Raw genomic sequence first — 144,179 nt, 5'->3', positions numbered from 1 at the left:
ATATAGTACATTTATCATAATTTGGTTGTAATCCAGAGAGGTTAGAAAATGTATCTAGATCCTCTATGAGTCTGTGGAGGGATTCAAGTTGTGGATTTAAAAGAAAACATGAATCATCAGCGTACAATGACACCTTTGTTTTTAAGCCCTGGATTTCTAATCCCTTGATATTATTGTTGGATCTGATTTTAATAGCTAACATCTCGATGGCCATAATAAATAGATATGTCGATAGTGGACAACCTTGTTTCACTCCTCTTGACAGTTTAAAACTTTCGGAGAAATAGCCATTATTTCCTATTTTACACCTAGGGTTACTATACATGATTTTAAACCATTTTATAAGAGATTTTCCAAAATTGAAACGCTCCAGGCATGTATATATAAACCCCAGTCATACTTTATCAAATGCCTTTTCAAAGTCTGCTATGAATAGCAGGCCTGGTTTCCCAGATTTTTCATAGTGTTCTACTGTTTCCAGTACTTGCCTTATATTATCTCCAATGTATCGTCCATGTAAAAAAAACTGTCTGATTAGAATGAATAATGTACAACAATACCTTTTTAATTCTATGCGCTATACATTTTGCTAGAATTTTTGCATCACAACACTGAAGTGTAAGGGGCCTCCAATTTTTTAAATGGACTGGATCTTTATATTTTCCACTCGTATCCTGTTTCAGTAATAATGAAATCAGACCTTCTTCTTGAGTGTCTGATAATCTACCATGCTAATAACGGTCCTCTGAGTATATCAAAAAAGGTTTGGTATACCTCGACTGGTATGCCATCCAACCCTGGAGGTTTCCCGGACTTAAAGTCTTTAATTGCATCCAGAAGTTCCTCCTCTGTAATTTCACTTTCACATTAGTCTTTCTGTATGGCTGTTAATTTTACATTATCAATAGAAAAAAAATCTCTACAATTAGCTTCAGTTAGAGGAGATGGAGGCGACTGAAACAAGTACTTTGCTTCCTCCTTCAAACTATAATTTGGTGAATCATGGGTGACTCATTTGTAACCAGTTTCAGTAAATTCTACTTGGTAGCATTTCTATGTTGAAGATTTAAAAATAATTTGGTGCATTTAATTCCACATATTCCATTCAGTTTGCTATATATTTGTAATATATTACACTTGATCTTTCTTGAATACATTTCTCAATTTCTTTTTGTTTTTCCTATAATTTATTCTGAGCCTCTATGTTACAGTTTTTATTGCTATCTATCTGTTCTATAATATAATAATATGCCATTTAGCAGACGCTTTTATCCAAAGCGACTTACAGTCATGCGTGCATACATTTTTGTGTATGGGTGGTCCCGGGGATCGAACCCACTACCTTGGTGTTACAAGCGCCATGCTCTACCAGCTGAGCTACAGAGGACCACTGTTCTGTTAGACCTTCTATTTCCTTTGTTAGTATGGACTCTTTTGACCTAAATTGCTTTTGTTTTCGAGATGAGTACTGAATTGCATGGCCTCTAAAGGCACATTTAAAAGTGTCCCATACAATAAGGGGATTTGCTGTACCTATGTTATGTCGGGAAAAAATCAGTAATAAATTCCTCTGTCCTAGTTAAAAACAAGTTATCATCCAATAAGCTTTGATACATTTCCAATATCCTCGCCCACATGGAAATTGCCAATTATATGACGGTCTGACCGCATTCTGTCCCCTATCAACACTTTTTAAACTTTTGGTGCCAACGAGAATGACATAAGAAAAGAAGTCAAGACGACTAGCTTGATTGAGTCTCCGCCATGTACAGTGGGGCAAAAAAGTATTTAGTCAGCCACCAATTGTGCAAGTTCTCCCACTTAAAAAGATGAGAGAGGCCTGTAATTTTCATCATAGGTACACGTCAACTATGACAGACAAATTGAGAAAAAAAAATCCAGAAAATCCCATTGTAGGATTTTTAATGAATTTATTTGCAAATTATGGTGGAAAATAAGTATTTGGTCACCTACAAACAAGCAAGATTTCTGGCTCTCACAGACCTGTAACTTCTTCTTTAAGAGGCTCCTCTGTCCTCCACTCGTTACCTGTATTAATGGCACCTGTTTGAACTTGTTATCAGTATAAAAGACACCTGTCCACAACCTCAAACAGTCACACTCCAAACTTCACAATGGCCAAGACCAAAGAGCTGTCAAAGGACACCAGAAACAAAATTGTAGACCTGCACCAGGCTGGGAAGACTGAATCTGCAACAGGTAAGCAGCTTGGTTTGAAGAAATCAACTGTGGGAGCAATTATTAGGAAATGGAAGACATACAAGACCACTGATAATCTCCCTCGATCTGGGGCTCCATGCAAGATCTCACCCCGTGGGGTCAAAATGATCACAAGAACGGTGAGCAAAAATCCCAGAACCACAGGGGACCTAGTGAATGACCTGCTGAGAGCTGGGACCAAAGTAACAAAGCCAACCATCAGTAACACACTACGCCGCCAGGGACTCAAATCCTGCAGTGCGGAGACGTGTCCCCCTGCTTAAGCCAGTACATGTCCAGGCCCGTCTGAAGTGCATTTGGATGATCCAGAAGAGGATTGGGAGAATGTCATATGGTCAGATGAAACCAAAATATAACTTTTTTGGTAAAAACTCAACTCGTCATGTTTGGAGGACAAAGAATGCTGAGTTGCATCCAAAGAACACCATACCTACTGTGAAGCATGGGGTTGGAAACATCATGCTTTGGGGCTGTTTTTCTGCAAAGGGACCAGGACGACTGATCCGTGTAAAGGAAAGAATGAATGGGGCCATGTATCGTGAGATTTTTGAGTGAAACCCTCCTTCCATCAGCAAGGGCATTGAAGATGAAAGCGTGGCTGGGTCTTTCAGCATGACAATGATCCCAAACACACCGCCGGGCAACGAAGGAGTGGCTTCGTAGAAGCATTTCAAGGTCCTGGAGTGGCCTAGCCAGTCTCCAGATCTCAACCCCATAGAAAATCTTTGGAGGGAGTTGAAAGTCTGTGTTGCCCAGCGACAGCCCCAAAACATCACTGCTCTAGAGGAGATCTGCATGGAGGAATGGGCCAAAATACCAGCAACAGTGTGTGAAAACCTTGTGAAGACTTACAGAAAACGTTTGACCTGTGTCATTGCCAACAAAGGGTATATAACAAAGTATTGAGAAACTTTTGTTATTGACCAAATACTTATTTTCCACCATCATATGCCAATAAATTCATTAAAATCCTACAACGTGATTTTCTGGAATTTTTTCTAATTTTGTCTGTCATAGTTGACGTGTACCTATGATGAAAATTACAGGCCTCTCTCATCTTTTTAAGTGGGAGAACTTGCACAATGTGGTGGCTGACTAAATGCTTTTTTCCCCACTGTATATCTCACTAGATCAGGATATTTAAGCCTCCATATATCTACTAGTTCTAATGTATCCATGACATTTACGATTTCCTTAAGAGCATGAGGGTGATAGTTTGTAGTGTGATTTCCTTTACGCAAGTGTTGTTTTTAGCAGATATCCACTACAGGGGAAAAAGTGCACAAATGTATTCTATCAATATTTCCCTGTTGTGATAGTTAATCTCTGTGGGGTACACAGAAAATATGTTACACATTAAGGTAATACTCTCCATCAGCATTTCCTGCTAGGCCACGTCAAAAGGCTTCTCTAATATAAACTATTAAGATAGCAATGCTTTTGTTGCAATGAGACTTTTATCCATGCTGTTCGTGGCTCTCACTGTTCTACCTAATCAGTTCCAACCCTGGAAGGAAGCATTTGGCGCTAATGGCTTTATGTGATAACAGCTTCATATAAAGAGCAATGGGACTTCATGTCCATTCTGTTCATGAGTTTTAATATGAGCCTTCCTTCCTTCCTGCATGGGAAAACAGTGACTGCTCACAGTTGGGATGTGTCAGGGATAAATGACAGCTGTAGTGAGTGTTATTAGCCCATTCTGAAAATATATAGAATAATTTAACCCCTTACACTCATGGAAATTGGCCTATACAAGCATTTCGCTACACCCGCAAAAACATCTGCTAAATATGTGTTTGTGACCAATAAAACGTCATTTGATTTTATATCGATAGGGACACATTGACATGTTTCTGTGTCAGGCATAAATGACAGCTGTAGTGAGTGTTATTAGCCCATTCTGAAAAGACATAGAAGGATTTAACCCCTAACACTCGTGGAAATTGGCCTATATGGATAGGGCCAAATGTACATGTTTCTAACAGAAGAAATATAAAAAGCATATGCATGACAATGGTAGCAATTGAAAGAACACTTTGGAGATTGTGGGAAAATGATTAGACCAAAGGTGAGGACACAACAGTTCACCTGACACAAGACTGAATCCAAACATTACACTGTTGATTTGATGTGCATTTTACATTTACTGTACTTTTCACAGCATTTTGTCAATTACAAAATCTGAAAATACTCTGGATACATTCAGTAACATGATAAGAATATTCACAACAATTTTGGAGTAGGCGCAAGATGAGAAAAAACTATTACTAGGGTTTGAGTGAATGTGTCTCCAATTGGCCTCACACCTCTCCAAACTGCACAGTTCCTACGTTATTTCAATGCACTTTTATGACTCAAGGAAAGAGCCTTCAACTATAAAATGCTTTTTGAGCTCTCCTAGCTTTGCCATTAAGGAACTAAAGCATGCAAACTTGTCGTTTTTTTGTTTGGAACACAGCCCTGTGTCCCAACAATCACGCAATTACTGCTGTTGTTTACGCAATAAAAAAACGTTCTATTATAAAATCGCAATCTGGGTCAGGTGGGCATCATTTGAAATATTATTATATTGCCAACATGGCTAGCTAAGTTATAAAATATGATCTTACAGTGTTAGGCTTCCAAAAGGTACTTCAGACATACAGCATAGAATGGAGGGATAAGTGCATTCAAGTGAGTGTTCTGCGGCAAATTTTCTTCAGAATATGACAAACATAGGCTCATTCTGTTCAGGACAACCCAGGGTATAACGCATGTCATCCTTGTAACTGTGGATCATACACAGTGATCATAAACGTTGACATTGTAAATGACATGAGTTTTCAAATATGGAAATATGAAGCGCACATTTGGACTCACGGTGTGTGGTTTTACTTGTATGACATCAAAGCGGTATTTATTATAATATTCAACGCCTCATCTTTCAGAACACATCGACTCATCTCGATTTACAGCATTTACCTCACTAAGACAACAACCAATTTGCAAAAGTAACCCGATTAGCAGGAGGGATGGGGGATACTTCTTGTTGTGCAAGGTGCTCAAGTATATAACGGCTGTCAGTCAAAACCCATAAGGCGCTGTGAAGTGGAGAACCTGAGCTCTGACGTCATGTATACCATGTTACTGTACAGCCCCTTCATTCCAATTTAAGTGTTAATCAGTCTCCCTATCTGTCATGTTCAACCCGTATACAGGTACGAGTGTAAAGGGCTACAGTACAATTACATTACATTTCTAAGGTCACCAATAAATATTCCAAGCTGTAGTCTGTGGTATAGATGTAGTGAGAGCTGTAGTCAGTGGTATATATGTAGTGAGAGCTGTAGTCAGTGGTATAGATGTAGTGAGAGATGTAGTTAGTGGTATAGATGTAGTGAGAGCTGTAGTTAGTGGTATAGATGTAGTGAGAGCTGTAGTCAGTGGTATAGATGTAGTGAGGGCTGTAGTCAGTGGTATAGATGTAGTGAGAGCTGTAGTCAGTGATATAGATGTAGTGAGAGCTGTAGTCAGTGGTATAGATGTAGTGAGAGCTGTAGTCTGTGGTATAGATGTAGTGAGGGCTGTAGTCAGTGATATAGATGTAGTGAGAGCTGTAGTCAGTGGTATAGATGTAGTGAGAGCTGTAGTCAGTGGTATAGATGTAGTGAGAGCTGTAGTTAGTGGTATAGATGTAGTGAGAGCTGTAGTCAGTGGTATAGATGTAGTCAGTGGTATAGATGTAGTGAGAGCTGTAGTCAGTGGTATAGATGTAGTGAGAGCTGTAGTTAGTGGTATAGATGTAGTGAGAGCTGTAGTCAGTGATATAGATGTAGTGAGAGCTGTAGTCAGTAGTATAGATGTAGTGAGAGCTGTAGTCAGTGGTATAGATGTAGTGAGGGCTGTAGTCAGTGATATAGATGTAGTGAGGGCTGTAGTTAGTGGTACAGATGTAGTGAGAGCTGTAGTTAGTGGTATAGATGTAGTGAGAGCTGTAGTCAGTGGTATAGATGTAGTGAGAGCTGTAGTCAGTGGTATAGATGTAGTGAGGGCCGTAGTCTGTGGTATAGATGTAGTGAGAGCTGTAGTCAGTGGTATAGATGTAGTGAGAGCTGTAGTCAGTGATATAGATGTAGTGAGAGCTGTAGTCAGTGGTATAGATGTAGTGAGAGCTGTAGTCAGTGGTATAGATGTAGTCAGTGATATATATGTAGTGAGAGCTGTAGTCAGTGATATAGATGTAGTGAGAGCTGTAGTTAGTGGTACAGATGAAGTGAGAGCTGTAGTCAGTGATATAGATGTAGTGAGAGCTGTAGTCAGTGGTATAGATGTAGTGAGGGCTGTAGTCAGTGGTATAGATGTAGTGAGAGCTGTAGTCAGTGGTATAGATGTAGTGAGAGCTGTAGTCAGTGGTATAGATGTAGTGAGAGCTGTAGTCAGTGGTATAGATGTAGTCAGTGGTATAGATGTAGTGAGGGCTGTAGTCAGTGATATAGATGTAGTGAGAGCTGTAGTCAGTGGTATAGATGTAGTGAGAGCTGTAGTCAGTGGTATAGATGTAGTGAGAGCTGTAGTCAGTGGTATAGATGTAGTCAGTGGTATAGATGTAGTGAGGGCTGTAGTCAGTGATATAGATGTAGTGAGAGCTGTAGTTAGTGGTATAGATGTAGTGAGAGCTGTAGTCAGTGGTAGAGATGTAGTGAGGGCTGTAGTCAGTGATATAGAGGTAGTGAGAGCTGTAGTCAGTGGTATAGATGTAGTGAGGGCTGTAGTCAGTGGTATAGATGTAGTGAGAGCTGTAGTCAGTGGTATAGATGTAGTGAGAGCTGTAGTCAGTGGTATAGATGTAGTCAGTGGTATAGATGTAGTGAGGGCTGTAGTCAGTGATATAGATGTAGTGAGAGCTGTAGTTAGTGGTATAGATGTAGTGAGAGCTGTAGTTAGTGGTATAGATGTAGTGAGAGCTGTAGTTATTGGTATAGATGTAGTGAGAGCTGTAGTTATTGGTATAGATGTAGTGAGGGCTGTAGTCAGTGGTATAGATGTAGTGAGGGCTGTAGTTAGTGGTATAGATGTAGTGAGAGCTGTAGTCAGTGGTATAGATGTAGTGAGAGCTGTAGTCAGTGGTATAGATGTAGTGAGAGCTGTAGTTAGTGGTACAGATGAAGTGAGAGCTATAGTCAGTGATATAGATGTAGTGAGAGCTGTAGTCAGTGGTATAGATGTAGTGAGGGCTGTAGTCAGTGGTATATATGTAGTGAGAGCTGTAGTCAGTGGTATAGATGAAGTGAGAGCTGTAGTCAGTGATATAGATGTAGTGAGGGCTGTAGTCAGTGGTATAGATGTAGTGAGAGCTGTAGTTAGTGGTACAGATGAAGTGAGAGCTATAGTCAGTGATATAGATGTAGTGAGAGCTGTAGTCAGTGGTATAGATGTAGTGAGGGCTGTAGTCAGTAGTATATATGTAGTGAGAGCTGTAGTCAGTGGTATAGATGAAGTGAGAGCTGTAGTCAGTGGTATAGATGTAGTGAGAGCTGTAGTCAGTGGTATAGATGTAGTGAGGGCTGTAGTTAGTGGTATAGATGTAGTGAGAGCTGTAGTCAGTGGTATAGATGTAGTGAGAGCTGTAGTCAGTGGTATAGATGTAGTGAGAGCTGTAGTTAGTGGTATAGATGAAGTGAGAGCTATAGTCAGTGATATAGATGTAGTGAGAGCTGTAGTCAGTGGTATAGATGTAGTGAGGGCTGTAGTCAGTGGTATAGATGAAGTGAGAGCTGTAGTCAGTGATATAGATGTAGTGAGAGCTGTAGTCAGTGGTATAGATGTAGTGAGGGCTGTAGTCAGTGATATAGATGTAGTGAGAGCTGTAGTTAGTGGTATAGATGTAGTGAGGGCTGTAGTCAGTAGTATAGATGTAGTGAGGGCTGTAGTCAGTGGTATAGATGTAGTGAGGGCTGTAGTCAGTGGTATAGATGTAGTGAGAGCTGTAGTCAGTGGTATAGATGTAGTGAGAGCTGTAGTCAGTGGTATAGATGTAGTGAGGGCTGTAGTTAGTGGTATAGATGTAGTGAGAGCTGTAGTCAGTGGTATATATGTAGTGAGGGCTGTAGTCAGTGGTATAGATGTAGTGAGAGCTGTAGTCAGTGGTATAGATGTAGTGAGAGCTGTAGTCAGTGATATAGATGTAGTGAGAGCTGTAGTCAGTGGTATAGATGTAGTGAGGGCTGTAGTCAGTGGTATAGATGTAGTGAGGGCTGTAGTCAGTGGTATAGATGTAGTGAGAGCTGTAGTCTGTGGTATAGATGTAGTGAGAACTGTAGTCAGTGGTATAGATGTAGTGAGAACTGTAGTCAGTGGTATAGATGTAGTGAGAGCTGTAGTCTGTGGTATAGATGTAGTGAGAGCTGTAGTTATTGGTATAGATGTAGTGAGAGCTGTAGTCAGTGGTATAGATGTAGTGAGAGCTGTAGTCAGTGGTATAGATGTAGTGAGAACTGTAGTCAGTGGTATAGATGTAGTGAGGGCTGTAGTCAGTGGTATAGATGTAGTGAGAGCTGTAGTTAGTGGTATAGATGTAGTGAGGGCTGTAGTCAGTGATATAGATGTAGTGAGAGCTGTAGTCAGTGGTATAGATGTAGTGAGAGCTGTAGTCAGTGGTATAGATGTAGTGAGAGCTGTAGTCAGTGGTATAGATGTAGTGAGAGCTGTAGTCAGTGGTATAGATGTAGTGAGAACTGTAGTTAGTGGTATAGATGTAGTGAGAGCTGTAGTCAGTGGTATAGATGTAGTGAGAACTGTAGTCAGTGGTATACAGTACCAGTCAAAAGTTTGGAAGCACCTACTCATTCTAGGCTTTTTCATTATTTTCACTATTTTCTACATTGTAGAATAATAGTGAAGACATCAAAACTATGAAATAACACATGGAATCATGTAGTAACCAAATAAGTGTTAAACAAATCAAAATTATATTTTATATTTGAGATTCTTCAAAGTAGCCACCCTTTACCTTGATGGCAGCTTTGCACACTTTTTGCATTCACTCAACCAGCTTCATGAGGTAGTCACCTGAAATGCATTTCAATTAACAGGTGTGCCTTCTTAAAAGTTAATTTGTGGAATTTCTTTCCTTCTTAATGCGTTTGAGCCGATCAGTTGTGTTGTGGCAAGGTAGGGGTGTTATACAGAAGATAGCCCTATTTGGTAAAAGACCAAGTCAATATTATGACAAGAACAGCTCAAATAAGCCAAGAGAAACGACAGTCCCTCATTACTTTAAGACATGAAGGTCAGTCAATACGGAAAGTTTCTTCAAGTGCAGTCGCAAATGCCATCAAGCACTACGATGAAACTGGCTCTCATGAGGACCGCCACAGGAAAGGAAGACCCAGAGTTACCTCTGCTGCAGAGGATAAGTTCATTAGAGTTAACTGCACCTCAAATTGAAGCCCAAATAAATGTGCAGCCCAAATAAATGCTTCATAGAGTTCAAGTAACAGACACATCTCAACATCAACTGTTCAGAGGAGACTGTGTGAATCAGGCCTTCATGGTCAAATTGCTACAAAGAAACCACTACTAAAGGACACCAATAAGAAGAAGAGACTTGCTTGGGCCAAGAAACACGAGCAATGGACATTAGACCGGTGGAAATCTGTCCTTTGGTCTGATGAGTCCAAATGTGAGATCTGTGGTTCCAACCGCCGTGTCTTTGTGAGACGCAGAGTAGGTGTGATGGTGATGCTTTGCTGGTGACACTGTCTGTGATTTATTTAGAATTCAAGGCACACTTAACCAGCATGGCTACCACAGCATTCTGCAGCGATACGCCATCCCATCTGGTTTGCGCTTAGCAGGACTATCATTTGTTTTCCAAAACAAACCTCCAGGCTGTATAAGGGCTATTTGACCAAGGAGAGTGATGGAGTGCTGCATCAGATGGCCTGGCCTCCATAATCACCCGACCTCAACCCAATTGAGATGGTTCGGGATGAGTTGGGCCGCAGAGTGAAGGAAAAGCAGCCAGCAACTGCTCAGCATATGTGGGAACTCCTTCAAGACTGTTGGAAAAGCATTCCTCATGAAGCTGGTTGAGAGAATGCCAAGAGTGTGCAAAGCTGTCATCAAGGCAAAGGGTGGCTACTTTGAAGAATATAAAATATATTTTGATTTGTTTAACACTTTTTTGGTTACTACATGATTCCATGTGTTATTTCATAGTTTTGATGTCTTCACTATTATTCTACAATGTAGAAAACAGTAAAAATAAAGAAAAACCCTTGAATAAGTAGGTGTGTCCAAACTTTTGACTGGTACTGTAGATGTAGTGAGGGCTGTAGTGAGGTGGTATAGATGTAGATGCAGGGCTCTCTCTCACCTGTGGGTGGTGGTGGTGGCGTCTCTGGGCTCCCTGCCAGGGATCCCGTCTCCAGAGCGCTCCCTGCCAGGGATCCCGTCTCCAGAGGGCTCCCGGCCAGGGATCCCGTCTCCAGAGGGCTCCCGGCCAGGGATCCCGTCTCCAGAGGGCTCAATGGGGGAGTGCAGCTGGTTCAGGAAGGAGGCCAGGGACTGGCTGGAGTCCTCTCTGGATACTACACACACACACAGAAATGCAGTAGCATTCAGTCAACATTATGTGAGGCAATAGGTTTGGTTTTACAGAGTTGACATGTTTAGAATAGCCAACCCTGGATAATATACTATACCGAGTGCCATTATTGAAAAACGAACACTGCACTGAGATAACTAATCTTTCCATTCTATTCACTGGATGCTGCTCAGAGTAAAATACACAATGGCATCTCCGTTAAAGTCTCATTAATGCAGAGAGACGACTAAGAAAACTGTTTTGACAACCAGAAATAACCAGATCTTTAAAAAGGGATGTGGATGGCTCAGTTTCAAGGTAAAACGGAGTGTGTCTCTGCCCTGCAGCCCATAAATTGCTGTGAAACTGCCTGGTTTTTAATAATAAAAATGCCAAGGGGCCACCTGAGAGATAAAATAGGAGCATCTGTGTGTTCGTGTGTCTGTGTGTCTGTACTCAGGCATGTGTGTGTGCGTGCCTTCATTTGAGTTGGGGTGAGATTTCCCACTTCCTTCTCCTCCTCAGTAAACCACCTTATGACTTCGCTTTAAGTGTGTGATTTATCAAATCTTTGCAAGGATTTCATGGCAGTCTGTGAACCACTTAGTATATAAAAAAATGACTTAGCATGCAAAATAGTTTTCTGCATGTATTAATGATGACACCCCTGGGAGGCTCCCTGTCTAGAGGCTTTGCCCTCAATACGTGTTTATGTGTACTTCGGCGTGATCTGATGCAACCTCTCCAAAAATAGTGGGGGCGTTAAGTGAATTAAGATTGAAGGTAATTCTCCAAGCATGCGTAGATGTTGCATGCCTAGAGATATGGAAGTCTTGTGGAATGGACTCAGACCTCCCGTTAGATAAGCAATGAAGGTCTACAGAAGCCTCAACAGCACCCTCTAGAGTAGCACCATGGTGTAACCGGAGGGCAGCTATTTTCTGTCCTCCTCTGGGTACATTGACTTCAATACAAAACCTAGGAGGCTCATGGTTCTCACCCCTTCCATAGACATACACAGTAATTATGAAGATTTCAGGAGGACGTCCTCGAACCCATCAGAGCTCTTGCAGTATGAACTAACATTTTGTCCATCCACGCAAAGGATCAGAGAATGAATCTAGTACTGAAAGGATAAGTAGGCAGGGCAAACCTGTTTTGGTGATTTCTGGTATATCATCAAAATAAATCAAGCACAGCACGTTTTTGGACTCATTCAGCAGTTTTTACCTGATTAAGTACAATAGCATTGGAAATTAACGTTGAAAGTTGAATTTATATTCCTAAAATTCTCATCATAAGAAACAAGATTCTATCTGTCCCATTATGGGGTCTGTGAGCACATGGGCAGTGCCATTGAGACAGATACAACGTTGCGATCTCTATGCGACAACGGGGAAAAGAATGAGGAAGAGGATAGAATCTCATTTCTTATGATGATCAGTGATTGTCAGCCACCTGAGCCACCACCTGTTCACCCCGCTACCATCTAGAAGGCGGAGACAGTACAGGTGCATCAATGCTGGGACAGAGAGACTGCTAATCAGCGAAATTTAACACATTTATAAAATATGAATTACTATGTATAGATTTGTAAGACTATAAATGACCAACCACACAGTTTTGGAGTAGTTAGAAGGTCTATTCCCCTGTTTTTGAGAGGAGCTGGCTACTGTACCGGGAGACATCCAATAATTGCGCTAAGCTAACGATATGCTAACTTCAATCATCTCCAAACTGCATGCAGAGACAAAAAAAATGGTCTCCATGAGTTTGTCTGACTCTGAATAAGTAGATATACAATCTAAATCTTTAAATCTCGCAGTATCCCTTTAAGATGCATCTATTTCTGATGCTACATGTTATGAGAATATCAAGCTATCTGAACTGGCTTTTAAAAAAATTAACAATTTCCAGTGCCCTAGCAAGTGTCTTTGGTCTAGTTAAAGTAAGCCTTTTCTAAACTTCCTAAATATCTGAGCAAACAAAGTTTATCCTGCTTAAACTTGGGTGTGTACCTGGATATACATGTAGAGGTCATGCTCAAATGTTGAGGGCCAAAGTTTCCCTGGATGGGTGGCTGACAGAGGAGCAGAGAGGCTGGGTGTCTCCCCAATGGAACCCTATTCCCTATATAGTGCACTACTTTTGACCAGAGTCAGATTGGCCCTGGTCAAAAGTAGTGCACTATGTAGGGAATAGGGTGCCATTCGGAATGAAGCCGGTGGCTTTGCTGGTGAATGAATGGGGAGTGTTTATACTGTGACGCTTTGCTGGTGAATGGGGAGTGTTTATACCGTGACGCTGGCGTTGGTCATCAGAGAGCTCCAGGTCCAACATCAGGTCATCCTCATCCAGCTCAGACGAACCCAGGTTGTTCAGTAGGTCCTGAGGACACAATACAGGAAACGTATGTATGACTCGGAGCGTTGGACAAAGCTGAACAACAAGCTTGATGCATGGCACTTGACTTTGGGAGTAGGGTCAGGAGTTATGGGCTATAACTAGGGCCCAGAGATGTTCCTTGTAAGGTGAGGAGGTGAGGAGGTGAGAAACAAACCTGCCACTATAGATATGAGACAAACAGAGATACAAGGTCACTCCGTTTGCATTGACATTTTGTATGTATTGTTAGGGTTCGTTCATGGCTGTGCTGGAAACATAAGGGGTCACCAAGGCAAAGGTTATGAAATACAATCTCTTAATCTCATAACAAATTATCTAATCCATTGAGAATGGGAAGCCATTGGCCCAGTAAACATTGATGAAATGTTCAAAGGCATCCATATTCTGAGTAGTGGTTGTGGAATCATGTTCATGCTCACCCCTTTTCCTTGTGTTTCAAAGGGATATGCTACCATCTTGTGGTGATACCCAGAAAAACAGTTACCCAGGTGGGTCTACTGGAGAAAAAGTATAGAAATGCTGAAGATATGACACTAGAGATGTCTTGGAGATAATGCATCTTTTCTAAGAGTTCCTGATAGACAAGGTAAAAGGTATGGTTAAAATAATAATGTGTTCATATAATTTGGAGGATATTGAGAGATAAATGTGATGCCGTTATCACCGGTGAATCATTCGATTCATGTAAAATGGATATGACTACCAACTAGCCAAAATGTCAGTGTAGTGTACCAAATTTACAGCAAAGTATGTGCATGATGTAATAGCATAGAAAACAGCATAACAATCTGGACTACATAAACTTTGTTTGAACATAACATTGTCACTGCCAGGTTCTGACTCACATTGATGTACTCAACTTTAAGGGGCGGTTTCCCTGACACAGATTAAAACTAGGCATGCTCAATAGAGGATCTCCATTACGAATTTCAGTCCAGGACTAGGCTTAATGTGTCCGGGAAACCGCCCCTAAATGTCAAGCTCAAGTCAAGCGTGCGAAATGGCAGAAATGTTCATACAGTGCATTCGGAAAGTATTTAGACCCCTTGACCTTTTCCACATTTTGTTACATTACAGCCTTATTATTAGTTTTTTTCCCTCATCAATCTACACATAATCCCCCATAATGACAAAGCAAAAACAGTTTTTTAGAAAATTTGGTAAATGTATAAAACATTTACAGTGGGGAAAAAAAGTATTTAGTCAGCCACCAATTGTGCAAGTTCTCCCACTTAAAAAGATGAGAGAGGCCTGTAATTTTCATCATAGGTACACGTCAACTATGACAGACAAAATGATTTTTTTTTCTCCAGAAAATCATATTGTAGGATTTTTAATGAATTTATTTGCAAATTATGGTGGAAAATAAGTATTTGGTCAATAACAAAAGTTTCTCAATACTTTGTTATATACCCTTTGTTGGCAATGACACAGGTCAAACGTTTTCTGTAAGTCTTCACAAGGTTTTCACACACTGTTGCTGGTATTTTGGCCCATTCCTCCATGCAGATCTCCTCTAGAGCCTTGATGTTTTGGGGCTGTCGCTGGGCAACACGGACTTTCAACTCCCTCCAAAGATTTTCTATGGGGTTGAGATCTGGAGACTGGCTAGGCCACTCCAGGACCTTGAAATGCTTCTTACGAAGCCACTCCTTCGTTGCCCGGGCGGTGTGTTTGGGATCATTGTCATGCTGAAAGACCCAGCCAGGTTTTCACTCAAAATCTCACGATACATGGCCCCATTCATTCTTTCCTTTACACGGATCAGTCGTCCTGGTCCCTTTGCAGAAAAACAGCCCCAAAGCATGATGTTTCCACCCCCATGCTTCACAGTAGGTATGGTGTTCTTTGGATGCAACTCAGCATTCTTTGTCCTCCAAACACGACGAGTTGAGTTTTTATCAAAAAGTTATATTTTGGTTTCATCTGACCATATGACATTCTCCCAATCCTCTTCTGGATCATCCAAATGCACTCTAGCAAACTTCAGACGGGCCTGGACATGTACTGGCTTAAGCAGGGTGCACTGCAGGATTTGAGTCCCTGGCGGCGTAGTGTGTTACTGATGGTAGGCTTTGTTACTTTGGTCCCAGCTCTCTGCAGGTCATTCACTAGGTCCCCCCGTATGGTTCTGGGATTTTTGCTCACCGTTCTTGTGATCATTTTGACCCCATGGGGTGAGATCTTGCATGGAGCCCCAGATCGTGGGAGATTATCAGTGGTCTTGAATGTCTTCCATTTCCTAATAATTGCTCCCACAGTTGATTTCTTCAAACCAAGCTGCTTACCTATTGCAGATTCAGTCTTCCCAGCCTGGTGCAGGTCTACAATTTTGTTTCTGGTTTCCTTTGACAGCTCTTTGGTCTTGGCCATAGTGGAGTTTGGAGTGTGACTGTTTGAGGTTGTGGACAGGTGTCTTTTATACTGATAACAAGTTCAAACAGGTGCCATTAATACAGGTAACGAGTGGAGGACAGAGGAGCCTCTTAAAGAAGAAGTTACAGGTCTGTGAGAGCTAGAAATCTTGCTTGTTTGTAGGTGACCAAATACTTATTTTCCACCATAATTTGCAAATTAATTCATAAAAAATCCTACAATGTGATTTTCTGGAAAAAAAATTCTCAATTTGTCTGTCATAGTTGACGTGTACCTATGATGAAAATTACAGGCCTCTCTCATCTTTTTAAGTGGGAGAACTTGCACAATTGATGGCTGACTAAATACTTTTTTTCCCCACTGTAAAAACTGAAATATCACATATACATAAGTATTCAGACCCTTTACTCAGTACTTTGTTGAAGAACCTTTGGCAGCGATTACAGCCTCGAGTCTTCTTGGGTATGACGCTACAACCTTGGCACACCTGTATTTGTGGAGTTTCTCCCATTCTTCTCTGCAGATCCTCTCAAGCTCTGTCAGGTTGGATGGGGAGCATCGCTGCACAGCTATTTTCAGGTCTCTCCAGAGATGTTCGATCGGGTTCAAGTCCGGACTCTGGCTGGGCCACTCAAGGAAATTCAGAGACTTGTCCCGAAGCCACTCCTGCGTTGTCTTGGCTGTGTGCTTAGGGTCGTTGTCCTGTCCTGCTTTCAAGGAGCGGGATTCTAACCCGGACGCTTATAAGAAATCCTGCTATGCCCTCCAACGAACCATCAAACAGGCAAAGAGTCAATACAGGACTAAGATTGAATCGTACTACACCGGCTCTGACGCTCGTCGGATGTGGCAGGGCTTGAAAACTATTACAGACTACAAAGGGAAGCACAGCCGCGAGCTGCCCAGTGACACAAGCCTACCAGACGAGCTAAACCACTTCTATGCTCGCTTCGAGGCAAGCAACACTGAAGCATGCATGAGAGCACCAGCTGTTCCGGATGACTATGTGATCACGCTCTCCGTAGCCGATGTGAGTAAGACTTTTAAGCAGGTCAACATTCAGGTCAACATTCAGACAGATTACCAGGACGTGTACTCTGAGCATGTGCTGACCAACTGGCAAGTGTATTCACTGACAGTCTGTAATACCAACATGTTTCAAGCAGAACACCATAGTCCCCGTGCCCAAGGACACTAAGATAACCTGCCTAAATGACTACCGACCCGTAGCACTGACATCTGTAGCCATGAAGTGCTTTGAAAGGCTGGTCATGGCTCATATCAACACCATTATCCCAGAAACCCTAGACCCACTCCAATTTGCATACCGCCCCAACAGATCCACAGATTATGCAATCTCTATTGCACTCCACACTGCCCTTTCCCACCTGGACAAGAGGAACACGTACGTGAGAATGCTATTAATTGACTACAGCTCAGCGTTCAACACCATAGTGCCCTCAAAGCTCATCACTAAGCTAAGGATCCTGGGACTAAACCCCTCCCTCTGCAACTGGATCCTGGACTTCCTGACGGGCCGTCCCCAGATGGTAAGGGTAGGCAACAACACATCTGCCACGCTGATCCTCAACACAGGGGCCCCTCAGGGGTGCGTGCTCAGTCCCCTCCTGTACTCGCTGTTCACCCATGATTGCATGGCCAGGCACGACTCCAACACCATAAATAAGTTTGCCGACGACACAACAGTGGTAGGCCTGATCACCGACAACGATGAGACAGCCTATAGGGAGGAGGTCAGAGACCTGGCCGTGTGGTGCCAGGATAACATCCTCTCCCTCAACGTGACCAAGACAAAGGAGATGATTGTGGACTACAGGAAAAAAAAAGAGGACTGAGCACGCCCCCATTCTCATCGACGGGGCTGTAGTGGAACAGGTTGAGAGCTTCAAGTTCCTTGGTGTCAAAATATCATGGTCCAAACACACCAAGACAGTCGTGAAGAGGGCACGACAAAGCCTATTCCCCCTCAGGAGACTGAAAAGATTTGGCATGGGTCCTTAGATCCTCAAAAAGTTATACAGCTGCACCATCGAGAGCATCCTGACTGGTTGCATCACCGCCTGGTATTGCAACTGCTCGGCCTCCGACCGCAAGACACTACAGAGGGTAGTGCGTACGGCCCAGTACATCACTGGGGCCAAGCTTCCTGCCATCCAGGACCTCTATACCAGGCGGTGTCAGAGGAAGGCCCTCAAAATTGTCAAAGACTCCAGCCACCCTAGTCATAGTCTGTTCTCTCTGCTACCGCACGGCAAGCGGTAGGTACCGGAGCACCAAGTCTAGGTCCAAAAGGCTTCTCAACAGCTTCTATCCCCAAGCCATAAGACTCCTGAACAGCTAATCATGGCTACCCGGACTACTTGCACTGCCCCCCCCCACCCCCCCACCCCCCACCCACCCCCCACCCCCACCCCATCCTTTTTACGCTGCTGCTACTCTGTTAATTATTTATGCATAGTCACTTTAACTCTACCCACATGTACATATTACTTCAACTACCTCAACTAGCCGGTGCCCCCGCACATTGACTCTGCAGCGGTACCCCCCTGTATATAGCCTCCCTACTGTTATTTTATTTTACTTCTGCTTTTTTTTTTCTCAACACATTTTTGTTGTTGTTGTTTTATTTTACTTTTTTATTAAAAAATAAATACATTGTTGGTTAAGGGCTGTAAGTAAGCATTTCATTTTATTTTAACCTTCGCCCCAGTCTGAGGTCCTGAGCGCTCTGGAGCAGGTTTTCATTAAGGATCTCTCTGTACTTTGCACCGGTCATCTTTCACTCGATCCTGACAAGTCTCCCAGTCCCTGCCGCTGAAAAACATCCCCACAGCATGATGCTGCCACCACCAAGCTTCACCGTAGGGATGGTGCCAGGTTTCATCCAGACGTGACGCTTGGCCCCCGATTGCTCAGTTTAGCCGGGCGGCCAGCTCTAGGAAGAGTCTTGGTGGTTCCAAACTTCTTCCATTGAAGAATGATGGTGGCCACTGTGTTCTTGGGGACCTTCAATGCTGCAGAAATGTTTTGGTATCCTTCCCCAGATCTGTGCCTTGACACAATCCTGTCTCGGAGCTCTACGGACAATTCCTTCGACCTCATGGCTTGGTTTTTTCTCTGACATGCACTGTCAACTGTGGGGCCTTATATAGAGGTGTGTGCCTTTCCAAATCATGTCCAATCAATTGAATTCACCACAGGTGCTCCAATCAAGTTGTAGAAACATCACAAGGATGATAAATGTAAACAGGATGCACCTGAGCTCAATTTCTAGGGGTCTGAATACTTATGTAAATGTGACCAACCGGCACGATTCGGTCTTATGTAGCAAAATTTGAAATTGTGTTTTTTACACTGGATAAAAGTAGAGACTTAGAGCTAGAAAATGGTACAGTGGGGAGAACAAGTATATGATACACTGCCGATTTTGCAGGTTTTCCTACTTACAAAGCATGTAGAGGTCTGTAATTTTTATCATAGGTACACTTCAACTGTGAGAAACGGAATCTAAAACAAAAATCCAGAAAATCACATTGGTCTAAGGCACTGCATCTCAGTGCTAGCTGTGCCACTAGAGATCCTGGTTCGTATCCAGACTCTGTCGTAGCCGGCCGCGACCGGGAGACCCATGGGGCGGCGCACAATTAGCCAGCGTCGTCCAGGGTAGGGGAGGGAATGGCCGGCAGGGATGTAGCTCAGTTGGTAGAGCATGGCGTTTGCAACGCCAGGGTTGTGGGTTTGTTTCCCAGGGGGGGCCAGTATGAAAATGTATGCACTCACTTAACTGTAAGTAGCGTCTGCTAAATGACTTAAATGTAAATGTAAATGTATAATTTTTAAGTAATTAATTTGCATTTTATTGCATGACATAAGTATTTGATACATCAGAAAAGCAGAACTTAATATTTGGTACAGAAACCTGTTTGCAATTACAGAGATCATACGTTTCCTGTAGGTCTTGACCAGCTTTGCACACACTGCAGCAGGGATTTTGGCCCACTCCTCCATACAGACCTTCTCCAGATCCTTCAGGTTTCGGGGCTGTCGCTGGGCAATACAGACTTTCAGCTCCCTCCAAAGATTTTCTATTGGGTTCAGGTCTGGAGACTGGCTAGGCCACTCCAGGACCTTGAGATGCTTCTTACGGAGCCACTCCTTAGTTGCCCTGGCTGTGTGTTTCGGGTCGTTGTCATGCTGGAAGACCCAGCCATGACCCATCTTCAATGCTCTTACTGAGGGAAGGAGGTTGTTGGCCAAGATCTCGCGATACATGGCCCCATCCATCCTCCCCTCAATACGGTGCAGTCATCCTATCCCCTTTGCAGAAAAGCATCCCCAAAGAATTATGTTTCCACCTCCATGCTTCACGGTTGGGATGGTGTTCTTGGGGTTGTACTCATCCTCCTTCTTCCTCCAAACACGGCGAGTGGAGTTTAGACCAAAAAGCTCTATTTTTGTCTCATCAGACCACATGACCTTCTCCCATTCCTCCTCTGGATCATCCAGATGGTCATTGGCAAACTTCAGACGGGCCTGGACATGCGCTAGCTTGAGCAGGGGGACCTTGCGTGCGCTGCAGGATTTTAATCCATGACGGCGTAGTGTGTTACTAATGGTTTTCTATGAGACTGTGGTCCCAGCTCTCTTCAGGTCATTGACCAGGTCCTGCCGTGTAGTTCTGGGCTGATCCCTCACCTTCCTCATGATCATTGATGCCCCACGAGGTGAGATCTTGCATGGAGCCCCAGACCGAGGGTGATTGACCGTCATCTTGAACTTCTTCCATTTTCTAATAATTGCGCCAACAGTTGTTGCCTTCTCACCAAGCTGCTTGCTTATTGTTCCTGTAGCCCATCCCAGCCTTGTGCAGGTCTACAATTTTATCCCTGATGTCCTTACACAGCTCTCTGGTCTTGGCCATTGTGGAGAGGTTGGAGTCTGTTTGATTGAGTGTGTGGACAGGTGTCTTTTATACAGGTAACGAGTTCAAACAGGTGCAGTTAATACAGGTAATGAGTGGAGAACAGGAGGGCTTCTTAAAGAAAAACTAACAAGTCTGTGAGAGCCGGAATTCTTACTGGTTGGTAGGTGATCAAATACTTATGTCATGCAATAAAATGCAAATTAATTACTTAAAAATCATACAATGTGATTTTCTGGATTTTTGTTTTAGATTCCGTCTCTCACAGTTGAAGTGTACCTATGATAAAAATGACAGACCTCTACATGCTTTGAAAGTAGGAAAACCTGCAAAATCGGCAGTGTATCAAATACTTGTTCTCCCCACTGTACATCATTTGGAGCTAAACTAATCTGTTAATGTCACCCCCCAGCTATAGATGTGTATTAATACTGCTTCACTGTGCAAGCTCTGACCTTTTTCACCCTGCAATGATGTTTGAGTGAGTATCTTAAAGAGGCAATCTGCAGTTGCTACATTCATTTCTGGACTTATAAATTAATGACATGCACCCATTGATTCTTGCCTCACGAGCTTAGTTCAACTGTCGTACTCCATCAGAACCCAAAATATGCTTGTTTTTAAATGTAAACGAATACTGTATAGCCTCAAAAAACATGGTTAAAACTAGAATTTTGATGTCATGAATGGTCAGTCCTTGCATTCATAGCTCTGTCTATGAATTTGAAGGTGGTTACATTTCTTCAGCCCCATCCCTCAACCTTTTACCAAAACAGGGGCGGTGACCCAACTTTGTTATTGTTTCAACTACTGATTGGCGCTTTAACGCTAAATGGACATAAATAATGGTGGTTTGATAAAACAAGGATCAATTTCTTCACTGCCAATTTCTTCACTGTAGGTCTTCTTTTTCACCTAGAAAGGCTTTGGGTCAGTAAATTCAAGAGGATCAAGAAAATATTTTCAGTTGCAGAGGGTCCAGAAACCAGGGGTGTATTCATAGCAAAACTTTTTGCACAATAGCAGAACATTTTGAAACAGAAAAATTCCTGGTGAATACCCAGAGTTAAGGAGGGGAAATTCATATAACTTCCTTGTAGCCAATAATGGACTTGCTTTGTACCCAAATTATTAGTGTTAAAGGGACAATTCACTCAAATCAAATAAGTACTCAAATGTTTCCTTACCAGTCTACTACGGGCCAAGGGAGATTACAATTTAGGGCTGGGCCGATATATGATTAAATCGAATATCGTGATACTGTATTTGACACTGACGATATATCATGATGGTTAAGACTATACTCAATTTGAACTTTACAAATCCAAACCGTGCAGTTGTATCAGTTAGTAATATAGCCTATGTTGAAAATAAAGTCTAAATGTATTAACTAAGCCTTATTTTTTTGTCATACTAAGATTATTTAAAGCTGCAATATGTAACTTTTTGGGTGACCCAACCAAATTCATATAGAAATTGTAGTTATAGATCTGTCATTCTCATTGAAAGCAAGTCTAAGAAGCAGTACATCTGTTCTATGTGCGCTAGTTCTATGCTTCCCGTTCTTAAGTTTAGTTTTTGCGTCTTTTACTTTCGGTTTTGTACACCAGCTTCAAACAGCTGAAAATACAATATTTTTGGTTATGGAAAATATATTTCACAGCGGTTTAGATGGTACAATGATTCTCTACACTATACTTGCTTGTTTTGTCAGATAAACTGAAATTAGCCGAACTATTCGAATTTTAGCAACCAGGAAATGGCGGAGCGATCATAGTGCACTTTTAATGAGAATGTGACTATAATATCGTAAATAATTATTATATTTTGAATTATCTAGTCATTAACATCGCAAGTCATTAGTCCCTGTAGCTCAGTTGGTAGAGCATGGCGCTTGCAACGCCAGGGTTGTGGGTTCGTTTCCCACGGGGGGCCAGTATGAAAAAATGTGCACTCACTAACTGTAAGTCGCTCTGGATAAGAGCGTCTGCTAAATGACTAAAATGTAAATGTAAAACGACGTTATCGTGATATTTGGAATAGCATATCGTAGAAGAGGTCTGGCATAATATCACCCAACCCTATTACAATTCCAACATATTTTGTAATAAGGGTTGGTTAACTATTCCATGCTGTATGATAGTGTCTTTTTACTTGTTCCTTTAACAGCCACACGGTACTCTTAGCATGTCTTATGAAGTGGATGCATCATCTACTGTACCTTACTCAATTTCCATGGCAACAGCATTGACAAGTTTCTGCACTTGATTGTGTATCCTGAACCCACAGTAGAAGAGGGAGCAACCATATCCTGTTGGCTGTTGAGTGTATTTTAATTATGACACAGAGAAGGGGGGGGTATTTCACCAGTGTTCCCTTGTACTTGTCCCGCTAACATACTTTAGTCCGCCTCTGCATCATGCTCATGAAACCACGAGCCTACTCAACAGACGATGGAAAACACTTCAGCGTCTCACTGAAGCTTTGCTCGTCACAATGGAGTGCCTTCTGATATTCCCACAAAGTTGAAAAGGAGAGTGATTTGGTAATACACTCCTACGGCCATGCTCCCCGATTCCCCACTAGAGCACTTGGGGGAAACTTCAAACCAAGATTGGAGAGACTACCGCCACTTACATTTAATCAACCGCAGCTTTAGCCACACGTGCACGTATTACACATGTGCTTTCCCTTCTGAGTATGGAAGATGAGGGGTGTTTGCGTCACCTCGAAAACGAAATACATCTTAGTATAGTGCACTACAAAATGAGTACTTTCACTGCAGAAGTGTTTCCTGTTTATGCATGGATGTGGATTGGAGTGGCCAGAGAGGGAAGGAGGTGTGAGTAGTCCCTTGAGTAGGGACAGCCTGTTGCACTGATCTGCAACACAGTTAGTGAGAGGATTAGTCTGTTTAATTCAGGGCGGTGCTGTTATCCCTGTGTGAGAGTGTAATCCAGAAGAGGATGCGGCCATGGACTAAGCTATTTAGTCTGCAACACCAATGGGTAGCCGCTAGCACCGCGCCCATCTCCCCTGCTGTCCTGTCCTGCTGTCCTTTCTTGCTGTCCTGCTGTCCTGTCCTGCTGTCCTGCTGTCCTGTTCTGCTGTCCTATCCTGCTGTCCTGTCCTGCTGTCCTGTCCTGCTGTCCTGTCCTGCTGTCCTGTTCTGCTGTCCTGTCCTGCTGTCCTGTCATATGCTGTACTGTAAACACCTACCAAGCTCCCCTGCTGTGCTGTCCTTTCATGTACTGTAATATAGTGTATAGTGTAATATATAGTGTAGTGTATACAGTACCAGTCAAAAGTGTGGACACACCTACCTCATTCAAGGGTTTTTCTTAATTTTTACTATTTTCTACATTGTAGAATAATAGTGAAGACATCAAAACTATGAAATAACACATGTGGAATCATGTAGTAACCAAAAAAGTGTTAAACAAATCAAAATATATTTCACATTTGAGATTCTTCAAAGTAGCCACCCTTTGCTTTGATGACAGCTTTGCACACTCTTATTTCATAGTTTTGATGTCTTCACTATTATTCTACAATGTAAAAAATAGTAAAAATAAAGAAAAACCCTTGAATAAGTAGGTGTGTCCAAACTTTTGACTGGTACTGTATATTTATATGCTATTATCCAGAGCGACTTACATCAGTGCATACATTTTCATTTGGCTAGCCCTAGCAGGAATTGAAGCCACGACCCTGACGTTGCTAGCGCCAACCACTGTCCTGTAGCCCTACTGTACTGTAGTGTAGTGGAAGCACATACCAGGCTGTCCTGTCCTATACTTTATTGTAACTAGGGTTGAAGAGAGGGGATAATACTTTTTACGAGTAAACTACCAACATTTGGTAACTTTAAAGGTTTTTTAGGAATTTTATAGAATTACATCTAGTGGCCTTTTTGGGTACTTCAGATGATCACAGGTGTCTAATTATCTCTGGCCCCCTGTGTGGCCTCATAACATGTAAAATATATCAAATAATCTAATAAAATGATTCTTTAAAAAATAAAAAATTAATGTCAAAGCTGTCAAACATGATCTTATGTTATTGAGGTATAAATGACCCAAGTTACCATTGATCGCCATAGAAAGATTCTGCTTACTTTGGTAAATTAGCGGTAGTTTTGCAACCCTAATTGTAACCCTACTGTACTGAACTATAACTGTAGTGACGTAAACACCTACCAGGCTGCCCAGCTTGGAGGAGGATGAGTTGTTCCTCTTTCTGAGCAGGGTGTTACCCTCGGTGGCGCAGTGGGGATCTCTGAGGTTGAGGTGGAGCCCCCGCGGCACCCCGGCCCCTTCCGAGGAGGAGCGGAGCCGGCGCTCCCTGCGCATCACTTCGTGGTAGGGGCTGGCGCTGCTGCTGCACATGGACACTGGAGGGCAGAGCACAAGACTGACGTGGAGACAGGGAGCTAGGCAAAACAAGTAGACAGACTGTCCTATGAGACACAGACAAACACAAAAAACACAGGACTAGCCTACATGTTGGGGAAAAACTTAAAAACAAGAAAATAATCGATTGGCTATCGCAAGCCTGGAAACGATCCAGTATTTTGAAACAACAGCTTCACTGATTTCAAGGAGCCAAATGATTTTAAGTAATCTTTACACGAATGTGAAGGCATTTATTTTCAATATAGTGATGAAATAAGGTTACTTTTACTAATTGACTGAATTTGGGTTAGATCTACATTATCACTGAGCACATTATTTAGGTGTAAGTATAACTACTTACGTGTTATCAGCAATACAAAGTAGCAATGTTCCCTCTAATTATTTCGGCACTGAGCAAATTTCAGGTCTGCTTAGCGCAACTTTTAATATTGAAAATTCTGTGCAACTTCTGGAGCGCGTTTACTGTGAACACTGAGGCTGTACCCGCTTTAACTTACAGTTTTAACAGTGGCCAAGTAGCCTACTGTGGCTATTTGATCATAGTGTAGGCCTACCAGAGTGGCCTATCATCAAAAACAATGGAGAAAATGCATCCCATAACATTTTAACATGGAAATAGCTGTTATATCATTCAGCCTACAGTAGCAGCCAATGTGTGGTGTTCAATGTAGGCCTACATTCCATGAGACCTTTGAATAAAACAGGTAGGGATTGACATTAACCGGTTTATCTGCTTGTCTTTCAGACAATGAGGAGGTGACTGAAAATGTTGTGTTGTTTGATGCAAGAAACCACTTTTCATTATTACAGAGAATCAGACAAATTATGCTATCCTCTGCCTATAGACCCCTTTCCGGTACACAACACACTGACATCACGCACAGATGCTCGCGACTCTTGGCGGCAGTAAGAAAGCCATCGCCATCTGCGCCAATTCAACATAGCCTAAATGTATGTTTTTATTACATCTAAACAAAATAACTGTTTTGGGTTCTCATACGCTTACAATTATGTTTTGACTCTTGCTTGAACAGTCGCTAAGATTATATTTGGTTGTGATCTTTGCAAAATAACTATTTTGGATGCAGCAGTTGATGACATAGGCTGTAGTGTCACGTCCACTCCCGCTCCACATCTCCGGCGCTCGACGTCACTGGTCTACTAACCACCGGTCCTGGCAACCCATCCTTACATACACCTGGCAACCTTCATTACGCACACTTGCGCCTCATTAGGCACACCTGGACTTCATCACCTCCCTGATGACTTCCCCTTTATATAGCACTCTGTTGTTATCACCCACCAGGTAATATTGTTTATGTTTCCATGTTTAGACGCTTTTCTTGTTTTGTATCGTTCAATGTTCTTCCTCATTAAACTCACTAACTGCACTTGCTTCCTGACTCCCTGTGTCTACTTTACATGTAGCAAAAGCTAACCAAAGAGCCATTTTACTGGTTGAAGTTGAAGTGTTTTTAAAAAAAAAGTATAATTTGATTTGCGATGATGACACACATATTAAGCAGGACATTCATACAAGCCTTAAAATCCAATTATAATCCAAAAGTTGTGTGAAATGCACTCATAAGCAACATGTAAATAGAGGCTTTTTTTGCTGCCGTTCTATAAGAACTCCCCCGTGTTCTGCCAAGAAGTTGCGCGCAATGCCCTCATACAGCAATGTTTGCAAACGCAGAAAGGGTCTATTGGCTACTTAGCTTATTCAAGCCTGTCTCAAAATACAACACTGCCCCTTTAAGACAGAAAAAAGCTCTTTACCTGACTTGCTTTTCAAAGATGGCTAGAAATGCACAAGTATTGTGCTCTTGTAGGAAGCAACCACTCCCCCATTGCTGACTAGAAATTAGCTATAACTGGGCTAATAACTCACTTACTAGCAAAGAATATGAACCAATGTACACACGTGGAGACATGCAGCTCTTGCTTTGATCTCAGAACAAGCGCATCTACTCACGACCACTCCAGTTCAAAGTGAGTGGCACAGATCCATATATGGCAATGGTCTACTTGCATATTGGGATACTGCAGCTCTGATTGGTTATGGCACACCGGTCTGTGTAGAGTAGGGCCTGAGTCCTGCCTGTCAATGCAATAGAATCCTACTCCAATGAACTCTGCCTACAAGAAAATCTCTTGCATAGTTCGTTTTGTTTCGGTATGTTGCATTGAAAGTGGCTAATGTTGCATTGATTCGATCACAATTCGCACACTACAGGGAAACGTCGATAGTGTTAACTAAAAGGGAAAACTAGAGAGTTGAGTGAAGTTCATTCTTGTGCTCCTCTGCGCGGGCTGATATTTCTTCTGCGGGGCAGTTCCCACGCAGTTTAGAGGGAACATTGCAAAGTAGACTAAGCAACAGAGAGACAAGAAATAGGCTTACATAAAAAATGAACAACAAAAGTGATGTGTTATCATTATGGATAGCCTAACACTGACCAAAACCAGTAGGTTAACTTACGCCGTTAACACACAGCTGTCTTAGGAAAACTATTCAGACACTGTTCAAGTTTGTCAGGGTAACTCTGGAGTCTAGTGGGCTGTTTCAGAAAAACATAGCCAAAGTCTAGCAATTGTCCCAGCAGTGACTAGAGCAGTGCTCTTCAACCCTGTTTGTTCCTGGAGTGCATTTGCTTTTAGAAATCTACATTTTCAAAACGCAGACCATCAAAAAATCTGGGTTTTAAACCATTTCACCTGCGTTTTATATTGAAAGTAAACAGTGTTTGTTTGCTTCAAGAGCGATCAAGGGCGTGCAAATATAGTTATTCTTCACACAAAAAACATTAGGCAGAAAATAGTTTCGTTTTCATCAGATGACAACTGAAGTGCAAAACTATTTGTCTAGTAGCCACACATTAGTAAATTAGCTTACAGTGAAAAAGCAAGATACTTTTTGCAAAAACTATGCATGGCCATCAGATTTCTCATGTTTATCATAGAAAGAATGTAGCCAGCTACATTTCCTAATGTTTTACTTGAAGTGAATCTTGCATTATAACTTGCTACCAGAGAAAAACTACACCGGAGAGCGCGGCCTGCTGATCGAATGCAGTTCGTGAATGCAGGAATCTGATTTATCAAGACGATACAAAATGTGTCCTTTTACATAAATGATTGTGAGCGAAATGTGACTGAAGCCGAGCAGAAATTACAATAAGAAGCATTTTACATCTGCAAAATATTTATTTCTCTATTTTATAAATTTTTTCTGCGTGAAAAACGCAGAATTCTGCATTAACGTGACCCCCGGTATGTTAAGGAAGGAACATGTGATTCTATATAGGCCTTTTTTTTTTTTTTTTTTTTTTATGCCATTTAGCAGACGCTTTTATCCAAAGCGACTTACAGTCATCAGCAGGGATGAACCAACTAATTATACTCGTGAGAAAACATTCCATAACTGCAGGTGGCAGTAAATCCCCAACCTTCCTTGGCTTTATACCTGTTCATTAAAAATAAAGAGAGTCGCACACTCTTTATGTAAGCTCCCAGTAATTTATTGGGTAAAACACCCGACGTTTCAGCATCACTGTGACTACACTGTGCCTGTTCAGACAACACCCTCCAGGTGGCGGTAGATAGCCAACCTTGGCTTTATACCTGTTCAGACAACACCCTCCAGGTGGCAGCGTGCACCCTTTCAGTTTGTTTACCAACTCATAGAAGTAGTAGAAGAAGAAAATGAACTACTTCTGTGTGCTCACAGACACCATAATGGGCCCGATACAACGTTGTGATCTCAATGACTAGAGCCTACATTGTCTAAGGAAACTGCTGTCCATAGGTTAATACCTTTATGAGGAAATAGTTCCCACTGTACATGGGACTAAAATAGTGCTGCCCAATCAGTCATGTCGATCTGACTTTGGTACTTCCTGATTTCTGCATCATCCACATAAAGCATAGCATTCATTTCAGACTAGGTCTATTGGTCTACCTTCTACATGTGAAATCAGTGTGAAGTTCAACCACTTTGAAAAGAAAATGTTGGTGATCGAAACACAAACTCAGGCAATAGTGGGCAAACACTTTGGCCAAAAATACTTGGTCAGGGATTTACATAGAGCCATGCCCCTCCTCTCTGTATTATCAATGACAATCGCATAGAGGTAGATCAGTACTGCACGTGTGAATACATAAACGTCTTTAGTTCTTACCTGTGTGGGGTTTCCTCAGGTGGCATGACCTGGGTTCATGTCTACCGCAGCACGCTCCCTTCCCTGGTTCCTGGAAGAGTACGGAGTTCCTGGACCTCGTCTCAGACTGCTCTGGATTGGAATGGTAGCCTTTACTACGCACTGGGCCTGCCTCGCTCTCACTAGTCTCTGTCTGCTCTGGTCTGACCTCTTCCTCCACCACCAACACATCTTCCTTCTCCTCTTCCCCCTCTTCCTTCTCTTCCTGTGATTGTTGTTGTTGCGGTGGCATTGGTGTTGTTGCAGCTGTTGCTTGCCCCGTGACAGGAATTGCTGTCTCACACTCCGTGGTGTTGGTGGTGCAGGTGTCTGGCAGTAGGGTCTTGTCTGTGGAAGCTTGGGCAGGCGTGAAGATCACTTCGGAGGTAGAGACGACATGGCTGAAGTTGTTGTCTTGTGGGTCGTCTGGGCTGGGGGCGGAAGGCGCATCCACCACGGACACAGAGTCCTCTGTGATGGGGACATTAAACTCGGAGGGGGTGATCGCCGTTGTGCGGTCCTCAGACAGCATGGGCGACTGCAGGGAGCTCTCCCCCAGCAGCTCGCCTGGCCACGAGCCCGGGGTACCCCCAGACGTCGGGGGCTCTATGCTCACCTCCGGGGGCTTGCACTGCTCAGAGTTCTTGGAGAAGCGGTGGTGTGCAGAGAATGACTTGGGTAGCAGCTGTTTCTTCTGCCTGGACGAGCGTTTGCTGCCGCTGCTGTAGTCATCCAGAAACCCAGAGTCATCTCCCTCATTGGTACCTGAGCTGATGCAGTTGCTGAACAGGTTCCTATTGGCCGTGGAGGACACCTTCTCAAAGTCCTCCGTCTGCGAGCGGGTGATCTTCTTCTGCCGGTGGCCCCCGAAACCAAAGGAGTGGCGCGTCTTGGCCCGTGGAGGCCCAGCGCCATCGTGGAAGCCCAGATGAGGGTTGGCCTGGCTGCCGTTGGCGTCCTGGGCTGGGTCTAGTGGAGGGGTCTGGATGCGTGGTGGTTCGCTGTTCCTCTTGCTGCCGAAGCGGATGGAGGGCGTGCGGAACAGGCTGCGGCGCTTGCCCGTGCTGCTGTTGCTAGAGTTGGTGCTGGAGGGGGACGAGGTGTGGATGCCATTGCCCACGCCGCCTGAGGACGGGGAGGAGGGCAACGAGTTCTGCCTCTTACTCACGCTCCGCCTGAAGATGGGCAGCCTGGAGACGAGCGTGGAGCGGCGCGACCCTGATTCGCCCATCAAGGTTAAGCAGCAGTCAGTCACTCTGTAAAACAGACATCCCATCACAGTCAGAGACTGAGACACAGCAGAAGGGCTTCGGGTTGATTTTAAAAAATGGTCCCATCAAGGGATGAAACCACACACCCTCCACAAACACCACAAACATAAGTCTGGAGACACACTGTCCAATGTATTGTGCGCATTTGTAAAAGGGTGAACAATGAACAGATCTTATGGAAAGCTTGAGAGAAATGTACCATTTTACAAACTACTCAAACTATTAGTGTACAAGCATAATGTAGTTTACTACAAATGTTTAGTGAAAATGGTGTACAATATGTGTAAGATACATAGCTCTGGTATTGTGTAGACTCTTTAGAGAGTGGCAGAGAGCAGAGATAGGCCTAGTCATTTCAATGCAACAAATATATCCCATATAGCAGCCTTCACAGACACATCTCAATTTAAAACTGAGGAAACATTTGTCTGTAAACCTATAATTTCAAGTAGGCTATAAATGAATTGGAATAAGCTGGGCTTTAGGTTAGGCTACAGACTGGACTAAGCCTTTTTGGTAATACGTTGTTTTACCCATGGGCCTTCAGGTAAGGAATACTTCCAAAGGGTGCAAATTCCTATCCACCTACTATTCACTTTAAAATATCTTTCAATCAATAGGACAGAGAAAAATCCAGTTTGACCAGTAGGAAGTTTTGTGAAGACAATAGCCTTTAAGTTGGAAACATTTGTGGAAATCCCTACATGGGTGATGCTAGATCAATGTACGAAGGCGAATCTGCTCATCATTGCAAAGCATTATGACATCAAAGTTGCACATGCCGATTCAAAAGCAGTAGTCAAAGAGTTAGTCTATACTGATTTGGTGGAGGAGGAAGTTGATGAAAAGGGTCTTACAGGTAGTGGCGTGAGTCCCGTAGACGTGCAGCTGAGGGAGTTTGAACTAAAGGCAAAATTGGAACAACATTACATTAGAGTTGGAGCACAGGGAAAGACAACAAGAACGTAAACACGCAGCCAGACAACAAGAACGTGAACACGCAGCCAGACAACAAGAACGTAAACACGCAGCCAGACAACAAGAACGTGAACACGCAGCCAGACAACGAGAACGTGAACACGCAGCCAGACAACAAGAACGTAAACACGCAGCCAGACAACAAGAACGTGAACACGCAGCCAGACAACGAGAACGTGAACACGCAGCCAGACAACAAGAACGTGAACATGCAGCCAGACAACAAGAACGTGAACACGCAGCCAGACAACGAGAACGTGAACACGCAGCCAGACAACAAGAACATGCAGCCAGACAACAAGAACGTGAACACGCAGCCAGACAACGAGAACTTGAACACGCAGCCAGACAACAAGAACTTGAACACGCAGCCAGACAACAATAACTTGAACACGCAGCCAGACAACAAGAACTTGAACACGCAGCCAGACATTTACATTTTAGTCATTTAGCAGACGCTCTTATCCAGAGCGACTTACAGTTAGTGAATACATTTTTTTTTTTAATACTGGCCCCCCATGGGAAACGAACCCACAACCCTGGCGTTGCAAACGCCATGCTCTATCAACTGAGCTACATCCCTGCCGGCCATTCCCTCCCCTACCCTGGACGACGCTGGGCCAATTGTGCGCCGCCCATGAGTCTCCCGGTCGCGGCCGGCTGCGACAGAGCCTGGATTCGAACCAGGATCTCTAGTGGCACAGTTAGCACTGCGATGCAGTGCCTTAGACCACTGCGCCACTCAGGAGCTCAACAACAAGAACAAGAACTTGAACACGCAGCCAGACAACAAGAATGTGAACACGCAGCCAGACAACGAGAACGTGAACACGCAGCCAGACAACAAGAAGGTGAACATGCAGCCAGACAACAAGAACGTGAACATGCAGTCAGACAACAAGAACGTGAACACGCAGCCAGACAACAAGAAGGTGAACATGCAGCCAGACAACAAGAACGTGAACATGCAGCCAGACAACAAGAAGGTGAACATGCAGCCAGACAACAAGAACGTGAACACGCAGCCAGACAATGAGAACGTGAACATGCAGCCAGACAACAAGAACAGGCACTAGAGCATGACATTGACGTTGGGGACTCTGCCCCAATCAAACAAATTCCACTGAGGAAAATCATGAGAGGAAAGTTACTACGGATATTGCAGGAGTTTCCCCTTGAAATCAGACATGTCCGTGGTAAGGACAACTTGGTTACTGATTGTTTTTCAAGGGTGGGCAGTTGATAAGTAATGTGTTTTGTGTTTAGCCAGTGTGTAGCCCTGGCTCACAATTTATTTTGACTGTACATTTTGCGTTATAGAAGCGTACGTGACTTTTTCACTCTGGATAAGAGCGTCTGCTAAATGACTAAAATGTAAATGTAAATGTTAACGGGGAAGGTGTTACAGGTTTAGGTTTTTCCATGTATGTTTAGAGGTTGTTCTTCAGCACGTATAGCTCGTTAGCACGTAGGGCACACTGATTGGTGTCACCTCGTTAGTCAGTATGTGTTACACCTGTCCTGGTTGCCATCGCTTTAGTGGGAAGGTGTTTCACCTGTGCTGGCCCAGGTGCTATTTAAGAGTGGCTGGCCCAGTGCTCCAGTTGTCTTGCAAGATGTGGAGGGTCAACCACTAGTTGGCGCTCCCTATTCCTAGACAAACAAATCCTTTATCTGTTTTCATTTTGCTCCACTTTTTGGTTTACTTCCTGTCTTTAAGTTTGGTCTGGGGTTTTTCCTTTTGTTGGCCTCTTAGTGGGCAAATTTAGTGGGCGCTCATGGTGGGTGACTTCAGTCCCAGTTGTTGTTGCTAGTCAACTTTCAGTGGACGCCCCCATGAGTGTCTTTCAGGACCCCTCCTAAAACCCCACCTGTTTCGTTTTGGTTGTTCGTGACTCTTCGTTAGTTCCCCCTTCTGTTTGAGCAACAATTTTTGGTTTCTTGCTACGGAACGTAACAGTACCAACATGTTCACATTTCTAAAGTAAAGTTAGACCTACCAATTAGTTAGTGTTTTTACTGATATCAAGTTTGTTTATTAATTATTATGTCGCCTTTCCTCTGGCTCGACCAGACCCTCCTGCTCCGTGGCTGAGTATTTACATTCCCCAGTAAAAATATTATGCAAATGAGATGACTGCATTAAAATATAAACAGTCGGCTATAGGCCTATTTCAATCATATTGAAATACATTTCATGTTCAATCAATTGAGTTCTATTTTGTTACTTGTTACTGTGTGTATTTGTCTCAATATACCCTCAGTGTATAAAACATTAGGAACACCTTCCTAATATTGAGTTGCACCCCCCCTTGCCCTCAGAACAGCCTCAATTCGTCGGGGCATGGACTCTACAAGGTGTCGAAAGTGTTCCACAGGGATGCTGGCCCATGTTGACTCCAATGCTTCCCACAGTTGTGTCAAGTTGGCTGGATGTCCTTTGGGTGGTAGACCATTCTTGATACACACAGGAAACTGTTAAGTGTGAAAATCCAAGCAGCGTTGCAGTTCTTAACACACTCAAACCGGTGAACCTGGCACCTACTACCATACCCCGTTCAAAGCCACTTAAATATTTTGTCTTGCCCATTCCCCCTCTGAATGCCACACATACACAATCCATGTCTTAATTGTCTCAAGGCTTAAAAATCCTTCTTTAACCTGTCTCCTCCCCTTCATCTAGCCTACAGTGATTGAAGTGGATTTAACAGGTGACATCAATAAGGGATCATAGCTTCACCTGGTCAGTCTATGTTATGGAACGAGCACTCAGTGTATTTCATGATGTGTACAATGATGAGCAAAATCTGTGATTTAGTGCATTTTTATTGGGTAAGCATTATAATAAGCCGCCTCAGTATTTGCCGCTGCAGGTAGGGCTGGGCGATATGGCCTAAAAATCAGCTCTATCTTTTTCAAACTTATGGCCGATTTACGATATACACTGCTCAAAAAAATAAAGGGAACACTTAAACAACACAATGTAACTCCAAGTCAATCACACTTCTGTGAAATCAAACTGTCCACTTAGGAAGCAACACTGATTGACAATACATTTCACATGCTGTTGTGCAAATGGAATAGACAACAGGTGGAAATTATAGGCAATTAGCAAGACACCCCCAATAAAGGACTGGTTTTGCAGGTGGTGACCACAGACCACTTCTCAGTTCCTATGCTTCCTGACTGATGTTTTGGTCACTTTTGAATAATGGCGGTGCTTTCACTCTAGTGGTAGCATGAGACGGAGTCTACAACCCACACAAGTGGCTCAGGTAGTGCAGCTCATCCAGGATGGCACATCTATGCGAGCTGTGGCAAGAAGGTTTGCTGTGTCTGTCAGCGTAGTGTCCAGAGCATGGAGGCGCTACCAGGAGACAGGCCAGTACATCAGGAGACGTGGAGGAGGCCGTAGGAGGGCAACAACCCAGCAGCAGGACTGCTACCTCCGCCTTTGTGCAAGGAGGAGCAGGAGGAGCACTGCCAGAGCCCTGCAAAATGACCTCCAGCAGGCCACAAATGTGCATGTGTCAAAACGTGCAGGACGTTTGGCATTTGCCAGAGAACACCAAGATTGGCAAATTCGCCACTGGCGCCCTGTGCTCTTCACAGATGAAAGCAGGTTCACACTGAGCACATCTGACAGACGTGACAGAGTCTGGAGACGCTGTGGAGAACGTTCTGCTGCCTGCAACATCGTCCAGCATGACCGGTTTGGCGGTGGGTCAGTCATGGTGTGGGGTGGCATTTCTTTGGGGGGCCGCACAGCCCTCCATGTGCTCGCCAGAGGTAGCCTGACTGCCATTAGGTACCGAGATGAGATCCTCAGACCCCTTGTGAGACCATATGCTGGTGCGGTTGGCCCTGGGTTCCTCCTAATGCAAGACAATGCTATACCTCATGTGGCTGGAGTGTGTCAGCAGTTCCTGCAAGAGGAAGGCATTGATGCTATGGACTGGCCCGCCCATTCCCCAGACCTGAATCCAATTGAGCACATCTGGGACATCATGTCTCGCTCCATCCACCAACGCCACGTTGCACCACACACTGTCCAGGAGTTGGCGGATGCTTTAGTCCAGGTCTGGGAGGAGATCCCTCAGGAGACCATCCGCCACCTCATCAGGAGCATGCCCAGGCGTTGTAGGGAGGTCATACAGGCACGTGGAGGCCACACACACTACTGAGCCTTATTTTGACTTGTTTTAAGGACATTACATCAAAGTTGGATCAGCCTGTAGTGTGGTTTTCCACTTTAATTTTGAGGGTGACTCCAAATCCAGACCTCCATGGGTTGATACATTTGATTTCCATTGATAATTTTTGTGTGATTTTGTTGTCAGCACATTCAACTATGTAAAGACAAAAGTATTTAATAAGATTATTTCATTCATTCAGATCTAGGATGTGTTATTTTAGTGTTCCCTTTATTTTTTTTAGCAGTGTATATCAATTTTGTAAAAACTTTTTTCCTAAATAAGCTTTGTTGCACAATTAAAGGTCAATACACTGCATTTCAAACAGTCGGGAATAATATGATGAATTCAGGGCTTGTAAAATTATAGCCTACCTAGGCTAAATATAAGCCTTCAACCAAAAGACCTACTAATAATGGAATTATTTTTATAAAAATAGTTTAACCTGCTTTTTTGCAATAATCACTGAATGGCAAACAATGTTAATAAATCAAGCACTTAATACACTGTCATACCTATGCTTGACAGTGCTGGTGAATGGCCAAGTATCCACTACCTGTTGCTTTGTTTTCTCATGATTGATGTTGACAAAGAGGTCTTGGAAATTGGAATTGCTGTTCTGAATCCAAAATGCAACCAACACAAACATGCCATAGACCGCATCCCAAATGGCATTATTCCTTTACAGTGCACAACAACAGACGCCATTGTCATTTCATTTAGACCAAGTCTGTATCCAGACAATGTGCCTTTTTGGGGGGCTCCCGAGTGGCGCAGTGGTCTAAGGCACTGCATCTCAGTGCTTGAGGCGTCACTACCCCTGGTTCGATTCCAGGCTGTATCACAACCGGCCTATAGGGCGGCGTCGTCTGGGTTTGGCCGGTGTAGGCTGTCATTGTAAGTAAGAATTTGTTCTTAACTGACTTGCCTAGTTAAAAAAAGTTTAATTAAGATGGCTTGAGATGCTGCTACTATTGCCTGTGTTCAACTAGTCAAGTTATGTAAGTCCCACAGTCTCATTATTCACAGACCTTCGCCTACATAATTCTCCCCCCTTTTAATATTAATGGAAGAAACAAGGTGTGTAAAAGAATGTGACTGATGGGTGTTTCCTGAATGACAACAGCTTACAATGTAACAACAACACAAACTCAACCAGATACTGTACTGGAACTGCTATTGGCTTCATGTAATGAATTACCTAGATATGCGTCATCTCACTAAGCACATTAACCATTGGCTGCTATATGACTCCAAAGACAATACTTTTTACCGATTTCAATTCAAGACATATATAGATACATCACACTTCATCTTATCCTATCCTAACAAGACTAGTTCGGTCTTCAGTTGAATGCAATGCAGTAACTAGGTAATAACTAGGTAGTAACTAGGTAACTATAATGTAATAATCTGGGTATATTGATAACTAACTAGATGTAAATATTGATTAACTTCAGGTATTAAATTGTCGCTAGCTAGCTAGCTTCAATCTCTGCACGCAGGGATGGCAGCTCGATCTGTCAAACCGTGTCGAAGCTGTACGTGCCAATGTCCAACCATAATCTCAATGTTATTCATGGTGAGGACCCATGGTCCGGGCAAGTAATTCAGAGCAAATACTGCCATGATACTAAAGTTACAGACGACGACTCAAATCTAGTTATCACCGCGCTGTTTTTAGTTGACAAGCGAGGTACGTGTGAGCGCTCCTGCCCCGGCGAAAAAGCCGCGGCTAACTTAACTAGCTAACGTTAGCGAATGTTTTACCTTCAGCTGAATTCCAATGTCTAGGCCGCTCCTTCCAGTGACAGACGAAGCTCGTCTGAATATAATTAAACCTCTAATGTGCTACCACATGGACATTTTACAGAAATAGCAAAAACTATACAAAATAATCTATCGCACAAATGCACCTCAATGACGTGGAATCGCTCACATCCTCTCTTCCGTATTACACAGACCACGAGAGTGCGTGACGTGCACCTCACACCTCCTTCCCTGAAGACTGAGCAGCACACTCATGAAACTGGTGATGCTTCTGGTTCAATTGCTGATCATGCCATTGAGCTATGGATTATGCTGGGCTCATTATCAAACAACAGTATGGCCACTAACAAAATTTATATAATTGTAAAAAATGCAGTATTTCTTTGTCATAGTGAATTTGCTCTTGAGAATGCATCAAAATGCAAGAATATAGAACAGTTAAACAGTGAGTTATGGCGAAATTAATTATCAAAGTGTCCATAATATTTCACTATTTATACCATATTTTCTTAATTAGTATCATAATTGCAGGTGTGCCGCCTTTCAGTCACCCTGTAGCCCAGTCAGGAAACCAAATGATAAAAGAGCATCTTTATAGAACACATTCTGTATGATTGCATACTTTTTTCTTTAGTATATAGATTTTTTGTTGTTGTTGTTAATATAATCTATATCCTCATTGATTGGATAAATACAGCTCACAATGCTCTTGGACACATCAGTGATGTAACCTGGGGTCATTGGGTGTTTTGGGTTTTTCAACATCAGGCCCCCTCACCAAGGCGACCCTTGCCTTATAGGGATGAAGGGTTAATGCCTTCTCCTGCAGTCTGAGGAAATGGGTCCTCTGCTGCAGCCTTCTGGTACCGATTACAGCTACAACACTACTCAAACACTGTTAGACATGTAACATCTCAATTTGCACAAAATAGCACCAAAAAAACTAAATAGACCTACAGGAATATTTGTACAGGAAAAAATCCTGCAGGAATCATGTAGGATATTTGTTCCTGTAAGAAAACCCCACAGGATTTTCATTGTCACTTTCCTGTAGAAATAGCATGTTCTGCAGGAGTAACACAAATCCTGCAGGTTCTGCCCCTACAGGACTCCTGCAAGAATTTAGCTGACCCGGTTGGAATAGCATGTTCTGCAGGAACATTTACCTGATGCGCAGGATCTTAAAAAAATTCCTGTACAATAAGGACAATTCCTGCAGGAGTCCAAATCAACTTTTCCCCCTTCAGGATTTCATCAAACCTACACAATTGCTGCAGGAATGTTTTGCCTCTGAAGTAATTGTGTAGATGAACTGTAACTCTTTAGGAAGGGTAGATACTATTACTTTATCTGCAGAGGCAGTAGCGTCACATGCTGTCTAATGAGGATGGGTGGATCAGGAGAGAGGAGAGGGAGAAAAGGTAGCCATTAGGAGGGGTCAGTATGTGTGCATTTCATACATTTTCCAGTTTCCTTGCGCTTCAGTCTCTGAATGCTCCATTTCTATAACACAAATTTCCCAGGAGGATGATGACGGATTATAAACATTTACCATTTGAAAAACCTTACTCAAAGTGAATACAATTACCCACACACACACTTGGTTTAAAACACTTTTATTTCATATAAATCCCCAAACAGCAAATAAAAAAAGCGTAGTATTTCAAGAATCTGATTACAGACAACGCTTAATGTACATCAAAGCATTACTCACAGAAAGCAAACGTCACATATCCCATTACTTACAATAGGAGAATACAACAGGTCTACTTCCAGCAGTCTACGTAAGATTGCGCCACAATTTATACAGACCTGCACAGCAGAGGCATACATGCTACAGTTTAAAGTGCTAGCTTGAACCATTAGACTGAGTGTCTGCAGAATATTTGGTTTAACTTACTACTGAAAGCCATAGGATTCCCTTTTCTAAAATCAGCAGTGATATGTAGCTAGAATAAGACGAGCACTATAGCAAACATCTACCGTGAAAGACAACTGCTGCAGCCAACAGCGACTTGACCCAAGATAAGCAAACACCTACGAGACATTCAGTTTGTTCTGTAAATAATACATTCTGTGATAAACACAATCCCAAACCTGTTAATTAAGTGCATAGACTTTAAAAGGTGTTTCAACAGTCATTTAAAAAAGGAACAGGTAGAAGTGTTGTTGTGTCCTAAAAGGAATGGTAGAGAATTATGCGCACCAATTCTGAAGCAGCTAGGAATTAAGTTAAGACTACAGATTGTTATCCCTCAAAATTACCTTACATGATTCAGATAAGGAAAACAATTAAAACGCAACAAATTCTAGGATACGAAACACTCAAATGGACCTAAACACATCACAACACACAAGAGGTGTAGATTTAAAATGCTCCCTTCACAAATTCAGTCAGACATGATCTAGTTCCAATGACAATTTTCCACCAATTGCCCAAATCGCTTAACTTTGATTAGGCTTTGAGAAACTTCACAGCACTTAAACTCATAGAATAAAACAAATTGCAGATCTACAACTTATTTCACCCCAAAAATAAAATGTCACTAGATATGTACATTGAGGTAAAATTTTAAAAAAAATGTTAATTTCAGCTTATTATTGGATATGAACAATCTTAAAGGCTGAGATTAGGGTACAGTAAATTACTCATGTATTTATGGAAGCTGCAAAGAAAAGTGAAATCCTGTAGAGGAGAAAGGTATCGTTTTCCAGGGCTGATAGGCCAGTAGCACAAGGCCCATAAGCCACAAACCTGAGAAAAACACAGATTATCCTTACCCTCAAGAAAACAAAACATATGTACAGATGTTGTCCAGAAACCCATGTAAGGAAGCCAGAGGTGACCAGGGGTGTGTTCAGCAGGGGTAACCATTCAGAATGAGATAAAAGTAAAAATGTATAGAAACAAAATTACTCCCTTTTCTAGAGGACAGAGCATAATACATTTCTAAATCTGAAGGTTCTGAAACGCTGCACACGCCTGAACAGACCCGTGGTGTGCCCTGAAACCTTGTGTTGTCCTAGCTGATCCTCGAGAGCCAATCGACAATGTGCGTATCAAATGTCTAAGTTCTGTACACTAACATGACGTGTTTCAGGAAAGATGCCGCATCGTAGTAGAGTTCCGTGGGACAGTTTGTGTAGTGAGAACCTGTAGTGTTACTGAAGTTTCACATTCCCGGCGCTAAACAGAAAACATTCACTGCTGTTGAACAACTGCATCCGAGACAGCAGTGTGAGGTAAATTAATTAACGTGATAATTTGGTGATCAACTAATATCCACGACAACTCATATTTCTGTGCAAGCGCACGCGGATCTCAAGTTAGAATTACACCCTGAATGTGAATGTCTAGTGTTACGATTCAGATAAATGTGTTCTGCATTGAAGTAGTGCTCAGAGTGATTAGGTAGTGAGATTAAGTGCAAGGTGTGCTTGTCTTTTTTTTTTATGTGCACATTTTTGTGAGCATGTGTCCAAATCAAATGCAGTGCAACAAACTGGTGTTGACGGACTCTTGCCAAAGGACATTGATTACGTATGTTTTGTATTATACATTTTTGGTAGGGATGTTTCTCAACCGAGGGGTCCTTGTGACCTACATAGACTCACCCTTGTCAGTGATGACTAGCCATGCTGTTGTGCACAGTTATTAGACAAATTATTGAATTTTTTAGATGACCTATTTATTGTGAAAGGCACAGAGGCGTAGCAGTAGCTGCAAGGCTCTTCAGGTTTCTCTTGGCTATGTTTTACTGGACTCAGTGGTGCTACATAAATATGTGTTCATTAAAAACAAAGAAATGGCATAATAATAATCAACAATACACACAACAACATCACTACACAACATACCTGACAGAAAGCAGAGACCAACATGAACTCAAAGGCAAGTGTTGAGAAGGAGAGACTTGTGTGTGTGGAAGGCCCAACATCTCACATATACGACAGTCGCTTTGACGTGATGAACTCCTCTAGATGGACCTTGCCACTACCCATGAGGCCAAAGGCAGGGTACATGGTACCAGAGCAGTCCACCTGCCGCTCGTAAAGGCACCTCATGGTGTCTGCATCGTAGAAGAAGACCCGGCCCGCCTCGTAGTCCAGGCACACGCCGATGCGCTGGGGCATGGGCAGCACCCGGTTGCTGTGGTCGCCGGCGGAAGAGATGGACGCTTTGGGGAGGAACACTTTGCCCATGCCCACAGTGAGCAGAGTGAAGGGCTGGGACAGATCATAGCAAGTGTCCTCGCTGCCACTGTCGTGCCCACTGTCGTGGTCATACCTGGAGGTGGGAGACAGGCAACAGAGTTAGCCTACAACTACGGCCCATTCAATAATACTGACATTTACATTTTAGTCATTTAGCAGACGCTCTTATCCAGAGCGACTTACAGAAGCAATTAGGGTTAAGTGCCTTGCTCAAGGGCACAGACAGATTTTTCACCTAGTCGGCTTGGGGATTAGAACCAGCGACCTTTCAGTTACTGGCACAACGCTCTTAACCACTAAGCTACCTGCCCCCCCACTGAATGTTTCCTCACTGTTACCTGGAAGCCTGTTCAAATATACACCACAGTAAACCCACACAGTAGGTACAGTGAGGGAAAAAAGTATTTGATCCCCTGCTGATTTTGTACATTTGCCCACTGACAAAGACATGATTAGTCTATAATTTTAATGGTAGGTTTATTTGAACAGTGCGAGACTGAATAACAACAAAAAAATCCAGAAAAACGCATGTCAAAAATGTTATAAATATTTGAAAAGAATTGTTGAGAAACTAAGGCCTTTTCTGTTAATTAACACTCTACACCACGTGTCAAACTCATTCCACACGGAGGGCCGAGTGTGTGGGTTCACTCTTCCCTTGTACTTGATTGATGAATTAAGGTCACTAATTAGTAAGGAACTCACCTGGTTGTCAAGGGCATACACACATATATATATATGAAAAGAAAAACCAGCAAACACTAGGCCCTCTATGGAATGAGTTTGACACCCCTAGTTTACAAGTTAATGCTTCTTACGTCACAGGCTTCTTTGTGACTCAGTCCTGATCCTAAGTGAGTGATTCAGAGGCGGAGTTTACCTGGGGCTACTAGTGTCTCGGGGGTTGTGGAACCACTCCAGCAGCTTGGAATCAGAGGCCACGCCCACCTTGACCAGGTAGGAGTGGGGCTCCACGCTGAAGGCCCAGTAGTGTCTGCCCTGAGAGATGCCCATGTCACCGATGATGTAATCCAGGCCCATGTAGCTGCCCGTCTGCACACGCTCAGCAGCCAGCAGGAAGGCCATGCCGGCCACGCTCTCCACAGAGTCACGGCGCTTGCTCAACGCCAGCCGCTCCGAGCTGAAGCCGCACTTGTCGTTGAATAGGAAGCCAAACGCTACAGGAAGAGAGCAACAATACAAAAGGAACAGTCAGACGCTGATAGGATTTCTTGTTTCCTCATCTCAGGATGTCACGGAGAAGGTGGGCTTTCATAAAGTGTCACATGAGGGCGCCATTGTAAAGACCGTCAAAAAGTGAAGGAATTGACAGAACATCCAAAATTATCAATTGACATGTATAGAAAGACAAAACAATGCTTCATTTCTCATTTAAGGTTATTTTAAATAATTTTCTAAGTCGCATCTGCTGCGGATTAAAAAGTCTAAAAAAAATTGTTACAACACCAAAGGCCATAATTACTATTAACTTACCCACTAATATAGTTATGCCTGTGCATTGAGTCATTGCATTTTGTCTCATGGTACTAGAGATACTTTTAATTCATATTATTCATTCCCGCAAAAAACGAGGGCAAAAATACTAGCCATTTACCCCTTTAGCCTTTGTTGTATGAACTGCACAAACTTAATTTAAATTGAGTCATCTTAAAAGATGAGCTTCATAAAATAAAAAATGGACAAATATATTGTCCTCCAGTACTGATAAGTCTATGCAGTATGCCAACACTGACTGATAGGAGGCGCGATGTAGCTACTGTAATGTCTGGTCTAGCCAGCATTGACCCAGAATTCCACCTCATTACTAATGCACTGCGACATCCCCACAGTCAGGACACAGGAATGTGGGCTCCCAGTCCTATCACTGGGCTTCAATCCACAGTGGGCCCCAGCTCTCAGCACCCCAGCCCTGGTTTACTGCAGACTAATGAGGCAAGGGAGGATCAACAACGAAATCCAAATGGATCAGCAATTGTACATACGCATGGAGGTTAGGACAAGAGGGTGGGGACTGTCCAATTCAATAGACTTGAGTGATATCTAGTGCTTTACAGATGGCATATGATTGTTAAACCATCAGAGGCTGAAAAACACTTCGAAAGACGTAAGCAGATGTACTGTTACTCCGGGCCTCTGCTGCATTGCAACGCTTCAGTCTAAAAGAAACAAAGCATTCAAAAGGCTGGGATTTCTGCAATCCAACAAAGGAGATGGGTTGCAGAAGTGATACATTAAGAAGTCGCACAGAGGTTTCATAACTGTCCACTGTATTTTACCCCACAGTTCACTTTTGAACAGTCGAGCATCGGTCCGTTTGTAATGTTCCGTGGATCGGGCTGCTAAATACCCAGACAGACTTGGTAGAAGAGGATTATTTATTTTTATTTTTTAAAAGAGCTCAACTTCAGCCCTGAAGCCCAACACAGGCAGGATGCCGGCGTAAGAGAACATAAGACATTTCTTGGTAATTAGGATAATTAGCATCCAGATCAACTGTCAGGGCCTCTTTCACAGCCTAGTAGACCCACGCTGGCCATTGAGACCAGTATACTAGTTCTTCCCAGTTCCTGCAACACAGAAATGGCATTGAAGCATTGTTACATGATTGCCGAGCATTTTTTTGTTTGTTTCGAGTTGCTATTCCAGTAGTGCTTTGTTTTGGAATAGGGCCCAGGCCCACCTCTCTCCCTCCCCATCACATGAATACAACATCATCCTCAGTGCGGGTGTGTGACCTCATCAGTGCCTGGTGCCTACCTGGGGCAGGTGGTGTGTGGAAGGTGACCTCTGGGCTGTAGGGGCTGTAGAGGGAGTTGCGGCAGCTGCGGACTCTGAAAGAGTAGAGGCTGTCGGCCTCCAGGTCACACACCACTGTGCTGGGGCCATACACCCGGTCTGTGAGGCACCAGCGGCTGGCGCCCTCCTCCTCATCCTGCTCGGTGCCCAGCCTCCTGTACTCAAGGACATGGTGGTCTGTGGCCAAGGTGTCCTCGGCCAGCTGCCAGCACAACCGGCCCTCGTTGTAGACGCGACTACGGGACAGATCGATGATGGGAGGCTCAGGGACTGAGAGAGCGGAGAAAAAAGGTACATGGCAGAGGGAGGGGGTTAAAGTCCAATTCATCAAAGAAATTACATTTTTTGTCATTTAGCAGACGCTCTTATCCAGAGCGACTTAGTTTTAGTGAGTGCATACATTTTTCATACTGGCCCCCCATGGGAATCAAACCCACAACCCTGGCGTTGCAAGCGCCACGCTCTACCAACTGAGCTACAATCTCTAAATCGACAAACTAACATAAGCAAGCCAGCCTTGGACAAGTAAGCCTTGACGGAGCGACAACGGCCCATACTAAACATGCTAGACCTTATTTTAAATGGTATTGGTTATCTGGAAATATAGAAACATAAACAGATAGGATATGTACCCTAAACATGATTTAACCATGTGATCAGTGTTCAACACATTGGTTTATGTAGGTGCATGGAGTCCTTCTGAGATGAGACTGAACTCAGAGCAGACAGTCAGAATATGGACAGGAAGAGTGAGAAGCTAAAAAAAAAAAAAAAGGAATACATCTAATTTATGCACAGACATTGCCAGGAAAAGCACTTTGCAAATCCTTCTCCCCCCTCCCTCACTGCAGACAGAGCTTCCAGTTACCAACAGCAGCAGCCAGGTCCAGCAGGTTTGGATCAGGGCTGAGGGGGGGGACTGGGCGGCCTGCCAAGCCAGCGGGCTACCAGCCTGAGCGCTCCGCTATTCTCAGAGAAACGGCCTATTGATCAGGCTACGGCCGGGACGGGACAGGAGAGGCATTACACCAAACAACAAAGGCGTCTCCTTCTTTCTCACTGGCTGTGAGACCAGACTGCAGACTCTGGAGGGGCTGGATTAGGAAGGGGGAGAACACAACATGATGCCTTTACGGTTCAACTAGTGGCAGAGATACATACAAAATATGGAGCCAGTGTGAGCATAGAAGACTGCAGAATGGCATTGTAATGCGATCTGCTTGATGAGCACTGGGGATGAAATTACACATGGCCTCTTGGGGTGATGGGGGGGTCACTGTCCCATCCCCCAGACCCCATAGGCACTCCCATTCTGTTTCCTTCCATTTGGTGCCTAGTGAACAAGACCCTAACGTGATCCTGGGTTGGAGCTGTTCGGTCCTCTGTCTAGTCTAGTTTAATGAGGAGAAAGCCATGTTGTGCTGCTCTGCCCCATGTAGCCCTCTCCTATAGCCCTGACCCCTGTCCTTAAGGACAGCCTGGCCCCGGCGCTGCCAACCAACTGTCGCTAACAAACGCAGGCGACCCTTCCAGGCTCACTACGGGGAGACCAAGCATGGCCCTTTGTGGTCAGTAATCGTTATAGCGCGATGAGCCCACAAGCCCATTCAATACAAACAGTAACACCTGTGGGACAGAGGGAGCAGGGTTGGAGCTCATTCTAAGGACAGACAGTTAGATTAGAGCTTATAAGTAGCCTCCAGTTTACTTCCTGGGTTGCACTGCACCTACTTGATATGCGCATGTCAAATCAGTTCCTTTTCACAGGAACACAATTATACCCAGCCTGCCGCACAGTTCCCTTCTCTTTAAATCCAGACATGGGGATGAGAGTCTATGCAAAGCAGCGGACCAGAAAAAGCCCTGCAATGCTCTCTGTGTGTATATCAGGCGCGTAACCAGCTTATTCAATTAAAAGGGCTTCTGGTTACCAGTGTCTTAACAGAGAGCAGAGCCCAGGAGGAGGTGAAAGTGACTGACTGGTTGAGGCGGAGGTGACTTAGAGGGGAACCGATGGGGAGTGTCAACAAATTGAATTAGGGTTCAACTTTAGGCTTTCATTGCGATGTCCTCATACATCATTACATACTGTACTTCATACTGGGGGGGGGAGGGGGACTCACCTCCCCCAAAACACAGCTCCTTCAGCAGAGTCTCCTCTCTGGAAGTGTCTAGCACAAACTCATCAAAGGAGGGGTTGGCCGCGGGGTGGAACGTCCTTAGAGACTCTGTGGATTTCGCGATCCTAGAGAGAGAAAGAGAGAGGACACAAAATGGCAGCCATTCACTTTGTAGTGTACACTACATGCTAGCAAGGAGACCACTATCAGAGCGGGAACCATTTCCCAGGCCAGATAAATGAGCATGGGAGGGAGACGTGTGTGGGTGGGTGAATGTAGCAGTGTTCATACAACTAAAAGCGGTCGGTGAATAAAGTCCCAAAGCTGATTTTTTATTTTTTTTTTAAGTTGAGATCAATTAGCAGGATTAGAGCGGGACATGGAGAATGTAAACAGCACTTTGCCATTCCAATCTCTCCCAGAGTGTCCATGGGAAACGATACTTGGTGTCATGGATCTTTGACACACTCAACCCACCCATATAAGCAGATTGATTCCTCCAGTACTAAAATAACAGCACCCAAATCCCCATTAGGAAACCTAGAGGACAAGAGCCGCCACAGGGAAATGGTGTTTTGGCCTGTAATACAGAGTTTAAAAATGGGCCCTTAGTGCTTTATGAATGGAGGCCTTTCGATTACTGACCTTTCTTAAAGAATGGTGATATTAAATAACAATTAGCCAATAGCATTTAAATCGCCACTGATGGTAACCTTTGGGAACCTGTCTATAAACTGCCTTCATATACTAATGTGTTGGGAGTGGCAGGCAGTCAGGGCTGGAGGGTGAAGTTGCCCTAGACACTGATCATGGGTCAGATTAGCATTTCCCCACTACTGGTTAAGGTTATGATTGGGGGAGGGGAAGCTGCACCTGGGGGAAACTTGTCCCTGGAGCGGAAGCTGACCTGGTGTGCAGCTGCTTGGCCGTCTGAACGAAGCAGGACTGGTCTGTCTCCTTGAGGACCTCCTGGGCGTAGCCCACCAGGCCGCTATTCTCCAGCATGCCCTGGTACTCTTCCACCTGGCCCCGGAGCTGCTCCAGACGCCGCGTCCTCGACTGCGCAATGGAGTTCAGCATCTCAGACTTCCTCTCCTGGAGGGTCTGGAACAGCCGCTCAAAGTGCTCGTTGGCCCGACACTCCGCCACCTGGCCATTCTCCTGTGGAAGTAGAGAGGGGTGTCAACGCATCATGGTGCAATACAACTGCATAGAAGTAGCCTATGGCCCAGTCTGTTTGTGCCATCATGCCACAAGGAGTTTGGCATGACAAAAAGCAGGAATGATGGCACAAACAGATCTGAGACCAGGCTAGCATAGATGTACTATTACAACAAATGTAAACGAAAGAGAAAGCCATCATAATACAGTACAGACAAGGTCAGACTAAGCAAACCCTTCTGCAGTGAAATTAGTATGCATTTACATGTATTTGAATATGTGACCTTCCTTCTCAGTGCAGACAGAATGTCCCTTTGTTATTTAACATAAGACACAAATAGTCATGTAAACAGTCACAGACAACACAGGACTAGTTTTATTCCGTCAACAGCTACTTGCCTCAGTTTCATTGATCAACACCTCCATGTGGGAAATCTGAGTCCTCACTTGGTCCTCTTTGCTGATTAAGTAATGGATACTCTTTGATAGCTTCTCCTGTTGGTATAATAACATTTGAGCGCATTGAGAAACCGCATTGGAAATCCTACCTCATCCCGGAAGATTCCGGTTGTTCAGTAGAACAAAACACCTAATATGCCTCTGCATACAGTACGGCCAGCCGAGAGACCGCCACCAGAGATGTTCAATAGATAGATAATCATAAGATACAAATGATTACATTAAATATGAATGAGTCCATAGGCCTCTAAGATTACAGTCAAAAGGACAGAGTCCTCTTTCCCTCTGCTTTCAGTGGCTGATTGACCTCTGTCTAGTCTGGGGGGGGAGAGAGACAAGGTTTGCTTGTTGATGACCGCACACGTGGATTACACTGCTCAAAGATAAACTGATACTGTGGACACATGCCATTCAGCACAGGTACAAATCACTGATAAATATTTCATTAGGGGGCTCAAAATCAAAGTTTATTGGTTGTGTACATAGTTCAAATTTTATAGCTAGTGCAGCAAAATGCTTAAGTGAATAGCTCCTAAAAATGCAGTAAAATGTTAAAGTAATGCAATTAACAATCCAAATAGCACTAACAGTAATCCAAATGCAATCTATACGTACAGTGAGGCAAAAAAGTATTTGATCCCCTGCTGATTTTGTACGTATGCCCACTGACAAAAACATGATCAGTCTATAATTTTAATGGTAGGTTTATTTGAACAGTGAGAGACAGAATAACAACAAAATCCGAAAAACACATGTCAAAAATGTTATACATTTATTTGCATTTTAATGAGGGAAATAAGTATGACCCCTCTGCAAAACATGACTTAGTACTTGGTGGCAAAACCCTTGTTGGCAATCAGAGGTCAGACGTTTCTTGTAGTTCGCCAACAGGTTTCACACATCTCAGGAGGGATTTTGTCCCACTCCTCTTTGCAGATCTTCTCCAAGTCATTAAGGTTTCGAGGCTCACGTTTGGCAACTCGAACCTTCAGCTCCCTCCACAGATTTTCTATGGGATTAAGGTCTGGAGACTGGCTAGGCCACTCCAGGACCTTAATGTGCTTCTTCTTGAGCCACTCCTTTGTTACCTTGGCTGTATGTTTTGGGTCATTTTCATGCTGGAATACATTTACATTTTAGTCATTTAGCAGACGCTCTTATCCAGAGCGACTTCCAGTTAGTGAATACATCTTTTTTTTCTTTTTTTTTATACTGGCCCCCCGTGGGAATCGAACCCACAACCCTGGCGTTACAAACGCCATGCTCTATCAACTGAGCTACAGCCCTGCCGGCCATTCCCTCCCCTACCCTGGACGACGCTGGGCCAATTGTGCGCCACCCATGAGTCTCCCGGTCGCGGCCGGCTGCGACAGAGCCTGGATTCGAACCAGGATCTCTAGTGGCACAGTTAGCACTGCGATGCAGTGCCTTAGACCTCTGCGCCACCCATCCACGACCCATTTTCAATGCCCTGGCTGAAGGAAGGAGGTTCTCACCAAGATTTGACGGTACATGGCCCCGTCCATCGTCCCTTTGATGCGGTGAAGTTGTCCTGTCCCCTTAGCAGAAAAACACCCCCAAAGCATAATGTTTCCACCTCCATGTTTGACGGTGGGGATGGTGTTCTTGGGGTCATAGGCAGCATTCCTCCTCCTCCAAACACGGCGAGTTGAGTTGATGCCAAAGAGCTCGATTTGTCTCATCTGACCACAACATTTTCACCCAGTTCTCCTCTGAATCATTCAGATGTTCATTGGCAAACTTCAGACGGGCCTGTATATGTGCTTTCTTGAGCAGGGGGACCTTGCGGGCGCTGCAGGATTTCAGTCCTTCACGGCGTAGTGTGTTACCAATTGTTTTCTTGGTGACTATGGTCCCAGCTGCCTTGAGATCATTGACAAGATCCTCCCGTGTAGTTCTGGGCTGATTCCTCACCGTTCTCATGATCATTGCAACTCCACGAGGTGAGATCTTGCATGGAGCCCCAGGCAGAGGGAGATTGACAGTTCTTTTGTGTTCCTTCCATCTGCGAATAATCGCACCAACTGTTGTCACCTTCTCACCAAGCTGCTTGGCGATGGTCTTGTAGCCCATTCCAGCCTTGTGTAGGTCTACAATCTTGTCCCTGACATCATTGGAGAGCTCTTTGGTCTTGGCCATGGTGGAGAGTTTGGAATCTGATTGATTGATTGCTTCTGTGGACAGGTGTCTTTTATACAGGTAACAAGCTGAGATTAGGAGCACTCCCCTTTAAGAGTGTGCTCCTAATCTCAGCTACATTTCTGAATAAAAAGACACCTGGGAGCCAGAAATCTTTCTGATTGAGAAGGGGTCAAATACTTTTTTCCCTCATTAAAATGCAAATCAATTTATAACATTTTTGACATGCGTTTTTCTGGATTTATTTGTTGTTATTCTGTCTCACTGTTCAAATAACCCTACCATTAAAATTATAGACTGATCATTTCTTTGTCAGTGGGCAAACATACAAAATCAGCAGGGGATCATACTTGTTTCCCTCACTGTATATACACACACTCAGATGGAGTTACACAAGATACTGTATACTAAGAATGCTATGTACAGCAGTAGATATATTAGCATGAGCTATGTCGATAAAACAGTGTTTAAATACACAGTACAAAAATCCCATGGCAAAATTGATAGAACTGCAGGAAATTAGCTTCCGGGCCAGAGTCCGGGCATGTGAATGGTGTGCAGACAATATGTGAATAGAAAAGGTGTGTACAGCAGTAGTTATATAGGATGAGCGAAGAATAAAGTATATACATACACCAAAAGTATGACACCCCTTCAAATTTGGCTATTTCAGCCACACCCGTTGCTGACAGGTGTATAAAATCGAGCACACCGCCATGCAATCTCCATAGACAAACATTGGCAGTAGAATGGCCTGTCCTGAAGAGCTCTGTGACTTTCAACGTGGCACCGTCATAGGATGCCAGCAGTCCAACAAGTCAGTTCGTAAAATGTCTGCCTTGTTAGAGCTGCCCCGGTCAACTGTAAGTGGTTATTGTGAAGCGGAAACGTCTAGGAGCAACAACTGCTGAGCTGCGAAGTGGTAGGCCACACAAGCTCACAGAACGGGACCGGTGAGTGCTAAAACAAGTAAAGATCTGTCCTCGGTTCCAACACTCACTACAGAGTTCCAAACTGCCTCTGGAAGCAACGTCAGCACAAGAACTGTTCGTTGGGAGCTTCATGAAAACGGATCACCAAGCGCAATGCAAAGCGGCGGCTGGAGAGGTGTAAAGCTCGCCGCCATTGGACTCTGGAGCAGTGGAAACGCGTTCTCTGGAGTGAAGAATCACACTTCAACATCTGGCAGTCCGACGGACGAATCTGGGTTTGGCGCATGCCAGGAGAACCTGCCCGAATGCAGTGCCAATTGTAAAGTTTGGTGGAGGAGGAATAATGGTCTGGGGCTGTTTCTCATGGTTCGGGCTAGGCCCCTTAGTTCCAATGAAGGGAAATCTGAACGCTAGAGTATACAATGACATGCTTGACCATTCTGTGCTTCCAACTTTGTGGCAACGGTTTGGGGAAGGCCCTTTCCTGTTTCAGCATGACAATGCCCCCGTGCACAAAGCGAGGTCCATACAGAAATGGTTTGTCGAGATCGGTGTGAAAGAACTTGACTGGCCTGCACAGAGCCCTGACCTCAACCCCATCGAACACCTTTGGGGAACGAATTTGAATGCCAACTGCGAGCCAGGCCTAATTGCCCTACAACAACGTTCTAGTGGAAAGCCTTCCCAGAAGAGTGAAGGCTGTTATTGCAGCAAAGGGGGAGGGGGGGGACCAACTCCATATTAATACCATCATTTTGGAAGGAGATGTTCGACGATCAGGTGTCCACATACTTTTGGCCATGTAGTATATAAAGTGGGTAAAATAGTATGCAAACATCACTGCTTCACTGACCAGTTGGGCAGACAACCACTTCAAAACTAACACTTTTTCCCCTAGGGTTGTATTCATTAGTGAACACCGTAGCAAAAATACTTGCGACAGAAAACATTTTGCAAAGAAAACAATACTTTCTTATTGGATAAATTCAGGTAGGTCCCTCCCCTTTCGGCCTGTTAGGTTCCTAGAGTATAGACCCCTGATTACTTTCAAGTCAGGTCAAGTGAACGGTTCGAGACAATGGTTAGTTATACGGTACCTTGAGGATCTTGTAGGCGCTGCTCATTGATGTGACTTTGTGGTTGGCGTGGGAGCCTCCCAGCTTGCACAGATGACAGACTGGACGGCGGCAAACCTCGCAGTACATGTTCACCTTCTCCATCTCGTGCTCCGGACACATCAGCACCTGGACGGACATAAGCAACACATTGGATTAGTGCCCATTTTCACATCGCAAACCCGCCACACCACAAATGCGCAAAACGGCCTGGGGGGGGGGGGCAAAGAATAAGTCTGTTAATACTGGAGGAAATGTATTCCTTCCATTGACTCGTAATTCATTAGCTCTGAATGGGCAACTGTACAACCAGTCACTAATCTAAAATCAACAGCAACGAAACCTAGTCACGATAAACAATGAAAACCCCTCCGAGGTGGACAATGGTATCTACCTTGGGCCTAAAGTTCATGGTGGGCCCCACATACTCGTGCTGGGCTTTGGGGGTGCCCCATGGGTGGTGGAACTTGAAGCACTCGTTGCAGTAGCTGGCCTTGCAGTCCATGCAGCTCTTGGTAGCCTCCTGCTGGGGCGGTTTGCACATGTTGCACATGATCGCCACGGCGGCGCGGGCCGCCTGCCGGTAGCGCTCCACGATGCTCTCCAGGGTGAAGTTCCGGAAGAGCATGCTCATGCCCCGCTCACCCAGGTCCACGTCGTGTTGGCAGCCTGGGCACGGGAAAGTGGTGACGCGGGGGGTCACAGAGCCACGCCTCCATCCTGGTGAGGAGATGGATCCTGATAGGACAGAACAACCATTAGAGGACTAATCTAGGGGTGGGCCTGCACAGAGACAAGCAGACAAACACTGACGGGAAGGGTCAGTGTCCTACAGAAACAAACACAGGTCCTTCCTTCCCAGGCTGCTCTCTCTACAGGGTGGCCCCTCAACAATGGATCACACAAGAGATCGGAAGAGCATGTGTTTACAATGACCTGGACACAAAGATTCACATAAAATCTGAATTATTTTAAATCGATTACAAAATCAGGTGGAACGTTAAAGGTGGGAAACCCACTGCCAAAACTAACAGAACAGAGATGTCATCTCAAATCAACCAAAGGGTAAGAGTGTAATTGATTTCCACTACCTGCAGAGGAAATTCATTTTGAAACCATTTGTCCAGTTCAACGTATCACAACGCTCGCTCACACCACAGATGCCTTGTAAAGCATTATCATCTAGAAAGACTACAAATCTGTAGCATATTATTAGAAAATATGATGAGAACGGCCTTCATGACACATGACAGATGCAAGCAGCTGGACCATGTCACTGAGCATGAAACGCACGAAGGAAAATGGCAAGCAAAGAAAAAAAAAAAAACGTTTTACAGAGCACGAACACAGACGAGTGGTGGGCGCAAAGCTTGCATGCGTGTCAAACATGCAGTTTGCATTTGGAATGTGTGTGTGACTGTGTATAATCATGGGAGACGGAGGACGATGGAATAGTGGGTGAGCAGGCTTGGTGTTTTGGATGAAGGCGCAGGTCAGGGAGGGTCTTGGAATGGAAATCGATGAGGTGGGGGCCAAGTGTCTTGGCCTGAAGGCGATGATTAAAGGAGGACAGATACTTAGGCTGGGTGGGTGTTCTGGTCGGGGAGGGAAGGGGTTGCGGCAGCGTGGGCCTGCAGCGAGGTGTACGGCAGCAGGCTGAGACGCTGCCTGCTGCCACAGTGGGATTCAGAGCGTGATTGCTAGTGCAGAGAAAGAGCTCAGGGCAGAAACTGACGAGTCATCGCAAGGCCATTCTAGCAGGGCAAAGGGGTGGGTCACCTACAGAACCACATCATTAACAACACGGTTTGAGTCATCATAACGCGACAGAGCCCCATCGCCATAACCAGGACTGCATTACAAAAGGGATGCAGTCAATCTTGCCAAGAGTATGTGACTAAGCCAAATACTGTACAAGCTGGGAGAAATACATCTAAAATTAATCCTCCCTATACCTTTTTTTTAACTCTACCTGAAAAATATACTGTCAAGATGAATGGCTTTCATACAAAGCTGTTGGTTGCCTTTCATAATTGATATCTATGAAAGGGACAACTAGTTGGTTTCCGGCATTAAGTAAGACTCATTCTGGTGCCATTTTAGAGAATTGTTCAGATGCACTTGTTAGGAGATGCTGTTGAAGAAGTGTTTATAAATGGAGGGAATCTTTCACTAGCATTAGGAGGACATTTGCGGCATACCCTTTTTAAAACATCTACTGAGCACTACAACATAAAAAAAATAAGTAAATACTGAATGACAGAAAATTGTCTGCTAAAGTTTCAGTAAGACCATTGTTTTGTTTGGCATTGTGCTTTAGGGGTGTGTCACAACTAGAACAATTAGTTGGTTAGAACATTGGCTTGTGGCCAAGAGCAATCTCTACAAACACACAAGTCTCTAAAACGTAATCATTTTCAATTACAGCTGAACCGGAGAGCTAAAAAAGCATCCCTGTGGCAAGCCTGTCAGCAGGAATATGATTGAAGGTTGCAGTGGTATAATCTAGAGCACGTATCAAACTCATTCCACGGCGGGCCGTGTGTCTGCGGGTTTTCGCCCCACCCTTGTACTCGACTTATGAATTAGGGTCACTAATTAGTAAGGTACTCCCCTCACCTGGTTGTCTAGGGCTTAATTGAAAGGAAAAACCTGCAGACACTCTGCCCTCCGTGGAATGAGTTTGACACCCCTGATCTAGAGAATCTTGACATGTCTAAAACTATCCCCCTGTGTTTTGTTACATATAACTAGGTCCCCTGCCGCTTCTAAAAGTTAATCTACCGGCCTCCATAAGGTACTGAATGCGTCAGATGCTACAGGGAGGGGAGACCCCTCTACATTTGCCCAGGCATTAAGAAATGTGACTTTAAACCAGTTTCTTAACATCCATACCCATTTCTCTCACCTCTCAGATTCCCATCCAGAGCTGTAGCTCGCTCTCATTCGCCAACCTGCTTACTAAGACATGCACATGCTGAATGGAGAGAACTAAACCCTGAAAGCACCAGGCCAGAAAAAAGGAACAAAACACCAAATGTAGACAAATTGGTAGGACATACTTTACATTTATGCCTTTGCTCAGTAGACTTTTTAAAAAGCCAGAATGCCACGTCTACCAAAAACAGGTGGCCTATTGTCAGCTGTGGGTTACGTACAGTAGAGTAACAGTAAGTTGGGGTTCACAGGGGGTCTAGTAACACTGTACTCACTACTACAGCTATTCAAAAAATGGAACCCGCGTCTACCTCTCCTCCCAAACGACCTTCTCTGCAGTGTGGCTGCAAGCAATGGACAAAGAAGTGAAGTGAGATTAACATATACAGTATGTGAACAGAAATGGAGTCAAACCTGATGTACTTCCAATAACAGTGGACAAGTGCCAACACATAACAGTGCTTAAAAGAAATTGCCCTCTTAAAAGGTTTAGGTCAAAACTTGTGAATTCACAGATTTCAAACCATCTATAGGTACATTGAGTTTAACAAACCATTGTTAGCTTTTAAAGCACTTGTCTGATAAATATATTGGAGTACGGGCTTCAGTTGATTTAATCCCTCATTCATTCCATGCAGGCTGGTTACGTCACCATGACCACCACTGGGCTGACGTCCAATCAGCAAGGGTGAAACAGTTACTGTAATGCTGTCAGAGATTTAAGACATTTACTGAAAGGTATGTTAAAGGGATACTTCAGGATTTTGGCAATGGGGCCCTTTATCTACTTCACCAGAGTCAGATAAACATGTGGATGCCATTTTTATGTCTCAGTGTCCAGTATGAAGGAAGTTAGAGTTAGCAGTTACCCATAGACTTCCAGTCATTGCGCTAACGCTAGTTAGCATTGGCGCACAAACTACCTCTAACTTCCTTCATACTGGACACAGACATAAAAATGATATCCAGGAGTTCATCTGACTTTGGGGAAGTAGATAAAGGGCCTCATTGCCAAAATATCCCTTAAATAATGTCCTTTAAGATTTCGTCAATGTAATTATCAGATTTTGTTTTACTAAATCCACTGCATAAATACAATGGTTACTAACCCCACGGGATTGTAATAGAGTTCATGATTCTTAAAATGACCAAGGATGGATTATATTATTACCAGCTCTATAACCCTGTTTTCTAAACAGCATTGAATGTATCCACTGTGTTAATAGATGCAGACCTTTGGAGTGGCAGGGACCAGCTCATGGATAAGTGAAAGACTGCCTCGTCTCAGTCCATGCTTTTTACACCTTGGATTTAGACATTGACCTCAGCTTTTTTTTTGCAAAGCAAATAATAATAGTGCCCCCCCCCCCCACACACACGCATTTAAAATGCTTTAGTGGGATAACAGTCATGCTTTGTTCCGCCATCTGTACATAACTCTAGCCTCATCCTATCAAGGTGCTGAAAACGATAGGGATTCTGTGTTAAGAAATTGCTTGGTATTACTAAGTCAATATCCACACAATAGAACTGTAATTTAAAGTTTTTTTTGGAGTGAATGCCTTAAGGACATGGAATTAGAGTCTAGACAAAACAAAAGTGATGACTTAAATGCTTGTCGTGTTTCTTCATTCTGTTTAAGAAACGTAAAATGGTCTCTAAGTTAACAAGACTAAAGGAAAAGTATGAACATTGACATTATGATTTTAAACTGGATGGGAATCGGCAGGTGTCCATTTCATTCTACAACCCAGAGAATGACTTTCAGCAAATACATGTGAAAGATTAAAATGGGTATGACAGGTCCATAGAACTTTACTGCATATTGCATGTGACGTTGCCAGAATCACAACATGGGCATGATCACTGGCAAAACCCAAACGCACCTGATCTTGCAAGCCTATCCAGCCTCTCCATGCTTGGTGAGGGTACTCTGGATCGGGGTCCCGGGCTCCCAGGGAGGGAACATTCAGACCCAGCGTCGAAGGAATCCTCATGGTTCAACAGCAACAGCTCTCGGACACACTTGTGACAAACACTGTGCTGACAGGGCAAGATGAGGGGGTGCGTAAACAGCTCCTTGCAAATCGGACAAATGAGCTCCCGCTCAATATTCTTGATAGGGACCTGGTGTGGACACAAACAGCATTAGTATGTCTCCAGTAGTCTCATGCCCAGACTAACTACTCCCACATACCAGATGGGACTAAGCCTATAGCAACTCGGTCCTGAGGACCCCAAAGTGTGCACATTAGTTATTTTTTGCCCTTACACTACACAGCTGATTCAACTCATCATCAAGCTTTGATTATTTGAAATCAGCTGTGTTTTTTTACTGTTAGGGTAAAAAACTAAAACGTGCACACCTTGGGGTCCCCAAGACGGTGTTTGGGAAACGCTGGCCTACAGTAACATACATCGCATAGGCCGATCTCATTACTTTTGTAAAATTTCATTTGAAAGAGGCAAGTTTTGATAGACTAGGCATGTCTACATAAAGCACATTCTTCATTGTATTAGGCCTACCTACTTCAAATACTTTGAAACAGTCAAACAAACAAAAACACATTAAGTGTAGCCTCTACCCTGGTAGGTCATGCACATAATTAGGGAAGTTCATGCATCAGCTTGTTGGTTAGTTGAGGAAGCACAAAATGGGTTACAACAAGGCTAACAATTCCTCAAAAAAAAGGAACCACAGAAACTCTCATTACCATATTTAACAGGGAATTCTTGCTAAAAAAATACCCTAATTTCGACCTCACAATTTGAAATAAGAAAAACAAGGTCAACCATCGAGTCTGTAAACCTCTAACAATTATGAATCAGTAACGTTCCACGAGGGTGTTACTTACCATATTTTGTCATATTAAAACTAGTACGACCTGTACAATTTCCACTTACCGGTAAAATTGAGTTACGTCGCGACACCGCAGACATTATTATAAATTTTTTTTGCGGCGTTTAGCTTATTAAAACTTCTCCAACGTATGTTAAAGATGACGACTACCACACTCACGAGCGCTGTTGAGTCGACAATGAATTAAATACCGTGACTAGACGGTATGGATAAAACCGCGCCGCGTGAATCAGCCACAGTCGAAATGCTGGTGCAGTTCAAGCAATGACAGACAGCAGCAAGCTGTGTGCGGCGGGGTGGAGGCACCGAAATCACCATAGTAACAATGCTGCAGCCCTGAGGATTTAACCCTATCAGTCCCGAGATCCCAGTAAAAATCGGACTTTAATTTATCTGCATTTCCAGACTTTATATTTAGCCTCACAATTAAGTGTTTTGCCGTTTTATTTTCAGGACAACTAGGGCTACAAGTACAACACAAAACAACTCGACACAAACAGTTGCATTCATGAGTTTTATTGACAAATGGCAATAAAAGGAAAATCCGCCAAAGCATAAACCTGATAAAAATCAATGTTTATGAATGCTGTAAGTGGCCTACAGAAATGGTTTGCTCACTGGGAAATTAATATCCAACTAGTCAGTGACAACTGTGTGGAGTTTGGCCTTTGTGACAGCAACTATGTGAGCTTATTACAGTATTATAGACACGATGTCCTAGGATTTCCAATGATCTATGTAACAGGGGTGTCAAACTCATTCCATGGAGGGCTGAGTATCTGCGGGTTTTCGGTGTTTCCTTTCAATTAAGACCTAGACAACCAGGTGAGGGGAGTTCCTTACTAATTAGTTACCTTAATTCAACAATCAAGTACAAGGGAGGAGTGAAAACCCGCAGACACTCGGCCCTCCGTGGAATGAGTTTGACATGTGTTAACGACGCTTGTATAGCTTGTGAGAGTCATCAGAGAGGAAGAGAGGCCTAACTCGGCGGGAAATCTGTCTCCCTCCAGCAGGTGGCGTTTTTTCATCGTTTCGCTGACCAAGCAAGGAGTTTTTTTATGGAGGTCAATGGGAGAGTTTCGCATTTGGTCAACAAAACAATGTATGGCTTATTTGCTACGTGAGGTTGATTTGATCGAATAGAAGTTTCGTAATGTTTAATTTGTTATGACTGTACTGATATAAGTAGGACACTTTCTATCGGCGTTGTCTCAAGATGGGTATGCATATTCATGGCATGAGGCTAGTAGCACAGCATGTCTCTCCATTGAATACAGGTGGTTGACGTTAACAACCCTCATCAAATATTCAAAAAAGAATTACAATAATGAGATGTATCCACCAATCCAAAGAAAGGATAGGCGGGAGCTAAACACACCGTCCCGCTTTGTGGAAAATAACTCCCATTGTTAGGACGGAGAAACTATCTATCTTGTCAGTATATTCATAATCTTTGGCATCATAGAGAAATCAGATTTTCATAGATAGCTTTTAATAGTTTGTAGCTCAAAGCATTTGGCCCCGGGCAACATCGGGATCCGCCCTTGTCTTGCAAACACCGCTCTAGCTCAGCCCATGTTAATTACACAATGGTTGGTATCTATGGATGCAGAAGAAATAGACGAATACAATGGTACAACACAGAAGTGTAGCTCAAACACACAATATTTTAAAAGGGTTAGAAGTCCAAAATGTGCCGGCGATACGGTGGGACTCATTGGGTTAAAAGAGGGGAAGGGCAATTGGATCGGGTTTCACTGGCTGATAAATGCTTTGCCACCTAGAAAATGTGTGTGACCGCCAGGGGCGGTGTGTTCAATAGGGCGATATGGGCGACGCACTGCCAAACGGGAAAAGGAAGGGATTTTTTTTCTAATCAATTATATCACGGCAACAGTAGTTATCAGTGTTGTAATCTAGACGTCTGGTCTGATCTGCCACTAAATGTCCAATCAGGCTAAAGTCGTGCTTCAAATGGCCACCCCCCCTTTTGGGGCGATTTCAGTCAGGTTGAAAATCGCCCAGAAGTCTGTCATAGACTCCCATGTAAAATCTATTTTTTTCAAATATCAGAGCTTTCAATACAATCTCTATGGGTGTCTGAGGGCTTGCACTTCACGCTTTCGTCATACGTAACATAACCATGAACGTAACTAAGAAAAGAGCGGGTAGCCTCATCAATCAATTCACTATTACTGTCAAAATGGCAGTGCAACTCGATTGTCTCTTTGAAAGAAGTTCCTTTTTGTCGGCGAACAAATCAAGATAAATTGGCAACGAAACAATTAGGACCTCCCAGACCAAATTTAATAATTCAACAGGTTTCTACTAAAGGCGGAAAGTCCTACACCCGAGGATTTTCCAAAAATTGGTACGAACGAAAAAGAACATTGCCACTCAACTGGATGAGGGATACAGGCTAGCTGTCCGCCGCCACAACGATGAGGTTAGTGTTGATAATCACAAGTTTACTGGAGAACTGAGACCAAGTAGAGACTTTGGACAGGGGTGGATATGGTATAATAAAGGCAGTTTATTCAGAGGTAAAGATATCTGGAATCGCGTGCACGGACCCGTTCGTCAAACTCTTAGGGAGCTATACATTAAGCCCCATTACTTACCATATCAGATAAGAGAAATTGCTGCAGCTACATATATTTTACATCCTGGCCCTACATAGTTCACTATTTGCATCACTTACCAAAATATTACATGTGGTCATATATGCTTGGAAAGTGGAGATGCCATAGAACGTCAAAAAAGTAAACATTGCTGGAGACACATTGCCGTTTTGGAGAAGACATCGCGTTTGCTAGCGAAGAGATTTGTTGTGGCAAATGAACTTGGGCTGGGAATTGCCAGGAACCTCACGATAAGATATATGCATTACGAGTCTCATGATTCTATACGTATTGCGATTCGATACTGTGATTTTATTGCGCACCATATGTCTGTTGCAGAGGGATCAGAAAGCCATGAGAACGAGTTTTGATCAGTCATGGAAATAAAAGTGCTGAAAACAAATTGGCTCCCAATGTGAAAAGATTGAGAACAAGCTATGAAGGAACAATAATGGTGTTTTGGTGCAGGTACAGCCAACTAGCGCTAAAATATTGCGATATTGTCAATACAGTATATCGTAAAGTATCACTATGTAACTCGATTTCTTTCACCCCAATCCCTCAAATTAATGGTAAATAACTGAATTGTTTGCCCCACATTTAGCTAAGATGATTAGCTAGCCAGCTAAAATGTTTTATTTAGTTAGCAGTCGCATCTACAATAGTTTACTGTCAATAACATGTCTCCAAAAATGACGTGGTGTCTCCAATTGTGTTGACATTTTACAATTGCGATGCGCATCCATGAGTATCCACTTTCTGTAGCTCAGCTGGTAGAGCACGGGCGCTTGTAACGCCAAGGTAGTGGGTTCGATCCCGGGACCACCCATACACAAAAATGTATGCACGCATGACTGTAAGTCGCTTTGGATAAAAGCGTCTGCTAAATGGCATATTATTATTATTATTATTATTATTATCTGAAGAGAGCCGAAACATTGTGTGCAGACATTTTATGCAATAAATGAAGTAGGTTGAATCTAGTAGTTCTGATCTTCTGATTGGTCCTGATGAGTTGGGCGAGGTCCCCTCCAGGCTACTGTCACTGTTGCATTGGCTCTGAGTCGGGTTCTCTGTCTTCAAATGTTCAGCCTAAGAGAGGGGATTTTTGTGTGTGTGTGTGTGTGTGTGTGTGTTTAACAGTGATGATGTGTGTGTGTGTGTGTTTGTGTGTGTGTGTGTGTGTGTCCTCAGAGCAAGAACTCGTGAGTTGGAAGAACTGAGAGGCCTATGGCGTGGGTGTTGTCCTTGGCCACCTGCTGACAAGGCTGACAAGATAGGACCCTTTTGTCCATTGTTATTGGATAGGAACAGAACTTATAACCAGCTCCTGACCTAAATAGATCTTAGCACAACATTTTACTCAACATATCATATTCCATATTCACTATAACAAATATATTTACTACGACATTAGCAAGAACCGCCACATCCTCAGCCGGCTAATCCAGTGTGTGAAGTTTTGCGGAGTGTTTGAGTTAGCTTTGCGAGGCAAAGATGAAACTGAGGGCTCCACCAACCCTGGTAAGCCAACACTTTTGAGATCAGTCAATAAATGCTTCTGGTATTGACTTATATGCTGCCCCTGTCTTCATGTTGTTGCTGGACATATCTTTTTTAAAATGTGTGTAGGTCACCTAAATCATCAGAAAAATTGCCCCCCCTGAGAATTTTTTCAGGAGCCGCCACTGGTGACCGCACCTTCTCAAATAGTACTTGAGTACCCCTCCTCAAGTACTATTTGAGAAGGTCCGGTCACACAAATGTCCTAGGTGGTTAAGGTCCGGATGGATATCCTGACTGGTTGCATCGTTGCCTGGTATGGCACCTGCTCGGCCTCCGACCGCAAGGCACTACCCTCTGTACGGCCCAGTACATCACTGGGGCAGAGATTCCTGCCATCCAGGACCTCTATACTAGGCGGTGTCAGAGAAAGGTCCTAAAAATGGTCAAAGACTCCAGCCACCCTAGTCATAGACTGTTCTCTCTGCAACCGCACAGCAAACGGTACCGAAGCGCCAAGTCTAGGTCCAAAAGGCTTCTTAACAGCTTCTACCCCCAAGCCATAAGACTCCTGAATAGCTAATCCCCCCACCCCACCCCACCCCATTTTTACACTGTTGCTACTCTCTGTTTATTATCCATGCATAGTCACTTTAACTCTACCTACATGTACATATTACCTCAATTAACTCGACTAACCTGTGCCCCGCACATTGATTCTGTACCGGTACCCCCTGTATATAGTCTCCCTACTGTTATTTTACTGTTGCTCTTTAATTATTATTATTATTATTTTTTTTTTACTCATCTCTTTTTTACTTAACACTTATTTTTCATAAAACTGCATTGTTGGTTAAGGGCTTGTAAGTAAGCAATTCACCTGTTGTATTCGGCGCATGTGACAAATAAAATGTGATTTGATTTGATATCGTCATTTATCAGCATAGTAACAAACTATTCACACCCCTCGTTGGCAGACAGAACATTTTTCAGTTTTAAAGCTAATGTCCTTCAATTCTACACATTTTGCATGGGTCAAATATGTTTTTGCTGTTTTAAAGCTCAATTCCTGCAATTGTACAAATTTTTCCATGTCTTATGTGTGTTTAAATGATACCAGGGGTCGAAGCCCGACCAAGTAGACAGCTGCCCGTGGTCCGTATTGACCCCGTTCTGGGTCTGGATCCGGACTGCAGTCCGCCAGTTGAGTATGGGGGCACTAGACCAAAACCTGAGGTTTGCAACAATGTTCCAAAATTGCACTTGAGAGATGCTACATTGTTGCATTACCAAAATTGCAACTGTTTGGCCTATCATTTGCAGAGAACGTGCACTCATAGTCCTGAATAATATTTGTAGGGAAGGGCATTAGGAATAGGCTACATTATAGGCCATGAAGTGCCATATTAATTATGAATGGCTTGAAATGTAGGCTAAAGCTTACCCTACCAGTTTGCACATCTGGCGCATTGTCCAAAATAAAGTTCATGCCAAATGTAAATATTACATGGGGTCCTAGTTACAATAAAGGATGGTCATTAAAGAGATTCTCTGGTACTTTTGTATACTGTAGTTCTGAAAGTAGCCTTCACACGGCAAAAGTGGTCCCCGAACAATTGCGTACAATGTCACATATGTGCAGATTTGTGGACCACGTCATTGCGGTCTCTTGCTATGCTGTAGGTGCATGATGTGCCTCTTGAAGCTCATTGGTTGAACTCGAATTGCTAGGGGCTGGCCAACCTGGGGGAAAATGTAGGGAAATGGTGCAGCACAGCTTCCAAAAAAACGGTCACTTTCAAACTAGGAATTTCGTGGCTAATTGAGGTAAGACATTAATTCTGCTCATAGATTATGCATGTATGAATTACACATAGACACATCCAGCCCAAAGTGGAACGTTTAAAAAATACTTGGTAGTCGCCAAAGTTCCGGAGCATGTCTTTAATAATGTATGTTAATAGGTCAAAAGCCTACAATATTTCTTAGGCCTGCATTTGCAGTATATTCTTTATGTAACCCCTTTGTATCCTGCAAAGCCGAATTAGTATATTTAAATTCAATATTTCGATTTATGATGATTGACAACCTTGACATAAGATAATGGCATTTGTTTGCAACCTATAAAAGGATAAAGGAAAATAAAAGGACTTCATGGAGATTCCATGGAGAAAAAACACCTTTGTGAGTCTTGCACCCCACATGAACTGCTCACGTCACACTTTCAGATAGCATAGATACAGATAAAATGGATAGATAAGAATAAAATAAAATTACAACACCCATCTACAAATCCTCATATTTCATGCACATTATATATTTACATCCCTAATCCTGTTCCAAGGACGGCACAAACCCTCGACCATCCGTCCTCTCTACCTAGACTACACACCTAGATCTAGCGGACACCATACTGAAGATGCCAGCTTTGCTCCAACAGGCTACTGATCTGACATTAACATAAAACATATCTGACGTTCACTCACCTCTCCCGCTGTTATCCGTTGGACTATCTGCTGGACCAAACTCGGTAACATATCCTGATTATCTTCGGTATCCGACATAATGACAGATAATGTCGTCAAGACAATGGAGAAATATAATAAACAATGGGTCAATAAGAAATAAATAGCACAACAAACACTGTAAAAATCGAATGGCTTCCCAAAGAGTGAATGTCACAGTCAGAGAAATATGGTTGCTTCTTCGTCCTCATCCTATATACTTCGAGCAGCCTATGTAGCATCCAATTAATTCATGCCCCAGCTGCTTGAGAACATTTGATTTAGCTAGAAATCTTTGATGTTTAACCCCGCCCTCACTGTACATCTGAGGCGTGCGCTTGCCCGCGCAGTTTAGGCGCATCATCGGCGATATCTCCAACTGAGCCCTTTGTATTTCTTCAGATATTACCCTAGCCTACTCACCCAACAATGAATAGACTATGGCTATTTTTAAATGACAGAAAATGATCTCTAATGATGTTTGGGAATAGAATGGATTACGAGATAAAACTATGGAATTAATTGGAGTCGAATGTATGCATGCTATGCCTATAAATATGCTAGTTTAGCCTACATATTAGTTCGTTACGATCTGAAAACATGCCTTTTTGCCTGATAGTTTATACGTTATTTTGTTACATTTATTTAACAGTTTTTGCAACAATAGACATTATAGGCTAGTTTATTTTGGTCTTCCAAGCTAATCCCTTAAAATCAACATTATTTCGTTCTGTAACCAATACCACATATTAAGACAACTGTTTTATGATAAATATGTGAATTCTATTGGATATGTCAGTGGTTGAGAGGATTAAGTTGTGCGTAATTGGTGGCGATGCCACTTGTTCCATGCATGGCGATGGCGTCACCAGATTTCAGCTTCACGCGGATTTCACCTCACTGGACACAATGGTAGAGTGCCCATGTCATACACCCAATACCACCGGCAAACAGTGTGGTCTATACTGGAAACATCAGTGCACAATAAGGCCACATTATGGACCCTGCATGCCACTGGATTGAGCAAAGAACACGAAAAAACAGTCGTTTATCTTTAACTACTAGATTTCACAGGGCAAAACAATTGCAATTATGTAACCTTTAAGTAAAGTACTCCTAGGGCTAGTGATATGATTTATGTCATGTCACATGAAAGGTCAAACACTGTATAAATTCTGTAGCAGAAAAAGGTCATTTTCCCGTTTTTTTGGAGTCTTAATAAGAGCAGAGTGCATGGATGACAACATGCAGGGAAATACTGTATATTTGATAAAGTACCTCTGTTTTATACTCTGACATCAAGGTTGTTGGCACACCTTCACTTTTCAGAGAAAAAAAGGAAGGATAGGGGAGAGCTGCTGAATTTCATACATATGCTGATTAAAGTGGTGAGTGGATAAGATAATCAATGGCTGACAAACCAGCAAACACTGCAGACCCCAAGGACAATCTCCTTGATTAGATCTTAGACATAATAACCTCAAACAATCATGACATTTAACTGTTACTTTTGACAGAAACATTAACAGGCTACTAACTCACACTCTGCACCAATGAAAAGTTAGGAATTTTTATTCATTTCACATACATATGCATCCCCAAGCCAGTTTTAGCACGTTTAGTTGATTTGACATGATAAAGAGAATATGCTATTATTTATTTAACATATCAACATTGCATATCAAATCCTCCTATCTCACTGAAATAGCAGTGATTAGATTGAGCATTTGCATGATAGAGATGACATTGACATTTATAGATTATCTACACTCAATATTTCTATAAAGTACAGAAAAAATAAATTCAATTTCACTTGTTTCTATATAGTTTTTCATGTTGAGGCAAACATTCACGTGTATTTTGACCCAATAACACTCATCTGCAGTGACAGGCAAGTCCATACAGTTAAGGCCCCTCCCAGGTTAGAGAGCCCAACGTCTGCTGTGTGAGGCACATTTCAGAAGGGAATCAAGTTTGAGTAACTTGTCAGCCTTGAGGAGCACAGCACACTGCCATAACCCGAAAATATGTCTGGAGCCACCTACACGGGTTAACAAAATACAAATGCTAAAAACCAACTAATCCTGGATAAATACAAGAGGCTTGATTGGTGTAGCAACCATGTTGGTTTTCGACAGTAACATTTTGACCAAAAAAACAAACACTCAATTCAAGGCAAAAAGTCAGTAAAATGAATTCAAACGTTCTGAGATCTTTTGAGAATGTAGCTGAGAACGAACCTACAGTGAATCTAGCTCAGGGATGGGCAACTTTGATGGGGGTGGGGGCCACAAAAAATCTGAACTCATCATGAGGGGCTGCGGTGGCTCGCGGGTCTGCATACCTATATCCATACCCACACATGCAGTCAGAGCCGGCCCTAGTCATTTTGGGGCCCTAAGTGACATTTTGTTTCAAGCAAAACAATTTAATCGGCCCCCGTCTTGACAGCGGAGACACATTTTTTTAGTTATATAATTACTTTCCTGCAATTCTACTCATTGTGCCATGGGGCAGAGAAAAAGTTGCAGTTTTACAGCCAATTTCCTGCAATTCTACTCATTTGCCATAGGGTAGAGAGAAATGTTAGCAGTTTTGAATATGATATCTGAGTGAGAGTGACTAACAAAATCAATGGGGGCCCCCCGGTCCTTAATTTCACCAGTTCAGATAGCTGGCTAGACTAACTTACCAATATAAAAAATGTTAGCTGACATGGGCTAATTGACTGTCTGACTGACATAAGAGAAAAACTTCTGATGCACAACCAAATTTAGAAATCGAATGAGCTCTTGCCCGGCCTGAGCGTCTACTCCGCCAGTTTGCTCTCAATTATTGATGGACCCGATCATTTATTTATTCACCCCCCCCCCCCTCGCCATTTCAGTGGGACTGTGTCCTTTGTCTACCCACTATCATTTCTACTGCTAAGTTAACTGAGGGGGGAAAGGCTGTGCATGGCTTAGGGGCTGTGGTGGTGGTGGTGCTTGGAGGCTGGGGCAGGGGTCTGGGGGGAATGTTGCCGTCAGGTGCAGGTGCCTCTCCACGTCTGGTGTAGATGCTGCAGATACTCAAAGGCCCTCTGGCTCACGTTTAGGGCGGGGTGAACTCGCCGCAGGGTGGCCTCTCCTATAAGAGACAGGCCACAGATCCCGAAGTAGGCGTGCAGCGGGTCTGGAACAGACGGGAGAGGAGAGGAGGAAAGTAGGTCAGTCAAGTGACGCGCCTCGGCACCTGCCACTTTAAAAGGCACTGTGGCTTTGGTCGCGTTCCAGGTCTATTGCGTCAACCAATGGTTGCGTTCCACATCATCGACTGCACAGTCGAACATCAGAATGCTATATCATATGATGTGGTTAGCTGATATGTTAAAATACCTATCCAGGCATTGTGAAATATGGCAGGTGTCTGCAATGTAGTCAGCCTGGAACGCGGCCATGGGCTTTTAAACGCATAGAAAACCAGTTCCACACAGCTCCTTTAACAACCTTACATTTGCCCCACGTGAAATATCATGAAGTAAATCATGAAATAAATATAAAGTGCTACCAAAACAGGTTTAAATGGTATACATCAACACCTGGTATACAGCAACACCTGTCACGATGGACTGACTAAACACTTTTTAATAAAACAGATCTTGACATGATAATTGGCAGGTTGCCAATACGTCTGATCTCAATTACACTGAACAAAAAAATAAACGCAACATGTAAAGTGTTGGTCCCATGTTTCATGAGCTGAAATAAAAAGATCCCAGAAATGTTCCTTACGCCCAAAAAGCTTATTTCTCTCAAATGTTGTTTACAAATTTGTTTACATCCCTGCTAGTGAGCATTTCTCATTTGCCAAGATAATCCATCCACCTGACAGGTGTGGCATATCAAGAAGCTGATTAAACAGCATGATCATTAAAACAGGTGCACCTTGTGCTGGGACAATAAAAGGCCACTCTAAAATGTGCACTTTTATCACACAACACAATGCCTCAAGTTTTGAGGGAGCATGCAATTGGAATGCTGACTGCAGGAATGTCCACCAGAGCTGTTGCCAGAGAATTTAATGTTAATTTCTCTACCATAAGCCGCCTCCAACGTCGTTTTAGAGAATTTGGCAGTACATCCAACCAGCCTTACAACTGCAGACAAAGTCGGAGAGCAGTTTGCTAATGCCGATGTTGTGAACAGAGTGCCCCAGGGTGGCGGTGGGGTTATAGTATGGGCAGGCATAAGCTACGGACAATGAACACAATTGCATTTTATCAATGGCAATTTGAATGCACAAAAACACAGTGACGAGATCCCGAGGCCCATATATTTTTCGAAAGGTATCTGTGACCAACAGATGCACATCTGTATTCCCAGTCATGTGAAATCCATAGATTAGGGCCTAATGAATTTATTTCAATTGACTGATTTCCTCATATGAACTGTAACACAGTCAAATCAATTAAATTGTTGCATGTTGCGTTTATATTTTTGTTCAGTATAAAGTTTGTCTTGAATCAAACATCACAACCCTTTTCCATACTTTGTCTTTTGATAATACAGTCTTCTACTCTATAGAATTTCTAATGACATTTTAAATAATAATCATACATTTATATTTTCTTAGGAACCTATGAATAGGTTGGTACACAGTACTTGAGAGAATAACTGTACATGAAACCAAGTATATGATACTTACGACCTAAATTGCAGTATTCATGAGTAATAACCAGCTACAACAGTCAATGGATGCATTGTTGTTGGACTGGCCCTTTAAGGGAGCTTAAATAATGCACCATGGCCCCTTTCAACCATCCATCTCCCATGGGACTCTACTAAAAGCCTTCCAGGCACAGTAAATGTACCATTACTGAATTATAATGAAAAGACAACAGATTGGAAGCAGACATTCAAATCAATTAAAGAGCCATTTCGACATGAATTATGACTCAAGGTCCTGTGGAAATGTTCTTAAAGGACTTGTGTACTTCAATGATGACGATGCATTTCTGTTTAGTGCTTCTGCGTACAATATTAACTGCATCTGGGACTTTAAAGACAATCAACATAAAAACTATGAAATACTACAAAATTATATTAAAACTATTAGACTACATTGTATGCACTCACAATCACTTTGCATGACAGTTCTGTCTTCTTATTCTCTATATTCTCCATCTAGATGGCCTGAGAAGCAAACAGTTCCTGTAACGTGAGGCCTGTTCCACTCCTGTGTCCTGAGGGCTCGTTCTGGACAATAACCTCATCAATTAGACATCCCAGCCCCTTGGGTGTTAGCTTACGAGAGGTTTCCACTGACAAAGGCCAACACTCCCTCCCACCCTATCCACACCTGTAACCTTACCTGGGTGACTGTCTGGCCATTTAGCGAAGCCGCCCACCAAACGGTCCTGAGTTGACAAGATGTAGTTCCGGTTCTTCTCGAAATTAGTGTACTGAAAGACATCTAGGAGCTGAGAATGGGAAAGGTTAGAATTAGGCGCTTCGATAATAAAGCAACGTTAATGGACCGTAAAAAGGTACGCTGGTACGTCTGCAGCGGTTCCAGCCTAGTTCCCGTTACCTCCAGTGTGGCGCCCACCCAAAAGGAGTAGCACGTGTCGACGGGCTTGTTGGGGCGGCCGTGGAAGCCGTTCTGCTGTCTCATGATGCACCAGCGGCGTATCCTGTTCAGCTCGCGCTGGCTGAACATTTCCTCTAATTTGCCCATCAGACTCAGTGCGGCGACGGCACAGAACGTGGACCCACCTGGCAGACAGAAAGACAGACAGACAGCCTAATGACAGGGTTTATCAGCCACCGGCACAGCGCCACTATTCATCACCCGTTTCCCTTTTCAACTGTCACAACATCAGCATCAGAGCCTTCTCATCACTTCTCAACTGCAGAGGTGTAATTGCGGGGGAAGATGCCGAGGCGGCGTATAAATCTGCCCGGGGAACAGCTCTGTGTGTAGGCCATTAACAATGAGGGAGGACCTTGCACTCTGCAGATAGTTAAGAGGAATGTGTGTACCTACCTATTTGAGATAATACGAATAATCAAGCCATTCCAAAAAAATTGGTACGGTTTGCATCCAGGGTTGAATAAAGGTTATAATTGTATTACTTGAACTGAACTGATAGAAATGCTTTGTGTAACGTGCCATGGTTTATTACGCAAATCTCTCCCGGCAGTAGCTTAGCTAAGCCTGGAGTATCCCTGAAATAATAGGGTTTAATTGGCAGGAATTACAGTTTTTTTTAAAAATCACTTTGGTACTGTTTTCACAAGTATGTGGTAAAAGTTCACAACTCTTAGTACAAAACTCAAAACAGATAATGAAAAAGGTTGTTTTTTCAACAAAAAAATCTATTGACTAAAGTACAACACACAAAATCACACAGTAACTTTTTCACCAAACCTAAAATCAGTGTTTCATCTAGAAATACCTTTCGTTAGAAGTAATTGCCTCACAATACATTGTTATTCTCTTCTCATGTGTTTAAATACACTTGACCATCACTTATTCCAACTGCGCTTAATGGTTAACCACTTAACTGTTTGGTAAACCTATAGATTTTTTAAATGGTTCGTAGACTATATATGGATTTTGAGAACTACAGAAATAAAATGTGTGTTTGTCAAGTATAAACATCTATATTACATGTATGATACATGATAACCATACATGACTACTCATTTACATTTTAGTCATTTAGCAGACGCTCTTATCCAGAGCGACTTACAGTTAGTGAGTGCATACATTATTTATACTTTTCATACTGGCCCCCCGTGGGAATCGAACCCACAACCCTGGCGTTGCAAACGCCATGCTCTACCAACTGAGCTACATCCCTGCCGGCAATTCCCTCCCCTACCCTGGACGACGCTGGGCCAATTGTGCGCCGCCCCATGGGTCTCCCGGTCGCGGCAGGCTACGACATTACTCGTTATTGCTAATTGATTTCACAGTGGGAACCACAATTGGTCACCATATAAAAGGGCCCTGTCAAAGAGGTGGACATCAGAGAGAGGGAGGCAGACGGGCAGGGAACTGTTGTGTCTAATGAAGTCCGGGCCATCGTCGTTGACCATGTGGTAAACAGAGGCCTTACCATGGCAGAGGCTGCTAGATTAGTTCACCCAAATCTGGAAAGATCAACTGTCAATTCAATCATGAGAACATTTCGCCAAGAAAACCGGTAAGTCTGCAGGATATGCACTATGCTTTACCATTACATATTGTAATGCATGTAAATTCACAAAACATATTACAGTATTCTTACAGTATGATCTATTGACAGTATACTCGGTTCTACCCTCAGAATTGACAGAAGACCCAGTGGCTGTGTGCTGACCGACCAGCAGGAGTGGGCAGTGGTGGAAATGGTGAGGGCCAGGAATGACATACGGCTGTCTGAAATAAAGCAGGCCATTGAGGAGAACGATGACACCTTTGCCAATGTGGCATCCATCAGCCTACCAACAATCGCCATCCTTTTGAAGAGACACCAGGTATCTATGGAACACATTTACCTGGTGCCTTTTGAAGAGACACCAGGTATCTATGGAACACATTTACCTGGTGCCTTTTGAAGAGACACCAGGTATCTATGGAACACATTTACCTGGTGCCTTTTGAAGAGACACCAGGTATCTATGGAACACATTTACCTGGTGCCTTTTGAAGAGACACCAGGTATCTATGGAACACATTTACCTGGTGCCTTTTGAAGAGACACCAGGTATCTATGGAACACATTTACCTGGTGCCTTTTGAAGAGACACCAGGTATCTATGGAACACATTTACCTGGTGCCTTTTGAAGAGACACCAGGTATCTATGAAACACATTTACCTGGTGCCTTTTGAAGAGACACCAGGTATCTATGGAACACATTTACCTGGTGCCTTTTGAAGAGACACCAGGTATCTATGAAACACATTTACCTGGTGCCTTTTGAAGAGACACCAGGTATCTATGAAACACATTTACCTGGTGCCTTTTGAAGAGACACCAGGTATATATGAAAAACATTTACCTGGTGCCTTTTGAGAGAAACAACGACCGGGTGAAACAACTGTGGGCCGAGTATGTTCAGGTACAGCCCCATACTGTACATGTATACTGTATTATTGTTACTATTAATGCACAAGCTACTTCACAATATCATAATGGAACTATACTGTAAAAAGAACTAACCAAAATATATTGTTAGAGGGTGATGGTGCTTCCACGGGGGGCCAGTATGAAAAAAAGTATGTATTTTATTTTTATTTTTAATTATGTATGCACTCACTAACTGTAAGTCGCTCTGGATAAGAGCGTCTGCTAAATGACTAAAATGTAAATGTAAAATGTGCTTGATGCTGCTGTGAATCATCACAAGTCTATCTTTGTTGATGAAGCGGGCTTCAACCTGGCCAAAACACGGCTCCGTGGGCGGAACCTCGTCGGCCAACGGGCGACTGTCCAAGTGCCTGGACAACGTGGGGGAAACATCTCCATGTGCGAAGCTATCTCTGTAGATGGTGTGGTAGGACATAGGCCATTACTTACAGTGAGGGAAAAAGTATTTGATCCCCTGCTGATTTTGTACGTTTGCCCACTGACAAAGAAATGATCAGTCTATAATTTTAATGGTAGGTTTATTTGAACAGTGAGAGACAGAATAACAACAAAAAAAATCCAGGAAAAAACGCATGTAAAAATGTTATAAATTGATTAGCATTTTAATGAGGGAAATAAGTATTTGACCCCCTCTCAATCAGAAAGATTTCTGGCTCCAAGGTGTCTTTTATACAGGTAACGAGCTGAGATTAGGAGCACACTCTTAAAGGGAGTGCTCCTAATCTCAACTTGTTACTTGTATAAAAGACACCTGTCCACAGAAGCAATCAATCAATCAGATTCCAAACTCTCCACCATGGCTAAGACCAAAGAGCTCTCCAAGGATGTCAGGGACAAGATTGTAGACCTACACAAGGCTGGAATGGGCTACAAGACCATCGCCAAGCAGCTTGGTGAGAAGGTGACAACAGTTGGTGCGATTATTCGCAAATGGAAGAAACACAAAATAACTGTCAATCTCCCTCGGCCTGGGGCTCCATGCAAGATCTTACCTCGTGGATTTGCAATGATCATGAGAACGGTGAAGAATCAGCCCAGAACTACACGGGAGGATCTTGTCAATGATCTCAAGGCAGCTGGGACCATAGTCACCAAGAAAACAATTGGTAACACACTATGCCGTGAAGGACTGAAATCCTGCAGCGCCCGCAAGGTCCCCCTGCTCAAGAAAGCACATATACAGGCCCGTCTGAAGTTTGCCAATGAACATCTGAATGATTCAGAGGAGAACTGGGTGAAAGTGTTGTGGTCAGATGAGACCAAAATCGAGCTCTTTGGCATCAACTCAACTCGCCGTGTGTGGAGGAGGAGGAATGCTGCCTATGACCCCAAGAACACCATCCCCACCATCAAACATGGAGGTGGAAACATTATGTTTGGGGGTGTTTTTCTGCTAAGGGGACAGGACAACTTCACCGCATCAAAGGGACGATGGATGGGGCCATGTACCGTCAAATCTTGGGTGAGAACCTTCTTCCCTCAGCCAGGGCATTGAAAATGGGTTGTGGATGGGTATTCCAGCATGACAATGACCCAAAACACACGGCCAAGGCAACAAAGGAGTGGCTCAAGAAGAAGCACATTAAGGTCCTGGAGTGGCCTAGCCAGTCTCCAGACCTTAATCCCATAGAAAATCTGTGGAGGGAGCTGAAGGTTCGAGTTGCCAAATGTCCCTCCTGAGATGTGTGCAAACCTGGTGGCCAACTACAAGAAACGTCTGACCTTTGTGATTGCCAACAAGGTTTTTGCCACCAAGTACTAAGTCATGTTTTGCAGAGGGGTCAAATACTTATTTCCCTCATTAAAATGCAAATCAATTTATAAAATTTTTGACATGCGTTTTTCTGGATTTTTTTGTTGTTGTTTTGTCTCTCACTGTTCAAATAAACCTACCATTAAAATTATAGACTGATCATGTCTTTGTCAGTGGGCAAATGTACAAAATCAGCAGGGGATCAAATACTTTTTTCCCTCACTGTAGATCCTACCATGCTGCACACCTCATTGTGTTTCTCAATTAAATTTAGCAGGCCTGTCAAGGTGACTTGGTCACCTATGTCATTGTGTGGGACAATGTCAGGTTCCACCATGCAGAGGTGGTTCAGGCATGGTTTCGGGCCCATCCCCGATTCATGACCCTATACCTGCCCCCATACTCTCCTTTCCTCAACACTATTGAGGAATTATTTTCAGCATGGAGTTGGAAGGTCTACGATCACCCTCCCCATGAGCATGCCTTCTGGCCATGGATGAGGCATGCGACGACATCAATGCAGACCAATGTCAAGCTTGGATTCGCCATGCCGAAAGGTTTTTCCTGCGGCGCATGAACAATGAGGACATTCAGTGATGTGGATGAGAATTTATGGCCAACTGCTCAAGACAGGGTGTACGCGCTTCAGCACTTGCCGGTCCCGTTCTGTGAGCTTGTGTGGCCTACCACTTCACGGCTGAGCCGTTGTTGCTCCTAGACGTAGCAGGGCAGAAATTTGACGAACTGACTTGTTGGAAAGGTGACATCCTATGACGGTGCTACATTGAAAGTCACTGAGCTCTTCAGTAAGGCCATTCTACTACCAATGTTTGTTTATAGAGATTGCATGGCGGTGTGCTCGATTTTATACACCTGTCAGCAACGGGTGTGGCTGAAATAGCCGATTCCACTAATTTGAAGGGATGTCCACATCCTATATATATTGTATATATAGTGTATCATTATGTTGTGTTTTGGTGATTAAACCAATGTTCTCATTAAATCTCACAATAAACTTATATTTTGAATCAATGGTTGTGTGGTGAGCGATGTTTACAATCCAAATTAATGCACAATGACAGGTTTTGAATGAAAGACTGGCCGCATTACAAGTGTGACCAGTTTGGAGTTTTGTACTAAGAGTTGTGAAAATGTACCACATACTTGTGAAAAGAGTTAAAAAACAAAAACAAAAAAACTGTAAGGATATTTGTTGTAATATGGTTTTGGACTAATGGCTAATCCCTTTCTAGACCCATAATATCCATCAACCTTGAGTGCTGCCTGTCATACTCACCATGCGATTCCAATCCAGCCCCCTGGCCAATGCCATTGTCATATGACTAAGGAAGCAAAAACAACATTCAGACTATTAGACAAACAAAGCAGCAAGACCATGTGAGAAATGGACAGCCGTCACTAAAACCATGTAATAACTTTCAGATCAAGTGTGGTGTGACAGATGCGATCTATGATGTAAGGAGAGCTCAGGAAACAAGCTGCTCAATCAATGACCACGTGGAGCAATCCATGAACACGTGTCCACAGTGCTGCTTGCTTACCGTACTAAACCACACCTCATACACACACTTGATGAGACAGACCAGCTTTGGGGACAATGAGGAAGTAACAATGTTGAAGGTAGTGATGTTTAATGTAGCTCCACGCCTCAAGGGTTAAAATCCCACCAAATTTGAATGAGTAAGAGGATTAGAGTCTGGTAAGGCCTTCTCTCCCGTGGGATCATATCCTCTATTTATAGGCATCTGAGAATAACCCTGGAGCCCTCTTAAAAACCAGCCAACAGCATGGCCCACACACACACACACACACACCACAACTCAGGGTAATCCACTACAGCCACCTAGACAGGAATACAGCTGCCTGCCCTGTGGAGTGTAGACTGGATTACATCATATTTTGTAGGACTACATAGGAAGGCAGGGGAGATCACAGGGGAGACCATCACTTTCATCAGACCCAGCAGGATCCAGTAGTGCCTGCTCTCCTCACCTCCGTCTGGCCTCACATCCCCCATAGGGGAGCATGAAGAGAGGATGTAACAAAACCCTCAGACTTTTTGTGTTGGGGTGAATTCTGTGTAAACTGTTTCTCTCTGAAGACGTGGACTGTAAAGAGGCTGGTAACAGGAGAGGGTCGTAGAGCTAGGCTGGTAACAGGAGAGGGTCGTAGAGGCTGTTAACAGGAGAGGGTCGTAGAGGCAGGCTGGTAACAGGAGAGGGTCGTAGAGACAGGCTGTTAACAGGAGAGGGTCGTAGAGACAGGCTGTTAACAGGAGAGGGTCGTAGAGGCAGGCTGTTAACAGGAGAGGGTCGTAGAGGCAGGCTGTTAACAGGAGAGGGTCGTAGAGCTAGGCTGGTAACAGGAGAGGGTCGTAGAGGCTGTTAACAGGAGAGGGTTGTAGAGGCAGGCTGTTAACAGGAGAGGGTCGTAGAGGCTGTTTACAGGAGAGGGCCGTAGAGACAGGCAGGTAACAGGAGAGGGCCGTAGAGACAGGCTGTTAACAGGAGAGGGTCGTAGAGACAGGCAGGTAACAGGAGAGGGTCGTAGAGACAGGCAGGTAACAGGAGAGGGTCGTAGAGACAGGCAGGTAACAGGAGAGGGTCATAGAGACAGGCAGGTAACAGGAGAGGGTCGTAGAGACAGGCAGGTAACAGGAGAGTGTCGTAGAGACAGGCAGGTAACAGGACGGTGTCGTAGAGACAGGCAGGTAACAGGAGAGGGTCGTAGAGGCAGGCTGTTAACAGGAGAGGGTCGTAGAGGCTGTTTACAGGAGAGGGCCGTAGAGACAGGCAGGTAACAGGAGAGGGCCGTAGAGACAGGCTGTTAACAGGAGAGGGTCGTAGAGACAGGCAGGTAACAGGAGAGGGTCGTAGAGACAGGCAGGTAACAGGAGAGGGTCGTAGAGACAGGCAGGTAACAGGAGAGGGTCGTAGAGGCAGGCTGTTAACAGGAGAGGGTCGTAGAGGCTGTTTACAGGAGAGGGCCGTAGAGACAGGCAGGTAACAGGAGAGGGCCGTAGAGACAGGCTGTTAACAGGAGAGGGTCGTAGAGGCTGTTTACAGGAGAGGGTCGTAGAGGCTGTTTACAGGAGAGGGCCGTAGAGACAGGCTGTTAACAGGAGAGGGTCGTAGAGACAGGCAGGTAACAGGAGAGGGTCGTAGAGACAGGCAGGTAACAGGAGAGTGTCGTAGAGACAGGCAGGTAACAGGAGAGTGTCGTAGAGACAGGCAGGTAACAGGAGAGGGTCGTAGAGACAGGCAGGTAACAGGAGAGGGTCGTAGAGACAGGCAGGTAACAGGAGAGGGTCGTAGAGACAGGCAGGTAACAGGAGAGGGTCGTAGAGACAGGCAGGTAACAGGAGAGGGTCGTAGAGACAGGCAGGTAACAGGAGAGGGTCGTAGAGACAGGCAGGTAACAGGAGAGGGTCGTAGAGACAGGCAGGTAACAGGAGAGGGTCGTAGAGACAGGCAGGTAACAGGAGAGGGTCGTAGAGACAGGCAGGTAACAGGAGAGGGTCGTAGAGACAGGCAGGTAACAGGAGAGGGTCGTAGAGACAGGCAGGTAACAGGAGAGGGTCGTAGAGACAGGCAGGTAACAGGAGAGGGTCGTAGAGACAGGCAGGTAACAGGAGAGGGTCGTAGAGACAGGCAGGTAACAGGAGAGGGTCGTAGAGACAGGCAGGTAACAGGAGAGGGTCGTAGAGACAGGCAGGTAACAGGAGAGGGTCGTAGAGACAGGCAGGTAACAGGAGAGGGCCCTTTGATTCCAATGCACCTTCAAAATGAGTTGTTTGATGTTGGCCTACCTCTCTGATGTGTTGTCTATGATACGAGAAATAAACACTGTGTTAAACCAGCGTTGGGTTAAAACACAGTTTTACAATCTAGCAAGTAGATTTGAGTATTTGAAAGTACATTTAGTAGAAAGAGGCCAGTGGTTGAGGGTTGAACCCTTCTAGAGAATACAGACAAGGCTCAGGGACGAAGGATGCTTGATGACGGAGACTAAGTGAAACAGCTGACTTACCATACTTCCCCTGATGTAGTCGATGGCCTTCTTGATGTCCATGCCCGACCAGTCGTCGAGCATGTAGCAAATGCATGCTGCGCAGTACACAAACCTCATGTCATTTTCACTTCCATCTGGAACGGCATAGAAACTGAAAGCAGACATCACAGCAGACGTTAAATGGCTTTTTTTTGGGACTTGTAAGGACGAGGTTCGCTGTGTCAAAGGGTTTTACTGGTTAAATCCTCTCAGAACAATACTTTCAAACAAGACGCAGTGATCTGTCTGACACAGTGTTCTCACCATTGACATGGTTAAAACAGGTCTCCTTTCACATAACGCACAAAAGAGTTATAAAGTCCCAAAAACTCACATTAAGAAGAAGAATACTTTACTGTCCAATAACATGCAGAGAACATAAATGTGTCTTTATGCTCCCAACCCAACTCCCCATGGGGGTTGGACGCATTGGGTCAGGCGCAGAGCAGTGCCCCTGGAGCAATTGTATGAGTTAAGTGCCTTGCTCATGGCACTACCAGAGAAAAGAAAATGAACTAATTGTTAGTAGATCTGGTAAAGAACACATGAGAGTAAACTGCAGAGGAGAGTGACTAGGTGTTTACCTTCCGTCCTCCAGCTGCAGGGCTTTCAGGCCCATTAGACAGGCCTCCTTATTGACACGACTCAGGTCGTCCCCCAGTAGGACCAGGCAGGCCAGGCCAGTGTACGTCATGGCCACATGGCCACTGTCGTACGGGTGGGATACTCCTGGGCCCTGAGGAGGCAATTTGATTTAAACAGCTAGCTTACATAGGCTGTGTTTACACAGGCAGCCCAATTAGGACCTTTTTCCTTTTTTTGGACCAATCAGATCAGCATTAATGCCAATAATTGGGCAAAATACCAGAATTGGGCTGCATAGACATTTAAAGGGATAGTTTGAGATTTTGGCAATGAAGCATGCTAGCTGATCCCGAAGACTTCCAGTCATTGCGGTAACGCTAGTTAGGATTGGCTCATGAAACTACCTCTAACTCCCTTCATACTGTACACATAGACATAAATGGTATCCACAAGTTCATCTGCCTCTAGGGAAGTAGATAAAGGGCTTCATTGCTAAAATCTTCAAACTATACCTTTAATGGCAACCACTTAATCAATACAGTTGAAGTCGGAAGTTTACATACACTTAGGTTGGAGTCATTAAAACTCGTTTTTCAACCACTCCACACATTTCTTGTTAACAGACTATAGTTTTGGCAAGTCGGTTAGGACATCTACTTTGTGCATGACACAAGTAATTTTTCCAACAATTGTTTACAGACAGATTATTTCACTTATAATTCACTGTATCACAATTCCAGTGGGTCAGAAGATTACATACACTAAGTTGACTGTGCCTTTAAACAGCTTGGAAAATTCCAGAAAATGATATCATGGATTTAGAAGTTTCTGATAGGCTAATTGACATCATTTGAGTCAATTGGAGGTGTACCTGTGGATGTATTTCAAGGCCTACCTTCAAACTCAGTGCCTCTTTGCTTGACATCATGGGAAAATCAAAAGAAATCAGCCGAGACCTCAGAAAACATTGTAGACCTCCACAAGACTGGTTCATCCTTGGGAGCAATTTCCAAAATGTCCAATTTCGACATAACCTGAAAGGCCGCTCAGCAAGGAAGAAGCCACTGCTCCAAAACCGCCATAAAAAAGCCAGAGTACGGTTTGCAACTGCACATGGGGACAAATATCATACTTTTTGGAGAAATGTCCTCTGGTCTGATGAAACAAAAATAGAACTGTTTGGCCATAACGACCATCGTTATGTTTGGAGGAAAAAGAGGGTGGCTTGCAAGCCGAAGAACACCATCCCAACCGTGACGCATGGGGGTGGCAGCATCATGCTGTGGGGGTGCTTTGCTGCAGGGGGGACTGGTGCGCTTCACAAAATAGATGGCATCATGAGGAAGGAAAATGATGTGGCTATATTGAAGCAACATCTCAAGACATCAGTCAGGAAGTTAAACCTTGGTCGCAAATGGGTCTTCCAAATGGACAATGACCCCAAGCATACTTCCAATGTTGTGGCAAAATGCCTTAAGGACAACAAAGTCAAGGTAATGGAGCGGCCATTACAAAGCCCTGACCTAAATCCTATAGAAAATCTGTGGGCAGAACTGAAAAAGCGTGTGCGAGCAAGGAGGCCTACAAACCTGACTCAGTTACATCAGCTCTGTCAGGAGGAATGGGCCACAATTCACCCAACTTATTGTGGGAAGCTTGTGGAAGGCTACCCGAAACGTTTGACCCAAGTTAAACAATTTAAAGGCAATGCTACTAAATACTAATTGAGTGTACGTAAACTTCTGACCCACTGGGAATGTGATGAAAGAAATAAAAGCTGAAATAAATAATTATCTCTACCATTATTCTGACATTTCACATTCTTAAAATAAAGTGGTGATCCTAACTGACCTAAGACAGGGAATTTGTACTAGGATTAAACGTCAAGAATTGTGAAAAACTGAGTTTAAATGTACAGTGGGGGAAAAAAGTATTGTCAGCCACCAATTGTGCAAGTTCTCCCACTTAAAAAGATGAGAGAGGCCTGTAATTTTCATCATAGGTACACGTCAACTATGACAGACAAATTGGGAGAAAAAAAATCCAGAAAATCACATTGTTGGATTTTTAATGAATTTATTTGCAAATTATGGTGGAAAATAAGTATTTGGTCACCTACAAACAAGTAAGATTTCTGGCTCTCACAGACCTGTAACTTCTTCTTTAAGAGGCTCCTCTGTCCTCCACTCGTTACCTGTATTAATGGCTCCTGTTTGAACTTGTTATCAGTATAAAAGACACCTGTCCACAACCTCAAACAGTCACACTCCAAACTCCACTATGGCCAAGACCAAAGAGCTGTCAAAGGACAGCAGAAACAAAATTGTAGACCTGCACCAGGCTGGGAAGACTGAATCTGCAATAGGTAAGCAGCTTGGTTTGAAGAAATCAACTGTGGGAGCAATTATTAGGAAATGGAAGACATACAAGACCACTGATAATCTCCCTCGATCTGGGGCTCCACGCAAGATCTCACCCCGTGGGGTCAAAATGATCACAAGAACGGTGAGCAAAAATCCCAGAACCACACGGGGGTCCTAGTGAATGACCTGCAGAGAGCTGGGACCAAAGTAACAAAACCTACCATCAGTAACACACTACGCCGCCAGGGACTCAAATCCTGCGTCCCCCTGCTTAAGCCAGTACATGTCCAGGCCTGTCTGAAGTTTGCTAGAGTGCATTTGGATGATCCAGAAGAGGATTGGGAGAATGTCATATGGTCAGATGAAACCAAAATATAACTTTTTGGTAAAAACTCAACTCGTCGTGTTTGGAGGACAAAGAATGCTGAGTTGCATCCAAGGAACACCATACCTACTGTGAAGCATGGGGGTGGAAACATCATGCTTTGGAGCTGTTTTTCTGCAAAGGGACCAGGACGACTGATCCGTGTAAAGGAAAGAATGAATGGGGCCATGTATCGTGAGATTTTGAGTGAAAACCTCCTTCCATCAGCAAGGGCATTGAAGATGAAACGTGGCTGGGTCCTTCAGCATGACAATGATCCCAAACACACCGCCCAGGCAACGAAGGAGTGGCTTCTTAAGAAGCATTTCAAGGTCCTGGAGTGGCCTAGCCAGTCTCCAGAGCTCAACCCCATAGAAAATCTTTGGAGGGAGTTGAAAGTCTGTGTTGCCCAGCGATAGCCCCAAAACATCACTGCTCTAGAGGAGATCTGCATGGAGGAATGGGCCAAAATACCAGCAACAGTGTGTGAAAACCTTGTGAAGACTTACAGAAAACGTTTGACCTGTGTCATTGCCAACAAAGGGTATATAAAAGTATTGAGAAACTTTTGTTATTGACCAAATACTTATTTTCCACCATAATTTGCAAATAAATTCATAAAAAATCCTACAATGTGATTTTCTGGATTTTTTTTCCTCATTTTGTCTGTCATAGTTGACGTGTACCTATGATGAAAATTACAGGCCTCTCTCATCTTTTTAAGTGGGAGAACTTGCACAATTGTTGGCTGACTAAATACTTTTTTTCCCCACTGTATTTGGCTAAGGTGTATGTAAACTTCCGACTTCAACTGTCCGTTGAACAAGGATGCGTTTCAAATGTGTGGAGGTATGAAATGAGATCAATACCTTGGAGGTGCTGTATGGAACTCCAATGTGTGATGACCCGCGAAACCCACAACGTCCTAAATTGGATTCTGGGGGGGGACAAAATATTTGAATTTGTTTTATGAGAAACGATGGTAAAGCCAGCGGACATAAAAATATATATAAATACCTGTCTATTTGTGGAGAAATCACCCAGTTTAACTATTTGCTTATGGCCTTAACTACACCTAGCGTCTTGCTTTTTAAATTATATGAGCAAAAAAGATTCAATTTTATTTGGAAAGGCAAGCCAGACAAAATTAAACGGGCCTATTTATATAATGAATATGAATTAGGAGGGCTGAAATGATTAAATATTAAACCATTAGACCTCTCCCTAAAGGCTTCAGTCATACAAAAGTTATACTTAAATCCAAACTGGTTCTCTAGCAGATTAGTAAGAACGTCTCACCCCATGTTCAAGAATGGCCTTTTTCCCGTTATTCAGATTACAACCTCTCACTATGAGTCATTTATATCGTTTTTTTAAAAACATGACATAGAAAGTTGGTTGTAATTTCAGTTTAATCCACCAGAAAATAAAGAACTACAATTACAACAAATATTATGGTTAAACTCAAATATACTAATTAATTTTTAAAAACAATATTTTGGGAACAAATGTTTAAAAATTGTATAATCTTTGTAAATTATATAATAAAATAGGACTGGTGGAGTTGTCACACATGCAGCTAACAAAAATATATGGAAACGTCTGCACTACTCAAAATTACAACCAACTAATTACAGCATTACTGCAAAAATGTAAGAGGCTGGTGGAAGGGGGAGAAAGTAAGGAACTTGTCTGTCGACCCTGCATTAAAGACCAAAATTGGTTAAAGAAAATTGTGTTAAATAAAAAAGTATAACAGTTTAATTTAAGGACCAAAAGTGTGACAGCTGTGCCATATAGATTGCAAAATAGTTGGGAAGAGATTTTCGATGTACTGATTCCATGGCACATGGTTTATGAACTGACTAAAAATAACAAGATAACTAATGTAAAATATACTGTGTCCGTAAAATGTATACAGGTTCAGAACTTTTGTGAAACAGCACAGTTAAAAAATATATGGCAAATAGAAATCAAAACTGGATGGTCTTCAGGGATAGATGGGAGTGGTTGAGGGTAGCTGAAGGATGGGACTAAAAACAAACAAAAGATAACTATTGTAAAATATACTGTGTCTGTAAAATGTATATAGTATGTATATGCTGGAAGTAGAAGCCTAAGTGTTGTTGTCCATTAATTTACTCCAATTAGGGGAGGGGTGGTAGGGTTAGGGGACAATATTAAAAGGAAGATATAAAAAAAATATATATATATATATACACACACACACTACCAGTCAAAAGTTTGGACACACCTACTCATTCAATTATTTTTCTTTATTTGTACTATTTTTTAAATTGTAGAATAGTGAAGACATCAAAACTATGAAATAACACATATGGAATCATGTAGTAACCAAAAAAGGGTTAAACAAATCAAAAATATATTTTATATTTGAGATTCTTCAAATAGCCAACCTTTGCCTTGATGACAGCTTTGCACACTCTTGGCATTCTCTCAACCAGCTTCATGAGGTAGTCACCTGGAACGCATTTCAATTAACAGGTGTGCCTTCTTAAAAGTTAATTTGTGGAATTTATTTCCTTCTTAATGCATTTGAGCCAATCAGTTGTGTTGTGACAAGGTAGGGAGGGTATACAGAAGATAGCCCTATTTGGTAAAAGACCAAGTCCATGTTATGGCAAGAACAGCTCAAATAAACAAAGAGAAATGGTCAGTCAATACGGAAAATTTCAAGAATTTGAACGTTTCTTCAAGTGCAGTCGCAAAAACCATCAAGCGCTATGATGAAACTGGCTCTCATGAGGACCGCCACAGGAATGGAAGACCCAGAGTTACCTCTGCTGCAGAGGATAAGTTCATTAGAGTTACCAGCCTCAGAAATTGCAGCCCAAATAAATACTTCAGAGTTGAAGTAACAGACACATCTCAACATCCCGACTCCAACCTAAGTGTATGTAAACTTCCGACTTCAACTGTTCAGACGAGACTGTGTGAATCAGGCCTTCATGGTCGAATTGCTGGAAAGAAACCACTACTAAAGGACACCAATAGGAAGAAGAGACTTGCTTGGGCGAAGAAACATCAGCAACGGACATTAGACCGGTGGAAATTTGTCCATTGGTCTGGAGTCCAAATTTGAGATTTTTGATTCCAACCGCCGTGTCTTTGTGAGACGCGGTGTGGATGTCCACATGTGTATTTCCCACCGTAAATAATGGAGGAGGTGTGATGGTGTGGGGATGCTTTGCTGGTGAGACTGTGTGATTTATTTAGAATTCAAGGCACACTTAACCAGCATGGCTACCACAGCATTCTGCAGCAATACGCCATCCCATCTGGTTTGGGCTTAGTGGGACTATCATTTGTTTTTCAACAGGACAATTACCCAACACACCTCCAGGCTGTGTAAGGGCTATTTTACAAAGAATGAGAGTGTTGGAGTGCTGCATCAGATGACCTGGCCTCCACAATCCCCCGACCTCAACCCAATTGAGATGGTTTGGGATGAGTCGGACCGCAGAGTGAAGGAAAAGCAGCCAACAAATACTCAGCATTTCTGGGAACTCCAAGACTGTTGGAAAGCATTCCAGGTGAAGCTGGTTGAGAGAATGCCAAGAGTGTGCAAAGCTGTCATCAAGGCAAAGGGTGGCTATTTGAAGAATCTCAAATATATTTTGATTTGTTTAACACTTTTTTGGTTACTACATGATTCCATGTGTTATTTCATAGTTTTGATGTCTTCACTATTATTCTACAATGTAGAAATTAGTAAAAATTAAGAAAAACCCTTGAATGAGTAGTTGTGTACAAACTTTTGACTGGTACTGTGTGTATGTATATATATATCAAACACAGTATGGAAGTTTGGGAATATACCTTGCAACACTAGATCAAACACATGACGAAACACTTCTAATACATTTTAGAATAAGACTGTACCGTAACAAAATGTGGAAAAAGTCAAGGGGTTTGAATACTTTCTGAATGCACTGTGTGTGTCACATTCTAGGCAGAGTTGCAAAGAAAAAGCCATATCTCAGACTGACCAATAAAAATAAAAGATTAAGATGGGCAGTCTGAGATATGGCTTTTTCTTTGCAACTCTGCCTAGAAGGTCAGCATCCCGGAGTCGCCTCTTCACTGTTGACGTTGAGACTGGTGTTTTGCAGGTACTATTTAATGAAGCTGCCAGTTGAGGACCTGTGAGGTGCCTGTTCCTCAAATTAGACACTTATGTATGTCCTCTTGCTCAGTTGTGCACTGGGGCCTCCCACTCCTCTTTCTATTCTGGTTAGAGACAGTTTGCGCTGGTCTGTGAAGGGAGTAGTACACAGCATGGTACGAGATCTTCAGTTTCTTGGCAATTTCTCGCATGGAATAGCCTTCATTTCTCAGAACAAGAATAGACTGACGAGTTTCAGAAGAAAGTTATTTGTTTCTGGCCATTTTGAGCCTGTAATCGAACCCACAATTGCTGATGCTCCAGATACTCAACTAGTCTCAAGAAGGCCAGTTTTATTGCTTCTTTAAATCAGCACAACAGTTTTCAGCTATGCTAACATAATTGCAAAAGGGTTAGCCTTTTAAAATGATAAACTTGGATTAGCAAACACAATGTGCCATTGGAACACAGGACTGATGGTTAATGATAATGGGCCTCTGTACGCCTATGTAGATATTCCTTTTTTTTATTCTTTTTTTAATCAGCCGTTTCCAGCTACAATAGCCATTTACAACATTAACAATGTCTACACTGTATTTCTGATCAATTTGATGTTATTTTAAATGGACAAAAAAATTGCTTTTCTTTCAAAAATACGGACATTTCTAAGTGACCCCAAACTTTTGAACGGTAGAGTGTGTGTAATATATACACACACACACACACACACACACTGCATTCGGAAAGTATTCAAACCCCTTGACTTTTTCCACACGTTGTTACGTTACAGCCTTATTCTAAAATGGATTAAAATATATATATATATATATATATATTCATCAATCTACACACAATACCCCATAATGACAAAGGGAAAACAGGTTTGTATAATTTTTTACAAATTTTGTAAAGATAAAAAACTGAAATACCTTATTTACTAAGTATTCAGGCCCTTTGCTATGAGACTCAGGAGCATCCCGTTTCCATTGATCATCCTTGAGATGTTTCTACAACTTGATTGGAGTCCACCTGTGGTAAATTCAATTGATTGGACATGATTTGGAAAGCACACATACCTGTCTATATAAGGTCCCACAGTTGACAGTGCATGTCAGAGCAAAAACCAAGCCATGAGGTCGAAGGAATTGTCTGTAGAGCTCCGAGACAGGATTGTGTCTTGGCACAGATCTGGGGAAGGGTACCAAAAAATGTCTGCAGCATTGAAGGTCCCAAGAACACAGTGGCCTCCATCATTCTTAAATGGAAGAAGTTTGGAACCACCAAGACTCTTATTAGACCTGGCCGCCCGGCCAAACTGAGCAATCAGGGGAGAAGGGCCTTGGTCAGGGAGGTGACCAATAACCCGATGGTCACTCTGACAGAGTTCCAGAGTTCCTCTGTGGAGATGGGAGAACCTTCCAGAAGGACAACCATCTCTGCAGCACTCCACCAATCAGGCCTTTATGGTAGGGTGGCCAGACGGAAAGCCACTCCTCAGTAAAAGGCACATGACAGCCTGCTTGGAGTTTGCCAAAAGGCACCTAAAGACTCTCAGACCATGAGAAACAAGATTCTCTGGTCTGATGAAACAAAGATTGAACTCTTTAGCCTGAATGACAAGCGTCACGCCTGGAGGAAACCTGGCACCATCCCTACGGTGAAGCATGGTGGTGGCAACATCATGCTGTGGGGATGTTTTTCAGCGGCAGGGACTGGGAGACTAGTCAGGATCGAGGGAAAGATGAAAGGAGCAAAGTACAGAAAGATCCTTGATGAAAACCTGCTCCAGAGTGCTCAGGACCTCAGACTGGGGCGAAAGTTCACCTTCCAACAGGACAACGACCCTAAGCACACAGACAAGAAAACGCAGGAGTGGCTTCGGGGCAAGTCTCTGAATGTCCTTGAGTGGCCCAGCCAGAGCCTGGACTTGAACCCGATCTAGCATCTCTGGAGAGACCTGAAAATAGCTGTGCTGTGACGCTCCCCATTCAACCTGACAGAGCTTGAGAGGATCTGTAGAGAAGAATGGGAGAAACTCCCCAACTACAGCTGGGCAAAGCTTGTAGCATCATACCCAATTAGACTCGAGGCTGTGATATGTCCGTTTTTTATTTTTAATACATTTGCACATTTTTTTTTTAAACGGTTTATGCTTTGTCATTATGGGGTATTGTGTGTAGATTGATGAGGGAAAAAAAATCAATGTAATCAATTTTAGAATAAGACTAACATAACAAAATTTGGAAAAGGTCAAGGGGTCTGAATACTTTCCGATCTTATTCATTATTATTTCAAATACAAAACTGATCCTAGATCAGCACTCCTACTCTGATACTATATTATACTAGTCCATGAACACAAGTGAAGACATTGTCTGTTGCTGTGGGGCAACTCAACTATGTGCAATGCTGCCATCTAATGGATAGATAGCTATAAGGTCAGCTTCATAAAGGAGGAATGGGAGTGTCTCTGACAAAGAACGGAATATTAGCAGCTGAAACTACTGCATTATACTAATAATGTTAATTATAAAAAGTAACAGGTCAGACAAGTAACATATGTTTGTAGCTTTCCATGTCCAATCGACAAACAAGTTCCTAATATGATTTCTGTTCATCGCCTGAATAATTAAAAAACTGAGCAGATGGTCAGAAGTGGCTGATGCCCATCATACAGAGGAGTGAGCTCATAAATGATGCACAGCAAACTACAGGATGTTGGGTGGGGCAAGAGGAAAAGTACGGCTGCTGGCCAAATACATGTCTCACAAACTCAAATACATGTCTCACAAACTCAAATACATGTCTCACAAACTCAATGCCTGACACATACAGCACAAAGACGCTACATCCTGTATGATTTAGAAGTGTGATTTGTGGTCCACCTAAACCTGTTTTAGTATACTGTCCACTGTTACAGCTAAATGGCCCTAGAATTCACACTGATCGACTTGGCACAGTGTATTATGCATATCATCTAAGAATAGAGCGCAAATAACCACTAAACCATAGAAGACTGGGCTTCTATGGTTTAAAACAGTGTACCAAGGGATACAAAAAGTTCAGTTGGTTTTAGCTGACTGTTTAGTTTGGCCTTCTTCTGTTCCACCAAAATGAAGTGAATTACGTGTATGTGTGTGCCTCCTGAAGGCCGTGAATGCCCCAAAACAATATAACCTACAAGGTAGCACTTACGGTCTTCTGTAGGAAGAACTTGTAGTGAGTAGACCCATTCAATCAAGCTGGGCTTATCTATTACATTAAGGGAATCCAGGACATCAAGACCAGAGAGCGCAAAGAACACAATGGTCAACCTAGAAAGGGAGGGACACAAAAGGTAAACAAACATTTATACACCTAGTAAAAGTATAGTATTAGAATTAGCCACAGCATATTTTAGTTAAGAACAGAAAAGTAAATCATATGAGTGGTTACTTTACATGATGACATGATGAGGACAGCTGGATAGCCAACTCCATTCGTTAGTTGGATAGCTAGCTAGAGAGCTCCAAACAATCCAAGTTCACCACTTAGATAGCTAGTTTGTTTTTGACAACCACTAATCAACAAAGAATGTGTTCTGCATAATAGCTATGCTTTTAAATGACCAACTAAGCCTGGTCCCAGTCCAGACCTGTTTGTGTTGTTGGCATGACAATGACAGAATGAGTGACAGGGAGTTGGCATGATAGCAGAAACACTAACAAACTGGTACTCCAGCTATGGCCACCAATTAGCTAGCTATATCTGAATGGTCCGTGCTATCCTAGATCCCTGGGACGTCCCTACCCCACTGAAGTTGAAATTTTAAATGGTTAAGGTAAGGGTTAAGGTTAGGGTAGCTGTGGAACGCTCAATTCAGTCATCTTATATTGAGGCGGAGTTAAGTTTTGATAACTGGTCACAGGATTTGCTAGCAACAACACTGAGTCATCATTGGGTCTGTGCTATCCAGAATCCTCGGGAGGTTCCTATCCCCAGGGACGGTTCCAGGCATAAGCGACATAAGCGGTTGCTTAGGGGGCACCGACCCAAAAAAGAAAAACAACTTACTATTGAGAGTAAGAACAGTAGAATACACCACGTGCAATTTCTAAATTTGGTTGAGTATGAGCAGTTTGTCTGTTATGTCAGTCACTGACAGTCACTCAATTAGTCATGTCAGCTAACAATTTATATATTGGTAATTAGTCTAGCCAGCTATCTAAACTTGTAGTAATCATGGCCGAATACTGACCGGGCACGCGCCCAGAGGCCCTGACCTCCAGGGGGCCCCCATTGATTTTGTTAGTCATTCTCACTCAGATATCATATTAACATATTATCATAAAATGTGTAGAATTTAGGGCTGACCCCATTTAGTCGACAGGTCGATTGTTTGTTCGATAGGCTGTTGATCGATCAATAATGTTTTTGTTGAGCAGTTGCAAAAATATACACTACCGTTCAAAAGTTTGGGGTCACTTAGAAATGTCCTTGTTTTCCATGAAAACATACATGAAATGAGTGAATAGGAAATATAACAAAATTAATAGGAAATGTAGTCATTGACAAGGTTAGAAATAATGGTTTTAAATTGAAAGCAAACATTGCTTTCGTCAAAGAATCCTCCATTTGCAGCAATTACAGCCTTGCAAACCTTTGGCATTCTAGTTGTCAATTTGTTGAGGTAATCTGAAGAGATTTCACCCCATGCTTCCTGAAGCACCTCCGACAAGTTGGATTGGCTTGGGCACTTCTTACGTACCATACGGTCAAGGTGCTCTCACAACGCTCAATAGGGTTGAGAGCCGGTGACTGTGCTGGCCACTCCATTATAGACAAAATACCAGCTGACTGCTTCTTCCCTAAATAGTTCTTGCATAGTTTGGAGCTGTGCTTTGGGTCATTGTCCTGTTGTAGGAGGAAATTGGCTCCAATCAAGCGCCGTCCACAGGGTATGGCATGGCGTTACAAAGCACCCCCAGACCATCACGTTGCCTCCACCATGCTTGACAGATGGCATCAAGCACCTTTTCATTTGGTCTGCGTCTCACAACTGTTATTCTTTGTGATCCGAACACATAAAACTTTGATTCGTCTGTCCATTACACTTTTTTCCAATCTTCCTCTGTCCAGTGTCTGTGTTCTTTTGCCCATCTTAATCTTTTATTGTTATTGGCCAGTCTGAGATATGGCTTTTTCTTTGCAACTCTGCCTAGAAGGTCAGCATCCCGGAGTTGCCTCTTCACTGTTGACGTTGAGACTGGTGTTTTGCGGGTACTATTTCATGAAGCTGCCAGTTGAGGACCTGTGAGTCGTCTGTTTCTCAAACTAGACACTCTAATGTATTTGTCCTCTTGCTCAGTTGTGCACTGGGGCCTCCCACTCCTCTTTCTATTCTGGTTAGAGTCAGTTTGCACTGTTCTGTGAAGGGAGTAGTACACAGCGTTGTACGAGATCTTCAGTTTCTTGGCAATTTCTCGCATGGAATAGCCTTCATTTCTCAGAACAAGAATAGACTGATGTGTTTAAGAAGAAAGTTAATTGTTTCTGACCATTTTGAGCCTGTAATCAAACCCACAATTGCTGATGCTCCAGATACTCAACTAGTCTCAAGAAGGAATGTTTTATTGTTTCTTTAATCAGCACAACAGTTCAGCTGTGCTAACATAATTGCAAAAGGGTTTTCTAATGATCAATTAGCAAACACAAAGTGCCATTGGAACATAGGACTGATGGTTAATGATGGCCTCTGTACGCCTTTGTAGATATTCCATTAAAAAAAATCTGCCATTTACAACATGAACAATGTCTACACTATTTCTGATCAATTTGATGTTATTTTAATGGACATAAAAAATTGCTTTTCTTTCGAAAACAAGGACATTTCTAAGTGACCCCAAACTTTTGAAAGGTAGTGTGTGTGTGTATGTATATATATATATATATATATATATATATATATATATTAGTGAGGGAAAAAAGTATTTGATCCCCTGCTGATTTTGCACGTTTGCACACTGACAAAGAAATGATCAGTCTATAATTTTTATGGTAGGTTTATTTGAACAGTGCGAGACAGAATAACAACAAAATAATCTAGAAAAACACATGTCAAAAATGTTATGAATTGATTTACATTTTAATGAGGGAAATACAGTGGGGGTAAAAAGTATTTAGTCAGCCACCAATTGTGCAAGTTCTCCCACTTAAAAAGATGAGAGGCCTGTAATTTTCATCATAGGTACAAGTCAACTATGACAGACAAAATGAGGAAAAAAAATCCAGAAAATCACAGTGTAGGATTTTTTATGAATTTATTTGCTAATTATGGTGGAAAATAAGTATTTGGTCAATAACAAAAGTTTCTCAATACTTTGTTATATACCCTTTGTTGGCAATGACACAGGTCAAACGTTTTCTGTAAGTCTTCACAAGGTTTTCACACACTGTTGCTGGTATTTTGGCCAATTCCTCCATGCAGATCTCCTCTAGAGCAGTGATGTTTTGGGGCTGTCGCTGGGCAACACGGACTATCAACTCCCTCCAAAGATTTTCTATGGGGTTGAGATCTGGAGACTGGCTAGGCCACTCCAGGACCTTGAAATGCTTCTTACGAAGCCACTCCTTCCTTCGCTCCTTCGTTGCCCGGGCGGTGTGTTTGGGATCTTCATGCTGAAAGACCCAGCCACGTTTCATCTTCAATGCCCTTGCTGATGGAAGGAGGTTTTCACTCAAAATCTCATGATACATGGCCCCATTCATTCTTTCCTTTACACGGATCAGTCGTCCTGGTCCCTTTGCAGAAAAACAGCCCCAAAGCATGATGTTTCCACCCCCATGCTTCACAGTAGGTATGGTGTTCTTTGGATGCAACTCAGCATTCTTTGTCCTCCAAACACGACGAGTTGAGTTTTTACCAAAAACTTATATTTTGGTTTCATCTGACCATATGACATTCTCCCAATCCTCTTCTGGATCATCCAAATGCACTCTAGCAAACTTCAGACGGGCCTGGACATGTACTGGCTTAAGCAGGGGGACACGTCTGGCACTGCAGGATTTGAGTCCCTGGTGGCGTAGTGTGTTACTGATGGTAGGCTTTGTTACTTTGGTCCCAGCTCTCTGCAGGTCATTCACTAGGTCCCCCGTGTGGTTCTGGGATTTTTGCTCACCGTTCTTGTGATAATTTTGACTCCCACGGGGTGAGATCTTGCATGGAGCCCCAGATCGAGGGAGATTATCAGTGGTCTTGTATGTCTTCCATTTCCTAATAATTGCTCCCACAGTTGATTTCTTCAAACCAAGCTGCTTACCTATTGCAGATTCAGTCTTCCCAGCCTGGTGTAGGTCTACAATTTTGTTTCTGGTGTCCTTTGACAGCTCTTTGGTCTTGGCCATAGTGGAGTTTGGAGTGTGACTGTTTGAGGTTGTGGACAGGTGTCTTTTATACTGATAACAAGTTGAAACAGGTGCCATTAATACAGGTAACGAGTGGAGGACAGAGGAGCCTCTTAAAGAAGAAGTTACAGGTCTGTGAGAGCCAGAAATCTTGCTTGTTTGTAGGTGACCAAATAGTTATTTTCCACCATAATTAGCAAATAAATTCATAAAAAATCCTACAATGTGATTTTCTGGATTTTATTTTCTCATTTTGTCTGTCATAGTTGACGTGTACCTATGATGAAAATTACAGGCCTCTCTCATCTTTTTAAGTGGGAGAACTTGCACAATTGGTGGCTGACTAAATACTTTTTTCCCCCCACTGTAAGTATTTAACCCCCTCTCAATCAGAAAGATTTCTGGCTCCCAGGTGTCTTTTATACAGGTAACGAACTGAGATTAGGAGCACACTCTTAAAGGGAGTGCTCCTAATCTCAGCTTGTTACCTGTATAAAAGACACCTGTCCACAGAAGCAATCAATCAATCAGATTCCAAACTCTCCACCATGGCCAAGACCAAAGAGCTCTCCAAGGATGTCAGGGACAAGATTGTAGACCTACACAAGGCTGGAATGGGCTACAAGACCATCGCCAAGCAGCTTGGTGAGAAGGTGACAACAGTTGGTGCGATTATTCGCAAATGGAAGAAACACAAAATAACTGTCAACCTCCCTCGGCCTGGGGCTCCATGCAAGATCTCACCTCATGGAGTTGCAATGATCATGAGAACGGTGAGGAATCAGCCCAGAACTACACGGGAGGATCTTGTCAATGATCTCAAGGCAGCTGGGACCATAGTCACCAAGAAAACAATTGGTAACACACTACGCCGTGAAGGACTGAAATCATGCAGCGCCCGCAAGGTCCCCCTGCTCAAGAAAGCACATATACAGGCCCGTCTGAAGTTTGCCAATGAACATCTGAATGATTCAGAGGAGAACTGGGTGAAAGTGTTGTGGTCAGATGAGACCAAAATCGAGCTCTTTGGCATCAACTCAACTCGCCGTGTTTGGAGGAGGAGGAATGCTGAAGAACACCATCCCCACCGTCAAACATGGAGGTGGAAACATTATGCTTTAGAGGGGGTTTTCTGCTAAGGGGACAGGACAACTTCACCGCATCAAAGGGACGATGGACGGGGTCATGTACCGTCAAATCTTGGTGAGAACCTCCTTCCCTCAGCCAGGGCATTGAAATTGGGTCGTGGATGGGTATTCCAGCATGACAAATGACCCAAAACACATGGCCAAGGAAACAAAGGAGTGGCTCAAGAAGCAGCACATTAAGGTCCTGGAGTGACCTAGCCAGTCTCCAGACCTTAATCCCATAGAAAATCTGTGGAGGGAGCTGAAGGTTCGAGTTGCCAAACGTCAGCCTCGAAACCTTAATGACTTGGAAAAGATCTGCAAAGAGGAGTGGAACAAAATCCCTCCTGAGATGTGTGCAAACCTGGTGGCCAACTACAAGAAACGTCTGACCTCTGATTGCCAACAAGGGTTTTGCCACCAAGTACTAAGTCATGTTTTGCAGAGGGGTCAAATACTAATTTCTCTCATTAAAATGCAAATCAATTTATAACATTTTTGACATGCGTTTTTTCTGGATTTTTTTGTTATTCTGTCTCTCACTGTTCAAATAAACCTACCATTAAAATTATAGACTGATCATACATTTACATTTTAGTCATTTAGCAGACGCTCTTATCCAGAGCGACTTACAGTTAGTGAGTGCATACATTATTATTATTTTTTTCATACTGGCCCCCCGTGGGAATCGAACCCACAACCCTGGCGTTGCAAACACCATGCTCTACCAACTGAGCTACATCCCTGCCGGCCATTCCCTCCCCTACCATGTCTTTGTCAGTGGTCAAACGTACAAAATCAGCAGGGGATCAAATACCTTTTTCCCCTCACTAATATATACATACACACACACACAGTGGGGAGAACAAGTAAATGATACACTGCCAATTTTGCAGGTTTTCCTACTTACAAAGCATGTAGAGGTCTGTAATATTTATCATAGGTACACTTCAACTGTGAGAGACGGAATCTAAAACAAAAATCCAGAAAATCACATTGTATGATTTTTAAGTAATTCATTTGCATTTTATTGCATGACATAAGTATCACCTAACAACCAGTAAGAATTCCGGCTCTCACGGACCTGTTCGTTTTTCTTTAAGAAGCCCTCCTGTTCTCCACTCATTACCTGTATTAACTGCACCTGTTTGAACTCGTTACCTGTATAAAAGACACCTGTCCACACACTCAATCAAAACAGACTCCAACCTCTCCACAATGGCCAAGACCAGAGAGCTGTGTAAGGACATCAGGGATAAAATTGTAGACCTGCACAAGGCTGGGATGGGCTACAGGACAATAGGCAAGCAGCTTGGTGAGAAGGCAACAACTGTTGGCGCAATTATTAGAAAATGGAAGAAGTTCAAGATGACGGTCAATCACCCTCGGTCTGGGGCTCCATGCAAGATCTCACCTCGTGGGGCATCAATGATCATGAGGAAGGTGAGGGTTCAGCCCAGAACTACACAGCAGGACCTGGTCAATGACCTGAAGAGAGCTGGGACCAAAGTCTCAAAGAAAACCATTAGTAACACACTACGCCGTCATGGATTAAAATCCTGCAGCGCATGCAAGGTCCCCCTGCTCAAGCCAGCGCATGTCCAGGCCCATCTGAAGTTTGCCAATGACCATCTGGATGATCCAGAGGATGAATGGGAGAAGGTCATGTGGTCTGATGAGACAAAAATAGAGCTTTTTGGTCTAAACTCCACTCGCCGTGTTTGGAGGAAGAAGAAGGATGAGTACAACCCCAAGAACACCATCCCAACTGTGAAGCATGGCGGTGGAAACATAATTCTTTGGGGATGCTTTTCTGCAAAGGGGACAGGACGACTGCACCGTATTGAGGGGAGGATGGATGGGGCCATGTATCGCGAGATCTTGGCCAACAACCTCTTTCCCTCAGTAAGAGCATTGAAGATGGGTCGTGGCTGGGTCTTCCAGCATGACAACGACCCGAAACACACAGCCAGGGCAACTAAGGAGTGGCTCCGTAAGAGGCATCTCAAGGTCCTGGAGTGGCCTAGCCAGTCTCCAGACCTGAACCCAATAAAAAATCTTTGGAGGGAGCTGAAAGTCCGTATTGCCCAGCGACAGCCCCGAAACCTGAAGGATCTGGAGAAGGTCTGTATGGAGGAGTGGGCCAAAATCCCTGCTGCAGTGTGTGCAAACCTGGTCAAGACCTACAGGAAATGTATGATCTCTGTAATTGCAAACAAAGGATGTATCAAATACTTATGTCATGCAATAAAATGCAAATTAATTACTTAAAAATCTTACAATGTGATTTTCTGGATTTTTGTTTAAGATTCCGTCTCTCACAGTTGAAGTGTACCTATGATAGAAATTACAGACCTCTACATGCTTTGTAAGTAGGAAAACCTGCAAAATCGGCAGTGTATCAAATACTTGTTCTCCCCACTGTGTGTATATACACTGCTCAAAAAAATAAAGGGAACACTTAAACAAAACAATGTAACTCCAAGTCAATCACACTTCTGTGAAATCAAACTGTCCACTTAGGAAGCAACACTGATTGACAATACATTTCACATGCTGTTGTGCAAATGGAATAGACAACAGGTGGAAATTATAGGCAATTAGCAAGACACCCCCAATAAAGGACTGGTTTTGCAGGTGGTGACCACAGACCACTTCTCAGTTCCTATGCTTCCTGGCTGATGTTTTGGTCACTTTTGAATGCTGGCGGTGCTTTCACTCTAGTGGTAGCATGTGACGGAGTCTACAACCCACACATGTGGCTCAGGTAGTGCAGCTCATCCAGGATGGCACATCAATGCGAGCTGTGGCAAGAAGGTTTGCTGTGTCTGTCAGCGTAGTGTCCAGAGCATGGAGGCGCTACCAGGAGACAGGCCAGTACATCAGGAGACGTGGAGGAGGCCGTAGGAGGGCAACAACCCAGCAGCAGGACTGCTACCTCCGCCTTTGTGCAAGGAGGAGCAGGAGGAGCACTGCCAGAGCCCTGCAAAATGACCTCCAGCTGACCACAAATGTGCATGTGTCTGCTCAAACGGTCAGAAACAGACTCCATGAGGGTGGTATGAGGGCCCGCCGTCCACAGGTGGGGGTTGTGCTTACAGCCCAACACCGTGCAGGACGTTTGGCATTTGCCAGAGAACACCAAGATTGGCAAATTCGCCACTGGCGCCCTGTGCTCTTCACAGATGAAAGCAGGTTCACACTGAGCACGTGACAGACGTGACAGAGTCTGGAGACGCCGTGGAGAACGTTCTGCTGCCTGCAACATCCTCCAGCATGACCGGTTTGGCGGTGGGTCAGTCATGGTGTGGGGTGGCATTTCTTTGGGGGCCGCACAGCCCTCCATGTGCTCGCCAGAGGTAGCCTGACTGCCATTAGGTACCGAGATGAGATCCTCAGACCCCTTGTGAGACCATATGCTGGTGCGGTTAGCCCTGGGTTCCTCCTAATGCAAGACAATGCTAGACCTCATGTGGCTGGAGTGTGTCAGCAGTTCCTGCAAGAGGAAGGCATTGATGCTATGGACTGGCCCGCCTGTTCCCCAGACCTGAATCCAATTGAGCACATCTGGGACATCATGTCTCGCTCCATCCACCAACGCCACGTTGCACCACAGACTGTCCAGGAGTTGGCGGATGCTTTAGTCCAGGTCTGGGAGGAGATCCCTCAGGAGACCATCCGCCACCTCATCAGGAGCATGCCCAGGCGTTGTAGGGAGGTCATACAGGCACGTGGAGGCCACACACACTAGTGAGCCTCATTTTGACTTGTTTTAAGGACATTACATCAAAGTTGGATCAGCCTGTAGTGTGGTTTTCCACTTTAATTTTGAGGGTGACTCCAAATCCAGACCTCCATGGGTTGATACATTTGATTTCCATTGATAATTTGAGTGATTTTGTCAGCACATTCAACTATGTAAAGAAAAAAGTATTTAATAAGATTATTTCATTCATTCAGATCTAGGATGTGTTATTTTAGTGTTCCCTTAATTTTTTTGAGCAGTGTATATATATATATATTTGAAGTCGGAAGTTTACATACACCTTAGCCAAATACATTTAAACTCAGTTTTTCACAATTCCTGACATTTAATCCTAGTTAAAATGTAGGATCACCACTTTATTTTAAGAATGTGAAATGTCTGAATAATAGTTGAGAGTGATTTATTTCAGCTTTTATTTCTTTCAACACATTCTCAGTGGGTCAGAAGTTTACATGCACTCAATTAGTATTTGGTAGCACTGCCTTTAAATTGTTTAACTTGGGTCAAACGTTTCGGGTAGCCTTCCACAAGCTTCCCACAATAAGTTGGGGAATTTTGGCCCATTCCTCCTGACAGAGCTGGTGTAACTGAGTCAGGTTTGTAGGCCTCCTTGCTCGCACACGCTTTTTCAGTTCTGCCCACACATTTTCTATAGGATTGAGGTCAGGGCTTTGTGATGGCCACTCCAATACCTTGACTTTGTTGTCCTTAAGCCATTTTGCCACAACTTTGGAAGTATGCTTGGGGTCATTGTCCATTTGGAAGACCCATTTGCGACCAAGCTTTAACTTCCTGACTGATGTCTTGAGATGTTGCTTCAATATATCCACATAATTTTCCTTCCTCATGATGCCATCTATTTTGTGAAGTGCACCAGTCCCTACTGCAGCAAAGCATCCCCACAGCATGATGCTGTCACCCCCGTGCTTCACGGTTGGGATGGTGTTCTTCAGCTTGCAAGCGACCCCCTTTTTCCTCCAAACATACCGGATGGTCATTATGGCCAAACAGTTCTATTTTTGTTTCATCAGACCAGAGGACATTTCTCAAAAAAGTACGATCTTTGTCCCCATGTGCAGTTGCAAACCGTAGTCTGGCGGTTTTATGGCGGTTTTGGAGCAGTGGCTTCTTCCTTGCTTAGAGGTCTTTCAGGTTATGTCGATATAGAACTCGTTTTACTGTGGATATAGATACTTTTGTACCTGTTTCCAGCATCTTCAAAAGGTCCTTTGCTGTTGTTCTGGGATTGATTTGCACTTTTCGCACCAAAGTACGGTCATCTCTAGGAGACAAAACACGTCTCCTTCCTGAGCGGTATGACGGCTGCGTGGTCCAATGGTGTTTATACTTGCGTACTATTGTTTGTACTGATGAACGTGGTACCTTCAGGCGTTGGAAATTGCTCCCAAGGATGGACCTGACTTGTGGAGGTCTACAATTCTTTTCCTGAGGTCTTGGCTGATTTCTTTTGATTTTCCCATGAAGCATCAGACAAGCTCAGTAGCCTACACATAGTTGATTTTATTGAAACACATAGGGTGTGTCTATATATGGAAACATACACATTTTAACCAGTTGATTGGTCGAAAGAACAGATGACTCTAGGTCGACCAAGATCTTTTTTTTTGTCGGCGACAGGCCTAGTAGAATTGCAGGAAATTAGCTTTAAAATTGCAAAGTTCTCTCCACCCCATGGCAAAATGTGTAGAATTACAGAAAACTTGCTTTAAAAAAGGTCCAATGCAGCGGTTTTTTTTCCTCAATATCAAATCATTTCTGGGTAACAATGAAGTACCTTACTGTGAATGTTTTCAATAAAAAATGTCAAAAAGAAACAAAAATAGCTTCTTAGCAAAGAGCAATTTCTCAAGCAAGAATTTCGCTAGGACTGTCTTGGAGTGGAAAACTGAAAATGTGCTTTTATTGGCAGAGAGGTTTGGAACTCTTTCTTATTGGTCTATTAACTAATTTATCGCATGCTGACGTCACCATGGAAGGCCAAAACGCCATCCCACCAAAATAGGCTGAAAAGGTGGTCATTTCAAACAGCTCATACACTAAATGGGCATTATCATCATGTTCGCAATTTCCCAGTATTATTCAAACCTCTGTGTGGAAATACGTATAAAACACAGGAAAATCACGTTTTTGATTGCACTGCGCCTTTAAAACTGCAACGTTTAAAACTTGAATTATTCTCTTCAGCAGACTCCAAGGTGAAGGAAGTTCATGATTAACCACCAATGGCTTAGGGCCGAGACTTGTGGGATCTAGCTCTGACTACATCGATTCCAAGGTCAATACTTTAAAAAAATATATATATATATTAAACGCCCACCTCATACATTTACATTTTAGTCATTTAGCAGACGCTCTTATCCAGAGCTACTTACAGTTACTGCATACATTTTTCATACTGGTCCCCCGTGGGAATCAAACCCACAACCCTGGCGTTGCAAGCGCCATGCTCTACCAACTGAGCTACACGGGACTGTGTACCTATGTTTGTCTGCTGTAGTCGTGTGCCTTCCTTTGTTTTTAATCCATACTTTTACAATATACGTTACTCAAATACAACCACCGACTGTTTGCTCATTGCTGTTTATCTCAAATTGAATATAATTTAAATCTCAACAAGTAAACAGTCGGTGGTGGTATTTGATGTACGTTTATTTAAAACGTATGGATTTATATCCGCCTCGATATAAGAGAACGGAGTTGAGCGTTCCTCGGCTAGGCTAGGGTAGAGTTTATGGTTTATGCTAGGGACGTCCCAAGGAATCACGGATAGTAGCGACCATAACGTTAGCTGAATCAAATCTAAGGTTAACCAAATCTCTGTGACAGTTAGATTTTAGCCTGGTTAGCTAGCACACTGGCTCGAGATAATAGGATGTTCATCAAACGTAGCTAACGTTAGGTACCTGACAGTAGCAAGCTAATTCAATTGGGTCCATTGCAAAAAGCACCAATGTTTAGTTGCAATCTTTTAAATTGAGCACGCTGTCTGAAAAAATGTATAGCTAGCTAACGTTAACAAAAACACTATTTTGGCCTGATGACAGCGGCACTGGCAGGCTCGTCTGTCATCGTTAGCATTTTGGCTAGCGAGGACGTTGTCAAATGATAGTATAGAATTATTCATGCCAACATATGTACCTGCTTGTTTCTAATGATGAATATCTCTCTGGTAAAACTTGAAGACATCTTTGAAAGAATCGTACATGTCGATCTTTTAAAAAGTCAATTTGTTCCAATTCGGCAAGCGGGTTCTGTTCTTCCGCCATATTTGTGTTTCTTCTGCTTCTTCTTCAGTGGGGTTTATCGGCGGTTGGCATCCAACGTTATGGTGCATTACCACCACCTACTGTACTGGAGTGTGGGCCAGAGACAGGGAGAAACTAAATCCTACCTGCGACCCCGTTGCTCTTAAAAAAGATACAATATTTGAGACTATATCTAATGACGTTCTACTCAATATACTCTTTAAACTAATTTCCTGTATCCCCTTCTCCCTCATACTAGATCTCATCCTCTCTCTTTCCCTCTGATACTGCCCACCATGTAGCAATACATGCTCCAAGGTCTGTTTCCTGACAATATTCACACTTTCCTGTTGGATGCTTTCCTATTACATTTAATGTCTTATTCAACTGGCTGTGTCCCACACTTAATCTTGTAAAAAATAGCCTCCTCTCTTCTGTCCTTTCCTGCCGTCCTCCCCTCCCCGACTTTCCTCTGTACTTGAAATAAATGCCTTCCTTTATTATCTCTATTCCACTGCTCCTGCCATCTCTGCACCATCACTGTATATATCAGTCTTTTTGCCTCTGCCTTGCTCATTGAAACTTCAACATCACCATCCCCACTACTAAGTGCTTGTTTAGCCTGTTCATCTACTGCCTCATTCCCCTCCACCCCCACATGGGCTGGGACCAAATAAATTCTTATCTGAATACCAATCTGTTTAATCCTGCCATGGGTTTGTAGCACCTCATAAAGCAGGTCTTGTCTGCTACGTGAGCTAAAGGACTGGAGACGCATTAACACTGAACATGAATCAGAGCAAATAACTACTCTATCTTGTTTGACTTCCTCCACCCACTGCAAGGCCAACAGTATGGCCATCAGCTCCGCCGTATATACAGCCAGATGATCTGTAATACGTTTCCTGACTTCCACCCCACATTCCTGCACTACAAATGCTGACCCAGTACGTCCTGTCCTTGGATCTTTTGAACCATCTGTGTAAATGGCCACAAAATCCTGATACACAGTATCCAGACGTCTCTTAAACAAATCAGATGAATCTTTCTGTGGTCTCTCCAACACTTCTAGATCAACTCATCTTTTTCTTTTTTTCACCTTTATTTAACCAGGTAAGCCAGTTGAGAACAAGTTCTCATTTACAACTGCGACCTGGCCAAGATAAAGCAAAGCAGTGCGATAAAAACAACAACACAGTTATATATGGGGTAAACAAAACAAAGTAAAAAATACAACAGAAAATATATATATAAACAGTGTGTGCGAATGTAGTTAGTTATGGAGGTAAGGCAATAAATAGGCCATAGTGCAAAATAGTTACAATTTCGTATTAACACTGGAATGATAGCAAGAGATGACGTGCAAATAGAGATACTGGGGTGCAAATTAGCAAAATAAATAACACTATGGGGATGAGGTAGTTGGGTGGGCTAATTTCAGAAAGGCTGTGTACAGGTGCAGTGATCGGTAAGCTGCTCTGACAACTGATGCTTAAAGTTAGTGAGGGAGATAAGAGTCTCCAGCTTCAGAGATTTTTGCAGTTCGTTCCAGTCATTGGCAGCAGAGAACTGGAAGGAATGGCGGCCAAAGGAGGTGTTGGCTTTGGGGATGACCAGTGAGATATACCTGCTGGAGCGCAGACTATGGGTGGGTGTTGCTATGCTGACCAGTGAGCTAAGATAAGACGGGGATTTGCCTAGCAGTGATTTATAGATGACCTGGAGCCAGTGGGATTGGCGACGAATATGTAGTGAGGGCCAGCCAACAAGAGCGTACAGGTCACAATGGTGGGTAGTATATGGGGCTTTGGTGACAAAACGGATGGCACTGTGATAGACTACATCCAATTTGCTGAGTAGAGTGTTGGAGGCTATTTTGTAAATGACATCGCCGAAGTCAAGGATCGGTAGGATAGTCAGTTTTACAAGGGCATGTTTGGCAGCATGAGTGAAGGAGGCTTTGTTGCGAAATAGGAAGCCGATTATAGATCTAACTTTTGATTGGAGATGCTTAATGTGAGTCTGGAAGGAGAGTTTACAGTCTAACCAGACACCTAGGTATTTGTAGTTGTCCACATACTCTAGGTCAGACCCGCCGAGAGTAGTGATTCTAGTCGGGTGGGCGGGTGCAAGCAGCGTTCGGTTGAAGAGCATGCATTTAGTTTTACTAGTGTTTAAGAGCAGTTGGAGGCAACGGAAGGAGTGTTGTATGGCGTTGAAGCTCGTTTGGAGGTTTGTTAACACAGTGTCCAATGAAGGGCCAGATGTATACAAAATGGTGTCGTCCACATAGAGGAGGATCCGAGCATCACCAGCAGCAAGAGCGACATCATTGATATACATAGAGAATAGAGTCGGCCCGAGAATTGAACCCTGTGGCACCCCCATAGAGACGGCCAGAGGTCCAGACTACAGGCCCTCCGATTTGACACATTGAACTCTATCTGAGAAGTAGTTGGTGAACAAGGCGAGGCAGTCATTAGAGAAACCAAGGCTATTTAGTCTGCCAATAAGAATGGTGGTTGACAGAGTCGAAAGCCTTGGCCAGGTCGATAAAGACGGCTGCGCAGTACTGTCTTTTATCGATCATGTTTATAATATCGTTTAGGACCTTGAGCATGGCTGAGGTGCACCCATGACCAGCTCGGAAACCGGATTGCATAGCGGAGAAGGTACGGTGGGATTCAAAATGGTCGGTGATCTGTTTGTTAACTTGGCTTTCAAATACTTTCGAAAGGCAGGGCAGGATGGATATAGGTCTATAACAGTTTGGATCTAGAGTGTCACCCCCTTTGAAGAGGGGGATGACCGCGGCAGCTTTTCAATCTCGACGTTACGAAAGAGAGGTTGAACAGGCTAGTAATAGCGGTTGCGACAATTTCGGCGGCTAGTTTTAGAAAGAAAGGGTCCAGATTGTCTAGCCCAGCTGATTTGTAGGAGTCCAGATTTTTCAGCTCTTTCAGAACATCAGCTGTCTGAATTTGTGTGAAGGAGAAGCGGGGGGGGGCATGGGCAAGTTGCAGCGGAGGGTGCAGATCTGGTGGACGGGGTAGTGTGGTAGCCAGGTGGAAAGCATGGCCAGCCGTAGCAAAATGCTTGTTGAAATTCTTGATTATTGTAGATTTATCGGTGGTGACATTGTTTCCTAGCCTCAGTGCAGTGGGCAGTTGGGAGGAGGTGCTCTTATTTTCCATGGACTTTACAGTGTCCCAAAACTTTTTGGAGTTAGTGCTACAGGATGCAAATTTCTGTTTGAAAAAGCTAGCCTTTGCTTTCCTAACTGATTGTGTATATTGGTTCCTGACTTCCCTAAAAAGTTGCATATCGCGGGGGCTGTTCGATGCTAATGCAGTACGCCACAGGATGTTTTTGTGCTGGTCAAGGGCAGTCAAGTCTGAGGAGAACCAGGGGCTATATCTGTTCTTAGTTCTGAATTTTTTGAATGGGGCATGCTTATTTAAGATTGAGAGGAAATTACTTTTAAAGAACAACCAGGCATCCTCTACTGACGGAATGAGGTCAATATCCATCCAGGATACCCGGGCCAGGTCAATTAGAAAGGCCTGCTCGCTAAAGTGTTTTAGGGAGCGTTTGACAGTGATGAGGGGTGGTCGTTTGATCGCGGACCCATTACGGACGCAGGCAATAAGGCAGTGATCGCTGAGATCCTGGTTGAAGACAGCGGAGGTGTATTTAGAGGGTAAATTTGTCAGGATGATATCTATGAGGGTGCCCATGTTTACAGATTTAGGGTTGTACCTGGTGGGTTCGTTGATAATTTGTGTGAGATTGAGGGTATCTAGTTTAGATTGTAGGTTGGCCGGGGTGTTAAGCATATCCCAGTTTAGGTCACCAAGCAGTACGAACTCTGAGGATAGATCGGGGCAATCAGTTCACATATGGTGTCCAGGGCACAGCTCAGGGCTGAGGGGGGTCTGTACCAAGCGGCAACAGTGAGAGACTTATTTCTGGAAAGGTGGATTTTTAGAAGTAGAAGCTCAAACTGTTTGGGCACAGACCTGGATAGTACGATAGAGCTCTGCAGGCTAACCCCACCCCCTTTGGCAGTTCTATCGAGACGGAAAATGTTGTAGTTGGGGATGGACATTTCTGAATTTTTGGTGGCCTTCCTAAGCCAGGATTCAGACAATGCTAGAACATCAGGGTTGGCGGAGTGTGCTAACGCAGTGAATAACTCAAACTTAGGGAGGAGGCTTCAGATGTTAACGTGCAAGAAACCAAGGCATTTACGATTACAGAAGTCAACAAATGATAACGCCTGGGGAGTAGGAGTGATACTGGGGGCTACAGGGCCTGGGTTAACCTCTACATCACCAGAGGAACATAGGAGGAGTAGAATAAGGATATGGCTAAAGGCTTTAAGAACTGGTCTTCTAGTGCGTTGGGTACAGAGAAAAAAAGGGGCAGGTTTCCGGGCATTGTAGAATAGATTCAGGGCATTATGTACAGAAAAGGATATGGAAGGATATGAGTACAGTGGAGGTAAACCTAAGCGTTGGGTAACGATGAAAGAGATAGCATCACTGGAGGCACCGATTGAGTCGGTCTCCGCGTGTATGGGGGGTGGGACAAAGGAGCTATCTAAGGCAGGTTTAGCTGGGCTGGGGGATCTACAGTGAAATAGTACAATAAGAAATAACCGAAACAGCAATAAGCAAGGCATATTGACATGGGAGAGAGGCATAAAGCAATCACAGGTGTAATTCGAGAGAGCTAAGACAACAGCTGGTAATGGCGACAAAGTTTGGGCTGAGGCTAAACATAAACAGGATGCGGTACCATAAAAAGGAACAGTCCAGCAGGCATCAGCTGTATAGCTGAGTTATCATAAGGTCCGGTGAACAGCAATAGGATAGTTCGGAGGTAGTTCGGGGGCTGCTATAGCACTAACGAGCAAGAGGCCACGGCTAGCGTGTGCTAGCGGGCCGGGGCTAGCAGATGGATCTTCGTGGTCGACGTCGTAACGGGAAGCCTGTTGTAACCACATCAGACGATTTCGTCGGCAGACCAGTTGTGTTGGATCGGCGGGGCTCCGTGTCAACACTAGGAGGTCCCGTCCGGTTGACAGAGAGGTAGATAGCCGGGAGATGGGCCTGGCTCAAGGCTAACTCAGGGCTGATTAGCCAACCACAAACGTCCATTTGGTTGCAGCTAGCTAGTAGCGATGAATCCGGTGTTAAAGGTCCAGTGATTCAGTGATTCCGGCAGAAAAACCGATATGTTCAGGGTGAATAACGCGCTGTGCAGACAGTGCAGACTGGCCGAATAATAGTCCAGGCTAGAGCTGGCTGGCTGGTAGGTAGTGCAGGTCACGGCCACGGACAATGGTGAAGACCGCTAACGGTGGCTAATAGCAAGTAGCTAGTTAGCTGGCTAGCTGGCTAGTTTCAGCCAGAGGTTCTGGATAAACATTTATGAAGAAACAACAGAATCCGTTCCACATTGGGTGAGGCGGGTTGCAGGAAAGTATATTTAGTTAAAGGATGGAAAGTGAGATTGAGAAATATATACGAAAAAGAAAAAAAAACTAAAAACTGGCTATTTACATAAGGACACTACAGAAAACACGACCGCACTGCTATGCCATCTTGGATCTTTGAGTTTGAAACAACTTCCGTATAAACAAGCTTTGCAACCTTCTTTGTTGGGGTTTAACGGCGGTTGGCATCCAACGTTTATGGTGCATTACCGGCGAAAAAAGGAAACTCCATACAGGTACAAAAGGGGGGTTGGGCCTTATTCCACACAAACAGAAACTTAACAAATAAAAAATAATTAATAAAAAATTCCATATCTCCCTTCTCAGGCTGTGAGGCCTGAGAGGGTGGCACTGCTCATGACAGCACTCCATATAACTCCAACACTGAAAAATCTTTCAATCCCAGGAACCGTTCTGCCGCAGATCCCGTTCTTGTTATAGCTCATTGCCGCAGACACAATGACAGCAATTTTACTGGACTTCTTCTCCACTCCGGCAGTGCTGTTAATCACCATTGCCATTAAAGCCACAAAGTCCACCTTCTTAACATGCAACATACAGTATCTGGATCATGCTGAAGAGAGGCAAACTCTGCAGCCTACAGTGAAGGCCTATCCAACACCGTGGAGTCTTCAGGAGGGCAATTCATTCCCTCAACCCTTTTGACAGCCTCTACATATGAAATGCTCTGGACAGCACCCTCATTCTCTTTCGTCCTCTTCGAGCATTTCAAAGATGTAGCTTCATGGTTCCCACCACAATTGCAACACTTCACATGTTCTTCATCCATACAACAATCTTCTTTTCCACAACTGCCACATCTCAGCTTTTCTCTTCTACAGACACTTGGCATGTCCGAAAGCCATACAGTGATGATTACACTGCATCGGTCTTGGGACGAACGCTCCGACATGATGATTCACATACCCCAACTTCACCTGGGCAGGGAGGGACTCTGTATAAAAAAAACAGAAAAATACTCTTTACGTTCACTCCATTCACCACACGATTCATCCGATGTGCATCAACCACTCCTGTGATATTCTTAATTTGTCCAACATCAACGTCCCACAAGACGCCAGATATTACCCCCTTTACAAGTGCCCTGCTCCGAAGAGCAACGCACAACACATCATATTTCTCTAAATGGGTGAGACTCAGCACGCGCGCCTTATTTTCCTCAACACAAGTCTACTTCTACTACTTCTTCTTCTTCTTTGGTATTATGGCGGTTTGCAAACAAATGTTATAGGTGCATTCCACCACCTCCTGTATTGACTATTTTGTAGTATGAATTCATTACACTTGGTGAAAAAATTGCCAGACCAACAAACCCTACACCCATTAAAAACCTCACCACTATTCCATTACTTCGGCCCTATCTGATCCTAAGCCAGCCCAGCCGCCTGGGAGGATGGGACACTATCACTCAAAACACCTTGTAACTCTTCTGCAGTAAAATCTCATACACCCAACAGTGGAGGCTGCTGAGGGGAGGACAGCTCATAATAACGTCTGGAACGGCGCAAATGGAATGGCATCAAACCATGTGTTTGATGTATTTTATACCATTCCACCTATTCCAGCCATTACCACGAGCCCGTCCTCCCCAATTAAGGCGCCACCAACCTCCTGTGACACCAAAGTACTTCTCTGCAGCTGCCACCACAACATCTATCCTCTGTTAGGTTCCATTCCAGCAGTACAGTTGACAACCATGGCCATGAACACCAAAAAAACTACTTTACTGCTTTACTGAAGCACACATTATTCATATCATTCTCTATTGGTCTACTCACAGGGACAGGGATCCTCTCAGGATGCCACACCCTGGACCCATCTTCCTCTACTACTCTCTTCACTCCCTCAGCATATGACAACTTCTGCACTACTCTGATCTGGCAACCTCAACCTGCCTTTCTCTCACTGGACACTTCTGATCTCCAGCACCCCTACAGTTTACACACAAAACTTTTTTCACCAATACTACACATTCCTTTGTCTCGTGTCCTCTTGCACTCTTCTCACATCTAGGAATCTCCCTCCTACATGGCTGCCACATGACCATAAGCTTGACACCTAACACATGTTAATCGCTTCGGGATAAAAGCTCTCATGGGATAACTGACACAACCTAACTTTACTTCATCCTTTTAAGACTCTGCATTACAACGCAGTAATACAGACAGTGTCTTCTCTGTTTCACCATGCCCTCCACCCGGGTCTGCGTCGCACACAAACGGCAAGCATCACAGACACCGGGAATCTTCCATTTCAGTTCATCTTCAACACTTAATGCCACACCAGTTATCGCTCCTTTCAATGGCGCCCTGCTCCGGAGAGGAAAGCAAGTCACAGTTCTTGACCCAAGTTGTGTGGTGCGGCGCGCAAGCTCCCTCTGGACAGCAGAAACGCAAACAAACAACACAATTCCACTTCGAGACACTTTCACTGACCCAACATTCCCCAACCTCTTCTACATCCCACCTGACACCACATATGGATCAGCCAGAAGGCAACGATCCATTATCTCCAAAAATCTCACCTCAACTGGGACAAAATCATCTTTATCACGGACGAGACGAGGCTCAAACTCGGCAGTCTCCACCGCACCTGTCGCCGCAGTTAATTCACCCTCGTCATTTTAAATTTCCTTCTGCAGCACACCATATTTAATCTTAATATGTTGCACTTTCAACCTTTTTTTCCTGCCCACCTTCTTACTATGGGTTCCTCTGACTCCATCTCCAAGTCCAACAACCATTCAGGCGTACTCGCCATCTTGGCCCTCTCCCCGAGAGGCGTTCCAAGCCCACTTCTCGTGATCCTCACAGCCTTCACTTTACCCACCACCTCTTCCACCAGTTTATATCTGAAACGGTTTCTCAAGTTTGGTATTTAATCCAGGTGGTCATCCTCAATAAACCGCATAAGATAAGTGGGGACTCCAGCAGAGCTCAACCTTTTTCCAACCCAACTTTGCTCAGTTTCCCATTCTTTTGCGTCCCAATTTTCATTCATTTTGGTACACTGGAGGATAAATTTCATTTGAAGAATGTAAAATGTTGACTGTCGAATGCACGTCTATAATAATATAAAATTTCACATTAATAACAAGACAAATAAGTGTAGGCCGACAGTTATTGGGCTCCCGAGTGACGCAGCGGTCTAAGGCACTGCATCTCAGTGCTTGAGGCGTCACTACAGACCCCCTGATTCAATTCCAGGCTGTATCACAACCGGCTGTGATTGGGAGTCCTATAGGGCGGCGCACAATTGGCCCAGCGTCATCCGGGTTTGGCCGGTGTAGGCCGTCATTGTAATATAATAATAATATGCCATTTTAGCAGAAGCTTTTATCCAAAGCGACTTACAGTCATGTGTGCATACATTTTTACGTATGGGTGGTCCCAGGGATCGAACCCACTACCCTGGCGTTACAAGCGCCATGCTCTACCAATTGAGCTACAGAGGACCACGTAAATAGACCATTGTAAATAAGAATTTGTTCTTAACTGACTTGCCTAGTTAACTACAGGTTAAATAAAAATAAAATTATTCATGTTTTAATTCAGATCATAAGAAATGTGATCATTTATTGTATAAAATAGGAAATTACACAAAGCAAGGATACAAGTGTGTTGAAATGACAAATAACCACACTGAGACATGAATTTTGCATGATCAATAAAAACAAATTAGCAAAGTAAATATTGGTTCCAGTCAGACATCCTCATAAGCCTTGTCTCCAGCTTGGGACAGCCCTGTAAGAAAATGATGATGATCATAGATTAGTTACAGATAAAGATGGGTGATTTGGGAATGTTTGGGGCTAATTCACCTATGAAACATCTGTAATACAGGTCCGCCCCCGGTGGGTCCAATCTCTTTGGTGCGTTCCTCCCATCCTTTGGTGGGTTTGCAGAGTCTGGAAGGGTCTCTGCTGATATGAGCCTCTGCCTAATGAGATCAAATGAATAGCAGACCATTATTGATGGCATACATTATGTGTACAATGGAATCAGTGCCTGCTGCTGTGTAAGGTCCTACCTTCTCCTTCAGCTTAGCCAGTCTCTTCTGTCTATCCAGATGCTGCTTTTCCTTCTCCCGTCGCTCCTGCACTTTTGTCTCCAACTTCTGGAAGTCCTGCAGATAAGTAGGTTAACCACTATAATTTCACTTTCCTCCACCCCATAATACATTTACATAAGTATTCAGAGCCTTTACTCAGTACTTTGTTGAAGCACCTTTGGCAGCGATTACAGCCTCGAGTCTTCTTGGGTATGACGCTACAAGCTTGGCACACCTGTATTTGGGAGTTTCTTCTCTGCAGAGCCTCTCAAGCTCTGTCAGGTTGGATGGGGAGCGTCGCTGTACAGCTATTTTCAGGTCTCTCCAGAGATGTTAGATCGGGTTCAAGTCCGGCCTTTTAATGGGCCACTCAAGGACATTCAGAGACTTGTCCCGAAGCCACTCCTGCATTGTCTTGGCTGTGTGTTTAGGGTCGTAGTCATGTTGGAAGGTGAACCTTGGCCCCAGTCTGAGGTCCTGAGCACTCTGGAGCAGGTTTTCCATCAAGGATCTCTCTATACTTTGCTCCGTTCATTTTTCCCTCAATCCTGACTAGTCTCCCAGTCCCTGCCGCTGAAAAACATCCCCACAGCATGATGCTGCCACCACCATGCTTCACCATAGGGATGGCGCCAGTTTTCCTCCATATGTGACGCTTGGCACTCAGGCCAAAGAGTTCAATCTTGGTTTCATCAGACCAGAGAATCTTGTTTCTCATGGTCTGAGAGTCCTTTAGGTGCGTTTTGGCAAACTCCAAGCGGGCTGTCATGTGCCTTTTACTGAGGAGTGGCTTCCGTCTGGCCACTCTACCATAAAGGCCTTATTGGTGGAGTGCTGCAAAGATGGTTGTCCTTCTGGAAGGTTCTCCCATCTCCACAGAGGAACTCTGGAGCTCTGTCAGAGTGACCATCCGGTTCCTGGTCACCTCCCTGACCAAGGCCCTTCTCCCCTGATTGCTCAGTTTGGCCGGGCGGCCAGCTCTAGGAAGAGTCTTGGTGGTTCCAAACTTCTTCCATTTAAGAATCATGGAGGCCACTGTGTTCTTGGGGACCTTCAATGCTGCAGACACTTTTTGGTACCCTTCCCCAGATCTGTGCCTCGACACAATCCTGTCTCGGAGCTCTACGGACAATTCCTTCGACCTCATGGCTTGGTTTTTGCTCTGACATGCACTGTCAACTCATGTCCAATCAATTGAATTTACCACAGGTGGACTCCAATGAAGTTGTAGAAACATCTCAAGGATGATCAATAGAAACAGGATGCACCTGAGCTCAATTTCGAGGGTCTGAATACTTATGTAAATAAGGTATTTCTGTTTCTAAAAACCTGTTTTTGCTTTGTCATTATGGAGTATTGTGTGTAGATTGATGATGTTGTTTTTAAAAATCAATTTTAGAAAGGCTGTAACGTAACAAAATGTGGAAAAAGTTAAGGGGTCTGAATACTTTCCGAATGCACTGTATATACAAAATACCTTGAGTAGTACCATTGGAAAATAATGATCCTCCACGTACCCTTTCCTGAAAGCGTTTGATGCCGTAGCCTGCCAGTCTCTTCTTCTCCTCCATTTCTGCCTGTTCCTGTTCCTCCTTCTGCATGTTCAAAAGTTCTTCTTCCTCCTTTTTCTGCCGAATGTGGGCCTCCAGAACCAGCTTCACCTCCAGCTGTCTCCTGCGCTCCTCCTTGGCTTGTCTCCCCTGCAGGATCTCCTCAGTGAGCCTCTGCTCCTCCTCCTGCTCCAGGCGCAGCCTGCGCTGCCTTTTCCACCCATCCAGGCGAGTCGCCGCCTCCCTCCTCTCCTCCTCGGCCCTACGCTGCTGGGTCTCAGCCTGCACCTCCCTCTCCCTCCTGGCAGTGCTCTCCAGCTCATTCTGGTGCTGCAGCCTTGTCGCCCTCTCCTGCTGTCTCTCAGCCTTCCACCGGTGAATGGCCTGGTGCATGGATAGTGAAAATGTGCTAAACATTAAGAAGATAAAACTAATATTGCAAGTATATTAGTGCGATTTAACAGCTCAAAACAAATAGCTGGCTGAGACATTCCAGAGCTCATAAATGGCGGCAGATAAATTCTGTAATTGTCAGGTACTGTTCTACCCACCCACAGTTGAAAGTGACTTTGGAAACTCATTACATTGCCTACAAAGTGAAGCCCAGTCTACCTCTTTCTTCTTCTCCTGGAGGTACAGGAGCTCAAGATACCAGTCTTCGTGCTGTTCAATGTCTTCTGGAGTTTTGCCTGGCAGGTAGAGCAAAGCCTCTTTTCTATAGGCTGGTTTGCCATTGTGCTTGGTCCACACCTTCAGAAAGCTCTGATGGTCATACTGGTCCCAGCCTCCTTGCTTCCCTCCAGTTTGCTGTAGGAACCTCTCTAGTGCGGTCACCTCTGGTGGGAGGTCCTCCTCTAGGGCTTTGGCCAGACACACCTTGGCTGAGGGAGCAGGGGGCAACTTTGGGTTTGTTTTTACAGCCAAAGACCAAGTCTCAATCTTCTTTTCAAAAGCACTTATCTCCTGGCTGCATGTCCTTTCCTCTTTCAATAGCTCCTCAAAACTAAAAAGAATAAGAAAGAGGCAGTTAATCTCAGTCTAAACTATAATCAAGTCATTTTGAAACATGCATTACATGACAGCTGTTACAATACCTTTGACGTTGGTCCTCCTTGTAAGTGTTGATTGAATTTTCAACTTCTGTCATTATTTCTTTCAGTTTCTCAATGACTAAAAAACAAAACAGCATTTCTAAGTAGTTCAAGTATAACAGCCTGTATAAAAGGTAGGTGAAGTGGGTATCAAATTGAAATGGCTTCATGAAAACATGTTAATGACTGAATGTCATGACTCCCCAATCTGTACTGTTTCCGTGCACATGTTTAACCATCAACCAGCATATGACTTACACTCAGGGGTAGGCTTCACATCAGTCAGCTGCATCTGAAATCTATTTACACCATGATGGATTTTCACCAGATGCTTTTGCACATTCATATCTGAGGGACAAAGAACATGAACAATGTGATAATTAAGGATGTTCAAATTACGTTTTAGTCTGTAAAAACTAAAGTGCCATACAAAAGAGTACTACAACAACAAAAATACACACGCTCAGTATTTCGATCATCCTGAAGTCCTTTTTCAAACTCTTCCAATACTCCAAATTCATCTGAAAGACCATTCTTCCTGTTTTGTTTATTCAACGTCTTCTCTTTCTCAAGTTTCTCAATCCTGTTTTAAGAACAACAGAAAATGAGTCTCAATACAATATATGTGCATGTATAATCTAAATTCCCCTGCATATTAATACGAGGAACTTACTGTTTTCTAAGCTTCTCTGCGTTTCTGAGAAACTCTGTCTTTTGTTGGGAAACTCTATCTTCCAAACGTCGTTGTGCATTGTTGTGGTGAGTACCTGTGATGAAGCCACCTTCCTTATGAGAAAACAAAGCTAGTATGAGCCAGGTCTAACAAGTAGTCAGCCAATACGTTTGCTGTCATTAGAAAATGCAATACCTAATATTATAGCCTGGGCTCAGATCTGTTTGTGTTGTCTGACAACTCCTACGGTGGTCATTATTTACTGTCTCTAGTCTGGGCTATAGAAGTTGGCAGAAATATCCCAAAAGAGTTGTCGGACAGCAACACAGAGTAAAACAAACGTGTATGTCATGTTTAAAGTGCAGTACGTTAGAAAGCAAGGTAAGTTACATTTAGCTAGCATAGCATACACACAACATATACTTCCTGTGTTTGTTGTTGGCAACCTGGCTAGCTGGTTAGCTATTTTGGTTTCCTTTGTTCTTAGCGAAGAAGCTTATCAGATTTTACCCAAAGTACAAATAATATTGTGTTGAGTATCGTTTGCTTGCTACTTACAACAATTTAAATAAATGTAAAGGACAATAAAACGTTATTACCAGGAGTTGTGTATCAAAAAGCTCTGTGGTTGTTATGGAGGCCATTTTCATTTTGAAATTATAAACTTTGATGAGACCACACCTGTTGAGCACAGAGTTTCTAACCCCAGAGGCGCAACATCGCGAGACTTTCGGGAACGCTTGCGAAACAGACCAAATAGACCAGGCCGGGGTTTGGAGTTTGAGAAGTCAATGAGAGAAGTGAACAATTATTGCTTAGTTGTTACTTTTCTCAAAATTGAAAGGCACAACCTAGATTCGAGCCAATGTCTTAAGTAGTTGAATATGTTAGTACTCTAACCTCGTGAAAATGACAAACTGCCACGTTTTGATTTTCGTCAAAAACAACTTTATATCGGAGTGCCTTTGATTTGATGGCTTGCACATGCGCAGTTCAGTGCGAGACGACCGTTTTGAGTTTAGCCAGCCAACGTCGCCATGACATCTTCTACAAGTGTGATCGGGGATTTCAGTTAGCTTATGTTCATGTCTTTGACTGTCCTCTCTACTGATTTAGATACACCAGCAGATGGCGCAGCTGGTCATTTCGATCTTTGTAGCTAATTTACTGGACAGCAGCTAGACAGACAGACAGACAGAAATGTCATCCAACTCTCCAAAATATGAATATCACCGGAACATACATACATACATACCTCGTCTGGTACATATTACCTCAACTACCTCAACTAGCCGGTGCCCCCGCACATTGACTATGCAACGGTACCCCCCTGTATATATAGCCTCCCTACTGTCACTTTATTCTATTGTATATATAGCCTCCCTACTGTCACTTTATTTTTACTTCTGCTCTTTTTTTCTCAACACTTTTTTGTTGTTGTTTTATTCTTACTTTTTTGTTTAAAATAAATGCACTGTTGGTTAAGGGCTGTAAGTAAGCATTTCACTGTAATGTCTGCACCTGTTGTATTCGGCGCATGTGACCAATAAAATTTGATTTGATTTGATTTGACATACATACTCAAATAATCTGCTGTCTGTCGATGATGAGGTTATTTTAAGACACCTTTTAAATGATGGCCAGCAGCCATAATTACTGTGCTAGATGGCTTGACAACTCTCTGGAGTAAGTGGATATGAATAGAAACTGAAATCCATTATTGAGGGAGGCTATTAAGGATGATCACCATTCCATGGGTGTAAAGGCATAGTGCAACATAAATAGCAAACGATCCAAGAACAGTACACGTTATAATTTCTTATTTTCATCTAAGGCTGAGAGAAATTAAAATTGATAAAGGAGATGTACAGACTATAGCATTATACTAACTGAAATAACAAATTGGACACATGGGAAAGCTAGGCAGTATTTTGGGCAGAATGTATGCAATAGGTCATATCAGGACTTGGACTGTCATTTCACAATAGTAATTATCATAGACAGATGACATAGTGTAAAACCAATAGTTTTATTGTAAGATATTCTGACTAACATATTGACAAGTTGCGTAGCACGTCTCCGTCCTTCAGAAGTGAGTTAGATATATTTACCGATGACTGGTCTGTGTGTATCAGTGTAATTTTGACTCTTATGGGTGCAGCTTGTTTTCAACTACCTTCTGGTTGATTACAAACACACACAGCAGGCATAGTAAAACCTTCTGACAGCTGACCACTGCTGCTGGTGTCCCATGAGAGAAACCTGAGCTGACATTGTCTTGAGTTTGGCCATGTTCGTAACTCCAGCCAGAGACTCCGTGAGGGTGTAAAGGTTTGAGCTTTGGGTGAACCTGGGACAAGTGGGAAAGTGATCGCTCTAAGTGTCTTTCCCTCTGTGCTTAGCTACCCTCCAACTCTCCCACTATGTGGTTCACTAACCTCACATGCCCACTAACCTAGTGTGACTCCTCCCCTTATTCTCTGCTGTGTGAGAAGACATGCTACTTACCTTTACCTACCTCTCCTACTCTTGACTTGATTTCAGGGATTTTTGTGTGCTGGTATGATGATTAACAATCTTAAAATATCAAATTGTAGTACAGAAATAAAATCTGATGAGAGGTCAATCTAACTTTGTCCAACAATAAAGTTGAAAAACAGATCCAGCACAAGACAATGCTAAGATTAAAGTATGTTCCCTGAGGATCACATTTTTATAATAGACAGGAAGTGGGTCGTTTTAGACAGACAATTGGGTCTCTGTCATGTCTTTAAAGGGATACTTCACCATAATTATAAATACCTCATGTAATGGATAGAAAGTAATCTCTGGCTCAGATTTACTGCAATTTAACATTAGAATCACTGGTATCAAGAAACAATGTTGAGGTCACAATTGCAACAACAAAAAAACGTGTGGTTGTCAGTTAGCTGAAGCTTTGTTTCCAGTTATGGATAAAAAGTAAGGTCTGTTTTGTGTATTGATACGGGATGGTACAAGGGTTTTCATGTCGCAACTATTCAAAGGTGTGCATGTAACACATGTAGCAATGTATTTGTTGTTTGTTGTTAACTGAGCTCAGTATAGAAACACATGGCACAAGCTGGGTTGACTAGGTGAAACGAGAGCCATATATTTCAATAGGAATTTGCATTGGATCATCTCGCATTGGTTTGTACAGTGTTTACTTCTTCTGTCTACCTCCTTGGTGAAACACAGTCCTGTGCAGGTATTTGTCACCACAAAATATCACTGCTTTGTACACATACAAAGCGCTTGAAGTGGTCTGAAATTGGTGGCGGTACTCTTTCTGGGTGCCATAGAGTACTGTACATATTTAGGTGCCAGAATATAGCCAATATTCTATAAGAGGTGACAGAACACTAGCAGTAGAAAACACACTGGTGTGTTCCTGTCCAAGTCAAGCACTGCACATACAGTACATTAGAAGCAAACAGTGTCCAGGGGTGGAAAGAGGATTGAAATATCCTACACAAGTATAAGTACTGTTACTTTAATGAAATCCCACTAGAAGTAAAACTACTGGTGTAAAAAACGGCTCAGGTAAAAGTTGTAATTCGTTGCTTTCCACCTCTGACAGTGTCTTCCCTCCATGGCCTTTTTTATGACGACTGGAGAAGTAATACATGTATTGAATTTGCCATGGCTGTTGTTGACCTAATAAAAAGATTCAGAAATACAAACTTTTTTTGAAATCACATGGTCTGTTTTTCTCAGAAGGATATTTGTGTCCTAGAATGCAACACAAGCTTCAGTCAACTCTACCCTTGTATGTTGGAGAGTGTGAGGCCTGCTCTGTAGGAGTGATAGTATTCCATAGCTACCTGTGTGAGCTGTGAAATTAGCTCATGGTAGGCATGCCACTCAAGCACAGGGTTGTTGTCACTTGCCATACGGCTTCACTTGTTGGGCACTACAAATGCTGACTAAACGTTTAGGCCATGACCTGACCTCCCTACCTCAGCTATGTTACAGACACTTCTGTTAACTTTTATGAGGCCAACATACTATATTATGTCCTCCTCTCTTGTTGTCTCATTAACATGTCAAACAAAGTGGTTGACAATTCAATGTGGACATAGAGAGCTACATAAAACTAGTCCACGGACTTTGGCTACACTGGATATTCAACCTTTTGTTTATAAAAAAAAGTGGCTGTCCAGACTCAATTCAATTTGTCATATGACATCAATGGATAATCTATATTAAGCATGTATCCGCTAAATTCATTTGTTACTGATAGCACGCCTTTTGGTTTCTTCAAAGGTCAGTAACCTTGCAGCCTACAACAACATCACTCCAAGGAAAATGATACCCATTTAAATGGCAATTGATAGCACAAACACATGCATAAAGTAGGTCAAGCATTAGTACCACAAGTATTAGTACCACATGTATTACTACCACATGTATTAGTACCACATGTATTAGTACCACAAGTATTACTACCACATGTATTACTACCACATGTATTAGTACCACAAGTATTACTACTTTTTTTTTGTTTTTTTTTGTGTACCACATGTATTAGTACCACAAGTATTAGTACCACAAGTATTACTACCACAAGTATTACTACCACAAGTATTAGTACCACATGTATTAGTACCAGAAGTATGACTACCACATGTATTAGTACCACATGTATTAGTACCACAAGTATTACTACCACATGTATTAGTACCACATGTATTAGTACCACATGTATTAGTACCACAAGTATTACTACCACATGTATTACTACCACATGTATTAGTACCACATGTATTAGTACCACATGTATTAGTACCACAAGTATTACTACCACATGTATTACTACCACATGTATTAGTACCACATGTATTAGTACATGTGGAAGGACTAATAGTAAACAAAATATTTCCTCTCTGCACACCTCTTGATGATAAGATTATTTCTGACATTAAAATAAATTCACCTCTTCCCCTTTAATGCAGTACTACTCCACTAAAGTTATAAATAGCATTCCTCGAATTTCTCAGAGGAAATAGTTCTGAGTGAAACACCTTGCTGGATGGCATGGCATTGGTCTCTGCTCACTCCCTTGCCAAGTTTCTCTGCCTGTTTTCTTGTGTGATGTATGAGTCCTTTTGTTATTAGCAGGAAAGCACCATGACTCATGGCATGTGTTTGTGATGCATCAGTCCAGTGGCCTGCTTGCAAGTCTGTTTCTGCTCTTTTGCCAACTCCTAATTAGAAATGAATGTAATTTTTAGTTAGTAGTAGTTTATTATTATTATTATTACTACTACATGTAGGCCGTACTTGGCAGCAAAAAGCTGAATTGCTATTCACAGCGCATACAAGTAATACTGTTTGGCTTGACAATGACAAGAGTAGGCAAGAGCACAAACAGATCTGGGACCAGGTCCATTCCACTGAATATATTAGGAGACATGTTGCACGTGTGAAAAGAGAGGTTGAACCCACATTTAAAAAAATACTACAGTTTGCTATAGAATACTATGGTACTTACTGTAGAATTGTATAGTATTCTGAAGTTAACTGTAGTATGGCACCGATAGCCCTGTTCATGGCTCCTGACAAGCATTTCGCTACACCTGCATTAACATCTGCTAAATATGTTTATGCAACCAATAAAATTTGATTTGTATACTGTAGAATACTATACTACACTCTGTAGTATCCCTCAATCATGTGTAGTACTTACTATATAATTTTGTAGTATACTGGTAAATACTATATTAAATACTGCAGTATTATACGCAAAAACACTGTTTTTTTAACTATAGTAATACTACATTATTTAATTTGCATATGCTCCACCCATTCACATCCCCCATATCCCAATTTGTGCCACTCATGAGTGAGAAACCTACATGCCAATTATTAACCATATATTGTGTTCCCTACAGGTTATAGAAAAGAGCAGAAGCACAGAACTATCTGTTCAGATGCCAGTTCTACAGAACATGGAAAATTTTCTCTTAGTATTTGCCCAGTAGGTTTCCTCAAGGATAATAATAAATAAATACAAACTTTAGTAAATACTACAGTAATGTCTGCAAAAACACTACAGTAAGTAGTATAGTATATACTAGATTTACTATAGTAATACTACAGTATTTAATTTGCATATACTCCACCCATTCCCATATCCCAATTTGTGCCACCCATAAGTGAGTATAGACCATATAGTGTGTTCCCTACAGGTTATAGAAAAGAGCAGAAGCTCTGAACTATCCATTCAGACCCCAGTCCTACCTACCTACAGCCTCAGTCCAGACCCTTCGCACCCCCCAGTCCACCACCAGTACAGGGGGCCACCAGTCAGTCAGTGGGTCAAGACCTGTGAACAGCCAAGAACCACCCAACAACACAAACGACCCCCTGGAGGCGCTCATCCACCTCCGCAATGATCAAACCTAGACCCCCTGTTTGCTCCCTCTGTCTTCCAGCCTCCATCGTCCAGGCTTGCCGCCTCATCGCTCCTCCTCCAACACCAGCCCAGGCAAATGGACATACCCACCTTCACCTCCACCTCCCGCTCCCTCTCCATCCCTTTACCCCTTCCTCCTTCTACACTTACCCTCTCACAGAACCAGAACCAGGAACCATTCATCACCACACCGGAAGTGGCGCGGAGGAGGGACCAAAACCTAGACCTTCACCTGGAGCAAGCAGGCCACAGGGAAGTACCACCATTGACCTCTGGGTCTAAAGCTCCCTTGTGTGTCTACTTGCTTCTCAGGTTGTCCTTCCTCCACTCTACAGATCCCGACCCAGCACCAGTTCCCGGGTCCTGGTTCCTGTTTTTCCCAGGTCCCCAGTCCCAGCAACAGACCCAGCACCAACCCCTGATTTCCAGCCCTGGTAACAGCATGATTTCCAACCTGGCCCCAACACCAACCCAGGTTTTCCTGGTCCCAGCCCCAACACCAGCACCAACCCTGGACACAGCACTGACCAACCACAACTACCACCTCCATCCAGCAACTGCCAGTCCAGACCACACCGCTTCCACTCCCCCAACACAAAGACACTCAACCACTCCACCAGAACAACCATGACTGACTGACTAACTAATTGATAGACTGATTATTCATTTTAGGATTTTTTTCTTGTTGTTTTTCTTTTGATTTGATTAGCTTAAGTTGGATTGATTACTTATTGTTTTAGAATTTTAACCAAATTGATTTGAAATTGTAACATTTTGGAACAACCAAATAAATTGACCTACCTACAGGTTATGGACATTTTGCTTAGTATTTCCCTAGTAGGTGTCTTCAAGCAGAAAGCCCACACTTCTATGTCAAAGATAATATTAACAGGAAATACTTAAACAAGAATACATATAGGAGCAGCTCAACGCTGCCTGAGGAAGGCCTCATGTACTATGCAGAGCTGCTCCTGTTTGTATTATTTTGTAAATATTTTATGTTAATAGTTCACTAATGTTTATTGCAACGTACTGGCTGCCTACTTGTCTTCTTTGTTGGATTACCGGCCATTTAGGGGCCTACCTTCCCACTGCCCTCATCTCACAGATAATAAAACAAAAAACACTATAGTAAATACTATAGTATATAAATATAGTAATACTACAGTATTTAGAGCTATAGTATTTGTTAATATGGGACAGCCTAAAAAGGCCCTGTTGAAAAAGGCAGATGGTGGGGATTATAGAAACCTGAGGACTGGAGGTTGCAATGTAGAGACTAATCATGGGTAATGCACACTACCACATAAATCCAGGGGCTCAAGCATCCATGCCAGGAAAGTGAACTGGGCCTAAGCAGAGATAGCAAACAGCACCCCAATGCTAAGCTAACAGCTGTTCCCCCATGTCACTGTAGACACAAGAGAGCCCCATCTCTCAGATCAGTGAGAGGGAAATACTACTATTCACAGCACAGTGACTAGCTTGACCTAATATACACTCCCCATCTCTTGTTCTGGATTCTCACTGGATCAAAAAATATGAATCACAGACAGTCCTGGAAAAGACAAACTAGGGCATAGCGATGTACACTACCAGTCAAAAGTTTGGACACACCTACTCATTCAAGGGTTTTTCTTTGTTTTTACTATTTTCTACATTGTAGAATAATAGTGAAGACATCAAAACTATGAAATAACACATATGAAATCATGTAGTAACCAAATAAGTGTTCAACAAATCAGAATATATTTTATATTTGAGATTCTTCAAAGTAGCCACCCTTTGCCTTGATGACAGCTTTGCACACTCTTGGCATTAATCTCCCACTAACACCATAAAAGAACTAGCAAGGGTACTGCACTTGCTGCCCAGAGGAAGACTAGAATAGCTCTGAAATGGCATTGGTGTAATCATGCCACCTCTTCCTATAAATATGCCCTGTTGTTTTCACAGTTGACTCAGTGGGGTGAGCCGTTGCACAGTGGTAGTTAGGAAGATTGGTGCCTGCCTGCTCAAGTGTCCCCCGCGCGTCTATTTCCCAGTGAAAGCTTAGCTGAGGTCCCGCTTTAATGGTCTGTTGACATTCTGTTCCACATGTGCCCCTCGTACCCAGAGTTTCCCATGTTATTACCCTCTCAATTCTAAGCTCTGGGGAGGGATCTTAAATAGGTCATGCTTTCTTCGTCTAATGGTTCTGTCTCTCCTTATTGATAACAATTCAACATAAGTGAATCTTTAAAAGCTAGTCTCAGAAAATAAGTATGTTCAGAGATAAATACAGTGGAAGTTTACCATTTTCATTACTATTCACAGATGAAGCACTATAATATTTTCTCTAGTTGCTTATAGAAGTGTATCCTGTTTGTTATACGGCTGTCATAGCACCTGCACCCATATGAAAAAATACTAGCGTATACTATGCTCTAAATACTGTAGTATTACTATATTTATAAACTATTTAATTTCGTGTTTTTGCGGTCATGAATGTAGTATACCATAGTATTCACTGTAGTGTTTTTGTGGACATGACTATACACTGTAGTAGAATTTACTACAGTACAAATATTGTAGTATTACTATAGTACAAACTTTTTTTTTTTTTTTTTTAAATACTATAGTAATTACTGGGTTTTTGAAGATATCACTGTAGAGTCTTTAAATGTATCATCTTTGACATAGAAGTGGGGTCTTTTTCCGTGAGGAAATCTACTGGGCGTTTTTGCCTTAAGTAGCCATCTGTCTTATGTAACCATACCAAACGTAACATATCATACTAATCTGAATGTCCTGGATTTACCTTTACTATGATACATCTAGTCTATGAGACCAGGCTGGGAGTCTGAAAAGACAGTTCAGAGCTTCAGCTCTTTCCTATAACCTATAGGGAACACAATATATGGTCTATACTTGGCATGTAGGTTTCTCACTCATGCAGGGCACAAATTGGGATATGGGGGGTGGGAATAGGTGGAGCATATGCAAATGACATAATATAGCTTAAAAAAGTAGTGTTTTTGCGGACATTACTGTAGTATTTACTACAGTGTTATTTGCGGATAATACTGTAGTATTTAATATAGTATTCTACAGTATGGTACAACATTCTATAGTAAGCACTACACAATCAAGGATACTAGTATGTAGTATAGAATTCTCCAGTATACTACAAAATTATATAGTAAGCACTACACGATCAAGGGATACTACAGTGTGGTACAGTATTCTACAGAATACTATACAATTATATACTAGGTAATATAGTATTCAATAGTAAACTGTAGTCCAAATTTTACAATGGAGACTCATTTTTCACATCGGCCGATACTAATGACAAATCCCAACACTTTACTAGACAAGTAAAGAGCTCCCATATGAGGAAAAGGGAATTTCATTAGAGTACCACCCTTCCACACACAGGAAGCAGCGCAGGTCCTAATGGCACTTGTCATCTCCTGTCAAACTACTGCAACTATGTTGGTTGGGCTCCCTGCTTGTGCCAGCAAACCCCTGCAACTTATCCAGAATACCACAGCCTGCCTGGTGTTCAACCTTCACAAGTTCTCCCATGTCACCCCGCTCCTCCGCACACTCCACTGGCTTCCAGTCGAAGGTCGCATCCACTACAAGACCATGGTGATTGGCTACGGAGCAGCAAGGGGAACTGCCCCTCCCTAAACTGCTCAAACCCTACACCCCAACCTGAGCACTTCTCTGTCCTGGCACCCTAACGGAGTGGAAGGAGCTTCCCCCCAACGTCAGGACAGCACAGTTCCTGCCCATCTTCTGAAAACATTTGAAACCCTTAAATAAAATCACAAATCTTTTGAAAATGATTTCACAGGTACCCTATTTTACATGACATGCCTAAATACTTAACCACATAGTCTAATAATTACTGAAATAACACATGTTATTTCAAGTTATCCCTTTGAAACTCAATAACACGTACAAATAATTTTCCTCCTTGCTCAGTTTGTCTGGGCAGTGTCTTAACAGCATTCTAAAAACATACTCTGAGCTGGGAGTTGTCTTGTGGATACAGGCCCTGGTCTCATTTAGGGAGTGCCATCTTCCTTCAGCCTGTTTTATGGGCATTGTACTGACTGGAACACCTGCAGGGAGACATTGGAGTGAGCCCTTATCTAGGACATGTTTTCAGTGGGGCATTATTCTAAGGCACATTATTTTAAGACCCGACAGAAGTAGGCTGAGCGTCAAATGCCAAAAAGGACAGTGTGTAGTCCATTGAAGAAAATAGTTTTAAAAGGGTTGGGTTCAATGGGTGTGCAAAGTCCTTTTAGTGGTGAAAAAAAATAAGCATCCACAGTATTGCAATGAAAATAAAACCTAAAATGTGTGACCATAAAACTAGGCTATTTCTCAGAAGAAATAAAAACTATACAATTTACTCTCATGCTTGACAAACTACAGACAGACTGAACATGCTCAAGCAAACATCCTGTACCCTCGTTTAAGTTTTAAATGACTTTTCAGACAAGAGCTAGGCTACCGAGTTGAGAAAAGTTCAAAGATATTACGACAAAGAAACTAAAGTTGGTCTTGACCATGTTTTGTACAAAAGAGAAACAATAACATAACCAACACAAGTCTTTGTTCAAGCACCATGGCCAACTAGACAGGCCTACTGTGATCGATCAAGAGTATCCACCCTACTGGCTACAGGCATTCCTCACCCCATTACTCATCAACAAAAGCACATCCAGTAACTGTGCGACATTTTAAAGTGCTGGGGAATAGGTGTGTGCAGGAGAGTCACTACAGAGAAAAATGTAATCCTGTTGCATTGCTACTTGGGGCTGAATGAAAACACTGGGAAAAAGAGGACAAGTGCAACATGGGTTTATTGTCAAATTGGTTCTTAAGACATGAAATTGATTATTGTAATTTTGTCATTGGAAATCTTAGTCTGTAATAAAGTGCAGAATTAAAGCAAGTTCCCTGGTATGGTTTCTTTGTATGGTTCTGTACTTAGCCAAATCTATTCCTAAAAATATTAAATTAAGCCCTTTTTTTTTAACCACACGAATAAAGCTAATGTGCAAGGTTTTCACAAAGCTCAGAGACACTGTACAAGGCCTTCCCTCTTTCCAATTATAATACAATTGGACAAATATAAAAGTTACACGTTTGGGTTCGTCAATGTTCTACAGAGTTTATGCAATAATTGAATGACATGCCATTCAAACCCCAGATGTCGAGGGGTTTCCTGTGAATTCTGACTACATGCAGGGTCATATTAGTATCCAACTAACCATCTTGCTTTAGTGCTCGAATCACCATAGAAGAATCAGGTTCAAACGTCAATGATATGAAGGTTGCATACATTCCTACTCAACTTCTGCACTCAATTACTTCACCAGTTAATACATGAAAATCACCCAACCCCACCACTAACAGCATTCAGCAATTGTCACATCACATCCCTCTGCTTAGTGTAACAAATTAGGGAAAGATGAAGGAACAGGCAGTTACCACAAAAAATGCAAGATATTGCACAGAACAGTCGCATATCATAGCCTGTGCATAGGAGGAATAAAGCACTTATGGTATTTGCAAACATTACCACTTCATGAAGCGTCTTTATGGTTTTGACAGAGAAATGAGTCCATTCCATTACTCAACTCTGCAGATCCAAAACCGTGAAAACATTACCATTGAATGAGAGCATAAAGAATGCACAATGAAACGTAGAGGGTCCATATATTGGCAACATTGGCTGCGTTTGCACAGGCAGACCAATTCTGACATTTTTTCCACTATTTGGTCTTTTGATCAATCCCATCAGATCTTTTTCAGAGCTGATCTGATTGATCAAAAGACCAATTAATTAAAGAGGTCAGAATTGGAACCATGGTGATGTAAAAATGACTCCCAACATATTCCTCCATCTTTGCAGAGAGAGAAACACACAAATTGGAGGGGCACAGAAAAAATCTCTCAATGATATCTTAATAAATAGCATGGAATTGTGGAAATTATTAGTAAGCAAAAAACTAGCTCGGTTCAAAATATTGTGCATGCCCATATTACAAAAATCCCCACAGAGCTTTAACTCTGGCGTTGTAGGGGGAAAAAAGCGAAGTTCTTCACACAATGTTAATCATCGACTTCAATACAATCCAAAGAGTGCACATGGGGAGAGTAGGATCGCACTGCACTCACACGTCTTTAATAGTCATTATCTGTGGAGAAGCACAAAAGCCTCCAGCTTCTCTGGGATGTTGCCTCTGTAGGAGAGGCTGTGCTTGATGATAGCCCGCGCAGCCAGACACTGCAGGGTGGTGTGGTTGATGGGCTGGATCAGGTTCTTGGCCATCTCCTTCTCATCTAGCAGATCACAGGCCATCTGCTTCAGGGAGTTGGTGCTGTCAAAGTGCGTGCCGCAGGCGATCAGCAGGTTCATGATGTCCGGGTGGTTGTTGGAGGCAGCCACATGCAGGGGGCTGTTGTTGTCCTCGTCGCGGAAGTTGACGTCCGCCCCACACTCCAGTAGGATAGAGGTGACGTATAAAGAGGGGAACTTACAGACAGGGTAGCGGCCCACGCAGGTGGTGTTCCTGTCCACGGCCAGGTGGAGCGGGCTGTAGCCATTCTTACCACAGGGCTGCAGCTTGAGGAACCTGTAGATGGTCTCCTTCTTAAAGTGGTCCTGCTCCACGGTGCAGGGGACCTTTTCCAGCAGGCAGATGAGATGCAGGATGATGGAGAGGGCCTTGCTGAGCTGAGCCGGGTCAGGCTGGGTCTGTTTCACCGCCCGCTCAATCTCCAGCACACTCTTACTGAGGATGCCCATGAGGTCATCGAAGGAGACCGAGGTGCCCAGCAGGCCTTTGGCGCGGTCCTGGAGCATGAAGGAGAAGAGCTCAGCGAAGGACAGCAGGCTGCTGGCTGTCATGGGGCTGAGGGGGTCCAGGTTGCTCTGCTGCATGTCCAGGGCGTACTTCCACAGGTTGATACAGCGCTCAAAGTTCCCTGAGTCGGCGTATACAGCGCCCCGGTAGCGGATATAGTAAGAGGTGTCGGGGTGGGAGGGGCCCAGGATGCGCTCTCTAATGAGCAGGGCCTGCATCCTCATCTCATCTGGTTCTGAGATCAGGCTGTCTAGTTCCTCCCCATTACTTACCTCCCTGGCATGGTCATAGGCCATGATCAACTGCTTTGGGTCTGCTTTGTAGAGAATATTGTTGCCGTCCCTGTATCTCAGGTCCATGGCCCTCTTCCAGTACTTTAACGCCCCAAGAAGATCCCTCTTTTTGTCCACAAAAGTGGCACCAAGCAGTTCCAGGGCGTTTATTCTCTCCAATTGGTGTGTTTGCTGGTGTTGAGTCAGATAGTCAACAATGTTAGTGTGGCCTGTCACACTCGCAGACAGCAGTGGGGTCATTCCATAACCATCCCTCTCCATGGCGGCACCATATTTTAGCAGCATCGTCATTATCTCCAAGCTGCCGGATTCAGCACAGTCATGTAATGCTGTGTTACCTGTGAAGAAATAAATACGAATTCATGTGTTTTGCAAAATGTAATTTTTGGCAGACATTCTAGCAATAAACAACAATATATATGCAAGTTATTTGAAAGTAGAAGATGAAGTGAAGAGACAAAAAAAGGTTGATCAAAATGTTCAAATTGCTACATTTCAACTAAATGTGTTTGTCACATGCTTGCCTGTAACCTTTTCTCACTAGGAGAAACCTCAGGGTGATGTCCACAATGTGCCAATATAAGCGTCTGCCAAGGGGGTGCAAATCTCATGGCTCGTAATAGATCTTGTGAGTGGGCAGTTGCAAGGCTTAAATTTAGAACAGGCCTGGGTGGGTTCACTTCCCCTAATTGGTTTAAATACAAATTAAACCAGCTTGTTAGGTGACCTCATTAGATGTCCAAATGTGAGGATTAAAGCAGGTAAGCATTTGTCCTGAATCTTGCCCTGGAGGCAGAACTGCATAGTGGTTACTTGTCCGCTTGCTCTGGGCAAGTAAATCAAATTGTTGGACAAACAAAATATAGATTTCAGTTGTCTGAATGGACAAGTACAAAAATGTAATAATAAAAAAAATCACAATATCAAACAATTGGGCAGGCTACTCAGATCAGAATTGGATCAGAGAGAGATTTGTGCAGCAGGTAAAATAATAAACAGACTAACTAGATAACCAGCCAAACTACGATATGTTTTGAATTGGCTCTCTTGCTAGTCAACTATTTAGCATATATTAATGTCATCGTCATGTCCGATGACCAGTGATAATAATGGGGGGCGGAAATAGCTCAGTTCTGCCTCCAGGGCAAGATTCATGACAATAAAACGTGAGACCTGCATGGATTTACCTTGAGACAGTCTGAAAAACAGCATGAAAGTGTATAGGTTTGGGAAGGCAAATTGTATCAAGACCAATCTGATCTGCAAATTACTGTGAATGTTTCAACGTTTTGGTTTTGATCTTATGAAGACAATCACAGAGCAATGCACCTGCCAGGTACTAGGTCTAACCTCGTTGCTCAGGTAGGCCCAGGATATACAATACAGGAAAAGTAACACACGTATGAATGTGCTCACCTTTAACACTTTTCCTGTTAACGTCGGCGCCTTTCTCCAAGAGATACTGGGCAATGTCCTTGTGTCCTTTGTAACACGAAATCATGAGGCATGTGTGACCGTGTCTGTTTGCCACCTCCAGGTCTGCCTTGTGCTCCACCAGGTATTTCACAATGTCCAGATGTCCATCGAAGCAGGCTGCTCTCAGGGGGGTGGAATTGGTGAGTGTTGTATTATTCACAGAAGCACCGTGGCCAAGTAAAGACTGCACGACTTTCAGGTGTCCTGCTGCTGAGGCAGCCCATAAAGGGGGGGCACCCTCAATAGTCTCACCATCAAAATTCACTGACCCCCCAATCTCAACGGGTGCGCAGCAACACTCCATTAGATACTCCACTAAATCCAGGTGTCCGTATCTGGCAGCCATAAGCAAAGGGGTCGCCCCGTTTGTTTTCTCTGCCATTAATTTGGTAACCTCGTGGCCAATTTTGTTCTCCAAAAGTTTCTGAAGCAACCGTAGCTTGCCATCTCTGGCTGCATTGAAAACGGCCGTTTGTAAATCCATTGGTTCAGCTTCCTTCACGGGATACACCGTTGATTAAAAAGACAGGAGCGTCGACTAGATAATAGTCCGTGGCAGGTGTTGAGCAGAAGCCTTTGTTTGTGGCGCTAGCTAGCCTGGAATATGTTGAGCTTGCTAGCTAAATTAGCTAGCGAAATGGAAGGCAGAAATCAACCAGCTAGCTACTGAGAAACGTATTTGTTAACATTGGCTTGTTGTTCTGTTTTCCCCTCTCTTCAATTGAGAGTTAACACTGGTTTGTTAACGACGGAAAAATATCACTTCCTCAATTGGCTGGCTAGCTAGCTGTAGTACAGTTCACCAACAACAATATTGATACCAGCTGCAATCTAACTAGTTACTCTTCCGAGTGTCCAACGTCGTTACGCCGTCCGATGTCCTTTTCTATTCCATCAAGCAGTCTTTTTTGATTAGCTTTAATTCTGTATGTCATTTTCAGACAGAACCATGTGTAAGTAGACATAGGTAGAGGATGTAGCTATCCAGTTAAAATATCAACAACTACGGCGAGGCCCAGAGAACGCCAACATCCACCCCCACTTGTTATTTCCTGTACGTGAAGCTAAACTGGTCAACGTTGTCCAAAAGCCGAAGAACGTTGAGATGCGTTTTCCTTTTCTTCGTTGTTGACCAGCTTGTAGAGTCATAAATCTTGCCCGAACGTTAAACGTTTTCCAGATGAAATAACACAAGAAAATCTACTATGGTCATTTTTCTACACTGTTCTTGAGGGGGCAGATTTGTCCACCCACTACTACACCATTTATCACGACTCAATACCCAGAATACACTTCAGTCAAATCGAAAACGATGCCGTCTTTTTGCAACTCCCAATTTATTGACAAGGAAAACATCCAATCACAGAGTTGGTATTCGCTTACGCAACAGCAGTTAAGGGGTTGTCAGTAGTTACCACAGCCACAAAGTCAAAATTGTCTATATCGTAAAATGTAATTCAAAGTTAGGGTTAGGCATAAGGCTAGCAGTTTGGTTAGGGTTAACGTTATGTTTAAAATGTGATTTTAAGTTAATTGTAGAAATAGGCGGGGTTTAGCCATAATTGACTTTTGTGGCTGTGGTAACTTGTGACGACCCAGTTAAAGGGTCAGACTTCCTCATACGTTTTATTATTAGGTGGTTGAGCAAGATTTCAATTCAATTTTGTAGTTTGTGTGAATAAAGTTGTAATCTGTGAATAAAACTGAAATAAACTAATAATGACATATTTCCATGTCCTTACAGACAGATGGAGAGATTGTATTGTATGTATTAATTTTTTTCATTCTATGCTACTGCCACCTCCTGGAGGTTTCGTGAACTAAGTACAGAGTATCATGTTTTTTTCTGTGATCATTTATTAGATCAGCAAGCACCAAGTGTATAGAATCAAGATCAATTTCAGATATAGTTGAATGCTTTCTGCAGTTCTTCAAAAACATCACTAGGCAACAACAACGTAACTAATATTTCAACCACACCCTCCTGACACATTTTTCAGTGTTGCTTACAACCACACCTTTCGTGATGTTTCCAGGTGTACATGACCCACAAGCTGCCTCCTTTGTAGAGAACAAAATGTAATACTTTTTGATCATCAGAGACCTGAGCAATGAGTGGATTTTAATGTATCAGCTATTCCTGATACTCTCTGATGAAAGAGCTCTCTAAAAAAATGTTATTGTGAACTATTCTGCAGCGCAATATACATTTTAGTCCTTTAGCAGACGCTCTTATCCAGAGTGCATACATTTTTTTTTCTTTCATACTGGTCCCCCGTGGGAAACGAACCCACAACCCTGGCGTTGCAAACGCCATGCTCTACCAACTGAGCTACACGGGACTATACATCTAAGTCCTGGATATAGATGCTGTTCAATTGATTATTTAAGGTCAGAAAATGGGTTTACCAGAAAATGTTTATTCAGCTATTCAAATAAGGAAACAATTCCTTGGAGTGCCAACACACTGATGACTGTGTAGAAATAATAATGAACAGTACGCAAACCAAAAAGAAAAAGACCACACCATTGAAGAAATTAATAATATAAAAGAAATTAATGTGCTTACACCAGCTTCATTTTTATCTGTTTTAACCATATACACCAATAACAAAACACCAGTTACAATAAGGAGATGGTTGAACTCCTGAAAATGCACCTAGTCAAAGCCCATCCACCCAAAACACAACCTCTGCTGGCCACAAGCCATGTTGACGAGTGGAATCTCAAATAAAAAACAAAGAATATGCTTACCAATTGTCTACATCAGTTATTTTGATTTGTTTGATATCACAACAAAGTTTGAATTGAGCCATTACTAAGGAGGAAGTGAGAACTGTGTGAAATTAAATTCTGCAACCATTATGTAATGTATCAAGTAGGTCTCAAATTAGAACTGCAAGACAGGCTACCAGTATGTTCATACATTCAGGAAAACAATGACAATATGCACCCACATAATAAATACATTTCCAATATTTGATAGATTTCATTTACACAATCCACTGGGTTTGTTAAAAGTAACTTCAAAACCTGAACGTATCTTAAAAATTCAAATTCTGTGAATGGCATCTAAAAAACAAAACAAATCTGCCATGAACTGTTGTTGGTTGTTGTTGTTGTTGTTGTTGTTGTTGTATCTGAAGTCCCTTGTGGAAGTGACTGGGATGAGATGCTGTGGGACGTTAGGATCCAACACGCGTCGTGGTGGTCTTCCTGTCAGAAAAGAAGCTCCTCAGCAAAACTACCTGGCTGATGCTGACCACCAGCAAAATGAAAGCCTCTCCAATGGACCAGAAAGCCACTCTTGTGTTGAGGTCCTCGGCACGGCTGCGTCCCTGACCCTCCCGCAGACGGAAATGTGTCTGATAGTCAATGACCGATTTCAGGGCCTCATGAATGGACACGCAGGCAGACTCCATCTGAAACAGAGGTATTTCGAGTTTAAAGATCCATACAAGATCCTTGCATTAACACGCAAGAACGGCAAATAACCAACAATGTTTGTCCATGTAAATGCACACTATTCTTTCCATGACATCTTCGCCTAATGGGGCCCACTGAAATCCAATGGCATTTCATACTGTTGTAGAGAAATAACCAATTGTTTTAATTTTGATTGAAATACCATATTCAATACCGCATAGAAGAGCACCTCTCAACAATATTCCTTTTAACAGACCTACCTGAGTTAAAGCAGTGACCCTGTTCTCATTGGGGAAAAGTGGGGGATCCTCTCCAACTTGGAAATCGAAGTAGACGGTCTTGTGCGTGAAGGTGGAAAACTCATTGCTGAAGCAGAACTTGTATGTTCCGTTCTTGGCAGCCGTGAATGTAAAGCTGTCATACTGCTTCTTCATTTCTTTGTAAAGAACAGTACCATCTGCATCCTCCAGACGACAGTCAACATCGTAATGCCCACCAGTGACAACCTGGACAGAAAATATGTTGTTTAAAATACAGCCTATCCATTTCAATATACAACTTGGTCCCATAGTAGTGGAATTATTAGCAATAATCATTCCCATAACTCCATGTCGTGTGGTGTAGCGTGTGGTGTAGTGGGCGGCAGGTCACTTAGTGGTTAAGAGCGTTGTGCCAGTAACTGAAAGGTTGCTGGTTCTAATCCCCGAGCCGACTAGGTGAAAAATCTGCCGATGTGCCCTTGAGCAAGGCACTTAACCCTAATTGCTCCTGTAAGTCGCTCTGGATAAGAGCATCTGCTAAATGACTAAAATGTAAATGTAATGTAATAATGTGAGGGCCTCAATTAACTTACCTGGAACTCAAGTGTACACTTTGTGCCAACGGTGATATCTTCATAGAAACACTGTTTTGCGTTATCCGGAAGCTCAAATGTAAGCTCAGAGCCAAACGCCCATCCACAGAGCAGGTGGGCCCAAAGCACCTGCATCAACAGTCTGATTGTACCGTGATAGCTGCACATCTTGGCTGATGGAAGGGTGGCGATACTGGTAATTTGATATCGTTGTGGACCTGCAAACCAAGAACCTTTCCAGATAATCAAACAAATAGCTACAGAATCTAAGAAAAACGTATAAATTGACAAACGAACTACAAATAACAAATAAAATAACATAAATAAAATGGCAAAACAAACCCGGAATTCACAACTTGTTAGCCAACTTGCTATGCTAATGTAGCTAGCTGACAAGGCCGATTCTATTAGAAATGTAGTTCGCAAACATAAGTAGGTTTACATTAAACAATTACAACATTTGTTAATGTGTATTGTTCTAACATTTTACATAATAATTTAATAGTATACTATTTTAGTTCAATATTGTGGTTCATCCAACACTACTCACCTCAAATCCCTCACCCGGATGTAAGTATCTACTAAGAGACGTAGCATCTACGTCACTCCTCCGCGTCGCTCGTCCCTCAACCGATCAATCAAATGCCGCGTTCATATGCTAGTTGGAACAAGGAAACTCGAAAATGCCCGACTTACTAACTAATAGAACGCGGCACGTGTATAACTACATCTAGTTAGCAAGTCGCAAATGGCCGAGTTTCCTATTTCCGACAAGGACGTGAATGCAGCATTAGCTCAAGCGCAGAAACACGTCATCCGATCTAACCACGGTCTCACGCCGGCCTGCGCATGTGAAAGCCGTTAAGAATCAAAGGCACGCCTTATAATATAATAATATAATATGCCATTTAGCAGACGCTTTTATCCAAAGCCATATAAAGTTGTTTTTGACCAATGTGAAAACGTGTCAGTTTGAGAGTTTCACGAGGTTGGAGTAATAACATATTCAACTACTTAAGACATTGGCTAGAATATAACACATTTTGTCAAAATGCATTTTTATTGTACATGACACATACCAAAGGCACTACCATGCATTTTAAATACATTTATATAACTACAAAAATGACTCAAAACATTATAAATTATCGGTCATGTAGTGACTCCATGTATTTCATGTATATATGACAAATAAACAAACGAACTTGACGAGAGCATTGCAACCAACATCCAACGAGCACTGGGTTGTTCCACGAAATGAGTACCTTTTGATATGTTAAGTAGAAATGATGCACCAATATTGAATTTTAAAAGCCTGTTATTTGAAATGATGTGGCCTTTAATATAGACCACATGGAGAATTCAATACATCTTTTCAATATGAATAAAGACTTGCCAAAGTGGCAAAATTCATTTTGACATGTCCCTTCTGTGACTTCTAGGAAGATTTGAACCCACTAACCCCCCCAAAATACTCAATGTTTTCACCATCATTGTAGGCCTTGTTATTTTGTTGCTTTGGCAAAAAAAAATCTGAAGATTCTCTTTTTTTTTCATGTGACTAGTGATTAATTTATTACTCCCTCATTTTAAGGTCAACCCTGTTAAACGAACTGAACTATCGTTTTAATATGGTGAAACAATTCCTTTTTAAATAATTAATCAAAAGAAACATTGATCATCTAATAGTCAAATCATAGTGTAAAAGCAGGCGAGCTGGTTCTACTCTTTTTGGCAATTTTCTGGTGTTTTGTGGTGAAAAACTGAGCAGGTCGAGCATAACACGTCACCCATAGATAGACAGGCTAGAAATGTTTTAACAATTGTACAATTTTTGTGAATCTTTTATTCATTTGCCCCTCCCTGTTGCACACAACAAGCTTCCATTCCTCCTGTCACAAGGGGATTCATGGCTAATTTTAACTAGTAATTACCAGTTGGACTAACATTCAAGTGTAGCTCAGTTGGTAGAGCATGGCGCTTGCAACGCCAGGGTTGTGGGTTCGATTCCCACGGGGGGCCAGTATGGAAAAAGAAAAAGTATGCACTCACTAACTGTAAGTCGCTCTGGATAAGAGTGTCTGCTAAATGACTAAAATGTATTTTCCTAGACCTACACTTTGACATATTGTGGAGTGTTGTACAATGTATATTTTTTGTTTAAATTGATTTAAAAAATAAATAATGATTAAACATATTTATTTTCATTATTTAAACTGAAGAGAGACACTTACTATAGTCATTTCTACCTCGAGATGGGACATTTTGTTTTTTATGAAGTTGAACATGTGTTCTTTATGACAGAATGTTAAAATTAGGTGAAATCAAACCTTTTTTTACTCACCATCACAATTTAAATTATACCACTGCCAAAGTTTTGGCTTAGTGGGCCGAAAAATTATCTCAATTGATCAATACGAAAAGAGTAATTTAAGAAGCCGAATTAGGAACCACTTTTGGCCAACCTGTAGACTAGATGTCATAGCCATGCATTTCTGGAATATTGTCAGGCATACATGAATTTGAGCAAAGATGCAAATGTATCTACATATATTTGAAAGACATTTTACATGACGTTAAATACAGTGGCTTGCGAAATTATTCACCCCCTTGGCATTTTTCCTATTTTGTTGCCTTACAAACTGGAATTAAAATAGATTTTTGGGGGGTTTGTTTAATTTGATTTACACAACATGCCTAACACTTTGAAGATGCAAAATATTTGTTGTTGTGAAACAAACAAGAAATAAGACAAAAAAAAACAGAAAACTTTAGCGTGCATAACTATTCATAATTGGATTGAGGTCTGAGATTTGACTAGGGCATTCCAAGACATTTAAATGTTTCCCCTTAAACCACTCGAGTGTTGCTTTAGCAGTATGCTTAGGGTCATAGTCCTGCTAGAAGGTGAACCAACGTCCCAGTCCCTGTATTTAGTGCAATCCATTATTCCTTCAATTCTGACCAGTTTCCCAGTCCCTGCCGATGAAAAACATCACCACAGCATGATGCTGCCACCACCATGCTTCACTGTGGGGATGGTGTTCACGGAGTGATGAAAGGTGTTGAGTTTGCGCCAGACATAGCGTTTTCCTTGATGGCCAAAAAGTCTCATCATTTTAGTCTCATCTGACCAGAGTACCTTTTTCCATATGTTTGAGGAGTCTCTCACATGCCTTTGGCGAACACCAAACGTGTTTGCTTATTTTTTTCTTTAAGCAATGGCTTTTTTCTGGCCACTCTTCCGTAAAGCCCAGCACTGTGGAGTGTACGGCTTAAAGTGGTCCTATGGACAGATACTCCAATCTCTGCTGTGGAGCTTTGCAGCTCCTTCAGGATTATCTTTGGTCTCTTTGTTGCCTCTCTGATTAATGCCCTCCTTGCCTGGTCCGTGAGTTTTGGTGGGCGGCCCTCTCTTGGCAGGTTTGTTGTGGTGCCATATTCCTTCAATTTTTTAATAATGGATTTAATGGTGCTCCGTGGGATGTTCAAAGTTTCAGATTTTTTTTTATAACCCAACCCTGATCTGTACTTCTCCACAACTTTGTCCCTGACCTGTTTGGCGAGCTCCTTGGTCTTCATGGTGCCACTTGTTTGGTGGTGCCCCTTGCTTAGTGGTGTTGCAGACTCTGGGGCCTTTCAGAACAGGTGTATATACAGTGAGGGAAAAAAGTATTTGATCCCCTGCTGATTTTGTACGTTTGCCCACTGACAAAGAAATGATCAGTCTATAATTTTAATGGTAGGTTTATTTGAACAGTGAGAGACAGAATAACAACAAAAAAATCAAAAATAACGCATGTCAAAAATGTTATAAATTAATTTGCATTTTAATGAGGGAAATAAGTATTTGACCTCTCTGCAAAACATGACTTAGTACTTGGTGGCAAAACCCTTGTTGGCAATCACAGAGGTCAGACGTTTCTTGTAGTTGTTGGCTCCCAGGTGTCTTTTATACAGGTAATGAGCTGCGATTAGGAGCACACTCTTAAAGGGAGTGCTCCTAATCTCAGCTTGTTACCTGTATAAAAGACACCTGTCCACAGAAGCAATCAATCAATCAGATTCCAAACTCTCCACCATGGCCAAGACCAAAGAGCTCTCCAAGGATGTCAGGGACATGATTGTAGACCTGCAAAGGCTGGAATGGGCTACAAGACCATCGCCAAGCAGCTTGGTGAGAAGGTGACAACAGTAGGTGCGATTATTCGCAAATGGAAGAAACACAAAATAACTGTCAATCTCCCTCGGCCTGGGGTTCCATGCAAGATCTCACCTCGTAGAGTTGCAATGATCATGAGAACGGTGAGGAATCAGCCCAGAACTACACGGGAGGATCTTGTCAATGATCTCAAGGCAGCTGGGACCATAGTCACCAAGAAAACAATTGGTAACACACTACGCCGTGAAGGACTGAAATCCTGCAGCGCCCGCAAGGTCCCCCTGCTCAAGAAAGCACATATACAGGCCCGTCTGAAGTTTGCCAATGAACATCTGAATGATTCAGAGGAGAACTGGGTGAAAGTGTTGTGGTCAGATGAGACCAAAATCGAGCTCTTTGGCATCAACTCAACTCACCGTGTTTGGAGGAGGAGGAATGCTGCCTATGACCCCAAGAACACCATCCCCACCGTCAAACATGGAGGTGGAAACATTATGCTTTGGGGGTGTTTTTCTGCTAAGGGGACAGGACAACTTCACCGCATCAAAGGGACGATGGACGGGGCCATGTACCGTCAAATCTTGGGTGAGAACCTCCTTCCCTCAGCCAGGGCATTGAAAAGGGGTCGTGGATGGGTATTCCAGCATGACAATGACCCAAAACACATGGCCAATGCAACAAAGGAGTGGCTCAAGAAGAAGGTCCTGGAGTGGACTAGCCAGTCTCCAGACCTTAATCCCATAGAAAATCTGTGGAGGGAGCTGAAGGTTCGAGTTGCCAAACGTCAGCTTCGAAATCTTAATGACTTGGAGAAGATCTGCAAAGAGGAGTGGGACAAAATCCCTCCTGAGATGTGTGCAAACCTGGTGGCCAACTACAAGAAACGTCTCTATGATTGCCAACAAGGGTTTTGCCACCAAGTACTAAGTCATGTTTTGCAGAGGGGTGAAATACTTATTTCCCTCATTAAAATGCAAATCAATTTATAACATTTTTGACATTCGTTTTTCTGGATTTTTTTGTTTGTTATTCTGTCTCTCACTGTTCAAATAAACCTACCATTAAAATTATAGACTGATCATGTCTTTGTCAGTGGGCAAACGTACAAAATCAGCAGGGGATCAAATACTTTTTTCCCTCACTGTATATTGAGATCATGTGACAGATCATGTGACACTTAGATTGCACGCAGGTGGATTTTATTTAACTAATTATGTGACTTCTGAAGGTAATTGGTTGCACCAGATCTTATTTAGGGGCTTCATAGCAAAGGGGGTGAATGCACCACTTTTCTGTTATTTATTTTTTAGAATTATTTGAAACAAGTTATTTTTTTCATTTCACTTCACCAATTTGGACTATTTTGTGTATGTCCATTACATTAAATCAAAATCAAAATCCATTTAAATTACAGGTTGTAATGCAACAAAAATAGGAAAAACGCCAAGGGGGATGAATACTTTTGCAAGGCACTGTATATTGAAATGTATTTTATTTAAATGTATGTATGGGCAGTAACTGTGAAGGTAGTCATGAAGCCAGGTCTTCAGGATGCCCGGTAAAAGTGAACCAAATACAGGTGGCTAAAGTCAGAGCAGGATGTTACATATTCAGAGGCAGTGAGCAGGGTCGAGGGTGGACCGGGAGGGAACGCTCCCCCTGCTGCTGTTACAGGAGGACCAAAAGCAACGTTCCCATTACAACGTGTGGATCCCAGCAACGGTGTTTTGACAAATCCAGGTTCTTGGCCTTCATCACGATGGTCGTGAATTGTGCTGCGAAAGTAGAACACAGGTCGCAGAAAATTGACATTGTTGTGAAAGCGGCTGAACGTTTTCTGGAAGTTCGAGATATATCTGCGGAGAATCTACAGGATATTTTGGCAGTCATGTGAAGTCCATAGATTAGGGCCTAATGAATTTATTTCAATTGACTGATTTCCTTATATGAACTGTATCTCAGTAAAATCTTTGAAATTGTTGCGTGTTGCTTTTCGATTTTTGTTCAGTGTAGTTTGGGGTGTTTTTTTTGTTTTTTTTGTTTCTTCGTATCAATTATTTTTTCATTTCAGTGCGTCCTGCACTCCAACCTGGGAGAGGCAGCAATATCGTCAAAAGGGTCCAGCCTGCCGGAAATCCACAAGAAGAAGAAGAACGGAGGAGGAGGGCCCCCATATATACAGTATATATTTTTTGTATGATTTTTTATTTATTATTATTATTAACAGCAAATCAATACAAAAAGTACATTTGGGAACACAAGTATATATAAATAATATACAAAGGACAATTGGGCTAGGGGGTACAATATCACATTACACAGGACCTTAAGGGACATACACACACTTATAATTCTAAAAGTTGTTGGTAGAGTATTTAATTGTCTTCAAATATAGTTCAATTTATTTTTGTAAGGTAAGAAAATGTGGTGTTTTGTTTGTAAATTTATATTAGTGAATATAAAATTTGGCCAAAAGAATAATGAAATTAATTACATAAAATGGTTTCAACTTATTTCCATCATAAGTAAAGAATCCACACAGTACATCTCTCCATAATAGTGTAAAATCTTCATAAATGTGTTCAATTATAAATCTACTGATGTCTTGCCACAGATTCCTTACATTAATACAATGGCAAAAAATATGCAACACCATTTCTGGGTGGTCCCCATAATTTCTGTCAATGGGCATTGTCTTCCATCAGTGCGTCGATCCCAGAGGCGCAACATCGCGAGACTTCCGGGAACGCTTGCGAAGCAGACCAGACCAGACCAGACCAGGCCGGGGTTTGGTGTTAGAGAAGTAAATGAGAGAAGTTAAACATTCTTCCTTAGTTGTTAATTTTCTCGAAATCTAAAGGCACAACCTAATTATATATTTTGCAGTTAGTGCAAACATCTTTCACCAAACTGAAATCAGAAACTATTGTATGGTCAATGTATTTAGTAGCCTATGTGTGTAGCCATAGGTAGATTGGGAGAATAATCTGAGCCTGGTATCAGTGGTTACATTGACCTTTAGAGAATAGTAAGCACCACAAGGGGTCATAGAACTGACATGGAAGCTCTAGCCCTAGCAATTTGACTGGTTCCTCATGGGTACACTCACAATTGCAGTGCCAAGTTCAGTTGCAAAACTTTCTCAAACATTGCAGATAGAAATTCCGTGAATAGCGCCAACTTGAAAAATAAACAAATTCATGATGGGACCACTGATGGCACCTTTGCTGAATTCTACAGGATTGGCATTGAAAACGTGACCAGGAAATCAGGAAATCAAGCAATAAAGTGCAAACTATCATGGTCCAAACACACCAAGACAGTCGAGAAGAGGGCACGACAATGCCTATTCCCCCTCAGGAGACTGAAAATAATTGCCATGGGTCCTCAGATCCTCAAAAAGTTCTACAGCTGCACCATCGAGAGCATCCTGACTGGTTGCATCACCGCCTGGTATGGCAACTGCTCGGCCTCCGACCGCAAGGCACTACAGAGGGTAGTGCGTACAGCCCAGTACATCACTGGTACCAAGCTTCCTGCCATCCAGAACCTCTATACCAGACGGTGTCAGAGGAAGGCCCTAAGCATTGCCATAGAATCCAGCCACCCTAGTCATAGACTGTTCTCTCTGCTACCGCACGGCAAGCGGTACCGGAGCGCAAATTCTAGGTCCAAAAGGCTTCTTAACAGCTTCTACCCCTGTCGTGGAATTATCACTACACTTATTACAAATCAAAGTTCTTCCAGAGTTTTTGTAGAATCAAGATATACTTTATTACATAGAGCAACAAAAGCCAAGCTGATCTGCAGAGCAACTAACTCACAACACTCGGTTCATATACAATGTCCATTCCTGCTCGTTTTACATATATTTTTTAGCTTAAACCCTCCCAGTTCAGTTTTTCCACCATTGTTTCCAAACTTTCATCTTTTGACCGCTCCGCCCACTCTCTTAATTTATGATAGTGGCGTAATCTGACTTCTCCTCCTATATTTATTTAGCTTGAATACAATGGTGGCCAAACCAAGCTTTCTCATGTAAAAAATAACAGAGCCATCTCCTGGCTCTGCTCCGTTTATTCCAAAACATATCAATCAATACTTAAATATGGTTTAAACATGGCAGATCCATAACCCATTCTCAACCATATACATTTAAGACATTCCTAATGCATTGCCTCATACATAACAGTATAATGTCAATCCTACATAACAGTATAATCAATCAAGAGCCATCTCCTGACTCTGGCTCAGACTCCCTCCTTGTGTACCACTCGGTACCACACTCCACATCACTTAGTCTTATTGCCTCATCCTCTGTACCACTCTGTACCACTGCTTTATAATTAGCTATATTTTAATCTTCATAGTCTAGAAAGATTTACTATTTTTAACCTATGGTCTGATCTTGGGTACCACTTGGTACCATGGCTCTGTGTGGTCTATGGAAAAAATACCCAACACATCCCCCCTTTGGGACTTAATAGGTCCCACACTTCAAATATATATATATATATATATATATATATATATATATATACTAACACTTGAAATGTATATAGTGACTAAGATTTGAATACTGGGATATACAGTGACTAACACAAAAACATGTTTATAATATAAGTGACAATTCTTGTACTAAGGTTATATTTTTAAAACATTACTTATTCAAACAGTGACAATATAAATGTTTCTACTTAAGGTAAACAATATAAGAGTTTCTACTCAACATGTTAAAATATGAGTGCTAGTATCCTAACACATAAAATAATGCAGCTTTGTTTTAACCATAATATCTATTTAAGGCAGTTATCTTGCGGTTTGTATAAGCAATACATGAAATACTAAATCCTTTATAATATTATTCTTCATAATGTCATCCCTTATGTTTTACAAGGCCTAGTAATGCTTGCTCTCCCTTTCGGACACCTCCTTAACAACCATTTTCTGAATCTAAGCAGAACCTGGACACTTGTAACCGGAAACCCTATGTTACATGCTACATGCTACATAGAGAAAACATGAGAGAGGCCTAAACTCATTTTTTAGGATTCCAGGTTTTCCTCAGGCATCCCAAATGGGACTCCTAATTCCAACCCCAGAATCAATTTAAATGTTGCCTCACCTTCTTTCCTTAATTAATACATAGACTATTTATCAGAACAAAAGTAATATGGAGCAGGATATAAGTCTGGGAGATTAATATCTTCCATTAGCATCAATGTAGTATCCTGGTTGTCCTTGAACGGAGAATACTCCTCCTGGAGTTGATCCCACTTCCCAATTTGTTTTAGTGTTCACAGTTGTTATGGCCATCAGCAGAAAACCACTCCCATTACTACCAATGCTACACCTATCATTATTGCCATTTTTGTAAACATTGCTCCCCATTTTCTAAATGATAAGTCTAACCAGGCCTAAGCCTGAGCATCTTGTCCAGCATTGTCCTTGAGTTCTTTTCTCAGTCCTTTAAGCTTGGTCATTGCTATAGTGAATGTTCCCCCTGGGGCAGTGTTATTTGGAATAAAAGTGCAACACTCACTTCCAAACATAACACAAACTCCACCTTTTTCTGCTAGGATCCAATCTAAAGCCTGTCTATTCTGCAAGGTCATCCGACTTGTAGCCTGTACTTGTTCTCCCAGTGCTGACAAAGCTGAGTCAGTGTAATTTATGAACCTCTGCTGATTGTAATATATATAATTGCATTTTTATTGGGGGTTATCCAAACAAGTATTGATTCAAATCCTGACTTAACCTCACTTCTAGCCTTAAATTAATCGGGAATTCCTCTAGGTTGGCCTATAGCATCTATCTTTACATTTGGATCTGCTTCATATGCCCTTTTTGATCTTCTTAATTTAATATCCTGTGTATCAGCCTCTAAAGCCTCCCAATCAGCTATCACAACTTGTTGTATTAACTGTACTCTGGCACAGAGCCCTTTCCATCCTTTTGGTAATGTTACCCTGAGTTGCCCCTCACAAAGCCAAAATAAATCTGCAATTGCCAATGTTTGATCTTCATAAGGAGCAATCAGTGGTAATGCCAATGTCTGTTTCTCACACATTTCTGGGGT

At 42.9% G+C, this 144,179-nt stretch overlaps 6 protein-coding genes across 11 annotated transcripts in view; all 6 read right to left on the bottom strand.

The window, feature by feature from the left end:
• The window catches only part of LOC121584399 (serine-rich coiled-coil domain-containing protein 1-like), a 139,945-nt gene extending 102,370 nt beyond the window's left edge, over nucleotides 1–37,575 (bottom strand). Inside the window, exons 1-6 of the mRNA XM_041900237.2 lie at nucleotides 37,361–37,575; nucleotides 31,277–31,322; nucleotides 29,131–30,404; nucleotides 24,734–24,927; nucleotides 13,108–13,198; nucleotides 10,601–10,814 (exon numbers count right to left, since the gene is read on the bottom strand). Of these exons, the coding sequence (XP_041756171.2) occupies nucleotides 10,601–10,814; nucleotides 13,108–13,198; nucleotides 24,734–24,927; nucleotides 29,131–30,379 (1,748 nt within the window). The 5' untranslated portion in view covers nucleotides 30,380–30,404; nucleotides 31,277–31,322; nucleotides 37,361–37,575. The remainder of the gene's footprint in view (nucleotides 1–10,600; nucleotides 10,815–13,107; nucleotides 13,199–24,733; nucleotides 24,928–29,130; nucleotides 30,405–31,276; nucleotides 31,323–37,360) is intronic.
• Nucleotides 37,576–38,960: 1,385 nt separating this feature from the next.
• LOC121584400 (E3 ubiquitin-protein ligase TRIM36-like) lies at nucleotides 38,961–65,076 on the bottom strand. Of its 5 annotated transcripts, none has more exons than XM_045225632.1 (11): nucleotides 64,750–65,076; nucleotides 57,163–57,403; nucleotides 55,588–55,620; nucleotides 52,734–53,077; nucleotides 52,322–52,468; nucleotides 48,073–48,168; nucleotides 47,420–47,673; nucleotides 46,516–46,637; nucleotides 44,354–44,662; nucleotides 42,456–42,753; nucleotides 38,961–41,648 (listed from the first exon to the last, which is right to left on the bottom strand). In XM_045225632.1, the coding sequence occupies exons 1-11, from the start codon at nucleotides 64,825–64,827 to the stop codon at nucleotides 41,300–41,302; spliced, it is 2,271 nt and encodes a 756-aa protein (XP_045081567.1). In that variant the 5' UTR covers nucleotides 64,828–65,076; the 3' UTR covers nucleotides 38,961–41,299. The 5 variants fall into 5 exon arrangements, with proteins under 5 accessions (XP_045081567.1, XP_045081569.1, XP_045081568.1 ...); XM_045225634.1 differs by lacking the exon at nucleotides 64,750–65,076 and adding an exon at nucleotides 58,181–58,472; XM_045225633.1 differs by lacking the exon at nucleotides 55,588–55,620.
• A 1,247-nt stretch (nucleotides 65,077–66,323) lies between these two features.
• Nucleotides 66,324–101,750, bottom strand: LOC121584401 (geranylgeranyl transferase type-1 subunit beta-like). The gene is made up of 9 exons (XM_041900243.2): nucleotides 101,585–101,750; nucleotides 89,345–89,463; nucleotides 82,894–82,961; nucleotides 79,297–79,448; nucleotides 78,692–78,824; nucleotides 75,939–75,984; nucleotides 70,339–70,523; nucleotides 70,120–70,228; nucleotides 66,324–67,941 (listed from the first exon to the last, which is right to left on the bottom strand). The coding sequence occupies exons 1-9, from the start codon at nucleotides 101,710–101,712 to the stop codon at nucleotides 67,793–67,795; spliced, it is 1,089 nt and encodes a 362-aa protein (XP_041756177.2). The 5' UTR covers nucleotides 101,713–101,750; the 3' UTR covers nucleotides 66,324–67,792.
• A 9,011-nt stretch (nucleotides 101,751–110,761) lies between these two features.
• Nucleotides 110,762–115,269, bottom strand: LOC121584040 (coiled-coil domain-containing protein 112). The gene is made up of 10 exons (XM_041899871.2): nucleotides 115,176–115,269; nucleotides 114,577–114,689; nucleotides 114,365–114,486; nucleotides 114,162–114,251; nucleotides 113,907–113,982; nucleotides 113,425–113,815; nucleotides 112,780–113,196; nucleotides 111,242–111,337; nucleotides 111,033–111,151; nucleotides 110,762–110,955 (listed from the first exon to the last, which is right to left on the bottom strand). The coding sequence occupies exons 1-10, from the start codon at nucleotides 115,224–115,226 to the stop codon at nucleotides 110,925–110,927; spliced, it is 1,506 nt and encodes a 501-aa protein (XP_041755805.2). The 5' UTR covers nucleotides 115,227–115,269; the 3' UTR covers nucleotides 110,762–110,924.
• A 10,593-nt stretch (nucleotides 115,270–125,862) lies between these two features.
• Nucleotides 125,863–130,953, bottom strand: LOC121584403 (protein fem-1 homolog C). The gene is made up of 2 exons (XM_041900244.1): nucleotides 129,600–130,953; nucleotides 125,863–128,521 (listed from the first exon to the last, which is right to left on the bottom strand). Exons 1-2 carry the CDS (start codon nucleotides 130,141–130,143, stop codon nucleotides 127,218–127,220), a joined length of 1,848 nt encoding a protein of 615 aa, XP_041756178.1. The 5' UTR covers nucleotides 130,144–130,953; the 3' UTR covers nucleotides 125,863–127,217.
• A 1,106-nt stretch (nucleotides 130,954–132,059) lies between these two features.
• Nucleotides 132,060–134,592, bottom strand: LOC121584404 (transmembrane emp24 domain-containing protein 7). 2 transcript variants are annotated; one of them, XM_041900246.2, is made up of 4 exons: nucleotides 134,489–134,592; nucleotides 133,939–134,156; nucleotides 133,346–133,591; nucleotides 132,060–133,081 (listed from the first exon to the last, which is right to left on the bottom strand). In XM_041900246.2, the coding sequence occupies exons 2-4, from the start codon at nucleotides 134,104–134,106 to the stop codon at nucleotides 132,845–132,847; spliced, it is 651 nt and encodes a 216-aa protein (XP_041756180.1). In that variant the 5' UTR covers nucleotides 134,107–134,156; nucleotides 134,489–134,592; the 3' UTR covers nucleotides 132,060–132,844. The 2 variants fall into 2 exon arrangements, with proteins under 2 accessions (XP_041756180.1, XP_041756179.1); XM_041900245.2 differs by having other exon boundaries at nucleotides 133,939–134,171; nucleotides 134,489–134,590.
• Between the last annotated feature and the right edge of the window lie 9,587 nt (nucleotides 134,593–144,179).

This window comes from Coregonus clupeaformis, chromosome 16 (genome assembly GCF_020615455.1).
Source record: "Coregonus clupeaformis isolate EN_2021a chromosome 16, ASM2061545v1, whole genome shotgun sequence".
Taxonomy (NCBI): Eukaryota; Metazoa; Chordata; class Actinopteri; order Salmoniformes; family Salmonidae; genus Coregonus; species Coregonus clupeaformis.
This window is presented reverse-complemented; position numbering and strand designations above follow the sequence as displayed.

What these genes read in the sequence shown, in the direction of transcription:
- LOC121584400 (XM_045225632.1), bottom strand. Translation starts at nt 64,827, where the DNA reads ATGTCGGATACCGAAGATAATCAGGATATGTTACCGAGTTTGGTCCAG. An exon ending in AACGGATAACAGCGGGAGAG is followed by an intron (nt 57,404 to 64,749) that starts GTGAGTGAACGT and finishes TGTCCACACCAG; the next exon opens with GTCCCTATCAAGAATATTGA. An exon ending in GCCAAGCAGCTGCACACCAG is followed by an intron (nt 46,638 to 47,419) that starts GTCAGCTTCCGC and finishes TTCTCTCTCTAG; the next exon opens with GATCGCGAAATCCACAGAGT.
- LOC121584401 (XM_041900243.2), bottom strand. Translation starts at nt 101,712, where the DNA reads ATGGCGGAAGAACAGAACCCGCTTGCCGAATTGGAACAAATTGACTTT. An exon ending in AGTTCTTCCTACAGAAGACC is followed by an intron (nt 82,962 to 89,344) that starts GTAAGTGCTACC and finishes GTCCCCCCCCAG; the next exon opens with AATCCAATTTAGGACGTTGT. An exon ending in CTGCAGCTGGAGGACGGAAG is followed by an intron (nt 78,825 to 79,296) that starts GTAAACACCTAG and finishes GTCTGCTTTCAG; the next exon opens with TTTCTATGCCGTTCCAGATG.
- LOC121584040 (XM_041899871.2), bottom strand. Translation starts at nt 115,226, where the DNA reads ATGAAAATGGCCTCCATAACAACCACAGAGCTTTTTGATACACAACTC. An exon ending in TGGCTAAGCTGAAGGAGAAG is followed by an intron (nt 111,152 to 111,241) that starts GTAGGACCTTAC and finishes TGATCTCATTAG; the next exon opens with GCAGAGGCTCATATCAGCAG. An exon ending in GTATTACAGATGTTTCATAG is followed by an intron (nt 110,956 to 111,032) that starts GTGAATTAGCCC and finishes ATTTTCTTACAG; the next exon opens with GGCTGTCCCAAGCTGGAGAC.
- LOC121584403 (XM_041900244.1), bottom strand. Translation starts at nt 130,143, where the DNA reads ATGGATTTACAAACGGCCGTTTTCAATGCAGCCAGAGATGGCAAGCTA. An exon ending in TAACAGGAAAAGTGTTAAAG is followed by an intron (nt 128,522 to 129,599) that starts GTGAGCACATTC and finishes ATTTCTTCACAG; the next exon opens with GTAACACAGCATTACATGAC.
- LOC121584404 (XM_041900246.2), bottom strand. Translation starts at nt 134,106, where the DNA reads ATGTGCAGCTATCACGGTACAATCAGACTGTTGATGCAGGTGCTTTGG. An exon ending in AGTGTACACTTGAGTTCCAG is followed by an intron (nt 133,592 to 133,938) that starts GTAAGTTAATTG and finishes TTTTCTGTCCAG; the next exon opens with GTTGTCACTGGTGGGCATTA. An exon ending in GGGTCACTGCTTTAACTCAG is followed by an intron (nt 133,082 to 133,345) that starts GTAGGTCTGTTA and finishes CCTCTGTTTCAG; the next exon opens with ATGGAGTCTGCCTGCGTGTC.